General features: G+C 46.2%; 1 protein-coding gene across 3 annotated transcripts; it reads right to left on the reverse strand.

Annotated features, from left to right (window-relative positions):
- Positions 1-27,769: 27,769 nt before the first annotated feature.
- On the reverse strand, positions 27,770-101,707 carry LOC134344235 (ankyrin repeat and BTB/POZ domain-containing protein 3-B-like). Of its 3 annotated transcripts, none has more exons than XM_063043694.1 (17): positions 100,778-101,707; positions 89,064-89,195; positions 87,945-88,149; positions 74,994-75,146; positions 69,078-69,243; positions 63,474-63,563; positions 55,722-55,823; positions 51,502-51,589; positions 49,044-49,179; positions 47,020-47,240; positions 43,712-43,887; positions 40,434-40,539; positions 39,787-39,889; positions 36,850-36,940; positions 34,067-34,135; positions 32,029-32,142; positions 27,770-29,383 (listed from the first exon to the last, which is right to left on the reverse strand). In XM_063043694.1, exons 1-17 carry the CDS (start codon positions 101,640-101,642, stop codon positions 29,183-29,185), a joined length of 3,018 nt encoding a protein of 1,005 aa, XP_062899764.1. In that variant the 5' UTR covers positions 101,643-101,707; the 3' UTR covers positions 27,770-29,182. The 3 variants fall into 3 exon arrangements, with proteins under 3 accessions (XP_062899764.1, XP_062899765.1, XP_062899767.1); XM_063043697.1 differs by having other exon boundaries at positions 29,258-29,383; positions 31,971-32,142; XM_063043695.1 differs by lacking the exon at positions 32,029-32,142.
- Positions 101,708-144,179: the final 42,472 nt, after the last annotated feature.

Genomic DNA, 144,179 nt, shown 5'->3' on the forward strand with positions numbered 1-144,179 from the left:
ATAATATTAAAAGCTACAAGTTACGATAAGAAGTACATTTTAGACAAGTAGTGCAGAAGGAGAGCAAGGACCTACCTGCCTTCTCCTGTGCCTGTACTGACGGTGGTTTTCTTTGCTTCACAGTGCCTGCTCTGGACAGCTACAATCGCGTCCAATGAGAGACTCGACAATGGAATGAAACTGTGAGTGCTTGAGGATTCATTCCAGCTCGCCGTCAATCACACCCCTTGGCTGGGTGCCGGCCAGCATCCCGATGAGTAATGGAATGTGTCTCTGTTTTGCAGACAGATAGGATGGGAAACAGTAAGTCAAGTGTTGCCAATGTCCTGCATAAAAGCTCCCAGGGCGTCATCATCATCGAGTCGCCTCTAGTAAGTCTAACATTCCTCACCTAGAATGATTAAATACTAGCTTTGTTTGTCAGATGTATATCAAAACATTGAAACACACAGTGAAAAGTGTCTTTGCGTCAAATCAAATCAGCGAGGATTCTGCTGGGGGCAGACCACAACTGGCCAGCACCAAAATAGCACATCCACAAATTAGTAACCCTAAATTGTTTTCTTTTCTGTATTCTGACTCCCTCTCACCCCTTCTCTTCTCCTCTCCTGCCCATTCACCTCCCTCTGGTTCCCCTCCTCTTTTTCTTTCTCCTGTGGTCCACTCTCCTCTTCTGTCAGATTCCTCCTTCCTCAGCCCTTCACCTCTTCCACCTATCACCTGCTAGCTTCTTACTTCATCCCTCCTCCCCCTTCACCTCTTCCACCTATCAGCTGCCAGCTTCTTACTACTTCTTACTACTTCCCACTTCACTGACCCGACAGCAGTTACATGACAACGTAACTCATTCACTCATATGTCAATTGAGCCAATAGTCTCCTTCCAGCCTCTCCCCCTCTATCTGCCCATCACCCACATGCCTGTCCCAGCAGTTCCCCTCCCTCCCTTTATTCATCACTCCACCTTTCCCCCAAGGTTGGTGTTGTGGATAGTGCAGAAGGTTATCAAGGGATTCAACGGGATATTGATGGAAGGCAGAGCTGGGCTGAGAAGTGGCAGATGGAGTTCAACCCGGAAAAGGGTGAAGACATTCACTTTCACAAGGCAAATTTGAAAGCAGAATGCAGGGTTAATGGCAAAACTCATCGCAGTGTGGAGGAACAGAGGAATCTTTTTGTCCAGATCTGTAGATCCCCCAAAGTTTTTGTGCAAGTTGATAAGGTGGTTGAGAAGACATATGGTGTGTTATTAGTCAGGGGATTGAGTTCAAGAGCTGCAAGCTAATGTTGCAGCTCTATAAAACTCTGGTTAGATCACACTTGGAGTATTGTGCTCAGTTCTAGTCACCTCATTGTTTAGTTTTGTAAAGAGAGCTTTTGGCACATTGGCCCGAATAACTCCTGAGTACAGGAGTTAAGACAATATGTTGAAGAGTGCAGAGAAGATTTACAAGTATGTTGCCAGAATTTGAGGAATCGAGCTTTAGGAAAGATTGAATAGGCTAGCACTTTATTCTGTCGGGTGTAGGAGACTGAGGGGAGATTTGATAGAGATTTACAAAATTATGAGGGGTATGGATAGGGTAAATGCAAACAGGCTTTTTCCACTGAGGTTGGATGAGACTACAACTAGAGGTCATGGGTTAAGGGTGAAAGGTGAAATGTTTAGAGTGAACCTGAGGGGGAACTTCTTCACTCAGAGGGTGGTGAGATTGTAGAATGAGCACCAGCAGAAGTGGGGATTGCGGTTTTGATTTCAACATTTAAGAGAAGTTTGGATAGGTATGTGGATGGGAGGTGTATGAGGGCTATAGTCTGGGTGCAGGTCGATGGGACCAGGCAGAATAACAGTTTAGCATGGACTAGATGGGCTGAAAGGCCTGTTTCCATGCTGTAGGTCTGTATAAGTCTGACTGTACATGGATGAGAGAGGTTTGCAGGGCCAGGGTCTGGCTGCAGGAGGATGGGACTAGGCGGACTAACTGTTCAGCACGGACTAGATGGGATGAAGGGCCAGTGTCTGCACTGTAGTGCTGTGTGACTCTTGGCTCTACCTTCACATTGCACCTGTCATTTCCCTCTGAACTTACCGCGGGAGCTCAGGTCAGTCAGAGATGACTGTTGACGGGTAGGAAGGTCACCCCACACCCTCAGGGAGGAATGCTGTGTAGCTGTACTGCTTCAGTGAGGTGGTTCAGCCCCATCCCCAGGACGGGCTTCCGACAGCTGAAGGGTCTCAGTGTGATTGGAAACAGCCGCTGAAAGTTGTACACTCAGCCCGCTCCACCATGGGCATTAGCCTCCCCGGCATCCAGGACTCCTTCAAAAAGGTGACGCCTCAGACAGGCAGCATCCATCATCAATGACCCCCATCACCCAGGGCATGCCCTCTCCTCATTGCTGCCATCAGGGAGTGGGTACAGGAGCTGAAGACACACACGTTCAACGTTTTTGAATTGACAACGAACCTACGAACACAACTTCACTATTTTTGCTCTGTTTTTAACACTACTTATTTATTTTATATTTCTTATTGTAACTTATAGTTTTTTTTTTATAAATTACACATACAGCTGCTGCCACAAAACAACAAATTTCACCACATATTTCAGTGATATTAAACCTGAATCAGATTCTGGAACGCTGACTGTTTATTCCCCTCGTTAGCTGCTGCCTGGCCTGCTGAGTTTCTCTGGCGTTCTGTGCATGGTGCTCTGGGTTTCCTGCTGGGACAGGAAGCTTGTTGTACTTCTCTTTAAAAAATTCAGGGATCTTTAAAGGCTGAGATAGAGTGGATGTGAAGAGGATGTTTTCTGTAATGGAGGAGTCTAGGACCAGAGGGCACAACTCTGAATACAGGGACGTCCATTTCAAACAGAGATGAGAGGGAACTTCTTTAGCCAGAGGGTGGCAAAATGTGGAATTACTCACCACAGGTGGCTGTGGAGGCCAAGTCATTGAGTATATTTAAAGCAGAGGTTGATAGGCTTTTGATTAGTCAGGGCATCGAAGGTTACGGGGAGAAGGCTGAGAGGGGTGATAAAATCAGCAATAATAGAACACTGGAGCAGACTTGATGGACTGAATGGCCTAATTCTGCTCCTATTCCTCTCATAATATGCCTGTTTATTGGAGACCTTCTGAACAGTGATATCCAGTAGCTGAGGGTTCCCACCTGTAAAAGCCAAGATGTGGTGCCATTCTGCGTCTCCTTTCTGTTCAGGCACAGAGTGTCAGTATTTAACTGAAAATACTTGAAAAATGCAACTTAAGCATTCTGCTTGGATGCATCATTGCTTGGTGTGGCAATTGCTCTGCCTGTGACTGCAAGAAACCGCAGAGTAGTGGACACAGCTCAGCGTATCAGGGAAGCCAGCCTCCCCTCTATGGGCTCTGTCTACACTTCTCACTGCCTCGATAAAGTAGCCAGGGTAATCAAAGACCACACCCACCCCGATGTTCTCTCTTGTCTTAAGCACAAAAAACATCTGCAGATGCTGGAAACCCAGAGCAACACACACAAAATACTGGAGGAACTCAGCAGATCAGGCAGCATCTATGGAGAGGAATAACCAATCAACATTTTGGGCCAAGACCCTTCATTAAGACTTTGCATCTTCTCCTGTCTCTCCTCAGGCAGAAGATCCAAAAGCCTGAAATGATGTACCACTGGGTTGAAGGATAGGTTCTGTCCTACTGTTTTGGCCTTTCACTTTATTATCTACCTTCTCTGCACTCTTTCAGTAGCAGTTGCACTTTATTCTACACTGTCAGTGTTTGACCTTGTTCTACCTCAATACACTGTGTAATGATTTGGTCTGTATGAACAGTTAAGGCAAAATTTTCACTGTATCTCGGTACATACCTAAACCAATTCCAATTCCAACACCGGTGCTAGAAATCTAGAATAAAAACAGGAAGTACTGGAAAGACTCAGCTGGTTGGACAGCTATGTGTAGGACGAGAGTCCATGTTAACGTTTCCCGGATCCATGACGTGGAACGAGTCACGTGAATTGATTCTTTATGAGTGGCGTTGAACACTGTGGATGAGGGGGCCTGCTTTACTTCCATGTGAGAAATCCACGGACAGTAGGTCACGGAGCTCCAAAGACCCAGGTTCCATCCTGATCTCAGACATTGTCTGCGTGGAGGTTGCACGTTCGCCCTGTGGTGCAGTGGGTTGCCTCTAGGTGCTTCAGTTTCCTCCCACATAGAAGATAGACTGGCAAATGACACTTAAAGGGTGACGGTGGATATGCAATGGCAAGCGTTTAAAGATCGCATGGATGAACTACAACAATTGTTCATCCCAGTTTGGCAAAAGAATAAATCAGGGAAGGTAGTGCACCCGTGGCTGACAAGGGAAATTAGGGATAGTATCAATTCCAAAGAAGAAGCATACAAATTAGCCAGAAAAAGTGGCTCACCTGAGGACTGGGAAAAATTCAGAGTTCAGCAGAGGAGGACAAAGGGCTTAATTAGGAAGGGGAAAAAAGATTATGAGAGAAAACTGGCAGGGAACATGAAAACTGACTGTAAAAGCTTTTATAGATATGTAAAAAGGAAAAGACTGGTAAAGACAAATGTAGGTCCCCTACAGACAGAAACAGGTGAATTGATTATGGGGAGCAAGGACATGGCAGACCAATTGAATAATTACTTTGGTTCTGTCTTCACTAAGGAGGACATAAATAATCTTCCAGAAATAGTAGGGGACAGAGATGGAGGAACTGAGGGAAATACATGTTAGTAGGGAAGTGTGTTAGGTAAATTGAAGGGATTAAAGGCAGATAAATCCCCAGGGCCAGATGGTCTGCATCCCAGAGTGCTTAAGGAAGTAGCCCAAGAAATAGTGGATGCATTAGTGATAATTTTTCAAAACTCTTTAGATTCTGGACTAGTTCCTGAGGATTGGAGGGTGGCTAATGTAACCCCACTTTTTAAAAAAGGAGGGAGAGAGAAACCAGGGAATTATAGACCGGTTAGCCTAACATCGGTGGTGGGGAAACTGCTAGAGTCAGTTATCAAAGATGTGATAACAGCACATTTGGAAAGCGGTGAAATCATCGGACAAAGTCAGCATGGATTTGTGAAAGGAAAATCATGTCTGACGAATCTCATAGAATTTTTTGAGGATGTAACTAGTAGAGTGGATAGGGGAGAACCAGTGGATGTGGTATATTTGGATTTTCAAAAGGCTTTTGACAAGGTCCCACACAGGAGATTAGTGTGCAAACTTAAAGCACACGGTATTGGGGGTAAGGTATTGATGTGGATAGAGAATTGGTTGGCAGACAGGAAGCAAAGAGTGGGAATAAACGGGACCTTTTCAGAATGGCAGGCAGTGACTAGTGGGGTACCGCAAGGCTCAGTGCTGGGACCCCAGTTGTTTACAATATATATTAATGACTTGGATGAGGGAATTAAATGCAGCATCTCCAAGTTTGCAGATGACATGAAGCTGGGCGGCAGTGTTAGCTGTGAGGAGGATGCTAAGAGGATGCAGGGTGACTTGGATAGGTTAGGTGAGTGGGCAAATTCATGGCAGATGCAATTTAATGTGGATAAATGTGAAGTTATCCACTTTGGTGGCAAAAACAGGAAAACAGATTATTATCTGAATTGTGGCTGATTAGGAAAAGGGGAGGTGCAACGAGACCTGGGTGTCATTATACACCAGTCATTGAAAGTGGGCATGCAGGTACAGCAGGTGGTGAAAAAGGCGAACGGTATGCTGGCATTTATAGCGAGAGGATTCGAGTACAGGAGCAGGGAGGTACTACTGCAGTTGTACAAGGCCTTGGTGAGACCACACCTGGAGTATTGTGTGCAGTTTTGGTCCCCTAATCTGAGGAAAGACATCTTTGCCATAGAGGGAGTACAAAGAAGGTTCACCAGATTGATTCCTGAGATGGCAGGACTTTCATATGATGAAAGACTGGATGAACTAAGCTTATACTCGTTGGAATTCAGAAGATTGAGGGGAGATCTGATTGAAACGTATAAAATCCTAAAGGGATTGGACAGGCTAGATGCAGGAAGATTGTTCCCGATGTTGGGGAAGTCCAGAACGAGGGGTCACAGTTTGAGGATAAAGGGGAAGCCTTTTAGGACCGAGATTAGGAAAAACTTCTTCACACAGAGAGTGGTGAAGCTGTGGAATTCTCTGCCACAGGAAACAGTTGAGGCCAGTTCATTGGCTATATTTAAGAGGGAGTTAGATATGGCCCTTGTGGCTACGGGGGTCAGGGGGTATGGAGGGAAGGCTGGGGCGGGGTTCTGAGTTGGATGATCAGCCATGATCATAATAAATGGCGCTGCAGGCTCGAAGGGCCGAATGGCCTACTCCTGCACCTATTTTCTATGTTTCTATGTTTCTATAGAACACAGGAGATAGAACACTACATCACAGCACATTTCCCCCACTGGGTTAGAAGGGGCTACTGGGGGGCAGTCCGTGGCACCACAGGGCTCTGGAGGAGAGAATGTAGGGCCTGGACCAGAGATGGAGGGTTCCGAGGTGCAGAGGGGCTTGGGTGACTGCTCGGGGGAGGATTTGCCTCATAGTTTCAAAGGGTCCCCTGTCGTGTCTGAGGCAGAAGGGGCAGACGAGGGGGTGCGTGGGCCTCAGAGGAGTCGGAAACCCCTGGAGAGGTTGGCCTACGTAGCACTGGGGGATCAAGGTGTGATCTCCACTGTGTTGGGGAGCCAGATCACTGCTTTCTGCACGTGGATTGGGCTGTGTGTTCTGCAGGAAGGGATGGCGAATTATCTGAATGTCATGAGGGCATGACTTATTTCGGTGCAGGGAAAATGTAGGGCTCTCTGTATACTAGGTGGACTGTTAACTGTTAATCGTTTATTACCATAATGGCCCACAGTGTGATCATTAAGGAACCCCATCACCCAGGGCGTGCCCTCTTCTCATTGCTACCATCAGGGCGGAGGTACAGGAACCTGAAGGCACACACTCAATGTTTCAGGAACAACTTCTTCCCCTCCACAATCAGATTTCTGAATGGACAATGAACCCATGAACACTACCTCAATATTTTTCCTTTTCTTTTCGCACTAATTATTTAACTTAATTTTCTTTTTTATGTGCACTTCTTGTTGTAATTTATGATTTTTATTTTAAAATATTGCCATGTACTGCTGCCGCTAAACAACCAATTTCCTGACATATGGCAGTAATATTAAATCTGATTCTGATTCTGACTTTTTAACCTACTGCAAGATCATTCTAAACTTCCCTCCCACATAGTCCATTTTTCTATCATCCGTGCATCTATCTAAGAATCTCTTAAAAGTCCCGAATGTATCTGTCTCCAGCACCACCCTTGGCAGCTGTTCCACGCACTCAACACTCTCTGTGTAAAAGAACAAAACTTACCCTTGGCATCCTCCCATGTACTTTCCTCTGGCTGTCCACCATTTCTGTGCGTCCAATCATCTTGTACACCTTCTTTACTCCAAAGGGAAAAATCCCTAGCTCACTCAATCTCTGCTCTCTAATCCGGGCAGCATCCTGGTAAATCTCCTCTGCACCCTTTTCCCATCCTTCCTACATAATGAGGCAATCAGAAGTGTAATAGCAAAGTCCTGGTGAAGGGTCTTGGCCTGAAACTTCAATTGCCTACTTCCTCTCCTGACCTTCTGTTTCCTCCAATATTTTGTGTGTGCTGCTCTGGATTTCCAGCATCTGCAGAACCTTTTGTACTTAAGAGAAGAGAGGATGTCTGGGGTGGTTGGGGGTTGTGTGCACGGATCTTGAACTGAAATACCCCAGAGAATAGCAGGTTGGTAGATTAATTGATCCGGTGAGTGGTGGAACCTCTGAGCATTGATGGGAGTGTGGGGAGAATATGTTGCTCAGAAATTTAGTAGAGAATGGGATTTCCTTGTGGGCCAGAATAGAGTCAATGGGCTGAATTACCCCCTTTTTATGTCATAGGGAGGTACAGAATGATTACCCTTTCATTAATTTAGTCCCTAAACATAATGCCCTTAACAGCAAGCTCCACCAGGCAGTGTTTGAGTGTGAATATCGTGGTGTTTGTGTTTCCAATAAATTGCTTTATTATTGTCACATATACTGAGAAACAGTAGAAACCTTGCCTTGTATAATGTTCATACAGGCCAGATCTTTACCTCAGTACATTGAGAGTATCACACTCAGAGTTACACTCCGTGGCCATGTCAGGTACACCTGTACATCTGCTCGTTAATGGCAATATCTAATCAGCCAATCACGTGGCAGCAACTCAATGCATAAAGGCATGCAGGCATGGTCAAGAGGATCAGTTGTTGTTCAGACCAAACATCAGAATGGGGAAGAAATATGAACTAAATGACATTGACCATGGAAAGATTGTTGGTGCTAGATGGGGTGGTTTGAGTATCTCAGAAACTGCTGATCTCCTGGGATTTTCACACACAACAGTCTCTAGAGTTTACAGAGAATGGTACGAAAAAGACATTGGGTGAGTGGCAGTTCAGTGGGTGAAAATGCCTCGTTAATGCGGGAGGTCAGAGGAGAATAGCCAGACTGGTTCAGGCTGACAGGAAGGCGACAGTAACTCAGATAACCACACGTTACAACAGAGGTGTGCAGAAGAGCATCTCTGAATGCACAACACATTGAACCTTGAAGTGGTTGGGCTACAGCAGCAGAAGACCACCAATGTACACTTAATGACCACTTTGTTAGTTACAGGAAGGAGTTAAAAAAGTAGCCTCTGAGTGCGGAATAAAGAATAACAGCTGCACAGAAAGTGCAGTGCAGGTGGTAGACGGTGAGGTGCAAGGTCATAACACGATAGGCAGTGAAGTCAAGACGAGTCTATCTTCTCATACAAGAGGTCTAGTCAACAGTCTGATAACAGTGGGGTAGAAGCTGTCCTTGAGCTTGGGGAGCTTTCAGGCTTTTGTATCGCCTGTCTAATGGGAGTGGGGAGAAGCGGGAATGTCCAGGGTGGGTGGGTCTTCAACTATGTTTGGCTGCCGAAGCAGTGCACTTACCTACATTTACAGTATGCTGTGGGTGTGCATTCTCAGGCTTCACCACTGATTTAGAGTTCTGTGTTTTATGTGTGTCTTCAGGAACTCAGGGGTAATCTTGCTGATGACTCCACTCCCGAAACCCCTCCACCATCAACAAGCACTCCAGAAGCCAGCGGTGGGGACCACGAACCCTCAACAAATTCAGGTGGACTCAAGGACTCAGAGGTGAAAGGATTATTGACTGAACCGGAAAGCGTAGGACAAGGTACTGATCCTAGAGACACAGCCAAAGTTTCCACAGAACCAAACAAAGTCCCTGTGGAGGAAGAGAAAATCCCAGCAGAACCGGGCAAAGTCCCCACAGAGCAGGATCAAGTCCGCACAGTGCCAAATGATCTTCCCACAGAACTGGACAAAGTCCCAGCAGACGTGCCTACAAGACCTAAAAAAGTCCTAGGTGAAGTTCATACAAAGCCAGACATAATCACTGCAGAAGCAGATGATGCTCCCACAAAACCTGACCAAATCCCAACGCAAGCAGGAGAAGTTCTCACAAAGCCAGACAAAATTCTAGCAAAATCAGGTGAAGTTCCTAATGAACTGGACATAATCCCAGCAGAGCCAGGTGAAGTCCCCACAAAACTGGACAAGGTCCCAACAGAAACAGGTGAAATTCCCAATGAATTGGATAACGTTCCAGCAGAACCAAGTGACATCTCTGATGAACTGGACATAGCCCCAGTAGAATCAGGGGAAGTCCCCAATGAACTGGACAAAATCCCAGCAGAAACAGACAATGTTCCAACAAAACTGGACAATGTCCCAGCAGAAACAGTTAAAGTTCCCAATGAACAGGACAATGTCCCAGTAGAAATAGAGAATGTTCCAACAAAACTGGACAATGTTACAAAAAAACTGGACAATGTCCCAGCAGAAACAGGTAAAGTTCCCAATGAACAGGACAATGTCCCAGTAGAAATAGACAATGTCCCAACAAAACTGGCCAATGTCTCAGCAGAAACAGGTAAAGTTCCCAATGAACAGGACAATGTCCCAGTAGAAATAGACAATGTCCCAACAAAACTGGCCAATGTCCCAGCAGAAACAGATAATGTTCCAACAAAACTGGACAATGTCCCAGCAGAAACAGGTAAAGTTCCCAATGAACAGGACAATGTCCCAGTAGAAATAGACAATGTTCCAACAAAACTGGACAATGTCCCAGCAGAAACAAGTGACGACCCCAATAAACTGGACAAAGCCTCAGCAGAAACAGACAATGTCCCCACAAAACCAGAAAATGTCTCAACAGAAACTGGTGAAATCCCCACAAAATTGGGTATAATACCAGCAGAACCAGGTGCTGTACCTCCAAAATTGGACAAAGTCCTAGCAGAAGCTGACAATGTCCTCACAAAGCTGGACAAACTCCCAGCAGAAGCTGAGAATGTCCCCACAAAGTTGGACAAAATCCAAGCAGAAGCTGACAATGTCCCCATAAAGATGGACAAAATCCCAGCAGAAGCTGACAATGTTCCCACAGAACTAGATCATGTCCCAGCAGAAACAGACATTGTCCCCACAAAGCTGGATAAAATCCCATCAGGAACAGACAATGCCCCCACAAAGTTGGAGGAAATCCCAGCAGAAGCTGACAATGTCCCCACAAAACTGGACCATGTCCCAGCAGAAACAAACAATGTCCCCACAAAGCTGAACAAAATCCCAGCAGAAGATCACAATGTCCCCACAAAACTGGACAATGGCCCAGCAGAAACAGACAATGTCCCCACAAAGCTGGACAAAATCCCACCAGAAGCTGACAATGTCCCCACAAAACTGGACCATGTCCCAGCAGAAACAGACGATGTCCCCTCAAAGCTGGACAAAATCCCAGCAGAAGCAGATAATGTCCCTACAGAGCCCCAAATCTTCAGAGAAATAAGTGACCTCTTTACGGCGATAGTCAGACTCCCTTCAGCAAAAGACAAGCTCTCTGGAGTAGCAGAGAAACCAAATGCTGTAGTTACAATCCCCACAGAGCAGTGTAAACTCCCTGCAGAACTGGACAAGCCCCACACAGAAGCAGAGAAACTTCTTGGAATGCCAGAAATATCCATCATAGAACAAAGCAAGGTCCTTGCAGAATCTGTTAAAATCCCCACAGAGCTAACTAGGCACCCAGCAGAACTGGCCGCACCTCACACACCAGTGGAGATGCCACCTGAACAGCAAGAGAAACTCCCCGGGATTCCAGCAGAACCTCACACATCCCCTGAGACTCTCACCAGAATACCTTCAAAGCCTCCCATGGCACCCAATACACTCCCTGTATTACAAGTAGAACTTCACACAGCACCTGAGAAACTCTTAGGAATATCAGCAGAATCTCCCATGGAACTTGAGATGCTCCCTGGAATACCTGAAAAACCTCCCACAGCACCTGAGACAGTCTCAAGAACACCAGTAGAACTCACAGCACCTGAGACACTCTCTGGAATACTAGTGGAACATCCTGCAGCACCTGAGACACTCTCTGGAACACTAGTGGAACATCCTGCAGTGCCTGAGACACTCTCTGGAATACTAGTGGAACATCCTGCAGCACCTGAGACACTCTCTGGAACACTAGTGGAACATCCTGCAGCACCTGAGACACTCTCTGGAACACTAGTGGAACATCCTGCAGCACCTGAGACACTCTCTGGAACACTAGTGGAACATCCTGCAGCACCTGAGACACTCTCTGGAACACTAGTGGAACATCCTGCAGCACCTGAGACACTCTCTGGAACACTAGTGGAACATCCTGCAGCACCTGAGACACTCTCTGGAATACTAGTGGAACATCCTGCAGTGCCTGAGACACTCTCTGGAATACTAGTGGAACATCCTGCAGCACCTGAGACACTCTCTGGAACACTAGTGGAACATCCTGCAGCACCTGACACACTCTCTGGAACACTAGTGGAACATCCTGCAGCACCTGAGACACTCTCTGGAACACTAGTGGAACATCCTGCAGTGCCTGAGACACTCTCTGGAACACTAGTGGAACATCCTGCAGCGCCTGAGACACTCTCTGGAATACTAGTGGAACATCCTGCAGTGCCTGAGACACTCTCTGGAACACTAGTGGAACATCCTGCAGTGCCTGAGACACTCTCTGGAATACTAGTGGAACATCCTGCAGCACCTGAGACACTCTCTGGAACACTAGTGGAACATCCTGCAGCACCTGAGACACTCTCTGGAACACTAGTGGAACATCCTGCAGCACCTGAGACACTCTCTGGAATACTAGTGGAACATCCTGCAGTGCCTGAGACACTCTCTGGAATACTAGTGGAACATCCTGCAGCGCCTGAGACACTCTCTGGAATACTAGTGGAACATCCTGCAGTGCCTGAGACACTCTCTGGAACACTAGTGGAACATCCTGCAGCACCTGAGACACTCTCTGGAACACTAGTGGAACATCCTGCAGTGCCTGAGACACTCTCTGGAACACTAGTGGAACATCCTGAAGCACCTGAGACACTCTCTGGAACACTAGTGGAACATCCTGCAGTGCCTGAGACACTCTCTGGAACACTAGTGGAACATCCTGCAGCACCTGAGACACTCTCTGGAATACTAGTGGAACATCCTGCAGTGCCTGAGACACTCTCTGGAATACTAGTGGAACATCCTGCAGCGCCTGAGACACTCTCTGGAATACTAGTGGAACATCCTGCAGTGCCTGAGACACTCTCTGGAATACTAGTGGAACATCCTGCAGTGCCTGAGACACTCTCTGGAACACTAGTGGAACATACTGCAGTGCCTGAGACACTCTCTGGAATACTAGTGGAACATCCTGCAGTGCCTGAGACACAATCTGGAATACTAGTGGAACATCCTGCAGTGCCTGAGACACAATCTGGAATACTAGTGGAACATCCTGCAGTGCCTGAGACACTCTCTGGAATACTAGTGGAACATCCTGAAGCACCCGAGACACTCTCTGGAATACTAGTGGAACATCCTGCAGTGCCTGAGACACTCTCTGGAACACTAGTGGAACATCCTGCAGCACCTGAGACACTCTCTGGAATACTAGTGGAACATCCTGCAGTGCCTGAGACACTCTCTGGAATACTAGTGGAACATCCTGAAGCACCCGAGACACTCTCTGGAACACTAGTGGAACATCCTGCAGTGCCTGAGACACTCTCTGGAACACTAGTGGAACATCCTGCAGTGCCTGAGACACTCTCTGGAATACTAGTGGAACATCCTGAAGCACCCGAGACACTCTCTGGAATACTAGTGGAACATCCTGCAGTGCCTGAGACACTCTCTGGAACACTAGTGGAACATCCTGCAGTGCCTGAGACACAATCTGGAACACTAGTGGAACATCCTGCAGTGCCTGAGACACTCTCTGGAATACTAGTGGAACATCCTGAAGCACCCGAGACACTCTCTGGAACACTAGTGGAACATCCTGCAGTGCCTGAGACACTCTCTGGAACACTAGTGGAACATCCTGCAGCACCTGAGACACTCTCTGGAATTCCAGACAAGATCTCTGCAGGTTCTGCTGACCCTGACCAGGATTCCATTGCTTCGAATCTCATCCATTCAGTACCGGATCAGGTATACTATCGTGCAAGCCAGGGCATGAATGAACCAGCCTGGCTTCCCGCAGAACCCCACGGGGTCTCTTCTGGTCCATATTCAATAGTCGAGTCCAAAGCAACAAGTGAAGAGATGTCTCTGTCACTCTCATACGAAACCACCTCGAGTTCGGCCACTCAGTTGTCACCTGCTAAGTCCCTGCCTTCGGGGGTGGCTATTCACACCCAGGAGCCCAGTACCTCTGGCAAAGTGTCTTCGCTGGAACCAGTGACCTCAGTACCGAACATGCTCACTCCCAGAGCAAGCCCCTCTTCATGGGCGGGAGAAGACAGCGGAGAGTCAGCGGAGGGAGTGCCTGTGGCAGGGAGGCCCCTGCATACAACAAGGGCAAAGAGCCCCGTCATCTCCACCTCTGCTCCCTTCCTATCAGCCCCTGAGCCACTGCCCCACCCTGAGCAGTTTGATGAGGCCCTCTTCGATATCCTGTTCCACACGCCAAGAGACGTGCCGGACAAGATGCTGGTCAGCGTGCCCGAGGAGGACCACGAGTACTGGGGAGTGTTGCACTTCCTCGGACTGGAGGCAGCTCGAGATTTAATCAGGAAGAGGAAGGATGACGAAGAGAAGAAGAACAAGATGTGACCATTTTTTGATCCGTCTCCCCCAGGTGCTGGAATATATTATTTTCCCAACCCTCACTCTGGTGTGCAGTCTTCACTGGCCAACAGGATCAAGACTGACTGCCTCTCTGCCATCTATTGTGTGGGGTCAGAACCCAGGAAAAGGTGATTGTTGAGAAATCTTCACCTAATGCTGGAGGACCCTGGGCTTAGAGTTTGTATTATTGAGAATGGCAAATGTTTCTCTCTCTCTCTTTCTGTCTCTCTCTAACTCTCTCTCTCTCCAGCTCTCTCCCTCTCTCCTTCCCTCCCTCCCTCTCTCTCTAGTCTGGCACCTTTAAGTATCCACATTAAAATGTAAAAAAGGATTGAAGTATTTCCAGGAATATCAAGGCTTTGTTTCTGAATTCCCTTGTGCCTAAGAAAGGGCCCCCTCTCGCAATGTTTATTCCAAAACAAAACCTAAGGAGGGTTTGTGCATGTGCTTGGTGCTAACTTTTATTTTAAAGAAACAATAAAAGCTCTAACAGAAAACTAGAGCGAAACACTGGAGGATTGATTGGTCGTCATGTCACTGTTGAGGACTCTCTTTGTTTCTTGAGGTAAGGTAAGGACAGTGACGTGAAAGATAGGCAAATTCAGGGTGGGCAGAGTTAAAACCGTGTGTCCTTTCAGTCCCCAAAAACTGCAAAAGAAAAACAGCACCTGACCTAGCCGTTCTTCCTCGTCGTGTTCAGCTCATCATCTCTTTACTGGGGCACGGGCCGCCAACAGCAGATTGTCAGAGTCCTCTGTCCTGGGCCAAATGTCAATCGACCCTTTCACCACACGACCTCATCCGTATTCAGGGCGGAGATCCCTCCTCTCCTGGGAATGAGATCCTCAGTACTCCTGTAGCCCTGGGTTTTTATGGGACCTATCTATCTACCTATCCATCCCCTGTTCCCTTCCTTTCACAGCCAGGCTTGGGACTGTCCACGGCAGAGCTGGCCTATCCGTACATCAGAATAAATCGCCCTCCATCAGACCAGCCTGAGTTCAGTGCTTTGTATAAACCCCACTGCATCAGACCAGCCTCAGTTCACTGCTTTGTCCCAGACTGAAATGGGTCTAGGTAAGGTCACCTATTCTCAGAGACAGAGCACGGAGCTGGGCATTCAAAACTATGAAGAGCATGCAGTCAGTGGCAACTTTTTTAAGTACCTCCTATATATTCCACTTTGCCCATTCACTTCGAGTTTCAATGTATTGTACATTCAGAGATGGTCTTCTGCACACCACAGTTGTAACATGTGGTTATTTGAGTTACTGTCGACTTCCTGCCAGCTTGAAACAGCCTGGCCATTCCCCTCTGACCTCTCTCATTAACAAGGCTTTTTCACCCACAGAGCTGCCGCTCACCGGATGCATTTTTGCTTCTTGCCCCGGGCTCTGTAAACTTTACAGACTATTGTTGTACATGAAAATCTCAGAAGGTCAGCAGTTTCTGAGATACTGAAACTACCCCGTCTGGCACCAGCAATCATTCCACTTAGATCACATTTCTGCCCCATTCTGATATTTGATCTGAACAACAACTGAACCTCTTGACCATGTTTGTATGCTTTTCTGCACTGAGTTGCTGCCCACATGATTGGCTGAATAGATATTTGCATTAATGATCTACCTAATAAGGTGGCCAACCCATTCTCCTATCATCTCCCTGTAACCTTTGATGACCTTACTCATCAAGAACCTGAAGTCTAAAGATTGGCTTTATCTGTCATCTGTACATCAAAACATCAAAAAATGCACCATTTGCATCAAAACAAATGAGTAAGGATTCTGGTGAGCAGCCTGCCAAGTGTTGCCACACTTCTGGCATCAACAACTTACTAACTCTAACCGTATGTCTTAGGCATGTGGGAGGAAACTGGAGCACCCAGAGGAAACCACAAAGTCCTGGGGAGAAGGTACAAACTCCTTACAAGCAGCTGCAGAATATTACCCTGATTGGGTAATCGCTGGCGCAGTAATAGCCTTATGCTAACCGCTACATTAGTGAGCATTGTTAAATATTCCCAATGACCTGGCCTCTAAAGCTGTCTGCAACGATATATTCCACAGATTCACTGCCCTCTGGCTAAAGAAATTCTACCTTCAACAGGGGTAAATACAGTCAGTCTTTTTTCACTGAGAAATGGAGAACTAGAAGTCATGGGTTAAAGGTGAAAGGTGAAATTCTTCACTAAGAGGGTGGTGAAAGTGTGGAATGACCTGCCAATGGAAATGATAGATGCGGGTTCGGCTGTACCATTTAACATAGAACATTGAGCAGTACCGCACAGTAGAGGCCCTTCATCCATGTTGTGCAGACCTTTTAACCTAATCCAAGACCAATTGAACATTGCCCTCCTAGGAGTCTCCATTTTGCCATCATACATGTAATGTACCTGCCCTGCCATCACCCCTGGCAGAGCAGAATCGGAATCAGGTTTATTATCACCTGCATGTGACATGAAATCTGTTAATTTAACATCAGCAGTTCAATGCAATACATAATATTCAAGAAAATAATAATGATAATAATAAATAAAAATAATAAATAAACAAGTAAATCAATTACATATATTGGACAGATTTTTTTAAAGTGCAAAAATACTGTATATTTTTTAAAAATTGAGGCAGTGTTCACGGGTTCAATGTCCATTTAGGAATTGGATGGCAGAGGGGAAGAAGCTGTTCCTGAATCACTGAGTGTGTGCCTTAAGGCTTCTGTACCTCCTACCTGATGGCAACAGTGAGAAAAAGGCATGCCCTGGGAGCTGGAGATCCTGAATAATGGACGCTGCCTTTCTGAGACACTGTGCCCTGAAGATGTCCTGTATACTTTGTAGGCTAGTACCCAAGATGGAGCTGACTAGATTTACAACCCTCTGTAGCTTCTTTCGGGCCTTTGCAGTAGCCCCTCCATACCAGACAGTGATGCAGCCTGTCAGAATGCTCTCCAGGTACAACTATAGAAGTTTTTGAGTGTATTGAGTTTTTGAGGGTTCACTCTCTTTAAAGACAGCGTAACAATCAGCCTCTGAGACAGAGATCATATCAGGTGCAGCAGGGCTCTTCACAACTGTAGTTGTGTTCTCCCTTTCAAAGGGTGCGTGGAAGGCGTTGAGTTCATCTGGTAGTGAAGCATCACTGCCATTGATGCTATTGGGTTTCGCTTTGTAGGAAGTAATGTCTTGCAAACCCTGCCAGAGTTGCTGTGCATCCGATGTCGCCTCCAACCTCACACAAAATTGTTTTTTCACTCTTGAAATAGCCCTCTGCAAATCATATCTGGTTTTCTGGTACAGACCTGGGTCGCCAGACTTGAATACCACAGAGCTAGCCTTCAGCAGATGATGTACCTCCTGCTTCATCCACGACTTTTGGTTTGGGAATGTACAGTAAGTCTTTGTAGACACACACTCATCCACACAGGTTTTGATGAAGTCAGTAAGAACTGCAGCATACTCATCCAGATTCAAAGATGAATCCCTGAATACAGTCCAGTGCACTGATTCAAAGCAGTCCTGTAGGTGGTCCCGTGATTCCCTTGTCCATACCTTCTTGGTCCTCACTACTGATGCTGCAGTCTTCAGTCTTTGCCTGTACTCAGGGATTAGAAATACAGTCAGGTGATCAGTCTTCCTGAAGTGAGGGCGTGGAACAGCATGGTAGGCATTCTTGATGGCGGTGTAACAGAAATCCAGTGTCAGGCAACACACATCAAAGTTGCTGGTGAACGCAGCAGGCTGGGCAGCATCTCTGGGAAGAGGTACTGTCGACGTTTCAGACCAAGACCCTTCGTCAGGACTAACTGAAGGAAGAGTTAGTAAGAAATGTCGACTGTACCTCTTCCTAGAGATGCTGCCTGGCCTGCTGCGTTCACCAGCAACTTTGATGTGTGTTGCTTGAATTCCCAGCATCTGCAGAATTCCTGTTGTTAGCGTTTTTAGAAATCCAGTGTGTTGTTTCCTCTGGGATTGCAAGTGATTTAGTGATGGTAGTTGTTTAGTGATTTTTTTCAGACTTTTTCAAATCAACATTTTGGTGAAAATCTCCCAAAGCGATGGTGAAGGCGTTAGGGTGCGCTGTTTGGTGCATGTTGATCCCATTGCTCAGATCATCTAAAGCCTGTTTGACATTGGCCTGAGGTGGAATGTAAACTGCTACCGGAATGACCCCAGAAAACTCCCATGATAGGTAAAAAGGACGGCACTTTACTACTAGATATTCCAGGTCTTGTGAGCAGAATTGGGATAGCACTGATATACTTGTGCTCCAAGAGTTGATCATGAGGCATGGATCGCTGCATCCGGTACGGAAAGGGTTAAGCAGGATTCCGTGAAACAAAGGACACACACGGTCCTAATGTCTCTCTGATTCAGCACCCTACCTCTGAGATCATCGATTTTATTCAGCATAGACTGCACGTTCACCAACAAGATAGTCGCTATAGGGACTTTAAAACCCCGTTTCCTTAAACACACTTGTATCCCCCTCTACACCCGCTCTTCCTCCGAGGTGTCCTATGTGGACCACAATGGGTGTTGTTTCCGTCGGTTTTAAGCACCGATAGTTCGCTTAAACGCATTAAGACATCTTTGCTGACTGTACTGTCCTTGGAAGCAGTTGTGCTTTTTAGCTGCATCGGGCTGAAACGGGAATATTTAATTGTATCCATTGAGAATACTGCTGCGACTCAAGTCACGCCTAGGCGCCCCAGAAGCAATCCACATACTCACCACTCCCTGTGTAAAAACCTACCTCTGCCATTCACCCCACCCATACTTCCCTCCAAAAGCTTAACACTAAGAAAAGTTTGGATAGGTACATGGATAGGACAGGTACGGATGGAAAGCTGTGGTCCAGATGCAGGTCGATGGGACTAGACAGAAAAACAAGTTGCTTGGACTAGTTGGGGTCAAGGGTCCAGTGCTGTCGTGCTCTACAACTCTATGGCAAGAGGTTTGACTGAGTTGTGGACAGGGTGGAAATTGGTGTGAGATTGCCAAGATATTGATGTGTTGGGAAAATGGGCTGAGAAATGGCAAATGAAGTTTAATCTGGGTAAAATATACTCCATATATAAATGATTTGGATATGAATGGACAAGCCATGACCAGTACGTTTGCAGATAAACAACAGGCGGAATATCCCATCTCCAAAATTCCAAAATCTGGAAAGCTCCAAAATCCAACTTTATTGAGCGTTGACATCACAAATGGAAAATTTCGCAAGGTGCTGGGTAGGTTTCCAGGCGATATACAGGTCTTTGAACACTACAGACAGTTCTGAGAGTGACCTCATATATGTAATAAACAGAAGTTTGACAAACTCGACATAAATTGAAAAATGAAGATCTCGTTCGTGTATTGAAGGAGTGGATTCGATAGTGTCAGAGTAAATATGTACCGCTGATCATGAAACAAGCAAAAATCTATCACAATGAGCTGAAAAGTGAAGGTAATTGCTTATTTTACAAAATTATTGAAAATATATAAAACTAACCTCCCCTCCTGTCGTAGTTGCTGTAGATGCAAATATTTCAAACTCTGAAAAACAACAAAATCTGTAACACCTGCAGCCCCAAGCATTTCGGATAAGGGATACTCAAAGAGGCTTATCAAAATTTACAAGTGGATCTTGATAGGGCTGAGGAAAGGCAAACAACATTTCTAAATGCAAGGTGCTGTGTATCGGTAAGTTAAACAGGATTGAACTTTCACAGATAAAGTCAGGGCCTTGAGGGGTTTTGTAGAATGGGGGCTCAACAGGAGCATGGATGGTAAGGATTGGAGGGAACCAATTATAAGATACAGGAGCAGATTTGGGCCATGCGGCCCATTGAGTCTACTCTGCCATTCCATCATGACTGATTATCCCACTCAATCACATTTATTTGCCTTAACCGTTGACACCCTTACGAATTGAAAACCTATCAACCTACGTTTTAAATATACCCAATCACCTGGCCTCAACAGCCGCCTACAGCAATGAATTCCACAGGTTCACCATGCCCTGGCTAAAGAAATTCCTCCTCATCACTGTTTTAAATAGACATCCTCCATTCTGAGAACAGGCTGTGCCCTCTGGTCCTAGACTCCCCCACTACAGGAAACATCCTCTCCATACTCTCTCTATTCAACAGGCTTCAATGAGATGCCCCTACATCCTTCTACACACCAGTGAAGATAGGTACATGGATGGAGGGAAATGCAGGTAGGTGGAACTAGGTTGAAGATCATGTCAGCATGCAGTAAATGGGCCAAATGGTCACATGGGTTAAAGCCACAGAGGCTTTTGTGTTAAAATGCAGAAGCATGTAGTGACAGTTGATGGAGATGGGAGTCAGACCACAGTGTTGTCATTAACTAACTGGACTTTGAAACCTCAAACTCTATCCTCTATTACACATTATTTAGCTTGTCGCTCATCACCAAACTCTTCATTTGTTTCTTATTTATTTAGAGAAATAATGGGGAACAGGCCCTTCCAGGCCAGCAACCTGCCTACATAACCTTAGCCTAATCATAGGACAGTTTACAGTGACTAATCAGCTTACTAACTGGTACACCTTTGGACTGTGGGAGGAAACCAGAGCACCCGGGGAAAACCCATGTGTTCACAGGGAGAACGTACCAACTCCTCCCCGATGGCGACATAACTGAATACCCCCATGCTGTAATGGTGTTGCACTAACTGCAATGCCGTCGTGGCACCCACATTCTGGAGTCTGAACAACAAATTGCCACTTTTAAATAGAATTCACTTCTTGGATACAGATATTGACCAATCGGTAACCTTGTGTGTGTGTTGGAGTCTATATTTGCATAGTCAATCACCAATCACACTTCCATAATGCAGGTGTAAACAGCCAATAGAATCTCGACATTATAGGACAATACTGGGCTATTGACAGCATCCACATTATTCCACAAAGAAAGATTCATTGGGAATTCGAGATATAGATCAAGTGAGAGCTGGTGATGTCTGGAAGTTAAACAAGGTGACCCGGGACTTTATTCCGGATGATGTTGAAAGAGGTGGGTTAATTAGGGACGCCACGGTTGCAGGGCACTATTCAAGCTTAGAGCGCTTAATGGTCGTTGGTCTTAAGGCATGTCCCAATGTCTTTGCCTCTTTGGTATATTGGAAGCCATCTGTTCAACCTTCCTCCATCCATTATGCATTGACGTGTGCTGGTCTGCTCTCTGATCTAGAACGTAGAACATAGAACAGTACAAGCTCTTCAGCCACCAAGTTGTGCCAACTTCTACTCCAAGATCATTTTAAGTTTTTCTCCTACATAGCCCTCCATTTTCTAGCATCCATGTGTCAATCTAAGAGTCTCTTAAAGGTCCTTAATATATCTACCTCTACTCACCCCCAGCAGTGTTTTTCATGTGCCCACTACTCTCTGTGTAAAATACTTACCTCTGACATCCTCCTCTATACTTTGTCCAATCACTTTAAGATCATGCCCCCTCATAATAGAAATTTCTACCCCGGTAGAAAGGGCTGACTGTGCTCTCTATCATTTCTGACCCTGGAGAAAGGGGCTGACCATCTGCTTTAGGGAACTGGAGCTGCAGCTCGATGACCTTCGTCTGGTCAGGGAGAGTGAGGAGGTGATAGAAAGGAGCTATAGGGAGGTTGTCACCCCGGGACCACAGGAGACAGAGAAGTGCGTAACAGTCAGGAGAGGGAAGGGCAAGAAGCAGGTACTAGAGAGTACCCCAGTGGCTGTCCCCCTTAACAATAAGTACTCCTGTCTGAGTATTGTTGGAGGAGACGGCCTACCTGGGGGAAGCAACAGTGGTCGCGCCGCTGGCACAGAGTCTGGCCCTGTGGCTCAGAAGGGTAGGGAAAGGAAGAGGATGGCAGCAGTGATAGAGGACTCTATAGTTATGGGGTCAGATAGGCGATTCTGTGGATGCAGGAAAGAAACGCATATGGTAGTTTGCCTCCCAGGTCCGGGATGTTGCTGGTTGCGTCCAGATATTCTGAAGTGGGAAGGAGAACAGCCAGAGGTCATGGTACATACTGGTACCAAAGACATAGGCCCGAAAAGGGAGGAGGTCCTGAAAACAGACTACAGGGAGTTAGGAAGGAAGTTGAGAAGCAGGACCTCAAAGGTAGTAATCTCGGGATTACTGCCTGTGCTATGTGACGGTGAGTATAGGAATAGAGTGAGATGGAGGATAAATGCGTGGCTGAGGGATTGGAGCAGGGGGCAGGGATTCAGATTTCTGGGGCAGGTGTGACCTGTACAAAAAGGACGGGTTGCACTTGAATCCCAAGGGGACCAATATCCTGTTGGGAAGGTTTGCTAAGGCTATTGGGGAGAGCTTAAACTAGGATTGCTGGGGGGTGGGAACTGAACTGAAGTGACGGAGGAAGAGGCGGTTGGCTCACAAATAGAGAAAATTTGGAGACAGTGCGAAAGGGAGGATAGGCAGGTAATAGAGAAGGGTCGCGCTCAGTCCGATGGGCTGAGATGTGTATTTTAATGCGAGGAGTATCATGAATAAAGCGGATGAGCATAGAGCGTGGATCAGTACTTGGAGCTATGATGCTGTGGCCATTACAGAGACTTGGATGGTGCAGGGGCCGAAATGGTTACTTCAAGTGCCAGGCTTTCGATGTTTCGGAAAAGATAGGGAGGGAGTCAAAAGAGGTGGGGGCATGGCACTGTTGATCAGAGATAGTGTCACGGCTGCAGAAAAGGAGGAAGTCATGGAACAGTTGTCTACGGAGTCTCTGTGGGTGGAAGTTAGGAATAGGGAGGGGTCAATAACTCTACTGGGTGTTTTTTATAGACCACCCAATAGTAACAGGGACATCGAGGAGCATATAGGGAGCCAGATTCTGGAAAGGAGTAATAATAACAGGGTTGTTCTGGTGGGAGATTTTAATTTCCCAAATATTGATTGGCATCTCTCTAGAGTGAGGAGTTTAGATCGGGTGGAGTTTGTTAGGTGTGTTCAAGAAGGTTTTTTGACAAAATATGCAGATAAGCCTACAAGAGGAGAGGCTGTACTTGATCTGGTATTGGGAAATGAACCTGGTCAGGTGTCAGGTCTCTCAGTGGGAGAACATTTTGGAGATAGTGATCACAATTCTATCTCCTTTACCATAGTATTGGAGAGGGATAGGAACAGACAAGTTAGGGAAATGTTTAATTGGAGTAAGGGGAACTATGAGGCTATTAGGCAGGAACTTGGAAGGATAAATTGGAAACAGATGTTCTCAGGGAAACGTACTGAAGAAATGTGGCAAATGTTCAGGGGATATTTTCATGGGGTTCTAAGTAGGTACGTTCCAATGAGACATGGAAAGGATGGTAGCATACAGGAACTGTGGTGTACAAAGGCTGTTGTAAATCTAGTCAAGAAGAAAAGAAAAGCTTACGAAAGGTTCAGAAAACTAGGTAATGATATGAATCTAGAAGATTAAAAGGCTAGCAGAAAGGAGCTTAAGAATGAAATTAGGAGAACCAGAAGGGGCTATGAGAAGGCCTTGGCAGACAGGTTTAACGAAAACCCTAAGACATTCTACAAGTATGTGAAGAGCAAGAGGATAAGATGTGAGAGAATAGGACCAATCAAGTGTGACAGTGGAAAAGTGTGTATGGAACCGGAGGAGATAGCAGAGGTACTTAATGAATACTTTGCTTCAGTACTCACTATGGAAAAGGATCTTGGCAATTGTAGGGATGACTTGCAGTGGACTGAAAAGCTTGAGAATGTAGATATTAAGAAAGAGGATGTACTGGAGCTTTTAGAAAGCATCAAGTTGGATAAGTCACCGGGACCGGATGGCATGTACCCCAGGCTACTGTGGGAAGCGAGGGAGGAGATTCCTGAGCCTCTGGCAATGATCTTTGCATCATCAATGAGGACGGGAGATGTTCCGGAGGATTGGAGGGTTGTGGATGTTGTTCCCTTATTCAAGAAAGCGAGTAGAGCTATCCCAGGAACTTATAGGCCAGTGATTCTTACTTCAGTGGTTGGTAAGTTAATGGAGAAGACCCTAAGAGGCAGGATCTATGAACATTTGGAAAGGCATAATATGATTAGGAATAGTCAGCATGGCTTTGTCAAAGGCAGGTCGTGCCTTATGAGCCTGATTGAACTTTTTGAGGATGTAACTAAGCACATTGATAAAGGTAGAACCATAGATGTAGTGTATATGGATTTCAGCAAGGCATTTGATAAGGTACCCCCATGCAAGGCTTATTGAGAAAGTAAGGAGGCATGGGATCCAAGGGGACATTGCTTTGTGGATCCAGAACTGGCTTGCCCACAGAAGACAAAGAGTGGTTGTAGACGAGTCATATTCTGCATAGAGGTCGGTTACCTGTGATGTGCCTCAGGGATCTGTTCTGGGACCCCTACTCTTTGTGATTTTTATAAATGACCTGGATGAGGAAGTGGAGGGTTGGGGTAGTAAATTTGCTGATGACACAAAGGTTGGGTGTGTTGTGGATAGTGTGGAGGACTGTCAGAGGTTACAGTTGGACATCGATAGGATGCAAAACTGGTCTGAGAAGTGGCAGATGGAGTTCAACCCAGATAAATGTGAGGTGATTCATTTTGGTAGGTCAAATATGATGGCAGAATATAGTATTAATAATCAGACTCTTGGCAGTGTAGAGGATCAGAGGGATCTTGGGGTCTGAGTCCATAGGACACTCAAAGCTGCTACTCAGGTTGACTCTGTGGTTAAGAAGGCATACGATGCATTGGCCTTCATCAGTCATGGGATTGAGTTTAAAAGTCAAGAGGTAATGTTGCAGCTATATAGGATCCTGGTCAGACCCCACTTGGAGTACTGTGCTCAGTTCTGGTTGTCTCACTATAGGAAGGATGTGGAAACCATAGAAAGAGTGCAGAGGAGATTTACAAGGATGTTGCCTGGATTGGGGGGGATGCGTTATGAGAATAGGTTGAGTGAAACCAGACTTTTTTCCTTGGAGCAGCGGAGGATGACAGGTGACCTGATAGAGGTGTACAAGATGATGACAGGCATTGATTGTGTGGATAGTCAGAGGCTTTTCCCCAGGGCTGAATTGGCTAGCAAGAGAGGACATATTTTTAAGGTGCTTGGAAGTAGGTACAGAAGAGATATCAGGGGTAAGTTTTTTACGCAGAGTGGTGACTGCATGGAATGGGCTGCCGGTGGCAGAAACAATAGGGTTTTAAGAGACTCCTGGATGGCTACATGGAGCTTAGTAAAATAGAGGGTTATGGGTAAAGCCTAGGTAGTTCTAAGGTAGGGTAATGTTCGGCACCACTTTGTGGCTGAAAGGCCTGTATTGTGCTGTATGTTTTCTATGTTTCTATCATTTCTGCCGCGGGAGAAAGGGGCTGACTGTCCGTTCTGTCTATGCCTGTTATGCACCGTTATCAAGTCACCTCTCCACTCCAAAGAGAAAAGCCGTAAGAGAAAGGCACCTGGAGGAAAGCCACTTGGTCAGGGGTTGAACGTACAAATACCTTCCAGGCGGTGGTGGGAATTGAACCCCAATCAGTGATCACTGGTGCTCTATATCGATGCACTAACCGCCGGTATACCATGCCTCCCCATCTCATCAACGTCCATTTGTAACCTATAACAATCTTTTATACTATCCACACCACCACCAAACTTTGCGTCATCTGCAAACTTACCAACCCACACTTCCACTTCCTTATCTAATCATTGTTATCTTGTCCCCCCCCACCCCCTCTGAAACTTTCCCTTTGCATCCGAGACTTTGCGCAGGATTCCTTAAAGGTTAACTTGCAGTTTGAGTCCATGGTGCGGAAGGTGAATGCGTTGTTAGCATTCATTTCAAGAGGACTAGAATATAAGAGCAAAGATACGATGCTGAGGGTTGATAAGGCATTGGTCAGACTGCACCTGGGAGTATTGTGGGCAGTTTTGGCCCCTTTATCTCAGAAAAGATGTGCTTCCCTTGGAGAGCGTCCAGAGGTTAACGAGAACAAGGAGCATTTAATGGCTCAGGTCCTGTACTCACTGGAGTTTATTAGAATGAGGGGATATCTCATTGAAACCTATTGAATATTGAAAAGCCTAGACACGAGGGGATGTGGAGAGGATATTTCCCATAGTGGGGGAGTCTAGGACCAGAGGGCACAGACTCAGAATAGAGCGATGTCCATTTAGAACAGAGATGAGGAGGAATTTCTTTAGCCAGAGGGTGGTGAATCTGTGGAATTCATTGCCACTGACAACTATGGAGGCCAAGTCGTTGAGCATATTTAAAGCAGAGGTTGATAGGTTCTTGATTAGTCGGGGCATCAAAGGTTACATGGGTAAAGCAGGAAAATGGGGTTGAAAGTGATAATATGATGGAGGAGAGTAGCCTAATTCTACTCCAATACGTTATGGTCTTATGCTACTGTGACTGTCGATACCTTTGAATTCTTCATCTCCAAGTGTGAATGCTTGAAACCGCGGTGAGTAAAACAGTTCTGAATTGTCTTAATCCTTATTTCTCGCCAACTAACAGAGACAAAAATCACTGCCTTCTGAACACCAACATATGCAACTGGTGCTATTTTAAAACTGTCTGTTCTGGGCATGTAGTATCTGACAGCTGCACAACGTGTCTCTAGTTAGAAACATTTCGCCAACAGTCCTGTGCCCCAGTTAAGCAGCATAGGATCTCAAATAAATGAAGGGAATCCCGGCTATTTTCTCCATTAGATTTTTTGTTCTTTAAGAGCTGTCCCAAATAAGCAGCTGCCCCGATTAACCGATGGCCCAAATAACTGGAATCGACTGTGTATGAGGAACATAACTCGTTGAATGATTAGCCCTGGGGCATAATGGCCGGCAACACGGGCAGGGTCTTTACCTATTGCTATATCCAATACAGGCACAACTTCCTCCCAGTTTGAATGGGACGGTTTGGCTGGAGATTACCATGGGTGGGGGGGGAAAAAGTGAGACATTTCCCCACAGGACTGAAGTTACATATTTAATAAAAATATTCACCTACTTACAGAAAAGATGTAAATAAGGTTGAAAAAGTATAGCGTAAATATACAAGGATGTTGCCGAAACTGGAGGACCTGAGTTCTAGGGAGAGGTTGAATAGCTTTGGACTTTATTCCCCGGAGTGTGGAAGGTTGAGGAGATTTGATGGAGGCATACAAAATTATGGATAGGGTGAGACTACAACTAGAGGCTGTGGGTTAAGGGTGAAAGGTGAAACGTTGAAGGGAAACTTCTTCATTCAGAGGGTGGTGAGAGGGTGAAATAAGTTGCCTGTGGACGTGGTGGATGCCGGGTCGACTTCAGTATTGAAGAGAAGTTTGGATAGGTACGTGGATGGGAGGGATGTGGAGGGCTGGGGTCAGGGTGCAGGTCGACGGGTCTAGGCAGTTTAAACTCGGCATGGACCAGAGGGCTGAGGGGGCTGTTATTGTTCTGTGACTCTGACTCAATAAAAGAACACACAAAGGAACTGAATGATGTTTAATAATGAAAGAAAAAAGGTTTACCTATCTGATTTACCAGTCTATTCAAAGTTATGTACATCATTGAAATCCGTCATTTGATTTTCATGCCTGATGAAAACACAGATTTCTTACACTTTCTATAAATAATCTTCTGCTTAATATCTTGTTTATACAAAATAACAAAAGAGCATTAAATTAAGCAATAAGATACAGTAGTTTACACACAATATTGCACTTCAGTTAAAAAAAAATCCTTTGGTTTCTCTGCAACACACACAGAACGCTGGAAGAGCTCAGCAGGTCAGGCAGTATCGATGGACAGGGATAAACACTCGATGTTTTGGGCTGAGACCCTTCAGCATTGGTTTCTGTTGCTATTGGAAACAGTACCTGAGGCTCAGTATGGCTTTGCGTTTGAATGCCTGGGGCAGAACTGTGAAGCAGTCAATACCGCTTCCCGATCTCACACAGAACTCTCCTATCAGTCTACCTGCGGACCATAGGAGACTGTAAACTGAAATCAGAGGTGCAAAGGGAGTTGGGAGCCCTTGTGCAGGATTCCCCGAAGGTCAATTTGTAGGTCGAGTCAGTGGTGAGAAAGGCAGACGCAGTGTTAGAATTCATTTCAAGAGGACTAGAATATAAGAGCAGAGGTGTGATGCTGAGGCTTTGCTCAGATCACGCAGGGAGTATGGCGAGCAGTTTTGGATTCCATATTGCAGAAAGGATGTGCTGACAATGGACAGTGTCTTGAGGAGGTTCACAAGAATGATCCTGGGAACAAAAGGGTTAATGTATGAGAACCACTTGATGGCTCTGGGTCCATACACACTGGTGTTCAGAAGAATGAGGAGAGGTATCAGTGAGACCTATCGAATATTTAAAGGCCTAAACAGAGTGGATGTGGAGGGGATGTTTCCTTTGGTGGTGGGGTCTAGGACCAGAGGGCACAGCCTCACAATAGAAATACGTCCATTTAGAGCCGAGGTGAGGAGGGATTCCTTCAGCCAGAGAGTGGTGAATCTGTGGAATTCATCGCCACAGCGGCTGTGAGGCCAGGTCACTGGGTGCACTTAAAGCAGAGATTGATCGGTTCTTGATCCGTCAGGATGTCAAAGTTTACAGGGAGAAGGCAGGAGCATGGGATCAAGAGGGATAATAAATCAGCCATGATGGAAAGGTGGAACAGACTCGATGGGCCCAATGGCCAGATTCTGCTCCTATATGCCTCATGGTCTGATGGCCTTATTTCACCAAGGGTGGAATGGAAGGGGGCAGATTCTCTCAGAGGAAACATTTAAGGTTGTTCTGTTTCAACACCAAGCCACTCTAAGGCATGCCTATTGAACTGTGGTGCTCGATATCTTGTCCAGTAGACCCATCTCCAATTACATTAAGTGCTGTTCGCCATCCAAAGGTGAGGTCCTGTCAGTGCGTCACACTGTCGTTTCCTTGGAGATGGGCTGGTACACGGCCTGCATCCTGGAGGCCAGGGTCTGCTGCAAGTCTGCCAGGAGGTCGGATTTTACTGCCTCGTCCATCAACAGCTGCTGGAAAGACTCCTGCTCCAGCAGGGACAGCAAGTTCTTCAGGAAGTAGCCAATGCAGTATGAGACCAACTTGGATGCTCCGGCGACCTGCAGCGAACAGGGCTAGAGCTTTACAGGCAAGAAAATCACAAGCATTGTGCCTTTCTGGCTTTACAATAGAGAGTTCCACCCCTCCATTCATTTACATTTGCACAGAGAAGCAGCAACCATTGTTGGGGACCCCCGCCACCCAGGTCCTGCTCTCTTCTCGCTGCTGCCATCAGGAAGGAGGTACAGGACCTCAGGACCCACAACCACCAGCTTCAGGAACAGCTATCACCCCTCAACCATCAGGCTCTTGAACTAGAGGGGATAACCTCACTCAACTTCACCCACCCCAAACTGAACTGTTCCCACAACCTCTCACTTTCAAGGACTCTTCATCTCATTGTCTGGATATTTATTTTTTTTACTAATTTGTTTTGATTTGTTATTTCTTTCTATTTACTCTGAATCTCAAGGTGACATACATGCAGTTTGATTTACTACAGCTCTCTGAGATACAGTCATACAACACAGAACATTACATCACAGTACAGGCCCTTCGGCCCACAATGTTGTGCTGACCTTTCAAACTACTTCAAGATCAATCTAACCCTTCCCTCTCACATAGCCCTCCATTTTATATCATCCGTGTGCCTATCTGACTCTCCAATGTCCCTAATGTATCTGCCTCTGCCACCACCCCGGCAGAGCATTCCACTTACCCACTATTCCCTGGGTGAAAAAACATACCTCTCACATCCCCCTATACTTTCCTCCAATCACCTTAAACCGACGACCTCCGGTGTTGAGTCAGTAATAAGGAAGGCAAAACATTATATACAATATGGAAAACTACAGAACCAAACGGGCTCTTTGGCCCACGATGTACTGACCTTTTACACTGGGCAAGATCAATCGAACCCTCCCTCCACATCGCCCTCTATCTGTTTATCATCTACATGCTTATCTAAGAGTCATGGAGTAAAATAAAACAGGCCCCTCAGCCCAACTTGCCCATGCTGAGTGAAATACCGATCTCGGCTATTTGTCCACATCCTTCTAATCCGTTAGTAGGAAGACATAGAAGCAGAATTAGGCCACTCACCCATTGAGTCTTCCCCGCCATGCCAGCCTGGCTGATTTATTAAACCCATGCTCCTGCCTTCTCCCCATAACCTTTAACACCTCGACTTAACCAAAAACCCATCAACCTCCACTTTAAATATACCCAACCACTTGGCCTCCATAGCCGACTGTGGCAATGAATTCCACAAGATTCACCACTCTCTGGCTTAAGAAATTCTTTCTCATCTCTTTTCTAAATGGATATCTTTCCATTTCGAGGCTGTGCCCTCTGTTCCTAGACTCTCGCTCTATAGGAAACATTCTCCCCACATCCACTCCATCTAGGCCTTTCAATATTTGATAGGCTTCCAGCGATGACAGCCCCAGAGCCTTAAAACGCTCCTCATATGTTAGCCCTTTCATTCCCAGAATCATTCTCATGAACCTCCTCTGGCCCCTCTCCATTACCAGCACATCTGGAGCCCAAAACTGCTCACAATACTCCAACAGTGGTCCGAAAGCCTCAGCATTACATCTTTGTGTTTATACTCTAGTCCTCTCGCAATGAATGCTAACATTGCATTTGCTTTCCTCACCACTGATTCAATTAAACCTTTAGGAAATCTTGCATGAGGACTCGCAAGTATGTTGCACCTCTGAATTTTCTCCACGTTTAGAAAATAGTCTACACCTGTATTCTTTACCAAAGTGCGTGACCATACACATGCCTATACTGTATTCCATCTGCCACTTCTTTTCCCATGCTCCCAATCTGTCCAAGACCTTTTGCAAACTCCCTGCTTCCTCAACATGACCTGCCCCTCCACCTATCTTTGCACTGTATCACCTGCAAAATTGGCTACAAACCAATCAATTCCATCAGCCAAACCGTTGGCATATAACATAAAAATCACTGACCCTTGCGGAAATCAACTAGTCACCAGCGGCCAGTCAGAAAAGGCTCCCTTTCTTCCAACTGTCTGCCTCCTGCTAGTCAGCTAATCTTCCATCCATGCTAGTATCTTTCCTGTTATACCACAGGCTCTTATCTTGTTTAGCAGCCTCATGTGTGGCTTCTTTCTATCCTGAAATCTTATTCCCAAGAACGAAGAAGATTGAGGGGAGGTTTGATAAAGGTATGCAAATTTATGAGGATAAATGCAAGCAGGCATTTTCCCACTGAGGTTGGGTGAGACCAGAACTAGAGGTCATGATTTAAAGGTGAAAGGTGAAATAGTTAAGGAGAATATGAGGGGAAACTTCTTCACTCAGAGGGCGGTGGGAATGAGGAACAAGCTGCCAGCAGGAGCAGTCGACTCAGGTACGATTTCAGCATTGAAGAGAAATTTGGATGCGAGGGGAATGGAGGGCTATGGTCCACGTGCAAGTCAATGGGACAAGTAGCACAGGTTAGATGGAACGAATGGCCTGTTTCTGTGCTGCAGTATTCTATGGCTGTATGACTGTCAGCCTATAAAATGGTACCTATGTAGCGAGTTCTCCACATGGCGTTGAACTCCACCAAAATTAATCCTTTTACTTCAAAGAATACCCCATTAATCGTTAAAGCATTCCTGAAGATTACCTCAGGATGCAGCGCGTTATGCAACTTGGGTATCAGCGTGAGGTAGGGCTGACCTCACCTTAGCCCTTTGATAGGTCTTGGAGCTGTCAGCAAGGGTCAAATCTCTTGAACACATGGCTTCGCAGTGATGCATAAGCGATTCTAGCTTGAAGAGGCTGGAAGCTGAGAGAACCTGGAACAGAGACGGAGAGGTGAGTAGGGCAAGGAAGAACCCGGAACGGAGACAGAGTACGGAAGCTCCAGCCAGGCAAGGGTTAAAATGCTTCCAGTAAGATGTCACGTGTTTCATGGCAGCAGCTCCTCAAGGTCCAACAAATGGTGCAAACATTTGTCTTAAAACTTTTCTCGTCATCACAGAATCTCTGTGGAGATTCTACTGGCTATTAATATCTGCATTGCTGTAGTGTGATTGGTCACTGATTATGCAAAGTTATTACCCTACAACCAGCAGACTCCTGAACCGGTGTGGATAACTTCACCCACCCCAACACTGAACTGATTCCACAACCCACTGTCCCACTTTCAATGTCTCTACAACTCATGTTCTCTGTATTTCATATTATTATTATTTGTTTTTATTAATTTGCATAGATTGTCTTCATTTGCACGTCGTTTATCAGTCTTTGTGTGCAATTTTTCATTGATTCTATTGTACTTCTTTGTTCTACTTTGTTAATAAATTTACTTTGAACTTTGAATAAGGAAATGAAACATATGCACAAGAGATTACCAGTTGGTCAGTATCTGTATCCACTTGTTAACTTCTGTGTAAAAATGGCATTTTCGTTCAGACTTCAGAAGAGTTTGGTGACAGGGGCCAGGCTGATCTCCTTGTGCATGAGTACATAAAGTGTGGCTGAGGATTGTCTGCGAGTCATCAATAGTCCGGCGACGATGAGTAATCTCTCTACATGTCCATCATACCCACTCCATCTCTTACACTCTATACCCACTCTAGTCATCTCATTCCAAAGCACATGTACCATAATTCATTCCACTAAAAGCATCTAATCTAATCCACTCCAAGAGAAATCGAGAAAACACACGTAAATCTACCCCTCGGCTGTGGATTATTTCCTATGCCCCACTCACATCCATCTCATTTCTTCCAAATTCAAAGTAAATTTATTATCAAGGAATATGTATGTCACCACATAGTGCCCTGAGACTCATTTTCTTGTAGGCATTTACAGGAGAATAAAGAGATACAACTGAATTTCTGAAAAAGCATACATCGGCAAAGATGAACTAACAACCAATGTGCAAAAGAAGACAAATTGCGCAAATGAAATATAAATAATAATTATAAAAATAGGCCTTGAAGGTGAGTCTGTAGATTGTGGAATCAGTTCAGTGTTGCGGTGAGTGAAGTTATCCTCTCTGGTTCGGGAGCTGAGGGGTAATAACTATTCCTGAACCTGGTGGTGTGGGTCCTGAGGCTCCTGGTGATAGCAGTGAGAAGAGAGCACGGCCTGGATGGTGTGTGTCCTGGATGATGGATGCTGCTCTCCTGTGGAAGTGCTCTGTGTAGATGTGCTCAATGGTGGGGGGCTGTGTGATGGACCGGGCCGTACCCACTACTGACAGTCGGCTTTTCCCGTTCCTGGGCTTTGGTGTTTCCACACCAGGCTGTGATGCAGCCAGCTGGGATATTCTCCACTCCGCATCAATAGAAGTTTGTCGAGGTTTTAGGTGACATGCCAGATGGATCTTCGCAAACCCTTCAGAGAAAGTAAGGTGCTGCCCACTTCCTGACATTCCTGCTCTCCACTACCAGTCCTTAACTGACAACTATCAGCCACCCACTCTGAGGAGTGTGTCATTTCCAGTATGTCTATATTGAATATCACCTTCCCACCCCACCAACACTGCCACTATAGGAGTGCCTCGATTCGTCGTCCTTGACTGATGCTACTTCCCTGCCCACGGTAACGAACTTGGTGCACAGACACGTCAGTTCACATTACGATCTGACTGAGGATGTGGATAAGTATGTCTGTGTCTTCTGACAGCTCACCACTTGCCAAGTGGCAGGACACTCGGGAAGAAGGGTGCGAGTATGACCAATTTGAGATGCACAGGAGAGAAGAGTTTACCTCCAAGGCTCTGTTTTTCCTGATATCCAGTCCCTCTGTTCCTCCATTGTAAATATACCGAACCAAACACTGTGGAGACATCACAGATTTAGATAAGAGTTCGTGCACAAGGCTCCAATAATAAATGGCAAGTGAAAAAAATCATTTCTCCAAATGCAAAACTTCCATTTCTTTCACAGGTTTGGTTATTACAGAGACCTTTATAGCCAGGTATTACTGGTGTGATATAGTGTTGACATTTCTACAACGGGTTTGGTTATTACAGAGACCCTTATAGCCAGGTATTACTGCTGTGGTATAGTTTGTTGCTATTGTGTTGAAAAATTGTAGCCTACACACTGGACATCATTAGCTATGCAAAAATCAAAATGGGATGAGGAAAGAGAGAAAGAAAGAGAGAGAAAGGAAAAAGAGAAAGATCAAAGAGAGATTAGCTTTATTTGTCACCTATACATCGAAACATAGGGTGAAATGTGTCATTTGCAAACAACACATCATGCTGAGAGCAGCCCCCAAGTGTTGCCCATCATTCAACACCAACAAAGCAAGGCCACAACTCACTGATCCTAACCCGTATGTCTTTGGAATGAGGAAACCAGAGCACCCGGAGGAATCGCACACCGTGACGTGGAGAACAAACTCCTTACAGTGACGGGAATCGGTGATCGCTGGTGCGTTAAACCATAGCACTCTTATGCTACTGTGCTGCCTCAGTTATTCTTACTTTGTTGGAGACCATAGCAACTAAACTGCACACTGTCACCCGTACAAATTCAGAATGAGCTGGACACCCAGCCATTCACCTTTGGTGAAGATGATAGCAAATAACAGCCAGGAGTATCAGGGAATCATTTCCAACAAACATCTAAAACATGTCACCTAACCCTGTGCCAAACTTCTGGAGATGCACAGTGGAGAGTATCCTGACTGGTTTCATCATGGCCTGGTATGGAAATGCCAATGCCCAGGAGCGGAAAAGCTGACAGAAAGTGCAGGATATAGCCCAGTCCATCAAAGGTACAGCCCTCCCTATAATCCAGCATTCATTTCAAGAGGTCTAGAATACAAGAGCAAGGATGTGATGCTGAGGCTTCATAAGGCACTGGTGAGGCCTCACCTTGAGTATTGTGAACAGTTTTGGGCCCCTCATCTTAGAAAAGATGTGGTGGTATTGGAGAGGGTCCAGAGGAGGTTCACAAGGATGATTCCAGGAATGAAAGGGTTATCATACGAGGAACGTTTGATGGCTCTGGGTCTGTATTTACAGGAATTAAAAAGGTTGAGGGGGATCTCATTAAAACCTTTTGAATGTTGAAAGGCCTAGACAGAGTAGATGTGGAAAGGGTGTTTCCCATGGTGGGAGAATCCAGGACAAGAGGGCACAGCCTCAGGATAGAGGAACGCCCTTTCAAAACAGAGATGTGGAGAAATTTCTTTAGCCAAAGGCTGGTGAAATTTGTAGAATTTATTACCATATGCACTGTGGAGGCCAAGTCGTTGGGTGTATTTAAGGCAGAGATTGATAGGTTCTTGACTGGACATGGCATCAAAGGTTATGGGGAGAAGGCCGGAAAATGGGGTTGAGGAGAAGTGAAAAAAAGATCAGCCATGATTGAATGGCGGAGCAGACTCGATGGGCCAGATGGCCTAATTCTGCTCCTATGTCTTATGGTCTTATCTACAAGGAGCGCTGCCACAAGAAGGCAGTATCCACCATCCAGGCCATGCTCTCTTCTCCCTGCTATCACTGGGCAGGAGGTACAGGAGTCTGAGGTCTCACACTACCAGCTTCAGGAACAGTTATTACCCCTCAACTATCAGGCTCCTGAACGGGTGCGGATAACTTCACTCACCCCAACTCTGAACTGATTCCACAACCTACAGGCTCACTCACAAGGACTCTACAACTCACGTTCTCAGTTTTATATTTGCACAGTATGTCTTCTTTTGCACATTGGTTGGTTGTTAGTCTTTTGTTTATGTGTAATTTTTCATAAATTCTATTGTATTTCTTTATTTTCCTGCGAACGCCTGCAACAATATAGATCTCAGAGTAGAATATGATGACATATATGTCCTTTGATAAATTTTCTTTGATGTTGGCACTTTCAGACTGATCATCTCTACCAAGGGAAGGTCCCTCAATGCTAACCTGAAGCATCTCCGTGTTAGAGGTGTGGGAGAACTCGCAAATAATGGGTTCATTATCTGAATCATGTTTCAGTTATAAACAGAGTTAGTCACAGGATGGCATTGTTGCAGTAAGCGTCAATCTTACCCGTTCATCGATAGCCGCTCCCCCATGGGAGGTGGGGATTGGCCCGTGTGAGGAGCACTGCAGCCCATCCCACTACCTGTCGCTTCGTTGATGATGTCACGGCGCTGGTAGAGTTTAAATCCAGTGTGCAGTAACCGCACAGCCTCTTTTCACTCACCTGGTCACCGCGGGCTGAGGGTTGTGTTATTGTGGGAACAGTAAACAGTGGGGGGGGGGCGGTGCTGTAAAGAGGGTCTGTGCACACACTTTAGGTAAGTATTTATCACAGTGTGTATGTTTAGTGTCTGTGCATATATAGTTAACAGACTTATCGGTAGTGAGTGTCTCTGTCCCAGCTCACCAAACCCGTGAAGCTGATTTCACCCCACAGACATGAACCAGATGCACTAGGATTTTGTCCGTGGGACAAGATGCATCAAGTGCCCAGGGAGTTAGCTGTCAATAAACGTGAGATTAACTTGCTACCCTTGTTTTATCAGAAATTTGCATAATTTCCTGTGGTTACCTCAAATGTGTCGTATGCTACATCCTGGATCTCGATTGGGTTGCTGGCCTTGTCATCAACAGAAGGGCAGGCTTCAATAAGCATTCTGAACCTTAAATGTGACCAAAAATTAGAATTATGTAAGAACCACAGAAAGATACAGCACAAAATGCAACCGGTGTTGGCTCTGTGGTGGAGATGTGTACAGTAAACAGCAATAGAATAAATCTATCTCTCAAATAACGTGAGCAGCAGAAGTAGCCCTAACCCCCAATCAAACAAATTCTGCTCAGGGAAGCTCTCCCATTGAAACCCCAATGTTCCACTTCAGGGAAGCTCTCCCATTGAAACCCCAATGTTACATTTCAGGGAAGCTGTCCCACTGAGGTTTAGTGTTATAAGCGGGCTGAAACTCCTGAAGTCAGGTGGCAGATCAACTGATGATCCCATTGGTGATAGCACAGGACAGTTAACATCTTAGTCCACGTGTATTTTCAATTCAATTCTATTTCACATACACAGTTCCTTCCCACATTCATCCCTAAAACCGTCATACACTGCAGCATTTCTCGGTTTCCCACCCTGACCAGCCTTGTTTAACTAAGATAGAGCATTACAGCACAGTCAGGGCCTCCAGCCCACAATAGTGTGCTGACCTTTTAACCTGCTCCAAAAATCAATCTAACCACACACAGGCGGGTGTGCGGGTGGAAAGGATTTTCCTGTTATTTTTTTGTTGTGTGATGTGTTCTGTTTTGTTGTGCTCGTCTGAGCAATGTGGGCGTGCTCTGTTGGAGCCCGAAAATGTGGTGCCACTTGCCAGCACATCCTCGGTTGTGTTGGTTGTTAATGCAAAGGACGTATTTCACTGTATGCCATAAATTAAACTGAATCTGAATCCCAATTTCTTTTTTTTTCATTCTTGTGCCCATCTAAGAGTCTTTTAAATTTCCCTGTTGTACCTGCCTCTTCCAGCACCCCTGACAGTGCAGTTCACGCACCAAGCACTCACTGTGTAAAAAGCTTATCTCCCTGACACCTCCCTCATACTTTCCTTCAATTGCCTCAAAATTATGTACCCTATTAGCCACGGGGAAATGGCACTTGCTCTGCTTTCTATCTTTGCCTCTTACCATCTTCAACACCTCTATCAAGTCACCTCTCATCCTTCTTCACCCAAAGACAAAAGCCCTAGCTCACTCATCTTTTCCTCAATAGACATACACTCTAAATCAGGCAGCATCCTAGTAAATCTCTTCTGCACTCTCTCTCTCTCTAAAGCTTCCAGATCCTTCCGATAATGTGACTGGAAGTGAACACTATACTCCAAGTGTGGTCTAATTAGGGTTTTATAGAGCTACAGCATTACCTCACGTCCATTTCACCATGGAAGTTCAATCCCTCTGCACTTCCCACTCACCCCAGGGTGAGCTGCCACGATCACACCACTCTCAGAGTGGAGGAGCAACCTCATATTCCATCTAGATAGCTCCAACCTACCTTCTGCTAATTCCTTCCCCTTCCCCTTCCCCCTTCTTCTATTCCCCACCCTGGCCTCTTACCTGCCTATCACCAACCCCTGGTGCCTCTCGTTCCTCCCTTTCTCCCATGGTCCACTCTCCTCTCCTGTCAGATTCCTTCTTCTCCAGCCCTTTACCTTTCCCACCCACCTGGCGTCACCTGTCACCTTCTAGCTTATGATCCTTCCCTTCCCACTCCTTTTTATTCTAGCATCCTTCTCCCTTCCTTTCCAATGCTGATGAGTGGTCTCAGCAAGAAATGTCAACTCAAAGCCATTTTCACAGCTGCTGCTGAGTTCCTCTGACACCCTGCGCACTGGGCTGACATCTTTCAGCATCTTCCTCAAACAGAGACCCTGAATGCCCCCAGTATTCCTCTTGGCTCCAATCATGGTCTTCACATCGGTGTCACCATGGGAGCTGGTTTGTGTCTGAGCTCTTCCTGCTCCTTTGTAGGCACTGGAGAATATTCCTTGTTTCAGTGACTACTTGTGTCTCATCTCTCACCTCTTTGTCTGGTTTGTCAAAGGCCACATCAGTGCAGGCTCTACCGGAACAGGGCAGTTTCAGCAACTTTGCTATCTTAGTCCTTCTCTCAAACTCAGATAGTCTATCTCCAAATTTCCCCTTCTTTCTTTTCCTCAGCTTCACAAAAGTCGCAACAATCTGTTGACTTGAGCCCAACATATCAACGTAATTACATGTCCGTAGCTATACTTCTTTCGGAGTTTGGGAGGAGGTTTGCTAAGTCACTAAAGACTCTCACCAATGTACCGTGGGGAGTATTGTAACGGTTTGCTTCACCGCCTGGTATGTGGGGGAGAGGGGGTGGAATAACTGCACAGGAGCAGAGAAAGCTGCAGAAAGTTGTAAATTCAGCAGCTTCTTCATGGGCACTAGCCTCCCCACCATTCAGGACATACAGTCATAGACCACTACAGCACAGAAACAGGCCCTTCGGCCCATCTAGTCCATGTTGAACCATTCATCTGCCTCGTCTCATCGACCTGCACCCAGACTATAAGCCTCCATACCCCTCCCCTCCATGTACCTGTCCAAATTTCTCTTAAGCATTGAAATTGAACCCAGATCCAACACCTGCACTGGCAGCTCGTTCCACACTCTCACCACCCTCTGTGAAGAAGACCCCCCCCCATGTTCCCCTTAAACATTTCACCTTTCACCCTTAACCTCTAGTTCAAGTCTCACCCAACCTCAGTGGAAAAAGCCTACTTTACCCCTGTCTATACTTGTCATCATCCTCTCCTCTCCTCAATCTTCCAACGGCGATGCCTCAAGAAGGAAGCATCCATCATTAAGGACACTCACCGTCTAAGACACCCCTCTCTCATTTCTATCATCAGGGAGCCTGAGGACCCACACTTGATGTTCGGGGAAGAGCTCCTTCCCTTCTGCCTGGTGTGTGGTGCGCTCTTACCGTGGTGACGCTGATGTCAGCAGCTCGCGATCGCCATAGAAAGGTTTCCCGCCCACCAGGAAGGTGACGTCTGAGCACTCCTGGTTGTTCAGAGGGATGGTTTCTGCAGGAGGAAACAGAGAGGGTTAAATTCTCGTGAACTTCCTCTTCCAGTGCCAGCTCACCCTTTCTCCGAAAGGGAGACCAAAGCTGCTCACAATACTCCATATGCAGTGTAACCAATAACTTAGACTCTCGCATTGCATCCCTGCTTTTGTGTTCTAGTGCTCTCGAAATAAATGCTTACACTGTGTTTCCCTCCCTTACCACCGACTCCACCCGCAAGTTAACCTTTAGGGAATCCTGCACGAGGACTCCCAAGTGCATTGCATCTTTGATTTTGGAATTTTCTCCCCATTTAGAAAATACGCTACACCTTTATTCCTTATATGCATGACCATACGCCTTGCTACGCTATATTCCATCTGCCACTTCTTTGCCCACTCTCCCAATCTGTTTACTTCCTCGTTCTATCTGACAAGACCTCACTATGACATCCTTGCTGTCGCCGAACATCGCATTTGCCTTCCTTCGTAAAGTAACAGCAAATATTCGGGATTGAAAGTTTGTCTCCGATCGAGCCCACAGACAAAGCCTCTGATTCTCACCGTCTGGAACCCTGAGCTTCTCCTTCAAGTCCTGGATCACAGGGATATGGTAGGGTCCATAGCAGTGAGTGAAAATGGCAGCCAGCTGCCGAATTATAGCATCGTTCTGAAAAACAAGGTACAAAGACACATCACAACACGTCATTCAGGTCTGAGGTCAGTTAACCAGCTTTCCATAGTTATCATTTTGCTAAGAACATGCAGAACATAGAACAGTACAGGTCCTTTGGCCCACTATGTTGTGCTGACCTTTTAACCTACTGAAGATCAATCTAACTCTTCCTTCTGACAGAGCTCTTCATGTTTCTATTATCCATGTGCCTATCTAAAAGACTCTTAAACGTCCGTAATGTATCTGCCTCTACCACCACCCCTGACAGGGCATTCCACACACCCACCATTCTTTGTAATAAATAACAACTTACCTCTGGACAAGCCCCAACCCCAAACTTCCCTCCAATCTCCTTGAAAATATGCCTCCTCATTTTAGCCATTACAGTCCTGTGAAAAGGACTCTGAATGTCCACTCGATCGATGCCTCTTATCATCTTGTATACCTCTATCTCACCCTCCTTCACTCCAAACACTCATTCATTCTATCCTCATAAGACAGGCTCACTAAATCTCCTCTACAACATGATGATATGGCTTTTAGAACCTGACCTATGCATGCTTTCATCGCCATCCTATTTATCCCTGTTCAAAGTTGAAAATGATTTTTTTATTAAAGTATGTTTATGTCATTATATACAGTAGATTCCTGTTAATTGGGCCATTGGTTACAGTAACTAAATTGAGAAAGTAACCAGGATTCCCTTCATTTAGTTGGTACACTATGCCTCTCGATTGGGACAAGAGACTGTCGCCAAACAGCTTCCAACTAGGGACAGGCTTGTGGTCATTAAGACACTACACCGAGCATAGAGCAAACAGTTTTTAACTAGCGTCAGTTATGTGTGTTTGTGCTCAGTGGTTTTTGTCACTGACAGTCGGTGAGAAATAAGCAGGAAGAACTGTTTTGCTCGCTGCAGTTTCAAACATTCAGACTTGGAGATGCCGGAAACAGATGGGAGTGAAAATAGAGCAATTTCACTACTTCAACAAGTCAGGAACTGCAAAGAATTTGAAGGTATCAACAGTCACCTTGAATGTTATAATGAAAATTAAGATTTGGAGGATGCAATCATCAACAGTATTGTTTGAAGGCATTCTACTACCTGCACTAGGCGTCTGAGCAGGTTTTGTTCATTTACAATCAATCAAAAGAACACAGTAGTGTACACTGGATGAATTTCTCCATTGATAACTATTAGGAACTAATACACAGTTTTATAGAACTGTAGTAGTATTGGCAGTGTTCTAATTTGTTCCGTATTTCATTCAAATACATAATTACTCACTCAGTTAAACAGTAGTTTGTCTTCTTTATACCTTTTTGACTATTTCCATAAAACTTTGGCTAAATGGGGCAGCCACTTAATTGTGCCGAAATGTTACTGGCCCCGATGTATTGCAATTAACCAGAATACACTGCAGTATCTTGAGATTTACTTCTTTGCAGGCATTCACAGTAAAACAACAATTGAACCAGTGAAAACCCATGCACAAAGACTGACAAGCAACCAATACGTTACTCTCGCTGTGTTCAGGACACGATGGGCTCGAACCCCAAGGTGCCTCTGTTCACTGACATTCCTTAGTGCCCTACCTGTGTCTGTCACACCCTATCTGACTTCCCAAGGTGCATCAACTTCCCGGGAAAAGTAGAATTGGAATGAGGTAACTGGGTAGATTTGTACAGGCCTAGACAAGACCCACCTTGCTCAGACGGAATACGTTAAACATGAGGGGCAGAGGCCCTCGGAGATGAGGTAATGGGGTAGATTTGTATGGGCCTAGACAAGACCCACCTTGCTCAGACGGAATACGTTAAACATGAGGGGCAGAGGCCCTCGGAGATGAGGTAATGGGGTAGATTTGTACAGGCCTAGACAAGACCCACCTTGCTCAGACGGAATACGTTAAACATGAGGGGCAGAGGCCCTCGGAGATGAGGTAATGGGGTAGATTTGTATGGGCCTAGACAAGACCCACCTTGCTCAGACGGAAAATGTTGAACATGAGAGGCAGGCCCTCGGAGATGAGGTAATGGGGTAGATTTGTACAGGCCTAGACAAGACCCACCTTGCTCAGACGGAATACGTTAAACATGAGGGGCAGAGGCCCTCGGAGATGAGGTAATGGGGTAGATTTGTATGGGCCTAGACAAGACCCACCTTGCTCAGACGGAAAATGTTGAACATGAGGGGCAGAGGCCCTCGGAGATGAGGTAATGGGGTAGATTTGTACAGGCCTAGACAAGACCCACCTTGCTCAGACGGAATACGTTAAACATGAGAGGCAGGCCCTCGGAGATGAGGTAATGGGGTAGATTTGTACAGGCCTAGACAAGACCCACCTTGCTCAGACGGAATACGTTAAACATGAGGGGCAGAGGCCCTCGGAGATGAGGTAATGGGGTAGATTTGTACAGGCCTAGACAAGACCCACCTTGCTCAGACGGAATACGTTAAACATGAGGGGCAGAGGCCCTCGGAGATGAGGTAATGGGGTAGATTTGTACAGGCCTAGACAAGACCCACCTTGCTCAGACGGAAAATGTTGAACATGAGAGGCAGGCCCTCGGAGATGAGGTAATGGGGTAGATTTGTACAGGCCTAGACAAGACCCACCTTGCTCAGACGGAATACGTTAAACATGAGGGGCAGAGGCCCTCGGAGATGAGGTAATGGGGTAGATTTGTATGGGCCTAGACAAGACCCACCTTGCTCAGACGGAAAATGTTGAACATGAGGGGCAGAGGCCCTCGGAGATGAGGTAATGGGGTAGATTTGTACAGGCCTAGACAAGACCCACCTTGCTCAGACGGAATACGTTAAACATGAGAGGCAGGCCCTCGGAGATGAGGTAATGGGGTAGATTTGTACAGGCCTAGACAAGACCCACCTTGCTCAGACGGAATACGTTAAACATGAGGGGCAGAGGCCCTCGGAGATGAGGTAATGGGGTAGATTTGTATGGGCCTAGACAAGACCCACCTTGCTCAGACGGAAAATGTTGAACATGAGAGGCAGGCCCTCGGAGATGAGGTAATGGGGTAGATTTGTATGGGCCTAGACAAGACCCACCTTGCTCAGACGGAAAATGTTGAACATGAGAGGCAGGCCCTCGGAGATGAGGTAATGGGGTAGATTTGTATGGGCCTAGACAAGACCCACCTTGCTCAGACGGAAAATGTTGAACATGAGAGGCAGGCCCTCGGAGATCATCTCCTCGCTGTACACATCCTTTAGGCTATCAAATTCTTTCAACAGCTCCAGGGTGACGGAGCAGCGATGCTGATCGTACGAGGTCTTCAGGGACTTCTGCCACGAGTGTACAGTCCATGGCACACCTAGAGTGAAAAGAGACACGCATCAGAGCAGAATACACTGGAGCAGTATTAAGCCATTCGGCCCATTGAGTCTGCTCTGCCACTCCATCATGGCTGATTTATTAGCCCTCTCAACCCCATTCTCCTGCCTTCTCCCCATAACCTTTGACCCCCTTACTAACCAAGAACCTATCAACCTCCACTTTAAACATACCCATTGACCATCCACGCAATCAATTCCACAGATTGAACTCCTCTCTGTCTGACTTGGATCCACTCCAATTTGCCTACCATCACCGCAGGTCAACACAACAGCAGATGCCATCTCGTTGACTCTTCACTCTTCACTCTGCTCTGAAATATCCAAACAGTGAAGATGCATAATTCAGGACGTTCTTCATTCTCTACAGCTCAGCATTCAACGTTCTCAGCCCCACAAATCTAATCTTCAAGACCTTGGCCTCAATACCTCCTTGTGCAATTGCATCCTTGATTTCCCCACTTGCAGACCTCAGTTTCGATTAGCAACGTCTCCTCCATGATCTCCATCAGCAAAGGTGCACCATGAAGTGCGTGCCCTGCTCTACTCACTTTACACTAATGACTGTGAGGCTAAGTACAGGTCCAATGCTGTATTCAAGTTTGCTGACAACACTACTGTCGTTGGCTGAATTAAAGGTGGTGACGAATCAGCGAAGAGGAGAGAGACTGAAAGTCTGGCTGAATGGTGTCACAAGAAGAACATCTCACTCAACGTCAGCAAGACCAAGGAGCTGATTATTTTCAGGAGCAGAAAACCGGAAGTTCATGAACAAGTCCCCATCAGGAGATCAGAGGCGGAAAGGGTCAGCAATATTAAATATTGCTGTATTGGCCTAATTATTTAATGCTACTGCGTAGTGCCTTTGGGATGATACCTGTTGTAGATATTACTATTGGACAAATGTATACCCTGTTCATGTGCTGTAGCCTTTCAATTTCCTTTTTTAATTCAGTGTATTTCTAGTGTTTTTCACTTACTGATTTCTGTATGTTATGTGTGTTTGGAATGGCTCTATCTATTAAATAAGTTGCTCTTGCTTGTTTATCCTGTATTATTATATCTGGACGGTTATTATGGATTGTCCTACCTGTAATAACGGATTGATTGTAACATAATTTGTAGGACTCTGACTCTAAATCTGGACCAGGCTTGTATTTATAGTAAGATATGGTGTCATTTATGAGTTTGTATTTTCAAGCAAGATTTTGGTGAATGATGTTTGCCACTTGTTTGTGCCTGTGTAAGTAATCAGATTGAGTTAAACTGCTAAGGGATCCTGTTTGGATTTTTTTTTTCTCTTGGCATTTTCTGAATTTATTGTCTTGAATTGATCAGTTTTTTATTATTTATGTTAATATTTTTGTGTTAATCACCTGGTCCTGTATTGCCACAAGGAACCCCTCTGTTTCTGCAAAGAATTCTCATTATTATTAATTATTTTTTCTTTTACTTTTGTATTTGCACAGTTTGTTGTTTTTTTGTGCATTGGTTGTTTGCCCATCTTGTTGGGGCAGTCTTTCATCCATTCTATTGTGTTTCTTGTAATTACTGTGAATGCCTATAAAAAAATTAACCTGGTGTTGTATATAGTGACATATTTGATAATATCAAATATATATATATACATATACACATATTTAATGTATTACAAAATATGTATATTATTGATATTATTATCAAATATATATACACAATCAGAATCTTCCAAATGCCCATCAAATGCTCCTCAAAAGTTAACCCTTTCATTTCCATAGTTATTCTTGTGAACCTCCTCTGGACCCTCTCCAATGCCAGCATATCATTCCTTAGATAAGGGGCCCAGAATTGCTCGCAATATTCCAAACTCAGTCTGACCAATGCCTTATAAAGCCTCAGCATTACATCCTTGCCTTTCCGTTCCCGTCCTCTTGAACTTGTGCAAAGACCCGTATTGTACCTCCCCAAGAGCACTGAAATCCAGTCAATGCCCCAATTTGTTCCTGATGCAAAAATAATCAGCCTATTTTCAACTGCAAGATGCACAAGGTACTGGAGGAACTCAGCAGGTCAGGCAGTGTCTATGGAGGGGAATAAACAGTTGATGTTTCAGGCCGACACCCTTCATCAGGACTGGAAAAAAAGGGGACAGAAGCCAGAATAAGAAGGGGAGGGGAGGGGAGGGGGAGAAGTACAAGCTGGCAGGTGATAGGTGAGACCAGGTGAGGGGAAGGGGGCTGAGTGGGATAGGGGGAGGGGGAAGTGAGAAGCTCGGAGGTGAAAGGTGGAAGATGTAAACGGGTGACGAAGAATCTGATAGGAGAGCTGGGTGGAGCATGGGAGAAAGGAAAGGGGATACGGGAGGGGCAGCAGGAGATGGTGATAGGCAGATGAGAAGGGAAGGGGTGAGAAGAGAGCCTGAATGGGGCAATGGAAAAAGAGAGACAGTGTGCCTCCAATATTGTTAATTTTCAGAAGTTCAAACATGATGCAATGGAAATTTTAGGCCAGTGCACACATATTTGTTTCAGTGTTTTCTACTTTGTTACGAAGTTCCTTCATATGCAGTGAGGTGTTCCATTATGTCCTGCTAAAGGTTTCTTTTTAACTAAAGGTCTTCTTCTCTTGTTCTGCTGTGGAAGTCCTCAGACTGTACCACCCTACGGGGAGGTCGTGCAGATAGGCGCAGTTCCAGCCAATACCAGCAGAGGCCGCCAACTCATCACATTTGGGCTAAGCCCTCCTTGCTCAGTAGGGATTTTTCAAACTTTGCACCAAATAGGCCCGTCTAGCCCTCGAGCTGCACCATCCTGTAATTCTCCGATATAATCCTAGCCTAATCGAGGCACAAATTACCTATTAACATAAATTGGACTAAGGGAGAAAACCAAGGCAACTGGAGGAAACCTACACATTCCATGGGGAGTACACCTACAAAGGACACTGGGATTGAACTCTGAGTTGTAATAGTGTCACACACGGCACCCTTGGTCATATTTGGCTATGCCTGCTGCTTTACTGGAGGTGCTCTGACAACAGACCACAGAGGAATTAGGTAAAGAGAGAATCAGTTCAGGAACGAGAGCTCAAAACCGCCAATACCCTGGGAAGTTGTGGCAAAGAGCGACACGTACCCAGCCTGTGCAAATCCATGGTGATGTCGAGATAGCCGTACTCAGCACTCTGGTACAGGGCATCCTGCAGCACTCTCCTGCGGGCTTTGCTACTGCGATTCAGGCCAAAGCTCGCAGCCTGAGGCTTGCTCAGCCCCGCTCCCTCGGCAAGAATGTCCTCCAGGGACACAAAGTCGGTGTTCACGGTGTCTGGCTGCGAAATGAGTTTCTGAAGCACGTTCCTGAGTAACAATTAAAAGGAACAAAGAGTGAATAGCAGTGAAAACTATGCATGGCAGTCTGTGGTTCGATCTTCACCGTGACTGCCAACTGCCTACAGTACAAACATCCCCAGTTATTCGTAAACACAAGAGATTCTGCAGATTCTGGACACCCAAAGTCAATGGTGGAGGAACTCAGCAGCATCTATGGAGGGGTTACGACGGATTCTACATTTTGGGCAGAGCCTCTTCATCTGGTCTGAAAAGGAAGGGGGAAGATGCCAGAATAAGAATGTGGGGGGAGGGGAAGGAGGACAAGCTGGCAGGTAGGGTGGCCAACTGTCCCGTATCAGCTGGGACATCCCATATATTGGGCTAAATTGGTTTGTCCCATACGGGACCGCCCTTGTCCCGTATTTCCCCCGGCTAAGGTAGAGCGTTCCTATGAAACCTTTCGTGCCGAAATGGTGTAAGCAAAGAAGCAATTACCATGAATTTATATGGGAAAAAAATTTGAGCTTTCCCAGACCCAAAAAATAACCTACCAAATCATACCAAATAACACATAAAACCTAAAATAACACTAACATATAGTAAAAGTAGGAATGATATGATCAATACACAGCCTATATAAAGTAGAAATAATGTATGTACAGTGTAGTTTCATTGAACAGAATCGGGTAGATTAAGCCCATTCAAAACACCTTTCTCTGCAAAGGCCCAGTAAGATCCTAGCCCACCTCTGTCACATAACAAAGCTCCCAGGTAAAATGTACTCTCTGCTGCACCTTCTCACTTTGCAAGGCTTCCAGTGAAAATACACTTTCCTTTACACCTCCCATAAAATGCATTCCCTTCCCAACATGCAGTGCTAATCTGGCAATATGGGGCGGCATAATTTTAAGGTGATTGGGGGAAAGTGTAGGGGGATGACAGGGTTAGGTTCTTCCACACAGAGAGGAGTGGATGTGTGGAATGCACTATCAGGGCTGGTGGTAGAGGCAGATACAATAGGGACATTTAAGAGACTCTGTGATAAACACGTGGATGGTAGAAAAATGGAGGGGTAGATGGGAGGAAAGAGTTAAGTTGATCTCACAGAATGTTAAAAATTCATTGTAAATTTATGTCCTCATTGAGAATATAATCAAGGTACGTATATGTCACCTTGAGATTCATTTTCTTGTAGGCATTTACAGGAAAATAAATAAATAAATAGAATTTACAAAATCAGAAGACTGACAAACAATGTGCGAATTAAAAATAAATGAATAATACCGAGATTGTGAGTTGAGAGTGAGTCTCTAGGTTGTGGAATTGTTCAGTGCTGGAGTAAGAGAAGTTATCCACACTGTCAGGAGCCTGATGGTTAAGGGGTAATAACTGCTCCTGAACCTGGTGGTGTGGGTCCTAAGGCACCTGTCCCTCCTGCCTGATGGTACTCGCAAGCAGAAAGCATGGCCTGGGTGGTGGGGGTCTTTGAGGAAGGCAGCGCTCCGTGTACATATACTCAATGTTGGGGATAGCTTTTCCTGTGATGAATGGGGCTGTATCCAGCACTTTCCATTCCTGAGTATAGGTATTTCCATACCGGGCCATTATGTAACTACTCAGGACACTCTCAACTGTGCATCTCAGGAAGTCTGGAAAAGTTTCAGATGGCATGCCAAATCTGCGCAAACTTCTGGGAAAGTAGAGGCACTATTGTGCCATTTTTGTAATGACATTTCGGAGTGTCCCAGGGCAGATCCTCTGATATGTTAACGCCCAAAGGTCCTCACCCGTGCTGCAGTGATCTACGTTCTGTATGTCCAGCCGATTTACCTGCGTCCGTGGGCAGCAGCTTGACTGAAGGGATTGGTGATTCCATGCATTGACGTAGCCACGCCACTTTTGTCCATGGTCCCAGCCAGGACATCGGCTCCCTTTTGCAATAAATGGCAAATGAGATCAAAGTGACCTGAAATTGATAAAGGCAAGGCAAAAATTAGAGAGGATCTGTACAGTGAGGAGATCCAGATAGGACCTGAATGATGAGGAGATCCAGTGAGGGTCTGAACAGACAGCAGATCCAGAGAGGATCTGTACGGAGTGGAGATCCAGGGAAGATCTGAACGGTGAGGAGATCCGGAATGAGAGAGAGTTGTGAAAAGGGGGCATAGCATCATATTTATAAGGAAAAGGTGTGATTGGAATCAGAATTGGTTTATTATTGTTGCATGAACCGAGATACAGCAAACAGCTTGTCTTGCACACTTTTCATACAGATCAAATCATAACGCAGTGCATTGAGGTAGAACAAGGTCAAACAATAACAGAATGATAGAAATATGGAGTGTTATGTGGGAGGGAAGGGTTAGATTGATCTTAGAGTAGGTTAAAAGATCAGCACAACATTGTGGGCCGAAGGGCCTGTACTGTTCAGTGTTCTAATGCAGGATAAAGGGTAACAGCTGCAGAGAGGTGCTGTAGTCAACGATAAAGTACAAGATCATAACGAGGTAGACTATGAGGCTAAGAGTCCATCTTATCATACAAGAGGTCCGTCCAAGGGTTTTGCACACTGTGAGATGGAGAAGGGCACTTTATAGAGACTGATGAAGGGAAGGACTTGTTATCCTATATTTTAGCATTGAGATACTGTTTAAAAGAGAAGGATCCCCTGTTCCACTTGTTGTTCCATACTTTAACATCGATGTACTATCTACTAGAAAAGGACATCTTGCCCAGCAATATCATCAATTTAGTGCCTCGGTAAAGCACTGGCTGGCTGGTGGCACAGTGATATCAGTGCCGGACTCCGGAGCGAAGGTTCCCGAGTTCGAATCCAGGTCAGGCCACCCCCGAGCACACTTTCCATCCGTGCCGGGTTGAGGGTCGAGCTAGCCACTCAGCCTCGTAAAATATACAAGGGTCGAATCAGGAACGTTCATAACGTGACCTGGTTTATCCTGACACCACGTGGAAGACAAGAATGGCTGGTACGACGTGCTTAAAAAAAACCCACCCCAGACACTCTCTCTTCTCCCTTCTCCCACCAGGCAAGATACAAAAACCTGAAAGTACGTCCCACCAGGCTAAAGGATGTGGGTCTGAGTTGAAGAGAAATTTGGATGGGAGCACCTATGGTCTGAGTACAAAATAATGCTTTGGTATGGACTAGGGTACTGAAGGGTGTCTCTGTGACTCCCAGATATGGACTAGGGTACTGAAGGGTGTCTCTGTGACTCCCAGATATGGACTAGGGTACTGAAGGGTGTCTCTGTGACTCCCAGATATGGACTAGGGTACTGAAGGGTGTCTCTGTGTCTCCCAGATATGGACTAGGATACTGAAGGGTGTCTCTGTGACTCCCAGATATGGACTAGGATACTGAAGGGTGTCTCTGTGACTCCCAGATATGGACTAGGATACTAAAGGGTGTCTCTGTGACTCCCAGATATGGACTAGGGTACTGAAGGGTATGTTCAATGTCTCTGTGACTCCTCAGATTGTAATCATGTGAAATAAAAAACAATGTTTTCCATATTTATGTAAATCCTTGTGGTCTTGCCCTTTAGATGTTTAACTCTAATTTGCATGGGATGATGTCTGGGGTGTCCGGGGAAGGGCAGCACCTCCGGTGAAATGGCTTGTCATGTCCATTCTGGGGCAGCTCACTTACCTTTGGGTCCCCGCCGGACACTCAGCCCTCACCTGTGGCTCTCAACCGCTGTCTGCATGCGACAGCGGCCATAACCTGTTACACCTGGGAATGCTTCAACAGGTGAGAGTGGCCAGCAGGTGAGGTAGGGAGATGCCTGTCCTGGCATGAGGTCTACAGTGAGATCCAGAGGAGCGAGGGGCATGACGGGGCACAGAGGTTGTTGTCGTACACCACGACCAAGCAAGACCCTGGTCACGACGACTACTCATCCCACTGGACCCTGACCTCTGAGGTCACGAGTGGAACCACTGCAACAGCTTCTCCACCTTCAAAACTCTCCTGCCAGATTTCTGGTTATTGTCCGATATGACGGACAACCACCAATTTACATGGACAAAATGCTGGAGGAGCTCAGCAGGTCAGGCAGCATCTGTGGAGTTGACGTTTCGGGCCGAGGCCCTTCATCAAGACCGTTATTCCCTTTCAGATGCTGCCCGACCTGCTGAGTTCCTCCAGCACTTTCTGTGCGTTGGTCTGGATTTCCAGCATCAGCAGATTTACACAGCATGTACTTATTGTTAAAGTCCCAGTCCCTTTTCCTCGCGTTAGCACCGCCATTGCTTGGCCATTGTGTACCTGCTGCAGCCGCGAGCTGTAGTGGCGTTTCCGACCAGTTTTCCTCGTTGACCCCTCCTTCGACGTTGGCCCCTGCGTCCAACAGTAGCTGCAATGTGAAAGAGGGGAATGTACAGAATTCACAGCAAGAATTTAGTTCAGCTTGCCTCTGTCCCACATGAACCCTCTCTCAATCTGATGTCTATATTCTAAGAAAAAACTCTTCTCAGGCTTCCATCTTCATCAGGGTTGATGCCTGGGCAAGTCTAGCTCGGTGGAATTCATACCCCCATCGTCCATCCCTCCTGATTGGTTAAGTCCTCATCCAATCAGATTTCTGTTTTCCCACCTTGTTTACAATCCAATTCCAGTTCTTACTTCGAGCGAGACCTGCGTCTTTGTTAAAATTCTTTTCCTCTAGTTTTATTACAATGGCTTCCTTTACCAGGCAGTCACAAAACGCACTGGGCGGCACCAGGAGTTTTGTGCTGGTAAAGTCAATCCTCTGGTCATTGCAAACGCAATGTTCTGCTACCGCCGATCTCTCTGGGTAACCCAAACAGATACACCTCCTATGCTCCTTGATGCGGGTTGATGGTCTGCCGTATTCGCTGCTCCACATTCACAGGAAATCCTGTGAATTTGATTATACACGAGGTGGGAGAGCGGAAACCTGATTGGATGAGGATTAACCAATCAGGAGGGACGGACGACAGGGGTATAAATACCAACTGACTAGACATGCCCAGGCAACATCCGCGATGAAGGTGGCAGAGTTTGACATCAAACTTTCTGTTAAAATCGATACCCGTACTCGTCTAGAAGCCTGAGAAGAGGTTATCCGTAATATACTCCGGGAAAGCACCAAATCCTTTTTCTATGTTCTATACTCAGTGGCCACTTGATGAGGTACACTGGTACACCTGCTCATTATTGCAGATATCTAATCAGCCAATCATGTGGCAGCAACTCAATGCATAAAAGCATGCAGACGTGGTCAAGAGGTTCAGCTGTTGTTCAGACCAAACATCAGAATAGGAAGGAAAGTGACTTTAACCATGGTACCACACAGGGTAACTTGGGTGTCTCTGAAATTGCTGATCACCTGGGATTTTCATACATAACAGTCTCTAGAGTTTACAGAGAATGGTGCGAAAAACAAAAAAACAAATCCAGTGAGCAGCAGTTCTGTGGGCAAAAACACCTCGTTAATGAGAGAGGTCAGAGCAGAATGGCCAGACTGGTTCAAGCTGACAGGAAGGTGACAGTAACTCAAATAACTACACATTACATCAGAGGTGTGCAGAAGAGCATCTCTGAATGCACAACACATTGAACCTTGAAGTGGACGGGCCACAGCAGCAGAAAACCACCAACATGCACTTAGCAGTCACTTATTAGGTACAGCAGATACGTAATAAAATGGCCACTGAGTGTGCTTTCTACATTCTCAGTGTGGACACCTTGTCTGAGGATTCAGAGTGACAGAGAAGGGGTTAGAGCTTAAGTGCTTAGTCAGGGGCAGTGGAGCATAAAGGAGATACAGTCTTCATATGTAGTTTTGCAGATTTTTCTAATACACAGAGAGTGTGTGGAACACCTTGCCACGGCTAGTGGTAGAGGCAGATATGTCAATGACATTCAAGAAACTCTTAGATAGGCACATGGATGGCAAAAAAGTGGAGGACGATGTGGCTGAGTATTTGATTTTTGGTAGGTTACAAGGTTGGCACAATGTCATGGGCCAAAGAACCTGTTCTGTGCTGTAGTGTTCTGTGTTCCAGTAAAAAATGGAGAACTTGAGTAAATTGTAATACTGCACACCTGTGAATTTAAAGGAAGGAGGGAAGATAAAGGAATGATGTAAAACATTCTTAACAGGGAATCAGAATCAGGTTCATTATCACTGACACATGTCACGAAATTTGTTGTTTTGCCGCAGCAGTAGAGTGCAAGACAAAAATACTATAAATTTCAATCGTTATCATCATTACGTGCTGTCATATGACATCATCATTATGTTCCGTATCGTATGACATCATCATTTTGTGCCATGTTGTATGATGTGGGCGATCACGGTCTTTCCATGACCATGATTGCTCTTGGCAATTTTTCCTACAGAAGTGGTTTGCCATTGCCGCCTTCTGGGCAGTGTCTTTACAAGATGGGTGACCCCAGCCATTATCAGTACCCTTCAGAGATTGTCTGCCTGGCGTCAGTGGTCACATAAACAGGACTTGTGATCTGCACCAGCTGCTCACACGACCATCCACCACCTGTCCCCATGGCTTCACGTGACCCTGATCGGGGTCTAAGCAGGTGCTACACCTTGCCCAAGGGTGACCTGCAGGCTAGTGGAGGGAAGGAGCACCTTACACCTCCCTTGATAGAGATGTTTCTCCACCCCACCATCCAATAAATTACAATAAGAAATGCATAATTAAAAAAAAATAAATAATTAGTGCAAAACAAGGGAAAAGGTAGTGAGGTAGTGTTCATGGGTTCATTGTCCATTCAGAAATCTGATGGCAGAGGGGAAGAAGCTACTCTTAAAAAAAATTGAGTGTGGACCTTCGAATTTGTGTACCTCCTCCCTGATGGTGGCAATGAGAAGAGGGTGTGTCCGGCTGCACTCCCACTCTGTGCTGTGAGTGCCTGGTGTAGACACTGTCAATGTGTCATCAAGTCATTCAAGAAAGAGATCGTCGGTTCCTGGATACTAAAACAGCTGAGAGGCGTGGAGTTCGTCTGAGTGGGCAACTTGAAAAAGATCCACACACAAAATGCTGGAGGAACTCAGAAGGTCAGACAGCAGCGATGGAGGTGAATGAACAGTCGATGTTTTGCTTTGAGACCCTTCATCAGGACCGGAAAGGAAGTGGGAAGAAGGCAGAGTTAGGAGGTGGAGGGAGGGAGTACAAGCTCGCAGGTGACAGGTGAGACCAGGTGAGGGAGAAGGTGGGTGGGTAGGGGAGGGGGAATGAAGTGAGAAGCTGGCAGGCGATAGGTGGAAGAGGTGAGGGGCTGAGGAAGAAGAAGAGGAGGGTGGACCATGGGAGAAAGAGAAGGAGGAGGGGAACCAGAGGGAGATGATGGGCAGGTGAGGAGAAGGGGTGAAAGGGGAACCAGAATGGGGAATGGAAAAAGAAAGGAGGAGAAGGGGAGAAATTTCTCTCTTTAAATTGAGTAAATAATTTTCCATCCAAGTTATTATCATTATTTTCCCTCATGTGCCCTTTAACAGACAGCTTGTTATCCTCCCCCTCCCCCACACCTTCTTATTCTGGCTTCTGCCACCTTCTCTCCAGTCCTGATGAGGGGTGTCATCCTGAAATGTCAGCTGTTTATTCCTCTCCAGAGATGCTGCCTAACCCGCGGTGTGCTGCTCTGGATCTCCAGCAGCTGCAGAATCTCTTGTGTTTATGAGAGAGAATCAGCCATTACGTGAGCTCCATCACGGGCATGAGTCGCCCCAGCATCCAGGACATCTTCAAGGAGCGATGCCTCAGACAGGCGGCATCCATCATTGAGAGCCCCCATCACCCAGGACATGCCCTCTCCTCATTACTACCATCAGGGAGGAGGTACAGGAGCCTGAAGGCACACACTCAGCGATTCAGGAACAGCTTCTTCCCCTCTGCCATCTGATTTCCACAAGGACAATGACCCATGCGGTGAAATTTGTTGTTTTGCAGCAGCAGTACAGGGCAGTGTTTAAAAGTTAATGTAATTACAATAAGAAATATCAATAGGAAATATTTTTACATCTTATAAGTATATACTGTAGATATTTGTTTTATATGTGTATGTATATAAAACATACAAATATATATTTGTACATATATATCTATAGCTTGCTGCAGGAAAACAACACATTTCATGACCCGTGTCAGCGATAATGAACCTGATTCTGATTTTGGAGTAACTGGCCTACTTTAGTCTCAACGTGTGTTTTTAACGTCACCCCCCGGCAGTAGAAATGTCACTCAGTGATCTCTCGTGAGCTTCACTTCACTCGAGTGTAAATCTAACTGCAGAAAACCTGTCTCACGAGCGTTGACACCGAAGAGGAGGGCTGCGGTTTGAGCAGGAACGACCTAAATCCGAGGACAGAGACAAACAGCCCTCTGCCAACCCTGCTCTGGAGCCGCGGGCCTCTCCAAGAGCCGACACATCAGTAAGCATTAGGCAGAAGTCAACGCACACTTCTTTCTACAAACAACATTGACCTGCACCCCTACCTGAGTGACGGGCAGGTGGCCAAACGCCACAGCGAAGCTGAGGGCGGTCCAGTGTCGGGTCTCTGCGTGAATGGACGGCCACTGCTGGGAGTTGCTGGGCACCTGCAAGGAAACACGGGCTTAGCGGGCTCTCAGACTCCGGCGGCCAATCTTAAACGTTATTGTTATCATGTCCAAACTCCGGCGGCCAATCATAAATATTACTGTTACCAGGTCTCAGACTCAGTTGGACACAGTGAGGAACCGGCCTTCTGAGCCAGCCCGCTCAGCAAATCGCAGATTTAACCATTGCCTAACCACAGGACGATTTACCTACTTACCAGTATGTTTCAGGAAACCAGAGCAGCCGCAGGAACGAACACACACACACACACACACACACACACACACACACACACACACACAAAGGAACATACAAAAACTTGCTTATAGCCAACATGGGAATTGAACTCTGAACTCAAACGCCACCAGCTCTAGAAGCATCGTGCTAACCACTACATTCTTCAAAGTTATTGTTACCAGGTTTCAAACTCAGCCAGCCATTCTTAAATGTAACACAGCCTTAACCCTGGGGCTTTATAAGGCATTGGTCAGGTTGCACTTGAAGTATTATGTGCAGTTTTGGGCCCCATATCAAAGAAAAGATGTGCTAACATCAGAGAGGGTCCAGAAGAGGTTTGCAAGGATGATTTCAGCAATGAAAGGGTTAACATAAGAGGAGCTCTGGGCCTGTACTCACTGGAATTTAGAAAAATGACGGGGAATCTCATTGAAACCTATCAAATATTGAATAAAGTGGATGTGGAGAAGATGTTCCCTATAGTGTGGGAGTCTCAGACAAGAGGGCACAGCCTCGAAACAGAGATGAGAAGGAATTTCTTTAGACAGAGGATGGTGAATCATTGTCACAGGTGGCTGTGGAGGCCAAGTCATTGTGTACATTTAAAGCAGCGGTTGACGGTTCTTGATTAGTCATGGTGTCAAAGGTTACGGGGAGAAGGCAGCAGATGGGGTTGAGAGGGATAATAAATCAGCCATGTTGGAATGGTGGAACAGACTTGATGGACTGAATGGCCTAACTCAGGGCTCAAGCTCATCTGCTCAACCTTAAACATAACTGTCAACAGGTCGGCAAAAGAGCTGGAAATTTTGGAACATACATGCATGCTGAGGCTCCAACGTGAGTCAGGCGTACTGTACCACCTATCATTTACTGTAGAGGGCGCTATAGACCCACATGGCATGAAAACGGGCTGTTAGACACAAATTGTCCATGCCAGCAAAAGTTCCCGTTCTCAGCTAGTTCCACCCGTCATGGTTCGACCCATATACCTCTCATTCTTTCCTGCCCAAAAGGCCTTTAAGGTGGTAACATTACTGCGTCAACCACTTCCTCGGGCAGCTTGTTCCAAATCAGGGGTTAATGCAAGCACACATTTTTCTGCTAAGGTTGGGTGAGATTAGAACTAGAGGTCACAGGTTAAGGGTGAAAGGTGAAACATATGAGGGAAAACTTCTTCACTCAGAGAGTGGTGAGAAAGTGGTGAATGTGGGGGTCAATTTCAACATTTAAGAGAAATTTGGATAGGTGGATGGGGGTGGTATGGAGGACTATGGTCCAGGTACAGTCAATGAGACTAGGTAGATCAATGGTTCAGCACGGACCAGATGGGCCAAAGGGCCTGTTTCTGTGTTGTAGTGTTCTATGGCTCTATATTCTGACCCCTATCTGGATATAAAAGCTGCCTGCTGGGTTCCTATTAAATCTCTCTCCTCTCACATTATATCTGTGGCCTCCACTGTCCCATTCCCCACCAGTGGGAAGAGGTCTATGTGCATTCGGCCTTTGTGTAGCCCTCGTGGTTTGAAACGCCTCAGTCTGATGCATCCACCTGAACTGGGTCAGGGATTCATTTTATTTAAAGATGAGCTTGATTTGTCACATGCTTTACTTGCTAAGCCAGATTAAAAAGATCAAGGCATCAAGGCCGAGGTTGTAGGACGAACTAGTGATCAGCTCATTATTCCGTGAGGTTCACTCACCTCTGCACTGAACCGACTGTGTGTCTGTGTCCTGTACCCTGCAGTTTCTGCTGAACTGTGTGTCTGTGTCCTGTACCCTTCGGTTTCCACTGAACCGACTGTGTGTCTGTGTCCTGTACCCTTCGGTTTCCACTGAACTGTGTGTCTGTGTCCTGTACCCTTCGGTTTCCACTGAACTGTGTGTCTGTGTCCTGTACCCTTCGGTTTCCACTGAACTGTGTGTCTGTGTCCTGTACCCTTCGGTTTCCACTGAACTGTGTGTCTGTGTCCTGTACCCTTCGGTTTCCACTGAACTGACTGTGTGTCTGTGTCCTGTACCCTTCGGTTTCCACTGAACTGTGTGTCTGTGTCCTGTACCCTTCGGTTTCCACTGAACTGTGTGTCTGTGTCCTGTACCCTGCGGTTTCCACTGAACTGACTGTGTGTCTGTGTCCTGTACCCTTCGGTTTCCACTGAACTGACTGTGTGTCTGTGTCCTGTACCCTTCGGTTTCCACTGAACTGTGTGTCTGTGTCCTGTACCCTTCGGTTTCCACTGAACTGTGTGTCTGTGTCCTGTACCCTGCGGTTTCCACTGAACTGACTGTGTGTCTGTGTCCTGTACCCTGCGGTTTCTGCTGAACTGTGTGTCTGTGTCCTGTACCCTGCGGTTTCTGCTGAACTGTGTGTCTGTGTCCTGTACCCTGCGGTTTCTGCTGAACTGTGTGTCTATGTCCTGTACCCTGCGGTTTCCACTGAACTGTGTGTCTGTGTCCTGTACCCTTCGGTTTCCACTGAACTGTGTGTCTGTGTTCTGCACCCTTCGGTTTCCACTGAACTGACTGTGTGTCTGTGTCCTGTACCCTGCGGTTTCCACTGAACTGACTGTGTGTCTGTGTCCTGAACCCTTCGGTTTCCACTGAACTGACTGTGTGTCTGTGTCCTGTACCCTGCGGTTTCCACTGAACTGACTGTGTGTCTGTGTCCTGAACCCTTCGGTTTCCACTGAACTGACTGTGCGTCTGTGTCCTCACTTTCAGAGGCTCTGCTGTTCATGCTACTTATTTACATAGAAACATAAAAAACCCACAGCACAATACAGGCCCTTCGGCCCACAATGCTATGCCAAATATGTACTTACTTCAGAAATTACCTAGGGTTATCCATAGCCCTCTATTTTTCGAAGCTCCATGTAGCTATCCAGGAGTCTCTTAAAAGACCCTATCGTATCCACCCCCACCAGAGCCACCGGCAGCCCATTCCACGCACTCACCACTCTCTGCGTAAAAAACCTACCCCTAACATCTCCTCTGTACCTATTTCCAAGCACCCTAAAACTGAGTCCTCTCATGTTAGCCATGTCAGCCCTAGGAAAAAACCTCTGACTATCCACACAACCAATGCCTCTCATCATCTTATGCATCTCTATCTGGTCACCTCTCATCCTCCAACGCTCCAAGGAGAAAAGGCCAAGTTCACTCAATCTATTCTCATAAGGCATGCTCCCCAATCCAGGCAACATCCTTGTAAAGCAACACACATCAAAGTTGCTGGTGAATGCAGCAGGCCAGGCAGCATCTCTAGGAAGAGGTGCAGTCGACGTTTCAGGCCGAGACCCTTCGTCAGGACTAACTGAAGGAAGAGTGAGTAAGAGATTTGAAAGTTGGAGGGGGAGGGGGAGATCCAGAATGATAGGAGAAGACAGGAGGGGGAGGGATGGAGCCGAGAGCTGGACAGGTGATAGGCAAAAGGGGATACGAGAGGATCATGGGACAGGAGGTCCGGGAAGAAAGACAAGTGGGGGGGGACCCAGAGGATGGGCAAGGGGTATAGTCAGAGGGACAGAGGGAGAAAAAGGAGAGTGAGAGAAAGAATGTGTGCATAAAAATGAGTAACAGATGGGGTACGAGGGAGAGGTGGGGCCTTAGCGGAAGTTAGAGAAGTCGATGTTCATGCCATCAGGTTGGAGGCTACCCAGATGGAATATAAGGTGGTGTTCCTCCAACCTGAGTGTGGCTTCATCTTTACAGTAGAGGAGGCCGTGGATGGACATGTCAGAATGGGAATGGGATGTGGAATTAAAATGTGTGGCCACTGGGAGATCCTGCTTTCTCTGGCGGACAGAGCGGTCTCCCAGTCTGCATCGGGTCTCGCCAATATATAAAAGGCCACATCGGGAGCACCGGACGCAGTATATCACCCCAGTCGACTCACAGGTGAAGTGTTGCCTCACCTGGAAGGACTGTTTGGGGCCCTGAATGGTGGTAAGGGAGGAAGTGTAAAGGCATGTGTAGCACTTGTTCTGCTTACAAGGATAAGTGCCAGGAGGGAGATCAGTGGGGAGGGATGGGGGGGACGAATGGACAAGGGAGTTGTGTAGGGAGCGATCCCTGCGGAATGCAGAGAGAGTGGGGGAGGGAAAGATGTGCTTAGTGGTGGGATCCCGTTGGAGGTGGCGGAAGTTACGGAGAATAATATGTTGGACCCGGAGGCTGGTGGGGTGGTAGGTGAGGACCAGGGGAACCCTATTCCTCGTGGGGTTGCAGGAGGATTGAGTGAGAGCAGATGTACGTGAAATGGGGGAGATGCGTTTAAGAGCAGAGTTGATAGTGGAGGAAGGAAAGCCCCTTTCTTTAAAAAAGGAAGACATCTCCCTCGTCCTAGAATGAAAAGCCTCATCCTGAGAGCAGATGCGGCGGAGACGGAGGAATTGCGAGAAGGGGATATCCTTGTAAATCTCCTCTGCACCTTTTCTATAGTTTCCACATACCTTCCTGTAGTGAAGTGACCAGAACTGAGCACAGTATTCCAAGCGGGCTCTGACCAGGGTCCTATATAGCTGTAACATTACCTCTCGGCTCTTAAACTCAATCCCATGGTTGATGAAGGCCAATGCACCGTATGCCTTCTTAACCACAGAGTCAACCTGCGCAGCAACTTTGAGTGTCCTATGGACTCGGACCCCACGATCCCTCTGATCCTCCACACTGCCAAGAGTCTTACCCTTAATACTATATTCTGCCATCATATTTGATCTACCAAAATGAACCACTTCACACTTATCTGGGTTGAACTCCGTCTGCCACTTCTCAGCCCACTTCTGCATCCTATTGATGTCCCGCTATAACCTCTGACAGCCCTCCACACTGTCCACAACACCCCCAATCTTTGTGTTATCAGCAAATTTACAACCCCATCCCATCACCTTCTCATCTGGGTCATTTATAAAAATCACAGAGAGAAGGGGTCCCAGAACAGATTCCTGAGGCACACCACTGGTCACCCACCTCCATGCAGAATATGAGCCGTCTACAACCACTCCTTGCCTTCTGTAGGCAAGCCAATTCTGGATCCACAAAGCAGTGTCCCCTTGGATACCATGCCTCCTTACTTTCTCAATAAGCCTTGCATGAGGTACCTTATCAAATGCCTTGCTGAAATCCATATACACTACATCTACTGCTCTATCTTCATCAATGTGTTTAGTCACATCCTCATAAAATTCAATCAGGCTCGTAAAACACGACCTGCCTTTGAAAAAGCCATGCTGACTATTCCTAATCATATTATGCCTCTCCAAATGTGCATAAATCCTGCCTCTCAGGATCTTCTCCATCAACTTAACAACCACTGAAGTAAGACTCACTGGTCTATAATTTCCTGGGCTATCGCTACTCCCTTTCTTGAATAAGGGAACAACATCCACAACCCTCCAATCCTCCAGAATCTCTCCCATCCCCACTGATGATGCAAAGATCATTGCCCGAGGATCAGAAATCTCGTCCCTCACCTCCCACAGTAGCCTGGGATATACGTCATCTGGTCCCAGCGACTTATCCAACTTGATGCTTTCAAAAAGCTCCAGTACATCCTCTTTCTTAATGCCTATATGCTCAAGCTTTTCAGTCCTCTTAAGTCATCCCTACAATTGCCAAGATCCTTTTCCATAGTGAATACTGAAACAAAGTATTCATTAAGTACCTCCGCTATCTCCTCCGGTTCCATACACACTTTCCCACTGTCACACTTGATTGGTCCTATTCTCTCACGTCTTATCCTCTTGCTCTTCACATACTTGTAGAATGCCTTGGAGTTTTCCTTAATCCTGATCACCAAGGCCTTCTCATGACCCCTTCTGGCTCTCCTAATTTCATTCTTAAGCTCCTTCCTGCTAGCCTTATAATTTTCTGGATCTCTATTATTACCTAGTTTTTTGAAGCTTTTGTAAACTTTTCTTTTTTTCTTGACGGAATTTTCAACTGCCTTTGTACACCACGGTTCCTGTACCTTACCATCCTTTCCGTCCCATTGGAATGTACCTATGCAGAACCCAACGCAAATTTCCCCTGAACATTTGTCACATTTCTGCCGTACATTTCTCTGAGAACATCTGTTCCCAAGTTCCTGCCTGATAGCTTCATATTTCCCCTTACTCCAATTAAGCAATTTTCTAACTTATCTGTTCCTATCCCTCTCCAATGCTATGGTAAAGGAGATAGAATTATGATCACTATCTCCAAAACGCTCTCCCACTGAGAGACCTGACACCTGACCAGGTTCATTTCCCAATACCAGATCAAGTACAGCCTCTCCTTTTGTAGGGTTATCTGCATATTGTGTCAGGAAACCTTCCCGAACACACCTAACAAAGTCCAACCCATCTAATCCCCTTGCTCTGAGAAGATGCCAATCAATATTGGGGAAATTAAAATCTCCCACCACAACAACCCTGTTATTATTACACCTTTCCAGAATCTGTCTCCCTATCTGCTCCTCGATGTCCCTGTTACTATTGGGTGCTCTATAAAAACACCCAGTAGAGTTATTGACCCCTTCCTGTTCCTAACTTAGACCCACAGAGGCTCAGTAGACAATCCCTCCACGATATCTTCCTTTTCTGCAGCCGTGACACTATCTCTAATCAACAGTGCCACACCCCCACCTCTTTTGCCTCCCTCCCTGCCTTTTCTGAAACATCGAAAGCCTGGCACTCTAAGTAGCCATTCCTGCCCCTAAGCCATCCAAGTCTCTGTAATGGCCACAACATCATAGCTCCAAGTACTGATTCACGCTCTAAGTGCATCCGCTTTGTTCGTGATACTCCTCGCATGAAAATAGACGCATCTCAACCCATCGGTCTGAGCGTGTCCCTTCTCTATCACCTGCTTATCCTCCCTTTAACACTGTCTACAAGCTTTCTTGATTTGTGAGCCAACTGCCCCTTCCTTCGTCTCTTCAGATTGGTTCCCACCCCTCAGCAATTCTAGTTTAAACTCTCCCCAATAGTCTTAGCAAACCTCCCTGCCAGGATATTGGTCCCCTTGGATTCAAGTGCAACCCGTCCTTTTTGTACAGGTTTTTATTGTTTGCACAATTTGTTGTTTATTTTGCACACTGAGTGTTTGAAGGGCTTTGTTGTGTGGGGTTTTTTAAATTGGTTCTACTGCGTTTCTTCGTTTTACGTCTGCCTGAATGAAGACAATTCTCAAGATTGCATATAGTATACAAACGTTGATAATAAATGTACCTTGAACTTTATACAGTCGAAGCAAACAGTGAAATGTGTCGTTTGCATCAAGTCATATCGGCGAGACATTGGTTAATCACACAGAAAGCACCAGGGGTCACGGTCACACCCAGAGCTCTGCAGGCATGAGGCAGCCGATCTACCTGCTGTGTCTCTGTCCACGACGGGAATGGACGTGTTCAGAAACCCTTTCATTATTCTCACCTGGATATCAACAGCTGCTCCTGAGTTCAGCAGGACTTGTGCCATGGCCTCATCCCCATTGCTAGCTGCGTACATCAGCGGGGTCATTCCCTGGCGGGTCGGAAAGCATTTGGTTAATAATGAGCTTTGAGACCAGGTGCCTGCGTGCCCAGTGACTCCGGGCACAAGACAGTGGCTTGGCGTGCAGCAAACCTGAATGAAAAACACTGCACACAGCCTACCGTGGGGTGCCTAATGCAACCACCGGCTGGACCTTGCTCCCGGGAAACAGACAGCCCAGATTAAGCTCTTTGTTTTTCATCTACACACCAGAAAAGAGGATTAAGTAATTAGCACATGGGAGCTGGCTTTTTTAGCTCTTCAGAAAAGTCGGAAGTTCAAAAGTAAATGTATTAATGGAAAATGGCCAATAATATCATGAAGGATCCCACTCATCCAGCTCATGGATTGTTTGACCCACTCCCATCAGGGAGGAGGCTACGTAGCATCCACACCAGGACCACCAGACTTATATACAGACACTTCTGAGTCTAGCGTCACATTATGGGCACAATATCAATGTATGTAAGCTATCTTACGTTTTTATATTTATTGTGTTTTTTTATTACTATCTTCTTTATCTTATGTGTTTCTTTTTTGTACTGATTCGGATCCGGAGTAGCAATTATTTTGTTCTCCTTTACACTTGTGTACAGGAAATGATCTGACACAATCTTGAATCTTGAATTATTGAAGTATGTCTACGCTTCCATACACTACCTTGAGATTCATTTTCTTCACAGTAAGACAAAGAATTACAACAGAATTTATGAAAAACCAGACTGGCAAACAGCCAGTGAGCAAAAGACAAATTATATATCACAATATTTTGCAAAAGTCTTGGACACGTGTAAAACAATTCTGTAAAGCGAAGCCACTTTCAAACATAATGAAAAGTTTCAAAATATCAGAAAACTTACTATATAGAACAAAATCTATCAAAATAAACAAATAAATAAACAGTGAAAAATGAAATCAAATCAATATTTGGTGTGATCACCCTTTTTGCCTTTTAAACTGCATGAATTCTCTTTGGTACACTGTTGTACAGTTTTATAAGAAAATTGGCTGGTGGATCGTTCCAAGCTCTTCTGCCGACCAGGTAATCCCAGACAGCCTCGATGTTGAGATCATGGCTCTGTGGAGGCCACCTCATCTGTTGCAGAACTGCTTGGTCTTCTTTTTGCTGAAGAATATATTCTCAGATATATATACACACACACACAGAGCAAAAGGAGAGCATGGCTAGCTGGTGAGGATCCTTGATAATGGATGCTGCTTTCCTGCGACCGAGACACAACACAGTAACAGGACTTTGCGGCCCAACAAGCCTGTCCTGCCCAATACACACGTGTGACCAATTAACTGTGCTGGCATTGGAGAGGGTCCAGAGGAGGTTCACCAGAATGATTCCATGAATGAAAGGGTTAACGTATGAGGAGGGCTTGATGGCTCTGGCACTGTATTCACTGGAGTTTAGAAGAATGACGGGGGGTACGGGGAATCTCAGTGAAACCTATTGAGTATTGAAAGGCCCAGGTGGAGAGGACGTGGAGAGGATGTTTCCTATAGTGGGGGAGTCTGGGGCCACAGGGCACAGCCTAAAAATAGCAGGATGTCCCTTTACAACAAAGATAAGGAGGGATTTCCTTCGCCAGAGGGTGGCAAATCTGTGAAATCCTTTACCACAGACAGCTGTTGAGACCAAATCATTGGGTACATTTAAAGTGGAGGTTGATAAGATTCTTGATTAGTCAGGGTGTGAAAGCTTACATGGAGCAGGCAGGAGAATGTGGCTGAGGGGAAAATAAATCAGACGTGATGAAATGCCAGAAAAGACTCGATGGGCCAAACGGTCGAATTCTGCTCCTATTTCTTATGGTCTCTTGATCTTAACCTACTAACTGGTGCGTCTCTGGACTGTGGGAGGAAACCGGAGCACCTGGAGGAAACACGCGTGGTCACGGAGAGAACGTACAAACTCCTTACAGACAGCGACAGGATTTGAACCAGAGTCGCTGGTGCGACTGCACCACCCACTTTCTGTAGCAGTCCGCTTGTCTGTGCAGAGTCCACATGGTGTCCATGGGCAAGGGTTTGGTGATTATTGGTTTTGGATTTCGGACTCAAGTTCACACAACGTGAATGATGTCACATCCGTGTAAAACGACATAGTGTGGGGCAAATGAATGGGAACAATGTGAGACCCGCACGTCCCACACGGAGACAAACAAGAGAATGCAAGTCATCTGTGGAGACTGCAGAGTCAAAATAGCACGTCAATACACAATGTGGGGTTATCTTCACCATCAGTAGACATTGGGTGTGTCTGGTGTCTCGGCAGCAACAGCAAAAACAGAACAACGGCTAAGCACATCCCTCTCTCACCCTCACACATGCAGACGGGTGAGGTCTGAACGACCCACCTACAGGAAAGATACCAATAAGATCGAAAGAATGCAGAGGAAATTGACAAGGATGTTGCCGAGACTTGAGGACCTGATTATAGGGAAAGGTTGAACAGGTTAAGAATTTATTCTCTGGAGCATAGAAGACTGAGGAGAGATTTGATTGATGTATACAAAATTATGAGGGGTATAGATAGGCTAAATGCAAGCAGTCTTTTCCCACTGAGCTTGGATGGGACTACAACTAGAGGTCATGGGTTAAGGGTGAAAGATGAACTGTTTAAGGGGAATCTGAGGGGGGGTAGCTTCTTCACTCAGAGGATGGTGAAAGTGTGGATGTGGGTTCAATTTCAACATTGAAGAAACAAGGCTATGGTCCAGGTGCAGGTCGATGGGAGTAGGCAGATTCATCTCTAGCACTGGCTAGATGGGCCAAAGGGCCTGTTTCTGTGCTGTAGTGTTCTGTGACTCTATGACTCCCAGACATCAGGCCTCCAAACCTCCAAACAAGTCAAATTCAGTTCTTGACCTTTCAGTTTTAACCTCCAAACTTGCTGACCTCTGACCTCTGAGGTCTCTGATTTCAACCTGCAGTCTTCACCGATCTCTGGGTATTGACCCCAGTAGTTATCGATCGCATGCAATGGTCTTGATCTCTTGGCTTGATGACCTCTGGTTTCAACCCCAGGGGTTGCCAAAGGCATCAGGACTTGCCAACTCACCTCTGTGAGCCTCCAATGCCAGGGATCAATAACCTCAGACCTCCAACCCCAGGACTCAACAACCTTGGGGATCACGGGCCCTCATTCTCGAGGTCCTACAGACTCTCGGCCCTCCAGTCCTGGGAGGATCACTGGCCTCTGATCTCAGAGCCCTCTGCCTTCAACACCAACCCCACCTACTTCCTCGGACTCTACATTCACTGCCCCTGACCTCTCACACCACCCATCCCAGTCCCTAATCCCTAACCTGACCCCCAGCTCATCGTCATTGACATCGCTGAGCAGGCATTGACATGATGACCATTGGGTGCACTTGCAAGTGCACAGTTCAAACCTCTCAAAGTGAATTACCATGACAACAGGAATGGGAAAGACTACAGAAAGTAGTGGATGCAATCCAGTCCATTACAGGTAAGCCCTCATTACGAGTGAGCACATCTATAAGCAACACAGCCACTAGGAAGCAGCATCCATCATCAAGAACCCCCACCACCCAGCACATGATCATTTCTCACTGCTGCCATCAGAACGAAGGTACAGGAGCCTCAGGACCCATACCACCAGGTTCTGGAACAGTTATTACCCCTCAACCATCAGACTCCTGAACCAGGATGAATAATATTACTCACCTCAACAATGAACTGATTCTGCAACCAATCTTACTGTAAAAGTGTGCATTAGTTCCTAAGTTATTGGAGGATAGAATTCACCTTGCGTACTTTTGACTGTAAATGAACAAGATCAGCGTAGACTCCTAGTGCAGATAATGAACTGCCTTCATGAAATGCTGTTGATGATTGCATCCTCCAAATCTTCATTTTCATTGTAACATTCAAGATGATTGCCAATACCTTCAAATTTTCTGTAGTTTCTAAGTTGTTGAAGTAGTGAAATTTCACTCCCAATCACCTCTGGCATCTCTAAGCCCGAATGCTTGAAACCACAGTGAACAAAACGGTTCTGAATTGTCTTACTGCTTATTCTGACCAACTATCAGTGACAAAAATCACTGCTTTTTGAACACAAACACACACAACTGACACTATTGAGAAAATGTTCGCCTGAAGTGTGTAGTGACTAATGACCACACAAGTTCACATGACTGATGCTAGTTAGAAAGTGTTCGGCAACAGTCTCCTGTCCTAACTAAGCAGCGTGGCATCCCAAACGGATGAAGGGAATCCCAACCATTTTCTCGATTAATATTTGTATTTAAGTGTTGTCCCAAATAAACACCTGCCCTGATTAACCAATGGCCCAATTAACTGCAATCCACAGTATCTGTGGATTATTTCTATATTTATATATGTGTAAACTCTACTATCTCTATAGCTCTCTACCTATCTATCTCTCTTTCTCTCTCATATATAAAATGTGTGTGTGTGTGTGTGTGTGTGTGAGAGTGACAGTGAGAGAGTGAGAGTGAGAGAGAGAGAGGGGGGGTATGGGTGTATGTATATTTGCACAATGTGATTGGTTGGTTGTCACTCTTTGTGTGTGTGGCTGAGAGAGAGAGAGAGAGTAAGAGTGAGAGTGAGAGTGAGAGAGAGAGAGAGTGAGAGAGAGAGAGTGAGAGTGAGAGTGAGAGTGAGAGTGTGAGAGAGAGAGAGAGAGAGTGAGAGAGAGAAAGTGAGAGAAAGAGAGAGGGGGGTATGGGTGTATGTATATTTGCACAATGTGATTGGTTGGTTGTCACTCTTTGTGTGTGTGGCTGAGAGAGAGAGAGTGAGAGAATGAGAGTGAGAGAGAGAGACTGAGAGAGGGAGAGTGAGAGAGACTGAGAGAGAGAGAGAGTGAGAGAGAGAGAGTGAGAGAGAGTGAGAGTGAGAGAGTGAGAGTGAGAGAGAGAGTGAGAGAGAGAGTGAGAGTGAGAGTGAGAGAGAGAGAGTGAGAGTGAGAGACAGAGAGTGAGAGAGAGAGAGTGAGAGTGAGAGTGAGAGAGTGAGAGTGAGAGAGAGAGTGAGAGTGAGAGAGAGAGAGAGAGTGAGAGAGAGTGAGAGTGAGAGTGAGAGTGAGAGAGAGAGTGAGAGTGAGAGAGTGAGAGTGAGAGACAGAGAGTGAGAGAGAGTGAGTGAGAGTGAGAGTGAGAGTGGAGTGAGAGTGAGAGTGAGAGTGGAGTGAGAGTGAGAGAGAGAGTGAGAGTGAGAGTGAGAGAGAGTGAGAGTGAGAGTGAGAGTGAGAGTGAGAGTGAGAGAGGGGGGGTATGGGTGTATGTATATTTGCACAATGTGATTGGTTGGTTGTCACTCTTTGTTTAGGCGTAGTTTTTTGTTTATAAATTCTATTGCATTTATTTTCCTATAAGTTCCTGCAAGAAAATGAATCTCAGGATAGTATATGGTGGCACCTGCTGTATGTACTTTGACAATAAGCTGAGATTGACTTTGATTTGATGTGAGCAGTCAGTCCTGCCTTTACTGCAGCCTCTCCCCTACCTGTTCATTAAGTGTGTTGATTCCATCCGGCCCCAGTAAGGCAACGGCGGCCGTCACCAGGTCCGTGCGGCCATTGCTCAGCATCTGAAATCCCAGATCCTGTTTCAGCTTCAGCTCCGCCTGCTCGGCATTCAGCCCACGGGATACGCACAGGGAGCTGGTGATCCTGTGGGAGACAGCAGCAGTGAGGGGACTGGATGCGCAATTCACCGGGTAGACTGTCAACAAGGAAAAGGGCAACAGATACAAAATGCTGCAGGGGCCCAGCAGGTCAGGCAGGAACTCAGAGAGCAATTAACAGTCAACGTTTCGGGCCAAGACCCTTCACCAGGACTGGAACGCCAGAATAAGCAGGTGGAGGGAGGGGAAGGAGGACCAGCTAGAAGGTGACAGGTGAGACCAGGTGGGTGGGGGGGGGAATGAATTGAGAAGCTGGGAGGTGATAGGTGGGAAAAGCAAAGGGCTGGGGAAGAAGGACTCCAACAGGAGAGGAGAGTGGACCAGAGGAGAAAGGGAAGTGGTGCTGGGGGGGGGGGTAGTACCAGGGGGAGGTAATGAGCAGGTGAGAAGAGGGAAGTGGGGGAAAGGGGAGAAAGAGGGTAATAAAGGCAAAAAACTTGAGGTTCAGCAGTATCTCTGGTTTCCACCTTTAGCCCTGAACCCTCCTCTTCCCGTACACGGAACACACTGCCAGAGGTTCGGCAGCACATCAGATTCAGCAATTCCACTTGTGAATGTGCACGTGGCAGCTAATTGCTTCATTGTGATAGTATTTAACTCCATTCCTGGTTTTTGTCAAGACTTGTACAAAGCAACACTTTGCTTCCTGCGTTCCACCTTTCCTGAGAAATTGGACTGTCGAGTCAACTGAATCTGAAGACTAGCGGTATTCGTTTAGTTCTTAGTTGTTCTTTTCAGCTGCAGTGTAGGCTTCGTTTTCATTTGAGAGTTTTAGTTAACAGCCCTGTTTGGCCGAGCGTTTATTGTTTTCTTTTCCCTGTAACACTGTTCACATTAAAGTCTGTGAACTATCGACCCGCACGGGCCATATCCATACCGGGTGACAGCAAGTCTCGACCACACAAAGATGGACCCAGCAGAGAGAGAGCAGCTGACCTTGGCCAGGAGGTTCATTGGTCAGAGTGATTCATCGAGGCAACAATGTTCTGCTGGAATTTCTATGTATAAACTCTTGTTTCTGTCTCCAGCGTGACAGAAGGATCTTGCCAAGTAATGGACCCAGACATTTTGACATTGGTAGCTTGAAGAGGGTGCCTTCTATTCTCAGTGCATGTCCTGACTCTACATTCTGAGAGTCCCGAATCTACATACCGAGCTTCTCTAGTCTACATTGCGTTTCTCCGGTATCCATTCCTAGCTTTTCGAGTTTCAAGAATCCAGGTTCCCAGCTTTGTGGTCCAGTGACTCAGGTCTGCATAACAAATGAGCGCTTCAAGCAAACTTACCAACTGATTCAACAAATCATCATTCAAGTCAACAGTGTAAATTCTGGAAGAGCCCTACTCCAAAACCTGTTCCCTAGCTGGAGTGTGCAAACACACAAGTAACCCGATCAAGAGTATTTTTAACCTCCCGATGAAAGTCATGGTAGAGACAGGGAAAATTGAACTTTTATGGAGCAAGTTAAACAGATCTACAGAGAACCAGCCAGCTTAGCGATGGCGTCTTGATCTGTAAAATTGAGTGTATATCCTAATTGCCTCTGGAAAATTGTGAAAGATAAAACAGTGAACAAGATTTGAGAAGGTTCCTTCTCAGTTTTAAGTTTCATGCTTTCAAGGTTCATGTTTTCAAAGTTTCCCAAGGACTTTTCTCTATGTTCCCAAGGGTTTTATTTTTCCGATTGTTTCCAAGGCTTATTCAATGTGTTTAGGGGTTTTCAATATCCTCCCCATCTCGAGGATTCCCAAGCCTCCCTCCCGGCTCCACCCGAGGATCCTTGATCCCACTCCAGGTTCCCTGGTCTCTCAGTCTGTGGTTCCCAGGTCTCAGTCTCTTTGGATCCCCAACTCTCCCTCTCGAGTTCCCCATGTCTCCCCCTCAAGTTCCCCAGGTCTCTCGAGTTATCCCTGGATCTCGAGTTTTCAGGCTTTCCTGGGCTGTCAGGTGCCAGCTGTCGGGAGTGGGTGGGGGGGGGGGTTCTGTAGTGACTACACACCTGTTCAGGACATCAGAACATTGGGCTCTGAGGTTTTCAGAGCACCTGAATTGGTTAATTGTTGCTTAACAACAGCTATTCATGGTTTAAGAGTTCCCTCTGTTTTTCTCGAGTGACTCGCTCTTTGTAATGTGGCTTCCTGGTGCTTTCTGCTTAAGTTTATCTTGATGGGCTCAGGGGTTCCGTGCTAGTCTTATTGTTGAAGCAGATGCCCGATTAGCTCCAATTGGAGGGTTCCCATTTTGAGAACAATTTGTCTCACGGTGTCACTTGGTCGAGCTACTTTTGTCTAAGCTCTTGTTTGTGTCTCTACACGGAAGTCCTTGGCTCCGATATTGGCAGTGCCCACCATGGCACTTATCCACCAGCATCACTGAAGAACATCTTGTACAAGTCCCTCATCTGGGACTTCCAGCGGACACGGGTCTGTGGCACCTCAGGGGCTGCGCCTAGAGAGGGGGGCCCTGGCACAACCACGGATTCGGCAGCGCAGTGGATTCGGCAATTGCACTTGTGAATATGCACGTGTCAGCTAACTATTTTACTGTGATAACTCCATTCATCCCGTCGTGGTTTTTGTCAAGACTTGGACGCAGCAACACTTTGCTTCCTGCATTCCAGCTTGCCTGAGAAATTGGACTGTTGAGTCAGCTAAATCTGAAGACTAGCGGTATTCGCTTAATTCTTAGTTGTTCGTTTCAGCCGCAGTGTAGGCTTCGTTTTCCCTTTGAGAGTTTTAGTTAATGGCCCTGTTTGGCCGAGCGTTTATTGTTTATTTTCCCTTTAACACTGTTCGCATTGAAGTCTGTGAACTATTGACCCGCATCAGTGTCTCCCACTCCACACTTTGGCCATACCCATACCGGATGACTGGGAGTAGAGACTGAATCCTATTCTTCACATACACAGAAAGCACTGCCAGGGGTGGGAGCAGAGAACTGAACCCTACTCAATTATAACATGAGGACTTGGCCTTTTCTCCTTGGAACGAAGGAGGATGAGAGGTGACCTGATAGAGGTGTATAAGATGACGAGAGGCATTCATCTGGTGGATAGTTAGAGGCTTTTCCCCAGGGCTGAAATGGCTAACATGAGAGGGCACAGTTTTAAAGTGTTTGGAAGCAGGCACAGAGGAGATGTCGGGTAAGTTTTTTTACACAGGGAGTGGTGACTGTGTGGAATGGGCTGCCGGTGACAGTGGTGGAGGCGGATACGATAGGGTCTTTTAAGAGACTCCTGGATAGGTACATGGGGCTTAGAAAAACAGAGGGCAATGGGTAACCCTAGGTAATTTCTAAAGTAAGTACATGTTTGGCACGTCATTGTGGGCCGAAGGGTCTGTATTGCGTTGTAGGTTTTCCATGTTTCTTTGTTTCTACTCTTCTCATACACAGAATACACTGCCAGGGGTGGTAGGAGAGACTTTTTCCACAGGGATGGAATGGCTAATATGAGGGGACATAATTTTAAAGTGCTTGGTGGAAAATATAGAGGGCTGCCAGAGGCAAGTTTTTTTATACTGAGAGTGGTCAGTCGTGGAACACCCCTGCCAGGGGTGGTAGTAGAGTGGGGCTTCTCAACCTGGGATCCATGGACCTCTCGGTAATGGTAGGGGTCCATGGCATACAAAAGGCTGGAATCCCTGTGGCAGAGGGATTTTAACAGACTCATGGATGATAGAAGAATGGAGGAAATGGTTAGATTGACCTTACAGCAGGTTAAAGAGTTGGCACAACATTGTAGGGGTTGAGGTGTTCTATCCTCTAACAACCACACTTGGAGCAGTGTGTTCAGTTCTGCTCGCCTCATTAAAGAAGGATGTGGAAGTTTTGGAGAGGGTGCAGAGATTTACCGGGAGGCTGCCTGAGGCAGAGAGTATGTCTTTTGAGGACAGGTTGTGTGAGCTGGGGCTTTTCTCTTTGGAGTGAAGGATGAGAGGCAACTTGATAGAGGTGTACAAGATGATAAGATGTACAGATAGAGTGGACAGCCAGAGACGTCTTCCCAGGGTAGAAATTGGTAATAAAAGGGGGCATAACTTTAAGGTGCTTGGAGGGAGGTTTGGGGGTCAGATATAAAGATGTAAAAAGGGAGTGGTGGGTGTATGGAGCACCCTGCCAGGGGTGGTGGTAGAGATAGATACATTAGAGACATTTAAGAGACTCTTAGCTAGGCACAGGGACCATTGGAAAATGGAGGGCTGTGTAGCGGGAGGGAAGGGTTAGATTGATCTTAGAGTAGGTTAAAAGGTCAGCACAGCACTATGGGCCTGAGGACCTGGGCCTGTACTGTTGTATGAATGTTCTATAAGTCCAAACTGAGTACGATTCTTCCAGGGAATGAAGATTAATGATTGGCTTTCATGAAAAGCAGGAATTCACTACACAGGAACATCAGTGTTACTCAAGCAAGTAAACTGTGAGTCAGGAGAATATTGATTTAAATGGACTCAACTCAGTATCAGTGGCGCCCAATTAGTGCAGTGCATACACTTGCAGATTTCCTGAGCAATATGACTGAAAGGGTGGCCACGCTATAGAGTTCTGACAAAGGGTCTCAGGCTGGAAACCTTGGTTCTGTCCCCCACGCCCAGTTGGGTCAGCAAGTCTTCTTGCAACTTTTTGACATCTCAGTTCTTCATAGACCCTTCAAGGCTGTGTTTTTAAAAACACCAGTAGTGTGTTCACCTCTTCATCCTGTGTTTTTAAAAACGCTAACAATCTGTTCACCTCCACAGACCACTCACTTTTTAATCTCCACATCTTTATAAACTTGGCCGACCATCTTTCAAAGCACTTTTTAAATTTAGAGATGCAGCACGTTAACAGGCCCCTTCCGGCCTAACGAGCCTGCACCGCCCAATTGCACCCATGTGAACAATTAGCCAGCTAACCTACAAGCTAAACCTGGGACGCTGATGCCTGCACCGCCCAATTGCACCCATGTGAACAATTAGCCAGCTAACCTACAAGCTAAACCTGAGACGCTGATGCTCTTCTAGCATTACTAATGGTAGTGCTACTAACCCGCATGCCTTTGGAATCTGGGAGGGAACCAGAGCCCCCAGAAGAATGTACAAACCCCTCACAGACAGCGGCTGGAATCCAACTATCGATCGCTCGCGCCGTAACCATGTTACTCTAAACCACTGCACGGCTGTGCCGACCCAAAGTAATGACACTGAACAACTGTATTCCCCAACAGGCAGGAAAGATGTGGTGGCATTGGAGAGGGTCCAGGGGAGTTTCGTGACAATGATTCCAGGGATAAAAGGGTTATCGTATGAGGAACATTTGATGGCTCAGGACCTGTGCTCGCTGGAGTTCGGAAGAATGAGGGGAGGATCTCATCGAAACATTTCAAATATTGGAAAGCCGAGATAGGGTGGATGTGGAGAGGGTGCTTCCTATCAGAGAGCCTCAGAATAGAAGGATTTCATTTAGAATGGAGATGACAGGCAATTTCTTTAGCCAGTGGGTGGTGAGTCTGTGGAATTCATTGTCACGGATGTGGAGGGCAAGTCATCAGGTATATTTAAAGTGGAGGTTGATTGGCTCTTCATTAGGCAGAGCCTCATAGGATACAGGGAGAAGGCAGGAGAATGGTATTGAGAGGAATAATAAATCAGCCATGATAGAATGGCAGAGCAGACTCGATAGGCTGAATGGCCTAATTCTGCTCCATGTCATATGGTCTGATAGTTGTAGGCCAAGGAGGAACAGAAAATCAGTGCTGACCTGAGTTGCCGTGGTTCACAATCGATGCCCGGTAACAGTAACCTGGCAGCCTGTCGAACATCAATACTGTCCACTGTCAAGGTGTTCCTACACTCTGCCTGAGCAACGCAAACCCTGATCCACTCGACCATTGGCGGCAGAACCTCGTACAGCCTGTGGAGGACAAAAGGGAGCAGAGGTGATTATAACCTGGACACAAAAGGTGAGCAGGAAGCAGCTACTCTTCACACATGTATTGGCAGTCCCTGAATAAGAAACAGGTTCTGTTTCTACAGAGGTCCCGAAGCAAATGTATTATTCAATAACAGTAACTATAAAAGTCAGGTTTATTTATCAGATGTTCATTGAAATACACAGTAAATCAAATGTGATGGGAAAAGGCTGGAGAACAGGATTCAGAGGGATAATAAGTTCAGTGTGACTGAACAGTGGAGCAGACTCGATGTGTCAAATGGCCTAATTCGGCTCCTATGTCTTATGGAGATGTGCCATTCACGTCATCGACCAACACAATCCGAGGGTGCGCAGCAGGAAGCCCGCAAGTATGGCCATGCTTCCAGCTCCAACATAGCCTACCCACAAATTACTAACCCGAACCTGTTTATCTTTGGACCGTGGGAGCAAACCAGAACACGTGGGCAAAACCCACAGAGGCACAAGGAGAAAGTTCAAACACCCGACAGACAACAGTGAGTATTGAACACTGATCGCTGACGCTGAAAAGTGAGGCACTGACTTACACCACCTTCGATACTGACAATACCACCAACCTTCCACGCTGTACACAAAACAACCAACCTTCCACACTGTCCACAACATCACCAACCTTCCACACTATCGACAACATCACCAACCTTCCATACTGTCCACAACACCACCAACCTTCCACACTGTCCACAACATCACCAACCTTCCACACTGTCCACAACACCACCAACCTTCCACACTGTCCACAACATCACCAACCTTCCACACTGTCCACAACACCACCAACCTTCCACGCTGTACACAAAACAACCAACCTTCCACACTGTCCACAACACCACCAACCTTCCACACTGTCTACAACACCACCAACCTTCCACGCTGTACACAAAACAACCAACCTTCCACACTGTCCACAACACCACCAACCTTCCACACTGTACACAAAACAACCAACCTTCCACACTGTACACAACATCACCAACCTTCCACGCTGTACACAAAACAACCAACCTTCCACACTGTCCACAACACCACCAACCTTCCACACTGTCCACAACACCACCAACCTTCCACACTGTCCACAAAACAACCAACCTTCCACACTGTCCACAACACCACCAACCTTCCACACTGTCTACAACACCACCAACCTTCCACGCTGTACACAAAACAACCAACCTTCCACACTGTCCACAACACCACCAACCTTCCACACTGTCCACAACACCACCAACCTTCCACACTGTCCACAAAACAACCAACCTTCCACACTGTCCACAACACCACCAACCTTCCACACTGTCTACAACACCACCAACCTTCCACGCTGTACACAAAACAACCAACCTTCCACACTGTCTACAACACCACCAACCTTCCACACTGTACACAAAACAACCAACCTTCCACACTGTACACAAAACAACCAACCTTCCACACTGTCCACAACACCACCAACCTTCCACACTATCCACAACATCACCAACCTTCCACACTGTACACAAAACAACCAACCTTCCACACTGTCCACAACACCACCAACCTTCCACACTGTCCACAACACCACCAACCTTCCACACTGTACACAAAACAACCAACCTTCCACACTGTCCACAACATCACCAACCTTCCACGCTGTACACAAAACAACCAACCTTCCACACTGTCCACAACACCACCAACCTTCCACACTGTCCACAACACCACCAACCTTCCACGCTGTACACAAAACAACCAACCTTCCACACTGTCCACAACACCACCAACCTTCCACACTGTCTACAACACCACCAACCTTCCACGCTGTACACAAAACAACCAACCTTCCACACTGTCTACAACACCACCAACCTTCCACACTGTACACAAAACAACCAACCTTCCACACTGTCCACAACATCACCAACCTTCCACGCTGTACACAAAACAACCAACCTTCCACACTGTCCACAACACCACCAACCTTCCACACTGTCCACAACACCACCAACCTTCCACACTATCGACAACATCACCAACCTTCCAAGCTGTACACAAAACAACCAACCTTCCACACTGTCCACAACACGACCAACCTTCCACACTATCCACAACATCACCAACCTTCCACACTGTACACAAAACAACCAACCTTCCACACTGTCCACAACACCACCAACCTTCCACACTGTCCACAACACCACCAACCTTCCACACTATCGACAACATCACCAACCTTCCACGCTGTACACAAAACAACCAACCTTCCACACTGTCCACAACACCACCAACCTTCCACACTGTACACAAAACAACCAACCTTCCACACTGTCCACAACATCACCAACCTTCCACACTGTCCACAACACCACCAACCTTCCACACTGTACACAACACCACCAACCTTCCACACTGTACACAACATCACCAACCTTCCACACTGTCCACAACATCACCAACCTTCCACACTGTCCACAACACCACCAACCTTCCACACTGTCCACAACATCACCAACCTTCCACACTGTCCACAAAACAACCAACCTTCCACACTGTCCACAACACCACCAACCTTCCACACTGTCCACAACATCACCAACCTTCCACACTGTACACAAAACAACCAACCTTCCACACTGTACACAAAACAACCAACCTTCCACACTGTCCACAACACCACCAACCTTCCACACTGTCCACAACATCACCAACCTTCCACACTGTACACAAAACAACCAACCTTCCACACTGTACACAAAACAACCAACCTTCCACACTGTACACAAAACAACCAACCTTCCACACTGTCCACAACACCACCAACCTTCCACACTGTCCACAACATCACCAACCTTCCACACTGTACACAAAACAACCAACCTTCCACACTGTCCACAACACCACCAACCTTCCACACTGTCCACAACATCACCAACCTTCCACACTGTACACAAAACAACCAACCTTCCACACTGTCCACAACACCACCAACCTTCCACACTGTCCACAACATCACCAACCTTCCACACTGTACACAAAACAACCAACCTTCCACACTGTCCACAACACCACCAACCTTCCACACTGTACACAACATCACCAACCTTCCACACTGTACACAAAACAACCAACCTTCCACACTGTACACAAAACAACCAACCTTCCACACTGTCCACAACATCACCAACCTTCCACACTGTCTACAACATCACCAACCTTCCACACTCTCTACAACATCACCAACCTTCCACACTGTCCACAACACCACCAACCTTCCACACTGTCCACAACACCACCAACCTTCCACGCTGTCCACAACACCACCAACCTTCCACACTGTCCACAACACCACCAACCTTCCACGCTGTACACAACATCACCAACCTTCCACACTGTCCACAAAACAACCAACCTTCCACGCTGTCCACAACACCACCAACCTTCCACACTGTCCACAACATCACCAACCTTCCACACTGTCCACAACACCACCAACCTTCCACACTGTCCACAACATCACCAACCTTCCACACTGTCCACAACATCACCAACCTTCCACACTGTACACAAAACAACCAACCTTCCACACTGTCCACAACATCACCAACCTTCCACACTATCCACAACACCACCAACCTTCCACACTGTACACAAAACAACCAACCTTCCACACTGTACACAAAACAACCAACCTTCCACACTGTACACAAAACAACCAACCTTCCACACTGTACACAAAACAACCAACCTTCCACACTGTCCACAACACCACCAACCTTCCACACTGTACACAAAACAACCAACCTTCCACACTGTCCACAAAACAACCAACCTTCCACGCTGTACACAAAACAACCAACCTTCCACACTATCGACAACATCACCAACCTTCCACACTGTACACAAAACAACCAACCTTCCACACTGTCCACAACACCACCAACCTTCCACACTGTACACAAAACAACCAACCTTCCACACTGTCCACAACATCACCAACCTTCCACACTGTACACAAAACAACCAACCTTCCACACTGTCCACAACACCACCAACCTTCCACGCTGTACACAAAACAACCAACCTTCCACACTGTCCACAACATCACCAACCTTCCACACTGTCCACAACATCACCAACCTTCCACACTGTCCACAACACCACCAACCTTCCATACTGTCCACAACACCACCAACCTTCCACACTGTCCACAACATCACCAACCTTCCACACTGTCCACAACACCACCAACCTTCCACACTGTCCACAACACCACCAACCTTCCACACTGTCCACAACACCACCAACCTTCCACACTGTACACAAAACAACCAACCTTCCACGCTGTACACAAAACAACCAACCTTCCACACTGTCCACAACACCACCAACCTTCCACACTGTACACAAAACAACCAACCTTCCACACTGTCCACAACACCACCAACCTTCCACGCTGTACACAAAACAACCAACCTTCCACACTGTCCACAAAACAACCAACCTTCCACGCTGTACACAAAACAACCAACCTTCCACACTGTCCACAACACCACCAACCTTCCACACTATCGACAACATCACCAACCTTCCACACTGTACACAAAACAACCAACCTTCCACACTGTCCACAACACCACCAACCTTCCACACTATCGACAACATCACCAACCTTCCACACTGTACACAAAACAACCAACCTTCCACACTGTACACAAAACAACCAACCTTCCACACTGTCCACAACATCACCAACCTTCCACACTATCGACAACACCACCAACCTTCCACACTGTACACAACACCACCAACCTTCCACACTATCGACAACATCACCAACCTTCCACACTGTACACAAAACAACCAACCTTCCACACTGTACACAACATCACCAACCTTCCACACTGTCCACAACATCACCAACCTTCCACACTGTACACAAAACAACCAACCTTCCACACTGTCCACAACATCACCAACCTTCCACACTGTCCACAAAACAACCAACCTTCCACACTGTACACAAAACAACCAACCTTCCACACTGTACACAAAACAACCAACCTTCCACACTGTACACAAAACAACCAACCTTCCACACTGTCCACAACATCACCAACCTTCCACACTGTCCACAACATCACCAACCTTCCACACTATCCACAACACCACCAACCTTCCACACTGTACACAAAACAACCAACCTTCCACACTGTCCACAACATCACCAACCTTCCACACTGTCCACAACACCACCAACCTTCCACACTGTACACAAAACAACCAACCTTCCACACTGTACACAAAACAACCAACCTTCCACACTGTCCACAACATCACCAACCTTCCACACTGTACACAAAACAACCAACCTTCCACACTGTCCACAACACCACCAACCTTCCACACTGTCCACAACATCACCAACCTTCCACACTGTCCACAACACCACCAACCTTCCACACTGTCCACAACATCACCAACCTTCCACACTGTCCACAACACCACCAACCTTCCACACTGTACACAAAACAACCAACCTTCCACACTGTACACAAAACAACCAACCTTCCACACTGTACACAAAACAACCAACCTTCCACACTGTCCACAACATCACCAACCTTCCACACTGTACACAAAACAACCAACCTTCCACACTGTCCACAACACCACCAACCTTCCACACTGTCCACAACATCACCAACCTTCCACACTGTCCACAACACCACCAACCTTCCACACTGTCCACAACACCACCAACCTTCCACACTGTACACAAAACAACCAACCTTCCACACTGTCCACAACACCACCAACCTTCCACACTGTACACAAAACAACCAACCTTCCACACTGTACACAAAACAACCAACCTTCCACACTGTACACAAAACAACCAACCTTCCACACTGTCCACAACACCACCAACCTTCCACACTGTCCACAACACCACCAACCTTCCACACTGTCCACAACACCACCAACCTTCCACACTGTCCACAACACCACCAACCTTCCACACTGTCCACAACATCACCAACCTTCCACACTGTACACAAAACAACCAACCTTCCACACTGTCCACAACACCACCAACCTTCCACACTGTCCACAACATCACCAACCTTCCACACTGTACACAACATCACCAACCTTCCACACTGTCCACAACACCACCAACCTTCCACACTGTCCACAACATCACCAACCTTCCACACTGTCCACAACACCACCAACCTTCCACACTGTCCACAACACCACCAACCTTCCACACTGTACACAAAACAACCAACCTTCCACACTGTACACAAAACAACCAACCTTCCACACTGTACACAAAACAACCAACCTTCCACACTGTACACAAAACAACCAACCTTCCACACTGTCCACAACACCACCAACCTTCCACAGTGTCCACAACATCACCAACCTTCCACACTGTCCACAACATCACCAACCTTCCACACTGTCCACAACACCACCAACCTTCCACACTGTCCACAACATCACCAACCTTCCACACTGTCCACAACACCACCAACCTTCCACACTGTACACAAAACAACCAACCTTCCACACTGTACACAAAACAACCAACCTTCCACACTGTACACAAAACAACCAACCTTCCACACTGTACACAAAACAACCAACCTTCCACACTGTCCACAACATCACCAACCTTCCACACTGTACACAAAACAACCAACCTTCCACACTGTCCACAACACCACCAACCTTCCACACTGTCCACAACACCACCAACCTTCCACACTGTCCACAACACCACCAACCTTCCACACTGTCCACAACATCACCAACCTTCCACACTGTCCACAACACCACCAACCTTCCACACTGTCCACAACACCACCAACCTTCCACACTGTCCACAACACCACCAACCTTCCACACTGTCCACAACACCACCAACCTTCCACACTGTACACAAAACAACCAACCTTCCACACTGTCCACAACACCACCAACCTTCCACACTGTACACAAAACAACCAACCTTCCACACTGTCCACAACATCACCAACCTTCCACACTGTACACAAAACAACCAACCTTCCACACTGTCCACAACACCACCAACCTTCCACACTGTCCACAACATCACCAACCTTCCACACTGTCCACAACACCACCAACCTTCCACACTGTCCACAACACCACCAACCTTCCACACTGTACACAAAACAACCAACCTTCCACACTGTCCACAACACCACCAACCTTCCACACTGTACACAAAACAACCAACCTTCCACACTGTACACAAAACAACCAACCTTCCACACTGTACACAAAACAACCAACCTTCCACACTGTCCACAACACCACCAACCTTCCACACTGTCCACAACATCACCAACCTTCCACACTGTCCACAACACCACCAACCTTCCACACTGTCCACAACATCACCAACCTTCCACACTGTCCACAACACCACCAACCTTCCACACTGTCCACAACACCACCAACCTTCCACACTGTCCACAACATCACCAACCTTCCACACTGTCCACAACACCACCAACCTTCCACACTGTCCACAACACCACCAACCTTCCACACTGTCCACAACACCACCAACCTTCCACACTGTACACAAAACAACCAACCTTCCACACTGTACACAAAACAACCAACCTTCCACACTGTCCACAACATCACCAACCTTCCACACTGTACACAAAACAACCAACCTTCCACACTGTCCACAACATCACCAACCTTCCACACTGTACACAAAACAACCAACCTTCCACACTGTCCACAACACCACCAACCTTCCACACTGTCCACAACATCACCAACCTTCCACACTGTCCACAACACCACCAACCTTCCACACTGTCCACAACATCACCAACCTTCCACACTGTCCACAACACCACCAACCTTCCACACTGTCCACAACACCACCAACCTTCCACACTGTACACAAAACAACCAACCTTCCACACTGTACACAAAACAACCAACCTTCCACACTGTCCACAACATCACCAACCTTCCACACTATCCACAACATCACCAACCTTCCACACTGTACACAAAACAACCAACCTTCCACACTGTCCACAACACCACCAACCTTCCACACTGTCCACAACATCACCAACCTTCCACACTGTCCACAACACCACCAACCTTCCACACTGTCCACAACACCACCAACCTTCCACACTGTCCACAACACCACCAACCTTCCACACTGTCCACAACATCACCAACCTTCCACACTGTACACAAAACAACCAACCTTCCACACTGTACACAAAACAACCAACCTTCCACACTGTACACAAAACAACCAACCTTCCACACTGTCCACAACATCACCAACCTTCCACACTATCCACAACATCACCAACCTTCCACACTGTCCACAACATCACCAACCTTCCACACTGTCCACAACACCACCAACCTTCCACACTGTCCACAACACCACCAACCTTCCACACTGTCCACAACATCACCAACCTTCCACACTGTACACAAAACAACCAACCTTCCACACTGTCCACAACACCACCAACCTTCCACACTGTCCACAACACCACCAACCTTCCACACTGTACACAAAACAACCAACCTTCCACACTGTCCACAACACCACCAACCTTCCACACTGTCCACAACACCACCAACCTTCCACACTGTACACAAAACAACCAACCTTCCACACTGTCCACAACACCACCAACCTTCCACACTGTCCACAACACCACCAACCTTCCACACTATCCACAACACCACCAACCTTCCACACTGTCCACAACACCACCAACCTTCCACACTGTACACAAAACAACCAACCTTCCACACTGTCCACAACACCACCAACCTTCCACACTGTCCACAACACCACCAACCTTCCACACTATCCACAACATCACCAACCTTCCACACTGTACACAAAACAACCAACCTTCCACACTGTCCACAACATCACCAACCTTCCACACTGTCCACAACATCACCAACCTTCCACACTGTACACAAAACCACCAACCTTCCACACTGTCCACAACACCACCAACCTTCCACACTGTACACAAAACAACCAACCTTCCACACTGTCCACAACATCACCAACCTTCCACACTGTACACAAAACAACCAACCTTCCACACTGTCCACAACACCACCAACCTTCCACACTGTCCACAAAACAACCAACCTTCCACACTGTACACAAAACAACCAACCTTCCATACTGTCCACAACACCACCAACCTTCCACACTGTCCACAACACCACCAACCTTCCACACTGTCCACAACATCACCAACCTTCCACACTGTACACAAAACAACCAACCTTCCACACTATCCACAACACCACCCTTTGTGTTATCTGACAGAGAAGAGATGACCTGAAGTGACAAAATTCACAGTAATATCTGGATCACATAATCCTCTCCCCATGAAACTGGTAAAGTCATAATCACAAGAGATTCTGCAGATGCTGGAAATCCAGGTCAACACAGACAGAGTGCTGGAGGAACTCAGCAGGTCAGCTCACACATATGCGGAGAAGTAAAGAGTCCATGTTTCGGGTTGAGTCTCCTTATCAAGGCTGGAAAGGAAGTTGGGGAGTAACTGGATTAAGAAGGTAGGAAGAGAAGGACAAGCTGGATAGGGATAGGAGAGACCAGTTGAGGGGGAAGGTGTGTAACTGGGTATGAAGTCAGAAGCTGGGAGGTGCTAGGTGGTAGAGGTAGGGGCTGAAGAAGAATCCGACAGGAGAGTTGACCATGAAGGAAAGGGAAGGAGGAGGGGCTCCCAAGGGAGGCAACAGGCAGGTGAGGGGAAGAGAAGGAGTGAGAGGGGAATCAGAATGGAGAATGATTTTTCTTCCTTTCAATTGATGTTGCCTGACACGTAAGTTCCTCCAGAATTTGGTGTGTGTGAACTTGTAAAATATTTGCTTTTTCCTCAGGTTACTAGTTCCTGCTGCATCACATAGAGGGGCCATTGCATAGGATTGGAAAAAGCTGCAGAGAGTTGTAAATTCAGCAGTTTAGCAAATGAGCACTAGCCTCTCCAGCTTTGAGGACACCTTCAAAAGGCGATGCCTCAAAAAGGCAGTCTCAGTCACTAAGGACCCCCCCGCAAATCACCCAGGACATCCCTCTTCTCATTGCTACCTTCAAGGTGGAGGTACTGGAGCCACACACTCAACATTTTAGGAACTGTTTCTTCCCCCCACCATCAGATTTCTGAATGGACAACGAACCTACGTACCGTAACTAGCTCACTAATTTTTTGCTCTCTTTTTGCACTAAATATATATTTTTACTGTGACTCACAGTTTTCAGTGCCATGTACCTGCTGCAGAACAGCAGATTTCATGACACACGTCAGTAACCATAAACCTGATTCTGATGCATCTGACCACATCTGTGCTTTCCCTCCTCACTCATTCTGATATGAACGCTGGGAAATGTGAGAGTTGACGGTGCAGTTTGTGCCCACACACAGGAGGCTGAACAAGTACAGAGAACAATCGTCGCCTACGCGCAAAAGCACCAAGTCTGTGGTCAGTAAGTTCTACCTATCACTAGGGGACTTTTCACTTCCTGCAAGCTCTCAGGGTAGTCGTCATCATCGTTCTCTGAAAAACCCCAAACAACTAAAAATCCGACTTACATCACCTCATGAAACTTAAACTTGCCACACACAGCAGCTTGTGTTCAGATGCTCATCAAATTCAAGCTGTACTTTCGACAGACTATAAATTATCACTTCCTCTTTTCACAGTTCATTGCCATGAAAATATGTACATTCAACATAAACAGCAAACAATCAATTTCACCCTGAATTTAGCAGTGATACGCCCAATCGACTGCTGTGATCTGAGCCAGGGACTGCAAGCCTGGCTGGAAATGGAGTACATCGGGGTTGAAGCAGGCCTTGAGATGCAAGAGCAGAATTTGGCCATTCGGCCCGTTGAGTTTGCTGGGTACCATGGGAGCATTGCTGTGAGCACAACACTATTACAGAGTTCAATCCCAATGTTATCCATAAGGAGTCTGAACATCCTTGCCATAGAATCCTGGGTTTCCCGGTTCCTCCCACGCAAGTTGTAGGGTAATTAGTCATTGTTAAAAAGAAAGGGCATCGCATGCTCTTTTCTCACTGTTACCATCAGGTAGGAGATACAGAAGCCTGAAGACACACACTCAGTGATTCAGGAACAGCTTCGTCCCCTCTGCCATCCGATTCTTAAATGGACATTGAACCCTTGGACATACCTCACTTTTTTAATATACAGTATTTCTGTTTTTTTGTACAATTTTTAATTTATTCAATATGCATATACTATAATTGATTGATCGATTCTTCTATATTATGTATTCCATTGAACTGCTGCTGCTAAGTTAACAAATTTCACGACACATGCCGGTGATAATAAACCTGATTCTGATTCTGATTCTAAACTGTCCTGTGATTAGACTAAGGTTAGAATCGGCGATTGCTGGGTGGTGTGGTTTGAAGGATTGAGATTCCGCACTGTATCTCAATCAGTTAATAAATAACTCAACTCCAGAGACCCTGCAGATGCTGGAAATTGAGAGCAACTCATACAAAATGCTGGAGGAACTGAATAACCAGTCAATGTTTCAGGCCAAGGGCCTTCATCAGGAAATAAATAACCGATTCGTTTTTCCTTCTCAACCCCATACTCCTGCCATTTCCACGTAACCTTTGACGCCCTGACTAACCAAGAACCCAGCAACCTCTGCTATAAGTACACTCAGTGACCTGGCTTCACCAACTATCCGTTGCAATGAATTCCATAGATTCACCACCCTCTGGCTAAAGAAATTCTCATCTCTGCTCTAAAGGGACATACCTCTAGTCTGAGGCTGTGCCCTCTGGTCCGAGCCTCTCCCACCACAGGAAACATCCTCTCCACGTCTACTCCATTGAGGCCTTTCAATATTCGATAGGTTTCAACGAGATCCTCCCTCATTCTTCTAAATTCCAGCAAGTACAGGCCCAGAGACATTAAACTTTCCTCATATGTTAACCCTTTCATTTCTGGGATCATTCCCGTGAAGCTCTTTTAGATCCTGAGCTCTCTCAGAAAAAGTTGAATCCAAGGGTGGCTCCTTACAGGGTCCTGAGACAAAAGAATGGTCTAGCTCTCTCAACATGCTCTCCGTAAGACATCTCTCCAGTCCAAGTAGCATCCTGGTAAATCTCCTCTCAGCATACATCACAATGCCATGCCTCCCGTCCTTCTAACCTACTCCAAGATCAATCTAACCCTTTCCACCAACAGACTCCTTCATTTCTCTATCATCTAAGAATTCCTTAAATGTCCCCAATGTATCTGCCTCCACCACCATCCCTGGCAGGGCTTCCACACCCCCACCATTCTCCGTAAAATATCCACCACTGACATCGTCCCTATATTTTCCTCCAATCATCTTAAAATTATGCCCCCTCGTATTAACCGTTTCCACCCTGGGGAAAGGTCTCCTGCTGTCCACTTGATTTATGCCTTTTATTATTTTGTACACCTCCGTCAAGTCACCTCTCACTCTCCTTCGCTCCAGAGAGAAGCAACTATTTGGATCGCGTTCTGAAATCCCCTGATGTGCGACACAGAAAGTGCTCAAATTCCCTAAAGCCCAGCGGGGCATGTTGTGCTTTCCGCGAGTGATTCCGCTCGGGACAATGGAGCGCACCGGCCCATCCCGTGAAGGTGGATTAACAGCTGTCTCACCTCTCGTTGTTCAGCTTCCCTTTGGGAGGTTCCTCACCGAGATTCTCCCACTCCATCTGTGGGCAGTGGGTGTAGTAGTAGAGACTGTGTAACGCCTCCGGCTCCCAGGAATACGGGCCCTTTCTGAAATGCAACTGGAACCCCTGGTCACGGTGCAAAGCGCCAAACTGCTGGAGGTAGTACATTGAGTGAGAGATCAAGTCGCCTAGGGAATAGAGGAAAAGAGGTTAGCATCTATCACCATTCCAGTTCGTTTATTGTCATCAGATACACAACCAAACCTTATTTGGGAGTGAGAAAGTTGGCAACCCCAACTGTAAAAGACATGTTGAGGTGAGTTTAGCCCTACTTAAACAACACCGCCACCCCCCCCCCGCCAGGTCGGCCGGTCCGCAAGAATACTGTCAATATTAAATCGGTCCGCGGTGCAAAAAAGGTTGGGGACCCTGATATAAAATATCAAATACATGGTGCAAAAGCAGAGCAAAAAAAATAGCGAGGTGGAGTTCAGGGATTCATTGTCTGTTAAGGAATCAGATGATGGAGTGTGTGCCTTCAGGCTCCTGTACCTCCTCCCCATTGTTAGCAGTGGAATGAGGACATGTCCTGGGTGATTGGGGTCCTTAACGCCAGCCACTGCCCTTTTGGATTTTGGGCGCCACAGTAGCGTAACTGGTAGCGCGGCACAATTACAGCTTAAGGCGTCAGTGTTTAATTTCGACGCTGTCTGTATGGAGTTTGTACGTTCTCCCCGTGACTGTGTGGGTTTCCTTCGGGTGCTCCGGTTTCCTCCCACAGTCCAAAGACATACCAGTCAGTAGATTAATTGGACATTACAAATTGTCCTATGGTTAGGCTGGTGTTAAGTAGGTGGGTTGCTGGGCGGTGGGCTGGAAGGGTCTGTTCCTCGCAGTATCTCGAAATAAATCAATACGCCATGTTTAATAGCTTTTTCACAGCACCAAACATTATAGCCTTTTACACGCGGGAACGCGCTTACAGAAATGCTGACTGAGGTGTTCTGCTCTGTTCTGTTCTAGACTACAATGAGGTGTCAAAGCGCCCTCCCCCCACTCGTACGCGTACTGAGAGGAGGAGAGAGGGCTGCAGGATACTGACTGAGTTCAGCAATGGTGCCCACGGAGGTTGCCAGCATGGCTTGTTCCAGGTTCTTCAGGTCATGGCTGGTGTAGAGCTGTTGATGATGGCGCTCTGCATGCATACTGAGGTACGTCGGAAGGCAGGGCACACCTGAGAACACAAGAAAAGTGGTCCACGTTTGGTTAGACATCTCAGTGACATATTCCAAGGAGAAGTCAAATCTATCTGGGCTTCAATGAGGGGCCCCAAAGTCAGGCAGATGAACCAAGATGATTCACTGTCACGTAGACCATAAAACCAGTCATTCGTTATGGGCAATCTTAGCCTCATGACCATGATTGCTCCTGGCAAATTTTTCCACAGAAGGGGTTTGCCATTGCCTTCTTTTGGGCAGTGTTTTTACAAGACAGGTGACCCCACCCGTTATCAAAACTGTTCAGAGACTGTCTGCCAGGCTTCAGTGGTCGTGTAACCAGGACTTGTGATCTGCACCAGCTGCTCATCCGACCATCCACCACCTGATCCCATGACTTCACATGACCCATATCGGGAAGGTTGCCCAAGGGTGAGAAGGAGGGAAGCAGCACCTGGCACCTCCTTTGGTAGGGACGTATCTCCACCCCACCACTTATGGATTTTTAAATAAATCTATTATCGAAGTACATATGTTACTATATTCAACCCTGAGACTCATTTTATTGTGAGCACTCACAGCAAATACGAAATTAGAATCAATGATAAAACCACATCAGACAGATGGACAAACAACTACTTTGTAAAAACAACGAACTGTGTGTAAACAAAAAAATATATAGAGACGCAAACACGGGGAAATCTGCAGATGCTGGAAATTCAAGCAACACACACAAAAATTGCTGGTGAATGCAGCAGGCCAGGCAGCATCTCTAGGAAGAGGTGCAGTCGACGTTTCAGGCCGAGACCCTTCGTCAGGACTAACTGAAGGAAGAGTTAGTAAGAGATTTGAAAGTGGGAGGGGGAGGGGGAGATCCAAAATGATAGGAGAAGACAGGAGGGGGAGGGATGGAGCCAAGAGCTGGACAGGTGATTGGCAAAGGGGATATGAGAGGATCATGGGACAGGAGGTCCGGGAAGAAAGACAAGGTGGGGGGGAACCCAGAGGATGGGCAAGGGGTATAGTCAGAGGGACAGAGGGAGAAAAAGGAGAGTGAGAGAGAGAAAAAGAATGTGTGTATATAAATAAATAACAGATGGGGTACGAGGGGGAGGTGGGGCATTAGCGGAAGTTTGAGAAGTCAATGTTCATGCCATCAGGTTGGAGGCTACCCAGACGGAATATAAGGTGTTGTTCCTCCAACCTGAGTGTGGCTTCATCTTTACAGTAGAGGAGGCCGTGGATAGACATGTCAGAATGGGAAATTCTGAGCCAGACTTTAAAGTCCATAGTAAATTTATTGTTAAATCGCGGAGGGATCACTCTCTCTGCAATTCCCTTTATCGTTTACCCCTCCCTCCCTCCCTCCCGGCACCAATCCCTGCAAGCACCCTAATTGCCACGCCTGCCCACTCACCTCCTCCCTCACCTCTATTCAGGGCCCCAAACAATCATTGCAGGTGAGGCAACTCTTCACCTGCGAACCTGCTGGGGTTGTCTATTGTGTCCGGTGCTCCCAACGCAGCCTCATTTACATTGGTGAGACTAGTCCTCAATTGCGGACTGCTTCATCGAGCACCTCCACTCCATCCGCCAAAAGCAGAACTTCCCAGTGGCCAAACATTTTAATTCCCATTCCCATTCCAAAGTGTCATTCCATGTTCTTCTGTTGTGCCAAGTTGAGGCCACCCTCAGGATGGAGGAGTGACACCTTATATTCCGTCTGAGTAGCCTCCACTTTGAAGGCATGAATATTGACCTCTTTCCAGTAAGAACATTTCACCTCCCCTCCGCCCCCTTACCTAGCTTCCTGACTTACCCCCCGGCGTCTCACCTCTTCTCACTTGCCTATCATCTCCACCCTCCCTTTCTGCCACAGTCTACACTCCTCTCCTATCAGACTCCTTCCTCTCCAGCTCTTTGTCTTCCTACCCACCTGGCTTCACCTAGCACCTTCTGGCTATCCTGCTTCCCCTCCCCCATCTTTTTTATTCTGGCATCTTCACCCTTCCTTTCCAGTACTGATGAGGGTATGCGCCCAAAATGTAGACTATTTATTCATTTCCATAGATTCTGCCCAACTTGCTGAGTTCCTCCAGCATTTTGTGTGTATTACTCTGGATTTCCAGCGTCTACAGAATCCTTTGAATTCCTCCTCATCTAAATGGATGTCCCCCTATTATGAGGTTGTGCCCTCTGGTCCTAGACTCCCCCATTATAGGAAACAGCCTCTCCGCATTCACTCTATCTAGGCCTTTCAATATTTGATAGGTTTCAATGAGATTCCATGAGCACCTTCTGGACCCTATCTGATGTCATACATCTCTTCTTAAATAAGGGGCCCAAAGCTGCTCACAATACTCCAGGTGCAGTCTGACCAAAGCCTATAAAGCCTCAGTGTCACATCCTTGCTTTTATATTCTAGTCCTCTCTAAATTAGTGCCAACATTGCATTTGCCTTCCTCACTACCGATTCAACCTGCAAATTAACCTTTAGGGAATCCTGTGCAAGAACGCCCAAGTTCCTTTGCACCTCAGATTTTTGAATTTTCTCCCCATCTAGAGTTGTAAAGTGTCTTTGAAAGCCTGTAGATCATTAAAACAGTACAGAGAAGTGGTGAGTGAGGTTATCCATGCTGGTTCAGGAGCCTGATGGCTGTAAGGTAATAACTGTTCCTGAACCTGGTAGTGTGGAGCCTCATTTTCTGGACCACTTATTATTCTTCAGCCATCAGTCTCCTGAATCAGTGTAGATAACCAGGGTTTCAACCATCAGTCTCCTGAATCAGTGTGGATAACCAGGGTTTCAACCATCAGTCTCCTGAATGGGTGTGGATAACCAGGGTTTCAACCATCAGTCTCCTGAATGGGTGTGGATAACCAGGGTTTCGACCATCAGTCTCCTGAATGGGTGTGGATAACCAGGGTTTCAACCATCAGTCTCCTGAATCAGTGTGGATAACCAGGGTTTCGACCATCAGTCTCCTGAATGGGTGTGGATAACCAGGGTTTCGACCATCAGTCTCCTGAATGGGTGTGGATAACCAGGGTTTCGACCATCAGTCTCCTGAATGGGTGTGGATAACCAGGGTTTCGACCATCAGTCTCCTGAATGGGTGTGGATAACCAGGGTTTCAACCATCAGTCTCCTGAATCAGTGTGGATAACCAGGGTTTCGACCATCAGTCTCCTGAATCAGTGTGGATAACCAGGGTTTCAACCATCAGTCTCCTGAATGGGTGTGGATAACCAGGGTTTCGACCATCAGTCTCCTGAATGGGTGTGGATAACCAGGGTTTCGACCATCAGTCTCCTGAATGGGTGTGGATAACCAGGGTTTCGACCATCAGTCTCCTGAATCAGTGTGGATAACCAGGGTTTCAACCATCAGTCTCCTGATTGGGTGTGGATAACCAGGGTTTCAACCATCAGTCTCCTGAATCAGTGTGGATAACCAGGGTTTCAACCATCAGTCTCCTGAATGGGTGTGGATAACCAGGGTTTCAACCATCAGTCTCCTGAATGGGTGTGGATAACCAGGGTTTCAACCATCAGTCTCCTGAATGGGTGTGGATAACCAGGGTTTCGACCATCAGTCTCCTGAATGGGTGTGGATAACCAGGGTTTCGACCATCAGTCTCCTGAATCAGTGTGGATAACCAGGGTTTCGACCATCAGTCTCCTGAATGGGTGTGGATAACCAGGGTTTCGACCATCAGTCTCCTGAATGGGTGTGGATAACCAGGGTTTCAACCATCAGTCTCCTGAATGGGTGTGGATAACCAGGGTTTCAACCATCAGTCTCCTGAATGGGTGTGGATAACCAGGGTTTCAACCATCAGTCTCCTGAATGGGTGTGGATAACCAGGGTTTCAACCATCAGTCTCCTGAATGGGTGTGGATAACCAGGGTTTCGACCATCAGTCTCCTGAATGGGTGTGGATAACCAGGGTTTCAACCATCAGTCTCCTGAATGGGTGTGGATAACCAGGGTTTCGACCATCAGTCTCCTGAATCAGTGCAGATAGCCAGCAGCAACTGGTAGTTTGTAGGTTGTGAGGTCCATTTGACAGCCCAAGTGAAGCTGAGAGGAAGTGGTGCATCGCCTGACACGCTGTCTCTCAGTCCGGCTGACAGACTAGACTTTTTCCTATACGTGAAGTCCCACAGAACAGCTCTGGCCTTTGTCGTGGGTGGTAGTGAACTCTCAGCCAACGACAAGAAAACTTTGCTGCAATGAAGCTGTGAGAGGAAATCAAACACAGGAGATTCCGTAGATGTTGGAAGTCTAGAGTAACCCACACAAAATGATGGAGGAGCTCAGCAGGTCAGGCAGCAGCTATGGAGAAGAGTAAATAGTTGATGTTCGGGGCCAAGACCCTTCTTCAGGACTGGAAAGGAAGGGGGAAGAAGCCAGAGTACGAAGGTTGGGGGGGGGGAGGGGAAGGCGGACAAGCTGGCAGGTGATAGGTGAGACCAGATGAGGGGGAAGGGGGCTGGGTGGGGGAGGGAGGGTGAAGTGAGAAGCTGGCAGGTGATAGGTGAGACCAGATGAGGGGGAAGGGGGCTGGGTGGGGGAGGGAGGGTGAAGTGAGAAGCTGGGAGGTGATAGGTGAGACCAGATGAGGGGGAAGGGGGCTGGGTGGGGGAGGGAGGGTGAAGTGAGAAGCTGGGAGGTGATAGGTGAGACCAGATGAGGGGGAAGGGGGCTGGGTGGGGGAGGGAGGGTGAAGTGAGAAGCTGGGAGGTGATAGGTGAGACCAGATGAGGGGGAAGGGGGCTGGGTGGGGGAGGGAGGGTGAAGTGAGAAGCTGGGAGGTGATAGGTGAGACCAGATGAGGGGGAAGGGGGCTGGGTGGGGGAGGGAGGGTGAAGTGAGAAGCTGGGAGGTGATAGGTGGAAGAGGTGAAGGGCTGAAGAAGGAATCTGATAGGAGAGGAGAGTGGACCATGGGAGAAAGGGAAGGAGGGAGGTGATGGGCAGGTGAGAGGAGAAGGGGTGAGAAGGGAATCAGGTAGTATGACATCAAAAGTTGGGAGGTCCTCTCTATCCTTCCTTTCCCCCATTTCAGTTTTGTTTTTCTGTTATGGTATAGAGCATCACGTACTAAGCCAGACTTGGCCCGAAATGGCAACTGTTTATTTCCCTCTGTAGGTGCTGCCTGACGAGCTGAGTCCCAGCAACATCCTGTGTGGTTTTACAGACAGTGTGCATTTGCAAGCTTGCGCAATCTTTGTCAATTTGTTTCTCTAAGTCAGCTGCAGTTTTTAACTGAGGTACGTGTGACAGCCTTGCAATTGTTTAAATGGACTATATTAGGCTGCACTGTCAAACCACACTAACATTTCTGGACGAAATTCAGCTCTCAGCCACAAGTCTGCTTCACCATCATCTGAAGAGGGAACAGAAAGCAGTAACCGTGACAGGTATGAAACAAGTGCCACTTCACCGAAACCATGTGGCTGTATCCCTTCTGAACCAGTACAACACAAGCACAATCTAAGTTTTAGGAACAATCATGCATTGCATTAGCAGGGCAATTTCCAGGTATTAGCAAGGAAATGATACAGGAGGAACTTTGTTCCTGGGAAAATTGACGAAGGGATGATACAGGAGGAACTTTGTTCCTGGAAACTTCTGGAACTTAACGAAGTAAGGAGGAACACAAAAAAGTCTGCAGATGCTGCAAATCCAGAGTAACACACACACAATATGCTGGAGGAACTCAGCAAGTCAGGCAGCATCTATGTAGAGGAATGAACTATCGACGTTTCAGGTCCAGACCCTTTGTCATGGTCCGGTCCGTGAAGTCTGTATTCCAGTTCACGGTCCGGTCCATCAACCCTTGCTCCAGGTTTTCCTGTCTACCCTGTTTCTGTCCTTGTTGAGCTCTAATTGAGTCAGCTGATGCTCGTTGGGGCTGGCTGCATAAATAGCTTCAGAGACCAGGGCGTGGCGGCTGGATTGTCCTTGCCCTTACTCCTTGTATCTGTTCCTTTGCCTTCTGTTTCCTCGCCTGAAGCCTTGCCTTGCCTTGTCTTGTCGGTAACTCTTGCCTCGCCTGAAGTTCTCGTTTCACCTTGCCTTGCCTGGTCTTGCTGGTAACTCTCACCTCGTCTTGCCTTCAGTCTTGTCCTGGAGCCACCCTGTACCTAGTTCCCTTCCTGTCCCTTGCCTCCACCGGTTAAGTCAGGCTGTCTTGCCATTACCCTGCGGCAGGTTCTATCCCTTCCTGTCCCTTGCCTCTGTCGGGTAAGCCAGGCCATCTTGCCGTTACCTATGGTTGGTTCTGTCCCTTCCTGTCCCATCCCTCCATCGGGTAAGCCAGGCTGTCTTGTCGTTACCTGTGGTTGGTTCTTTTCCTTCCTGTCCCATGCCTCTGTCGGGTGGTGATCCGCACCCTGCCCAGGAGTACCGTACCCTGCCCAGGAGTACCGTACCCTGCCCAGGAGGAGCCTGCCTAGCCTCAAGCCTGAAGACCCCAGCCTCCTGCCTAGCCTCAAGCCTGAAGACCCCAGCCTCCTGCCTAGCCTCAAGCCTGGACTCCAGCCTCAAGCCTAGCCTCAAGCCTGGACTCCAGCCTCCTGCCTAGCCTCAAGCCTGTAGACTCCAGCCTCCTGCCTAGCCTCAAGCCTGAAGACTCCAGCCTCCTGCCTAGCCTCAAGCCTGAAGACTCCAGCCTCCTGCCTAGCCTCAAGCCTGAAGACCCAAGCCTCCTGCCTAGCCTCAAGCCTGGACTCCAGCCTCAAGCCTGAAGACCCCATCCTCCTGCCTAGCCTTAAGCCTGAAGACTCCAACCTCCTGCCTAGCCTCAAGCCTGGACTCCAGCCTCCTGCCTAGCCTCAAGCCTGAAGACTCCAGCCTCCTGCCTAGCCTCAAGCCTGAAGACTCCAGCCTCCTGCCTAGCCTCAAGCCTGAAGACTCCAGCCTCCTGCCTAGCCTCAAGCCTGGACTCCAGCCTCCTGCCTAGCCTCAAGCCTGTAGACTCCAGCCTCCTGCCTAGCCTCAAGCCTGAAGACCCAAGCCTCCTGCTTAGCCTCAAGCCTGAAGACTCCAGCCTCCTGCTTAGCCTCAAGCCTGAAGACTCCAGCCTCCTGCCTCCTGCCAAGCCTCGCCTCTAGTCTCTAGCCTCAAGGCTGAAGACCCCAGCCTCCCGCCTGCTGCCAAGCCTCGTCTCTAGCCTCAGCCTGAAGACCCCAGCCTCTCGCCTCCTGCCAAGCCTCATCTCTAGCCTCTAGCCTCAAGCCTGAAGATTCCAGCCTCCCGCCTCCTGCCAAGCCTCGCTTCTAGCCTCTAGCCTCAAGCCTGAAGACTCCAGCCTCGTCCTGCCTGCCTGCCAAGCCTCGTCCTTGCCTAGTTCTGGGGTCCGAGCCAGAGGCAAGACCCAGGTACTGGGTCCTTGTCCAGTCTCTGGCTCGGAGTCCAAGCCCGGGCTCCTAGCTCTCTTGTCCAGTCATGTTCCGGGTTCCCGGTTTTCGTGTCCATGTCCTTGCCCTCACCCTGTATGCTAGTCCTGTCCCTAGTCCTTCAGTGTCTGTGTCTTGCACTTGGATCCATTTCCAGCCACCGCCTTATGACACCCTGCTTCAGGAGTGTAAAGGAAGGAGGAAGAAGACAGAATAAAAAGATGGGAGGAGAGGAAGGAGGATAGCTAGAAGGTGACAGATGAAGCTAGGAAATATGTTGCTGGGAATCAACAAAGGAATGATATTGAAGAAACAACATCCCTGAGAATTAGCAAAGGAATGACATTGGAGGAACGACAACCCTGGAAATTAATAAAGGAATGATATTGGATAAAAACTACATTAATTCTGTTAGAAACAGCTTAAAGATAAATGGCTGTCAACTTAAGATGATGCCACTTGCTTCTTTCCTGCAGATATTCTCTGACCTGCTGATTATTTCCAGTACTTTGCTTCTAATAGGTTTTCAGACATCGACTGTATTTTAGGGTGGCGGGTGGAGATAAGTCTCTACCAAGGAGATGTAGGGTGCTCTTTCTTTCCACTCCCCCTCCCCTGCACCCCCCCCCCCGCCCGATCAGGGTCACGTGAAGCCATGGAAACTGGTGGTGAATGGTCGCATGAGGAATTGATGCATAGCACAAGTGCCAGGCAGACAACCTCTGAAGAGTATTGTTAATGGCTGGGGTCACCCGTCTTGTAAAGACTCTGCCCGGAAGAAGGCAATGGCAAACCACTTCTATGGAAAAAATTACCAGGAACAATCATGATCATGGAAAGATCATGATCACCCATGTCATACAACACCACACATAACCAACAAACTGTATTTTACTTCAAACAAATTAGATAGTGGAAGCTCTACAAAAGCAAAATAAAAAATTGTTATGCTTTCTGTCTCTTCGTCCAGAGGAAAAAAGAATCTGTTACTCGCCCACACTTTTTGCTGTATGGTTAATTACTAATTATTGTGTGATCAGAAGCTACTGGTAAGGCTGATCATAAAGCCATGGACCAGCATGTCAGAATAGGATTGGGAAGTCCAATCAAAGTGGGTGGCCACTAGGAATTAACTTTTTTTTTGCTGTTTAAATCAACTAAGGCCGATGAAGTGAGCCCCTGTGAATTGGGACAACTTTTAGAAACAACAGCTGCCTTCTGCCTCACCAGTAGCTTCATAAGTTTCTGATTTACACATTAATTAGCAATTAATCATACTGCAGGAAATGTGGACGTGAGTTATGTTCCTACAATGACGAAGAATTGGCCTCTTTCTGGAGGTGAGTTACATTCACCTCCCCTGTCAGCTTCAACCAGTCTGGCCATTCTCCTCTCCTCTCTCATTAACAAAGCAGTTTCAGCCACAGGACTGCCACTCACTGGATTTTTTTTGTATTTTCGCACCATTCTCTGTAAACTCTAGAGATTGTTGAACATGAAAATCCCAGCTTCTGAGATACTCGAAGCACTCCGTCTGACACCAACAATCATTCCACGGTCAAAGTCACGTAGATCACATTTCCTTCCCATTCTGATGCTGGGTCTGAACAACAATGGGACCTCTTAACCATGTCTGCGTGCTTTTATACACTGAGTTGTTGATCAAATACAGGCTGATTAGATACTTGCTTTAACAAGCAGCTGTACTTAATAAATTGGCTACTGAGCATACAAGGGAGCCTCCACTGAATGGAAAGTTGTAAAAAGTCCAGCAATCTGCTGGAGTAATGCAGTGGGTCAAGTAGTGTCTGAGGGAAGTCAGGAATTGTCAAAGTTTCGGTTCAAAACCCCCCACATAATTCCTTTCCTCCCACAGACTTGATTCAACTGGCTGAACTCCTCCAACAACTTGATTGCTGCTCCAAGCTCCCAGATCCGGGGATCTCTTGAGTCTCCACTGAAAAAGTTGGGCCTTTCTGAACGTTCAGTGATTAATATTGTCCACTTGGAATCTTTGGAACATGTCTGAATGGTGATGTCAGCCGAATTCTAGGGAAGGGTTATGCAAAGGGACAGGAACTGGGTATGATGAAGCATTTCTTATCTTAACCGTGACAGACCCAGCAATAATTCACAGGTTATGCTTTTCGCTGTAACTGAACCAGAGAAAATGTCTTTTCAAGAATGAATAAGAAAGGGTCAGGAGTTTGCTGTGGCGTGTTGGTCGAGGCAGGACATGCAACAAAGCACAGCATTCAACAAGTATCAATAATAAAGAACAATATGTAAACTAAAGTTAAAGTACAGATGTGGAATAAAATGTGCAAATATAAGCATTGTTAAAAGTGTTCATGGTACAGACCGGAGACGGCGGGGGGGGGCAATAAATAGAGGGGGCTGGGTGGCACACTAGTATGGTTGATCAGATTAACTGCTCGCAGGGGAAGAAAGAAACTTTGAAGATGGTATGAAGTTTTTGCTTTAATCTCCATAAGTACAGGTGCACCACAAGGCTGTGAGCTTAGCCCCCCTGCTCTAATCGGTTTGGTGGAGGGTATATTGACTGACTCTATCACAACTTGGTATGGAACCACCAATGCCCTTGAACGAAAACCCTACAAAAAGCAGTGGATACGGACCAGTCCACCACCGGTAAAACCCTGCCCACCATTGAGCCCATCTACACGAAATGGTGTAGCAGGAAGGCAGCACCTGGAGGAAGCTCACGCAGTCACGGGGATGGTGGAGGTCAGCTATCAAGGAGCCCACCTTCCAGGTCATGCTCTCTTCTTCATTCTACCCTCAGGCAGGAGGTACAGGAGCTTTAGGTCCCACACCACCAGGTTCAGGAACTTATTACCCTACAACCATCAGGCTGCTTAGATTAACTTCACTCACTCCAGCACTGAACTGATTCACTTTTGAGGACTCTACAGTATACTTTATTATTTTCTTTCATTTGCACAGTTTTGTCTTCTTTTTCACACTGATTGTCAGTCTTTGTTTATGTATGGTGTGTTTTCTAAATTCTACCGGACTTCTTTTATTTTCTTGTAACTGCCTGCAAGAAGATGAATCTCAGGATAGTACAGGTGTACTATGATAACAAATTTAGTTTGTCACACAGGGCATTTCCGAGCCTAGGTCTGGAGAACTGCGAGCCTTTTGTTCTTCTTACAGAAGGAAGGAAGTCAACCCAGTTTCAAGGAAGTCACTAAACTACAAAGTCAAGTGGATAGTTTACCTCACAAGGAAAGTTTGGACAAGCCAAGCTTGTACTGGGCACTGTGTGTATAAATAGTATTTAATTGTGGGACGTACAACTGGAAAACACGTCACTTGGGAAAACAAACTGTCTGTCCTTGAAGAACAAAAATGTGGTTGCATTAAAAATGATTGGCTGTGAATGTGCCCAGACACGCTCCCATTCCTTCAAGGTATCTTAGTTTGAAGTAAAACAATTTATACACTGAAGGACTGTGTAAGAGGAGCTAGTCTGAAGAAACACACAAATCACCGACATTAAATCATTAGGAGCCTGGATCCACTCTCTATGGCCACTTTCTTTGATACCACCGCTACCTAAAACAGTGACCATTGAGTGTATCCTCCTGGTCTTCTGCTGCTGTAGCTCATCCACTTCAAGGCTCAACGCGTTGTGTGTTCAGAGATGTCCTCTGCACACCACTGATGGAACATGGTTACTGTATTTGAGTTACTGTCAGCTTCCAGTCCGGCCATTCTCCCCCGACCTCTCTCATTAACGAGGCGTTTTACACCGACAGCGCCGCCACTTACTGGATGTTTATCTTTCGTTGTTCACACCATCCTCTGTAAACTCTAGAGATTGTTGTGTGCGAAAACCCCAGGGGATCAGCAGTTTCTGAGATACTCAAAACCACCAACAATCATTCCACAATCAAAGTCACTGAGATCACATTTCTTCCCCGTTCTGATGTTTGGTCTGAACAACAGCTGAACCCCTTGACCACGCTTGCACGCTTCTGTCCATTGAGTTGCTGCCTTACGATGGGCTGACTAGATATTAGCATTAACTAGCAGATATGCATGCCTACCTAATAAAGTGGCCACTAAGTGTACAGCTTATCGATTCTACCTCTGGCACACATCCCCTGGCTCCCAGTGCCCTCTGCTCGCCCCTACAGGAACCCTCACCTCCGGGGTCCACTTACCGTAAGCGTTTTTGCCGCAGATCAGGTGGTCGTGAGCCTGGAAGAGGCCCCAGAGATCGGCATCGCTTCCGACAGCCTGCTCCAGCGCCTTGTCCAGTCCGCCGGGTCGCTCGTCGCCCCGGCCGCCCAGGTGGTCCAGCAGTCTCAGGCAGACCTCCTCCAGCAGGTTCTCCAGGCAGGCCGCCAGGTAGATGGCCGCGTGTTCGTGAATGCGCAGCGACAGCTTACAGTCCACCATCCAACGGAAGAAGCGGCCGACAGAGAAGGTCAGATTACAGTGGGAGCTCTTGCTGGCGTTGAGTTGCTCTCTGCAGCTCATGTTGTAAGCGGACAGAGCCTTGACGGCCGCTTCAATGCAGCTGTGGGACAGGGCCCAGGACAGGACCAGTTTGACGGCGCCCTGCACTTCGTGCTTGCTACACTGCGCGCTGACTCGGCTCAATCTCTGCGCCTCCCGGGCAATGCGGACCAGCGCCCTGCCCAGGTAGGTGGAAAGTCTCTTCAGCAGCTGGCTATCAGCGGCCAGACCTCCGGTTCTGCACCTCCCCACGATCTCCCCCACCTCCCGCTCGGACCAGGGCACCTCTTCCAAGTGGGGCAGTTTGGGGTAACAGTCCGGTGACTCTAGAGGTCCGGAGCTTTCCAGCAACCCGGTGTCCAGCGTCTCGCAGCTGTTCGTGTACCTTTTGCTGGCCGTCGCAGGAAAGGAGTACCAGGTGTTCCCCAAGTGGGGCAGCGACAGAGTGGACGATCTGCACGAGGCTCCGGTTCCTCCATAGCCAGAGTCCAAAGTCAGGTTCTCGAAGTTCCTGCCCAGCGATTTGTGGAGCCCGGACATGGTCTGGGCTCCTCTCGGCCGGATCATTGGGAGCAGCACTACTGAGATCTACACAGACTTTCTCTAGTTGTGACTGGTTTTCCTGGCCCGGCCCCCTCTTCAGAGTTGGACGGTGTGTCTGAGCGAGTCGGCCGTCAAACCCCTCCCACATTCTCCCCGCCCATCCACCTCCGGGAAACTGCGCCTCCCTGTCCCGACTCGGCAGTGTACACACAACTAAGTTCGAAGTAATGTCCATGTCACCCTGTGACGGGTCCTCCTGCACGGTAACTACAAAGAAGCACAGTGTAGCACCGGACACGAAGACAAGCAACCGGTGTGTAGAAGACAAATTGTCCAAATACCGAATAAACAAGTAGAAACAGATAGACCAATAATACTGAGAACATGAGGGTGTAGAGTCCTTGGAAGCGAACCTGTAGGTTGTGGAATCAGTTCAATGTTGAGGTGAATGAAGTTATGGGGTAATGAAGTTGAGGGGTAATAACTGTTTCTGAGCCAGGTGGTGTGGGTCCTGAGCTTCCTGTACCTCCTTCCTGATGGCAGCAGCAGGAAGAGAGCATGTGGGGGTGGGGTCCCTGATGATGGGTCTGCTGTCCCTGAGACCATGCTCCTTGTAGATGTGCTCAGGGTTTTATCTGTGATGCACTCCAACATGTCCATTAGAGAGCAAATCATCGCCCCACAAGACTCAACAGCAGGGATAGAGAGATGGTGATGTAGGCAGGACAGTATGTGTGTTCCAGAGAGAGAGAGAGAAGGTGTGTTCCTAGACTGAACAGTGTGTGACCCAGGGATAGAGATGGTGTGATCGTAGGCAGGACAGTATGTGTGTTCCAGAGAGAGAAGGTGTGTTCCTAGACTGAACAGGGTGTGACCCAGGGATAGAGATGGTGTGATCGTAGACAGGACAGTATGTGTGTTCCAGAGAGAGAGAAGGTATGTTGCTAGACTGAACAGGGTGTGACCCAGGGACAGAGATGGTGTAATCGTAGACAGGACAGTATGTGTGTTCCAGAGAGAGAGAAGGTGTGTTGCTAGACTGAACAGTGTGTGACCCAGGGATAGAGATGGTGTGATCGTAGGCAGGACAGTATGTGTGTTCCAGAGAGAGAAGGTGTGTTCCTAGACTGAACAGGGTGTGACCCAGGGATAGAGAGAGGGTGGCAGTCAAGTTCAAGTTCAAGTTTATGGTTGTTCAAACCATACACATATATGCAGCTAAATGAAACATTGTTGCTCCGGGATCAAGTTGCAAAACGCAGTACGTGTAGTCACACATGGTATGTAGAGTTATAACAGCACATATATCACAAAATAATATTAGCACAAGTCCCTGAGTGGCGTGGCCTGAAGATTGATGGTGCAAGGGATGTTGTCCTGGAGCCATGTTTCTGTAAGAACAAGCACACAGCAGTTCCTCATCTCACCCTGGATCATCTGCAGACAAAAGCAATCTAGCTTGTCTTCCAAGGAGTGAACACTGGAGAGCAGCACCAATGGGAGAGCGAGACTGTGGAGTCCTGATCGTAGCGAGGACAATAAGTGTGTTCCAGAGATGGAGAGAGAGAGAGAGTGTGTGATCCTAGACTAGTGTCCTGTGTATAATCACAGCCTCTTTTGATCCATGGGTCACACATGGAGTGTGACCCAGAGATGACAAGCAGGGGGCTGTCAACCTACAGAGGAAAGTAGGAAAGTGTGTGACCCAGGGATAGAGAGAGAGAGAGAGAGAGAGAGAGAGGATGTGTTGCTATGCAGAACGGCGTGCGTGTGTGTGTGTGTGTGGTCCTATTCTGGACAGTGTGTGGAGGAAAGAGTCTGATCCAAGAAAGAAAGATGACCCACGGATGGAGGGAGTGTATGAACCAGGAATAGGAGTAGTTCGTGCTTCAGAAATGCGTGTGACACATCACAACAAAATGGATGCACACTAGTATAACAATTCAAGAAGCTATTACGGCTTGGCGCGACAGAGTTTGGAGTTCAATTCCCATGTCCTCTGTAAGCAAGGCTAGACGTTACTTCCCCCAGTTTACGCATAGGTTTCCTCCCACAGTCTAAAGATGTACTGGTTAGTAGGTTAATAGGTTAATGTAAATTATCCTGTGATTAGGCTAGGGTTAAATATATGGGTTGCTGTGCGGCCTGGCTCATTGAGCTGGACGGACCTGTCTGTGCAAAATCTCCAAATAAAATAAATAAACAAGGATCAAAATAGCAAGAGCAAAGCAAGTGCTTTTCCACACACACACACACACACACACACACAGACAGCCTTCCAACTGCAGAATAGGCCTTCGGGCCTACAGTCGCCAGGTCTCCGCTTCTCAACTTCTGATTGACCTTCACAGACATCCCAGCTCTCCCGGAAGTTCCGGGAGTCTCCTGCATATTGATATCGGCTCCCTGATGCCTGCAAATTATATACAATATCATGGAAATCATTTTTTTTGAGAATGAGCGAGAGAGACTTTTGTATTGCCCATGGTGGGTTAAAATGTAAAAGACATGTTGAGGTGAATTTAACAGGTGTCATTCATTCATTAGCATAGCTAACATTATTTAAACTGGCTGGCTAGTTGCTAAGGAGCTACTCTACTGCAGACATCCCACCTCTCCCGGAAGTTCCTGGAATCTTCCGCAAATTGATGGTGCTACCTCCCTGAAATGAGTTTTTGCAGGGTGGGATGTCTGCCTTCAGTATCAATCCTCAAACTAGCCAAAGACAGGACCCAGAATGCCATGCTCACCAAATGACCGGCTCTCGTGCCTCAAACTGGATATAAGGCATGGAAAAGGGCTGTGTGTGGGATCGGGGCTCTGTCAGACTGCCCGTGTACAGGATGAGGAATAAATGGTAAAGTCCATCACGGGTAAAGCTCTCCCCACCACTGAGCACATCAACACAGAGTGCTGTCACATGAAAGCAGCATCCATCAGCATGACCCCCACCACCCAGGTCGTGCTCTCTTCTCACTGATACCATCAAGAAGGTGTTCTCCTTAGAACACCTGGAGAATAAAGATGCATACGTAAGGCTCCCTTTCATTGACTACAGCTCTGCCCTTAATACCATCATGCCAAATAAACTGATTCCTAAGCTCCAGAACTGGGGCCTTAGCACTCAGATCTGCAGCTGGATCTTCAACTTCCTCACAGACAGGACCCAGGCTGTAAAAATAGGGGACAAGCTCTCCTCTGCAATCACTCTGAGCACCGGTGCCCCACAAGGCTGTGTACTCATCCTGATCCGGATCTGGGCTGTACCCTCCAAATATCCGGACCTGCCTCTGGGTTTTTTTTGCACTACTTTACTTTCCATTTTTCTATTTATGATTTATAATTTAAATTTTTAATATTTTACTATCGATTTGTAATCCAGGGAGCGGAAAGCGCAGAATCAAATATCGCTATGATGATTATACGTTCTAGTATCAATTGTTTGACAACAATAAAGTATAAAGTATAAAGAAGGTACAAAAGCCTCAGGACTCACACCACCAGGACCAGGAGCAGTTATCACCCCTCAACCATCAGGCTCTTGAACCAGAAGGGATAACTTCACTCCCCCCATCACTGAAATATCGCCACTTTCAAGGACTCTTCATCTCATGTTCTTGATATTTATTGCTTATTTATTTATTTTTCTCTTTTGTATTTGCACCGTTTGTTGTCTTTGGGGAAAGGGTTGTTTGTCCATCCTGCTGGGCGTGGCCATTCATTGATTCTATCGTGTTTCTTGTATTTACTATGACTTCCCGTAAGAAGATAAATCTCAGAGTTGTATATGGTGACATATGTACTTTGATAATCTATTTACTTTAAACACGAGGACACTTGCAAGTGTAGAAATCCAAAGCAACACACACAAAATGCTGGAAGAACTCAGCAGGTCAGACAGCGTCTGTGCAGGGGGATAAACAGTCGCCGTTTCGGGCCGAGACTCTTCATCAGGGCTGGGAAGGAAGTGGGAAGATGGCGGGGGGGAGGGGAAGGAGGACACGCTCGAAGATTAGGGAGAAACAGCTGCTCCGGTCCCGTTTCTCATGCAGTTGGTTCTGCGGGAAGCTACATGCCCCCTGATTACCCTTGCCTATGCTCCGGGGTAAAAGACTGGGGGATTGGACAGATGCTGTTACAGGAGAGATATTAATTTAGTTTGAGCTGCAGAGACACCATTAGACTTTAGTTAGTTTGAGAGTTTTCAGTTGGCGGCCCTGTTGGTCTATTATTTCCTCTGTTCTTCCATCCCTGGGTCCTCAAGGTTGACATAGCTGGGGGAGGTAGTGGGCTATTACATCACCAGCGAGCCAGGTTCAATTCCCAGCGCTGCCTCAGAGGAGTTTGCACGTTGTCCCGTCACCGTGCGGGTTTCGTCCGGGTGCTCCGCTTTCCTCCCACGGTTCTAGCGGGTTAATTGGTCACTAATGGGGCAGAGTGAGTTCATCGGGCCAGGAGGGCCTGTCACTGTGCTGTACCTGGAAATCAAATCCAAGTGAAACCTGAACAGTTAGTACAGAGTAGTAAAGTAAGTCATCCTGTCAGCATTGAGCTCTGGGGAACCGCATTCATCAGCACGCCTGAAAAGAACCCTTTTAAAATCTGTCTTCTCACACAAAATGCTGGAGGAAGGCAGCAAGTCAAACAGCATCGGTGGAGGGAGATAAACAAAAGCCACTGCCATGCTTATTCTGCCTTCACTGCCGGACCCATTGAAGGGTCTCCGCTGGAACGGTGATGGTTTATCCAGCATTTTGTGTGTGTCCCTCAAGATTCCAGCATCTGCAAAACCTCTTGCATTTATCTTTCTTTATTTAACAGTCCTCTTGGTTCCTTGAGGTTGCCATAGCCAGTGTGGAGGGGGGTGGAGGTGGGGGAAGGGGTGTAGTGGGGATAAGCTCCCACTACCTATTAAATGCTCCCAATGGCATGCACCTCAAATAGACTCTGACAAACCAGGTTCATCTCAAATAGACTCTGACAAACCAGGTTCATCGCAAATGGACTCTGACAAACCAGGTTCATCTCAAATAGACTCTGACAAACCAGGTTCATCGCAAATGGACTCTGACAAACCAGGTTCATCGCAAATGGACTCTGACAAACCAGGTTCATCTCAAATAGACTCTGACAAACCAGGTTCATCGCAAATGGACTCTGACAAACCAGGTTCATCGCAAATGGACTCTGACAAACTAGGTTCAGCTCCTGGCCTTCACATGCAGCTTAGCTACTAAACCCAGTGGAACCATTTCTACTGACAGGAGAAGGGGTAAAAGCAGGTTACTGGTGCCTTAAAACCAGTCGCTTTGGGCAGATGGGTTGATCGGCTGTGGTTGGCAGCTCATCGAGGAGAAGCAAAACTCTGATCTCAAACCTCTGCTGCCTTTTGGCTATACCCACTCATGGGGAAGGCTTCAGGAGTAAACCCCAAGGGAAAAATCCAGAGCAGGAGTCCCTGAAGCAGTCATACGTTGAGTTCAACACTAACTGGCAACTCCTGTGATGCTGCTACTGTTCCTTTGGGTTTATCAGCTGCATGGAGAAGGGAAGCCTGCTGCAATGGGAACAGCTTGCTCTCCTTATTGTACTGCCCAAGCCTGCATATCATGTGGATGCTGGGACACAATGTCCATCGTCGGCCTTTGACCGACAGAAGCCTCAGACAGTTCACTTAATCCAGACCATTACCTTTACATTTAGCTTTACGTTTATGTGGTGGAGTAACATTTTAAGCGACACCTTTATGAAATGCAAATGCACAGGCCTTTCTTTCTCTGGCCTGCTACCTACGTCCTCCTGGAACTCTCCACTCTGCCGTGAAGACATTTGGCCTCTGCCTGATCACGTCAACACTCTAGTGACAGGATTCCAACACTTCCCAGCTAATGGCGTTTGGCTGCAATTCCTTCTTTGCCATTACCCTCCTTTCCGCAATGGCGTTCTTGTTTTCAGATTTCACATGACTTTCCTAGAGTCATAGAACACTACAGCACAGAAACAGGGCCTTCAGCCCATCTGTCCATGCTGAACCATTAACTTGTCTAGTCCCATCGACCTGGACCCGGACAATAGCCCTTCATTCCCCCCCATTCACGTACTTAACCCAACGTCTCTTTATACCTTATACTTTATACTTTATTGTCGCCAAACAATTGGTACTAGAACGTACAATCATCACAGCGATATTTGATTCTGCGCTTCCCACTCCCTCGATTACAAATATTAAATATTAAAAATAGTAAAAATTAGTAAATATTAAAATTTTAAATTATAAATCATAAATAGAAGATAGAAAATTCTTAAACGTTGAAATCAAACCCATTTCCACCACTTCCGCTAACAGCTTGGGCCACACTCTCACCATCCTCTGAGTGAAGAAGTTCCCCTTCAACATTTCCCCTTTCACCTTTAACCTACGGCCTCTCATTCTATTCTCACTCAACCTCAGTGGAAAAAGCCTGCTTCCATTTTCCTTATCTATACCCCTCATAATTCTGTCAAGTCTCCGCTCAATCTTCTACGTGCTAGGGAATCAAGTCCTAATCTATTCAATCTTTCCCCGTAAATCATGTCCTCAAGTCGCGGCAACATCCTTGTAAAATTTTCACTGCATTCTTTCAATTTACATCTTTCCTGTAGGTGGGTAACCAAAACTGCACACAATACTCCAAGTTAGGCTTCACCAATGTCTTATATGATTTCAACAGAATGTCCCGTCTCAATACATTGAATTATGAAGGCCAATGTCCTGGCGTCACGGGAATTTTGGAAGATTTTAGAAAAAAAATTGTGAACAATTTCAATTAGCCAGATGGGGAAAAAAGACATCTCTACATCTGTACCACTCTACTGCAATCAATACCAGAAACTAGCAAGAAAATACACTCAATAGCCACTTTATTAGGTACCCCCGTGCACCTGCTCATTAATGCAGATATCTAATCAGCCAATCATGTGGCAGCAACTCAATGCATAAAAGCTTGCAGACATGGTCAAGAGGTTCAGTTGTTGTTCAGACCAAACATCAGAATGGGGAACAGCATGATCTGAGTGACCTTGATGGTGGAAAGATTGTTGGTGCTAGACAGGGTGGTTTGAGTATCTCAGAAACTACTGATTTCCTGGGATTTTCACCCACAACAGTCTTTAGAGTTTACAGAGAATGGTGTGAAAAACAAAAAGCATCCAGTGAGCAGCAGCTCTGTGAGCAAAAATGCCTTGTTAATGAGAGAGGTCAGAGAAGAATGGCCAGACTGGTTCAAGCTGACAAGAAGGCGATAGTAACTCCAATAACCATGCGTTACGACAGTGATGTACAGAAGAGCATCTATGAACACACAACTCATCAAACATAGTCATAGTCATGTGCCCCTCAGCTACGTGGAGTACTTTGCCATGTATTCAACCTGAGCCTGAGGCTCCGGAGGGTTCCTGTGCTGTGGAAGATGTCCTGCCTCGTCCCTGTGCCGAAGACACCGCGCCCCAGCGGCCTCAATGACTACAGACCGGTGGCATTGACCTCCCACATCATGAAGACCCTGGAGAGACTTGTTCTGGAGCTGCTCCGGCCTATGGTCAGGCCACATTTAGATCCCCTCCAGTTCACCTACCAGCCCTGACTAGGAGTTGAGGATGCCATCGTCTACCTGCTGAATCGTGTCTATGCCCACCTGGACAAGCCAGCGAGCACTGTGAGGGTCATGTTTTTTGACTTCTCCAGTGCGTTCAACACCATCTGCCCTGCTCTGCTGGGGGAGAAGCTGACAGCGATGCAGGTGGATGCTTCCCTGGTATCATGGATTCTTGATTACCTGACTGGCAGACCACACTACGTGTGCTTGCAACACTGTGTGTCCAACAGAGTGATCAGCAGCACTGGGGCTCCACAGGGGACTGTCTTGTCTCCCTTTCTCTTCACCATTTACACCTCGAACTTCAACTACTGCACAGAGTCTTGTCATCTTCAGAAGTTTTCGGATGACTCTGCCATAGTTGGATGCATCAGCAAGGGAGATGAGGCTGAGTACAGGGCTACGGTAGGAAACTTTGTCACATGGTGTGAGCAGAATTATCTGCAGCTTAATGTGAAAAAGACTAAGGAGCTGGTGGTTAGACTTGAGGAGAGCTAAGGCACCAGTGACCCCTGTTTCCATCCAGGGGATCAGTGTGGACATGGTGGAGGATTACAAATACCTGGGGATACGAATTGACAATAAACTGGACTGGTCAAAGAACACTGAGGCTGCCTACAAGAAGGGTCAGAGCCATCTCTATTTCCTGAGGAGGCTGAGGTCCTTTAACATCTGCCGGACGATGCTGAGGATGTTCTACGAGTCTGTGATGGCCAGTGCGATCATATTTGCTGTTGTGTGCTGGGGCAGCAGGCTGAGGGTAGCAGACACCAACAGAATCAACAAACTCATTCGTAAGGCCAGTGATGTTGTGGGGATGGAACTGGACTCTCTGACAGTGGTGTCTGAAAAGAGGATGCTGTCTAAGTTGCATGCCATCTTGGACAATGTCTCCCATCCACTACATAATGTACTGCTTGGGCACAGGAGTACATTCAGCAAGAGACTCATTCCACCGAGATGCAACACAGAGCGTCATAGGAAGTCATTCCTGCCTGTGGCCATCAAACTTTACAACTCCTCCCTTGGAGGGTCAGGCACCCTGAGCCAATAGGCTGGTCCTGGACTTATTTCCAGGCATAATTTACATATTACTATTTAACTATTTATGGTTTTATTACTATTTAACTATTTATGGGGCAACTGTAATGAAAACCAATTTCCCCCGGGATCAATAAAGTATGACTATGACTAACACGATTACAGCCTGGGGCATAGGAGTCCAAAATTCAATTCCAGCACCGTCTACATGTTGTCCCCGTAGAACATGAGGGCTTTCTCTGGGTGCCCCAGTTTCCTCCCACAGTCCAAAGACGTACTGAATGGAGGTTAATTGGTCATTGTAAATTGTCCCATGATTGGGCTAGGATTAAATCAAGGGTTGCTGGAAGGTGCAGCTCAAAGGGCTGAAAGGGTCTATTCTATGCTAGATCTATAAATAAATCATAAATCTGACTGCCAACGAGAAGTCCCCTCATTTCTGCAGGTGTGCTCTGTGTATTTGATCACAGTTCGGCTTTAGCACATTATCAGCTGTCTCAGTGCGTCATTCTTCACTGGTGTTTTCATGTGACTCAGTACTTTCCCACCAGTAGAAAGCAGTGAGTCATTCCTAAGGTGTGCACGTCAAGCTCTGGGCTGTCTGCTGATTTTTTCTGTGTAAGAGAGAAACGTTGAGTTATGTAAAAGTTACAACACAGTGGAAGGTTATTCAGCTCATCAAGTCCACGTCAGTTATTTGTAAGAGAAACCAAACACTTTACCCCAACAATGCACACAAAATGCTGGAGGAACTCAGCTGGTCTGGCAGCAGCTATCGAGAGGAACATTCAATCAGTGTTCTGCCTTCTGCCCCCTTCCTTCCTAGTCCCGATGAAGGGCCTCAGCCCAAAATGTTGACTGTTTATTCCCCTCTGTAGATGTTGCCTGACCTGCTAAATTCCTCCAGCATTTTGTTTTTCTAATCTGGATTTCCAGCCTCTGCAGAATCTCTTGTGCTAACATTAAGACGCTGGCTCCTTGGATTCTTTGTTTTTTGAAATGAGTCCAAAATTCTGCAGGTATCAGGTATCAGCCTTAAATATACTGTACATAACAGCGGTCTCTGTAGGGTCCACACCAGCAGGTTCAGGAACAGTTATCACCCCTCAACCGTCAGGCTCCCGAACCGGGGTGGATCGTAACTTCTCTCACCTCAACACTGAACACAACCTCTTATCAGTACTGCTATTGGGGAGGAGGCCCCGGGAACCTTAGGTCCCATGCCACCAGGTTCAGGAGCAGTTCAGCCATTGGGCTCTTGAATCAGCAAGGGTAATTTCTCTCATTACAACACTAAACTGATTCCACAACGTACAGGTTCACTTGCAAAGACTGTATAAATCATGTTCTCCGTGTTATTTATTATTTATTTACACAGTTTTCCTCTTTTGCACATAGTTTATGTATAGTTTTTTTTAAATTCTGTTGTATTTTTTTACTTTTCCTGCAAGAAAACAAACCTTAAGGTAGTATGTGTTGATGTAAACCCATCTTGATAATAAATGTACTGTATGTTAACTTTGACTGACCTGCTGAGGTCCTCAAGCTTTCCAGCATCTATGAACCCCCTCTGTCTCTGACTATACCCCAGCGGCCCTCTTCCTAGAGTACTGTCACTGCTGCCATCAGGTAGAATGTACAGGAGCCTCAGGATTCGCACCACTAGGTTCAAGAACAGTTACTACCCCTCAACCATCAGGCTCTTGAACAAAAGGAGATAACTACATTCATTTGAAGACTCTTTTATATTGTTTTCTCATGCTTGTTATTTATTGCTATTGTATCCCATAGTTTGTTGTCTATCGATCCTGTTTTAGTTACTGTTCTATAGATTTGCTGAGTATGCCCACAGGAAAATTAATCTCAGGGTGGTGACATGTATGTTCTCCAATAATAAATTTTACTTTGAATTTTGCACTTTGAACTTTGTAGCGCCTTTTCAGATAATCTTGATTAAATCCAGACACAATCATAAGAGCAGATGTGCTGGCATTGGAGAAAGTTCACGAGAATAGTTCTGGGAATGAAAGGGTTAACAAATGAGAAGCATTTTCTGGCTCTGGGCCTGGACTCACTGGAGTTCAGAAGAGTGGGGGGGATCTCATTGATACCTGTCAAATATTGAAAGGCCTCAACAGAGTGGAGTTGGAGAGGATGTTTCCTATAGCCGGGGATCAGAGGGCAAAAGGTCACAGCCTCAGAAAAGAGCGTCCATTTAGAACACAGATGAGGAGAAATTATCTTAGCCAGAGGGTGGTTAACCTGTGGAATTCATTGCCATAGATGGCTGTGGAGGCCAAGTTATTATGTGTTTTAAAGTGGAGGTTCATGGATCTATCAGGGTGTCAAAGGTTACGGGGAGAAGGCAGGAGAATGGGGGTTGAGAGGGATAATAGATCAGCCACGATGGAATGGTGGAGCAGACTCGATGGACTGAATTACTGAATAGTCTAATTCTGTTTCTATGTGTTGTGGTCTCTTCACCCAGATTCTAGCCCCCACTGGGTAGGTTTTCCTCTGCTCCTGTCACTTTTCGATCTCTCGCTTTCGTTCTACCCTGTGTTCCTTCCATCGATGTCTGACTGCATCCTTTGTGAATTTAAGATTCAAGATTCAAGTTTGTTTATCACGTGTACATCAAAGCACACAGTGAAATGGGTCATTTTGTTAACAACCAACACACCCGTGGGTGCTCTGGGGACAGCTCGCAGGTGTCACCACGCATTCCAGCGTGAACATGACACGCCCACAGTGCTCGGCAGAGCGTCACAAGACAGCAAACAACAGCAAAACAAGCCCCTTTCCTCTCTCACACACACACACAGACCTCCAATCCCAAGACAGGCCATCTTCTTTGGCCTCCATTGGACTCAGGTTCGTATGCAGACTCAGTTCTCCGGCTAAAGGACCTCAGTGTCCGGACTACTGATTTAAGCTCTGGGCTCGATCGTTGGCCCTCACCCCAGCATCAGCAAAAAATAGGCTTCAAGCTGGCTGCTGATGGGACCCCAAACACTAAGCCTCTAACTCCAGTCTTACCGATTCGCGAACCTAGGGAGTCATTGGACCTCATTGCTTCTGCCAGCATGGAAATCCGACTCTGGACCCTGCCGACGAATCCCTGCACTGTTTGTCTCCTTTTGCATGTTGGTTGTTTGTCAGTCTCTCTTTGTGTGTAGTTTTCCATTAATTCTGTTGCACTTCTTTATTTGCCTGCAAGAAAATGAATCTCAGGAGAGTCTATTGTGACACATACATACTTTGATGATAAATTATCTTTGACTTTGACTTTGATTTACACCATACCAGAGAGTATATAACAATGACATTCCCTGTCAAGTGTTCCTTTGGAGCATTATAGGGAACTTGGACTCTGTTGTCCTGACATCACCGATTGTTAGTTACACCTGCGACAGTTTGACCTTCCCGATATGCGCACACAAACTGCTGGAGGAACTCAGCAAGTCAGGCATCATCTATGGAGGGGAATAAACAGTCCATGTTTCAGGCTGAAGCCCTTCTTCAGGACTTGAAAGGAAGGAGGAAGGAGCTACAATAAGGAGGTGGGGGGAGTCATGTCAGTCGATGGCCTCCCCTACTGCCACAGTGAAGACACTTTCAGGCTGGAGGAGTTCATATTGTTGGTGCCAGATGGGATGGTTTGAGTATCTCAAAAGCTGCTGATTTTCTGGAATTTTCATACACAACAATCTCTAGAGTTTACAGAGAATGGTGCAAAAAAAAAGCAACCAGTGAGTAGCAGTTCTGTGGGTGAAAACACCTTGTTAATGAGAGAGGTCAGAGGTAGTAGCACAGTGGTATATAGTGGAGAGGGAGCTGCCCTGACAACTCTGAACATCGACTCGGGACCCCATGAAGTCTGGTGGCACCAGGTTAAACATGGGCAAGGAAACCTCCTGCTGATTACCAGGTCCCATCCTCCCTCAGCTGGTGAATCAGCACTTCCCCATGTTGAGCAGCACCTGGAGGAGGCACTGAGGGTGGCAAGAACGTACCCACAGAATGTACTCTGGGTGGGGTCTTCAGTGTCCATCACCAGGAGTGGCTCGGTAGTACCACCGCAGACCGAGCTGGTCGGGTCCTACTGGACAGAGCTACTAGTATGGGACCTCAGCAGGTGGTGAGGGAACCAACAAGAGGGAAAGACACACGTGATCTCATTCTCACCAACCTGCCTGCCACGGAAGCATCTGTCCATGACAGCACTGGGAGAAGTGACACCACACAGTATTTGTGGAGACTAAATCCCGTCTCCACATTGAAGAAACTCTCCACTGCGTTGTGTGACACTACCACCATGCTAAATGGGATAGGCTTCAAACAGATCTAGCAGCCCAAGACTGGGCATCTATGAGGTGCTGTGGGCCATCAGCAGCAGCAGAATTGTAACCTTATGGACTGGCATATCCCTGCTCCAACATTACCAGCAGGCCAGGGATCAACCCTGGATCAATGAAGAGTGCAGGAGGGCATGCCGTGAACAACACCAGGCAGACCCCAGTATGAGGCGTTGCCCTGGTGGAGCCACAATACAGGACTACGAGCAGGCAAACAATATAAACAGCAAGTAATAGACAGAGCTAGGGGGTCCCACAACCAACAGATCAGATCTGTGCTCTGTAGCCCTGCCACATCCAGCCACGAATGGTGGTGGGCAATCAAACTACCCACTGGAGGAGGCCCCACAAATATCCCCATCCTCAATGATAGAGGAGCCCAGCACACCTGTGCAAAGGAGAAGGCTGAGGCATTTGCAACAATCGTCAGTCAGAGGTGACGAGTAGATGATCTAGCTCAGCCTCCTCCGGAAGTCCCCAGCATCCCAGATGTCAGGATGCAGCCAATCTGATTCACTCCACGTGATATCAAGAAACGGCTGAAAGCACTGGATACTGCGAAGGCTATGGACACAGACAAAATCCTGGTAACAGTCCTGAAGACATGTGCTCCAGAACTTGGTGCGTCACTAGCCGAGCTGTTCCAGTACAGCTACAACACCGGCATCTACCCGGCAATGTGGAAAATTGTCCAGGTATGTCCTGTACACAAAAAACAGGACAAGTCCAACCCAGCCAATACCACCCTATCAGCCTACTCTCAATCATCAGCAAAGCCATGGAAGGGGTCATCAACAGTGCTATCATGCAGCACCCACTCGGCAATAACCTGCTTATGAATCCCCAGTTTGGGTTCCATCAAGGCCACTCAGATCCTGACCTCATTACCTCCTTGGTCCAAACATGGACCAAGGAGCTAAATACTGGAGGTGAGGTGAGAGTGACAGCCCTCGACATCAAGGCAGCATTTAACTGAGTATGGCATCAAGCTGCCCTAGCTAACATGGAGTCAATGGGAATTTGGGGGAAACCCTCCGATTGTTGGAATCTTACCTGACACAAAGGAAGATGGTTGTGGTGGTTGGAGGTTAATCATCTCAACCTCAGGACATCACTGCAGGGGTTCCTCAGGGAAGTGTCCTAGGACCAACCATCTTCAGCTGCTTCATCAACGAACAGTTGCAGCAGTGTGTACTATCTACAAGATGCACTGCAACAACACACCAAAGTTCCTAAGGCAGCACCTTCCAGACCCATGACCATCACCATCCAGAAGGACGAGAACAGCAGATACCTGGGAACACCACCACTTGGAAATCCCCCTCCAAGTCACTCACCATCCTGACTTGGAAACATATCACTGTTCCTTCATTGTTGCTGGGTCAAAATCATTGAACTCCCACCCTAACAGCACTGCGGGTGTACCCACTCCTCAGGGACTGCAGTGGTTCAAGAAGGCAGCTCATCACCTCCTTCTCAAGGGCAACTAGGGATGGGCAATAAATGCTGGCTTAGCTGGTGACACCCACATCCCGTAAATGAAAAAATAATATTCTACAGGTTTGTTAAGTATGCCCCCAAGAAAATGAATCTCAGGGTTGTATGTAGTGACATGTATGTATTTTGATAATAGAGGTTACTTTGAACTTTGTAAATAATTATCCCTTGGAATTAGAAAGCACTCTGCAGTTCAGGCTGCACCTGTGAGCAAAAATAACATCAATGTTTCAAGTTAAGGATCCTTCATTAGAACTGGAAAAGTGAGGTCACGGGCATGTCTTAAGTTGCAGAGAAGGGGAGTGGTGCAGAGAACAAAGAGTTTGTGAGCGCCGATCAAAGTTGTCTAGGCAAGTTCAATTTCAAGTTTATTGTCATTCAACCCTACGCATATTTGCCGCCAAGCAAAACAATGTTCCTTCCAACCAAGGTGCACAACACAGTACACATAACTCAAACACATTGCACATAAAGTAATATTATCACAAATAATAAGGTGCATTTACAGCATAAAGTTATAAAGAAAATAGTAAAATGCCACTGGTGCTTCATACATAATGAGACCTAGGCGGTGGCAGGGAGTTTAGTAATCTCACGGCCTGGGGGAAGAAGATGTTCCCATCCTAACAATTCTCATCCTAAGCTATGGTGCCTCCAGCCTGATAGTAGGGGATCAAAAATATGGTGTTACAGATGGGAGGGGATCATTGACAATGCTGAGCACTCTTGATAAATATCTCTAACGACTTTTCTGAAACTTCTAATTAGACTTTGAAGACGAAAACAAAAGAAATCTGTCACAGCAAAAATATACAGCCATGGAAGGTAATCTGAAAGTGTTAAATTTATCATTGAATTTTTGGGGGCAGCACAGTGACATTTACCAATCGGGTCTCCATTCTCCCCGCTGTCTGTAAGGAGTTTGTACGTTCTCCCTGTGGACACGTGGGTTTCCTCCAGGGGCTCGTGCTTCCTCCCACATTCCGGTGGGCTTAGTGAACTGTGGGCGTGCTTTGTAGGCACTGGAGGCCTGGCAACACCTGCGGTCTGCACCCAGGACAATCCTTTGCTGATTTGATTTGACACAGCAATGTAATTTACAGTATGTTTTGCTGTACAGTACATGCGACAAATAAAACTGACCTTTAAGGGCTACAACATAGACAGAGAGGGGATGTGGTTTTGCTGCTTCGGTTTAAGGGATCATCAGTGGAAAAAAGCTGGAGGCCAAGTGTAGGACAGAAAGAGGAACTTTGAAAGCAATGCACTGAGCTCAAATTTCAAAGTAAATTCATCATCAAAGTATATGACAATTTACTACCCAAAGGTTCTACTTTCTGAGAAGGCTGAAGAAAGCTGGACTTTGCACATCCATACTCACGTCATTCTACAGTGAGCATCCCAACAAGCTGTGTTACTGCATGGTACGGAAACTGCACTGCGGTGGACAGGAAGGCTCCACAACGGGTGGTCAAAACTGCCCGATGCATCATCAGCACCAGGTTACCTGCCATTAAGGTCATGTACATACAGAAAAGGGCCAGTAACATCATGAAGGGTCCCACCCACCCTGCTCACGGACTGTTTGTACTCCTCTCGTCAGGGAGGAGGCTACATAGTGTCAACGGCAGGACCACCAGACTCAAAAACAGTTACTTTCCCCCAGCAGTAAGGCTGATCAGCATTCCAGCCACTGATTCCACCCATCAGTCACCTTATGTGCAGCCTGGCGTCACTTTATGGACGTAGAATCAATCTGTGTATGTAAGCTATCTTATGTATTTATACTTATTGTGTTTCTTTGTGTGCAGCAGTCTGGAGAAACAATTATTTTGTTCTCCCTACAGGTGTACAGGAAATCGCATTAAATAAGCTTGCATATTGATACAAAGAAACAGCAGAATCGATGAGAAATGGCACCCAAACGATGACAGACAAATAACCAATGTGGCAGCAACGACAAATGGCACAAATACACAGAACGATCAACAAATAAATAAAGAAATGCATACGCACTGACAACATGAGCTGCAAAGAGTCCTCGAAAGTGAGGTTGTGGAATCAGTTCAGAGTTGAGGTGAGTTACGTTATCCCCTCTGGTTCAGGAACCTGATGGTTGAGGGTGGGTAGTAACTGTTCCTGAACTTGGTTGTGTGAAACCTGAGGTTCCTGTACCTCCTGCCCGGTGACAGCAGTGAGAACGCATCGGACTGGACTGTCAGAATTCAGATTTCAATTCCGACGTCACGTGTAAGGAGATTGTAGGTTCTTCCCTTGACCGTGGGGGCTTTCACTGGGTGCTCCAGTTACCTCCTACAGTCTAAAGTCGTACCGGCTATGAGGTTAACTGGTCATTGTGAATTGTCTGGGGTCAAATTGGCAGTTGCTGGGTGGCACGTCTAGAAGGGTCCCCTCCGTGCTGTATCTCAATAAGTAAATGAGATCATGGTCCAGACGGTGAGGTTGGATCCTGCAAATGGACAAAACACCAGCAAATTGCCTCTTGCCGTGAGTTGCTGGGCTCCTCAGTGTGAAGGAAGGTAGCTTAAAGAGCAGGCTTCACATCTCCTGTGATCGGGTGAGAAAACACGGTAAGGAGGGGAAGGAATGAGGCAGGTGGGAGAGTGAACCAGGAATACGCATAAGGAAAGATCCCTGCAGAAGATTACAAGTGGAGCGGCGTGGTGGTGTTGGACTCACTTAGACACTGAGGTATTTACTGTTTACTGTTTATCTCTGCTTTATCTATTTATCAGTTGGTTTGTTTGTTTACCTATTTACAGAAGGGCCTTTCTGTCCAGCAACCACCAGCTTAACCAGACCTAATCTCGGGTGCGACCTTGGACTGTGGGAGGAAACCGGAGCACTCGGAGAAAAGCCAAGCGGACACGGGGGAGCCGTACCAAGACTCCTTAGAGAGGACGCCGGGATTGTACTCTGAACTTGATGCCCCACTGGAGCTGCGCACTATATGTATATTGAACTATACCTTACAGTATCATGTACGGCAATATTTTGGTTTATTTGCTGTGGATTGCATGTTTGTAGGTGAACCGTGGTCTGGAGGAATGGTGTTTCATTTGGTTGTATATATGTACAGTCAGATGATAATGAACTTGATCTTGTGTGGTAGCTGTCTCTGGTGTTGGAATCCCATTGAATACGGTGGAAATTATAGCAGAGGCTGGTGGGGAAGACAATGTTCCATCTCCCTTCAGATTGGGAGGAGAGGGTTGTGAGAGTGAAAGATTGGGACTGAGATCGAGTGAAATAGGGCAGGTGTGGAGAACTTAACCAGCAAATGGGAAACCACTGTTAGAGGTATGGTATGAAAACTCTAAGGTAAGGTAAGATAAGGTAAAATAAGATAAGTTAAGGTAAGGTAAGTAACCACTGTTAGAGGTAAGGTGTGAAACCTCTAAGCATCAGTGTGGTAAACCTCGTCAGAAGCAATACAACAGAAACAGACAAACAAAACACTCAGTCGTCACTTTATTAGATACCTCCTCTACCTAATATAGTGGTCACTGAGTGTGTTTCTGTGTGTTCGTGGACTTCTGCAGCTGTATCGATCCACTTCAAGGTTTGTTGTGCACACAGAGATGCTCTTCTGCACACCACTGTTGCAACGTGTGGTTATTGAAGTTACTGTCGCCTTCCTGTCAGCTTGAATCAGTCTGTTCATTTCCCCTCTGACCTCTCTCGTTAACAAGGTGCTTCCATCCACACAATTGCTGTTTTGTTTTTTGTTTTTCGCAATCATTCTCTGTAAACTCTAGAGACTGTTGTGTGTGAAAACCCCAGGAGATCAGCAGTTTCTGAGATACTCAAACCACCCTGTCTAGCACTAACAATCATTGCGCAGTCAAAGTCAGTTAGATCATATCTCTTCCCCATTCTGATGTTTGTCTGAACCTCTTGGTCATGCCTGCATGCTCTTAGGCAAGGAGTTGCTGCCACATGATTGGCTGCTGAGATATTTGCAATATCGAGCAGTGTACAGGTGCACCTAATAATGTGATCATTGAGTGCACTCAGGAAATTACCTTCAGGTTATTTTGGGAAAATAAATATACAACCCCCTAGAACGTGAACAAGGAATTGAAAGCATTAATCATGAATTATTTCAAAATGATCGGGAACTCCAAAGTATTAGACACATCCTGAGTCATAACCAAAATAAAGCTCACATTAACACATCACTTTTCTCAATGACACGATTGCACTCACTCACCACACACATACACACACACACACACACACACACACACACACACACACCACACACACACACACACACTCACACTCACCCCACACACTCACCACACACACACACACACACACACACTCACCACACAAACACACACATACTCACTCACCCCACACACACACACACACACACACACTCACTCAGCCCACACACAGACACACACACACACAGAGGTGCACTGAAGAGGTAAAGGGACACTCACAGGACATGTTTGCAGACACACGTATGAATGCACTGACCCACAGATATTAAAAAGCAGTTTGTATTGTGAAAGCAGATTTACTGTAAGGAAACGTTCTCTTCCTCTTGTAAGTAGGTATTAGGGCAGAGTAGCGTAGGGGTTAGGATTACCCTTTGGTGTACCAGTGGCACAGGTTCGATTTCTGTTGCCGTCTGTAAGGAGTTTGTACATTCTCCTCGCGACCATGCGCATTTCTTCCGGGTGTTCTGGTTTCCTCCCACAGTCCAAAGATTTGGAGTGTTAATGGGTTACATGGGTATAATTGGGAGGCCTGTACTCTCTTGGCCAGAGCTGTGTCTCTAAGTCAATAAAATAAACTTGGCTTACTTTTATGTTCTTTGCAAATTACTTCCTATATTCTCATCGAAGCTGTGAACACGGACACTAGAAATTGTGGAGATTCGGAAAATCTAGAGCAACACCACAAAATGGAGGAACTGGAGGAACTCGGCAGGTCAGGCAGCACCTATGCAGGGGAACAAACAGTCAGTGTTTTGGATCAAGACCCTTCATCAGGACACAGTTGTTAATGTGTAGGCCAGACATTGAGGGCCCCAGCATTAATTCCTGCTGGCCTCAGGCTCCCAATCACAACGCCATCATATCACAGAAAACAGCCTCCCCTCTATGGACTCTGTCTATACTTCTCACTGCCTCAGTAAAGCAGCCAGCAGAATCAAAACTCCAGCCACCCCAGACATTCTCTCTCCTCCTCTCTCCCACCAGGCAGAAGACACAAGATATTGAAATCACATACCACCAGGCTCAAGGACAGTGTGTATCCATCCACTGTTACCAGAGTCTTGAACGAAGCCCTTGGATGATAAGATTGACTCTAGACCTCACAATCTAGCTCATTATGATCTTGCACTTCATTGTTTACTTTCTCTGTAGCTGTTACACTTTATTCTACATTGTTGTTATTGGTTTTAGCTTGTCCTACCTCAATGCACCGTGTAATGATTTGATCTGTATGAACAAACACAAGACAAACGTTTCACTGTATCTCGGTACACGTGACAATAATAAACCAATTCCAGTACCAATTAGACCATAAGACCATAAGATATAGGAGCAAAAGTAGGCCATTCAGCCCATTGAGTCTTCATCATTCAATCATGGCTGATCCAAGTCATCCCTACTCCCCTGCTTTCACCCCATACCCTTTGATGCCCTGGCTAATCAAGAACCTATCTATTTCTGCCCTAAATACACCCAATGACTTGGCCTCCACAGCTGCTCTTGGCAACAAATTCCACAGATTTACCACCCTCTCACTAAATTAATTTCTCCGCATCTCTGTTCTAAAAGGACGTCCTTCAATCCTGAAGTCGTGCCCTCTTGTCCTAGACTCCTCAACCATGGGAAATAACTTTGCCATATCTAATCTGTTCAGGCCTTTTAACATTCGGAATGTTTCTATGAGATCCCCTATCATTCTCCTGAACTCCTGAAAGGGCTGCCAGATGTGATTCATATGGTAACCCTTTCGTTCCTGGAATCATTCTCGTGAATCTTCTCTGAACCCTCTCCAATGTCAGTATATCCTTTCTAAAATAACGAGCCCAAAACTGCACACAATACTCCATCTGATCTGTTCAGGCCTGAGCTCCAGGGGTGCTGGTAAAGGCAGATACATTAGGGACACTTAAGAGACTCTTGGGCACATCTTGTTCTTCTTAAGCTCATCTCCCCTACTGGGGCACAGGCAGTTCACCAGAGCGCTCTGACCTGGGCCAGTCTTCAGGTTGTCCCCAGGTGCAGCCCATCTTCTTGACGTATCCTTCCTCTCCCTAGGATGCTCCCTTTGGAGCTTCTGTTTGTGTTTCTGTAGCTCCCGGGGTGGGGGAGGGGATGGAATCGGTCTGCTCAGCCCATATCCAACCATCCTCCTTTCATAGTCAAGGTTGGGACCGTCCATGGTAGAGTTTGTTGGGAACATGGATGAAAGAAAGATGGAGGGGTATGGAGGAGGGAAGGGTTAGTTTGATCTTAGAGTACGTTAAAAGGTTGGCACAACATCATGGGCCAAAGGTCCTGAACTGTGCTGTAGCGTCCTATGTTCTCTGTGGTAGGTGCGCGGTCTGGGGTGCTGGAGGAGGCAAATATGATAGAGACATTCAATAGCCACATAGATGTTTGGCATATCGCAGGACAGGGACATTGCATAGCAGAAGGGATCATTTAATTGGGCCTTTGATTACAGGTGCTTGGGCCTATTGAGTCTAAACTAACCGTCAAACACCCATTTATGCACTAATTATGCAATAATCCTAAATCCACCATGGACAGTCCCAAACCCGGCTGCGGAAGGAGGAGTGCTGGACATGAGGCTAGCAAACCTGCTCCATAACAACCCAGAGTTACAGAAATGCCAACAGAAGCTTTGAAGTCCTCATTCCCGGGAGAGGACGGATACACCAGGAAGATGGGCTACACGTGAGGACGAGGTGAAAGACTGGCCCGACACTGAGGACTTTGATGAGCTGCTGTCGGAGGTCTATGCCCCAGTAGGGGTGATGGACTTAAGTAAATGTAATCATACAATAATTCTATTTTATTTTTATTCTTCCCACCTTCCCAGCTACCACACACATACCCTCTCGGGGCAATTCACAGCAGACAGCTGCGTCTCACTGGGATTCAGGAAGAGACTAGAGCAATCCAGCTTGGTAGCAGGAAACATATAGATTCTATTCAGGCAGCATTAGGGTTGAAGCTGCTCATTCACCTCTTCTATATCTTGAACACAGGTTCTTGAGAAAATGTTCAGAGCAGCTTATCTTTACTTTATTGTCGCCAAACAATTGATACTAGAGCATACAATCATCACAGCAATATTTGATTCTGTTCTTCGAGCTCCCTGGAGTACAAATCGATAGTAAATATTAAAAATTTAAATTTTAAATCAAAAATAGAAAATAGAAAAGGGAAAGTAAGGTAGTGCAAAAAAAAAACAAGAGGCAGGTCTGGATATTTGGAGGGTACGGCCCAGATCCGGGTCAGGATCCGTTCAGCAGTCTTATCACAGTTGGAAAGAAGCTGTTCCCGAATCTGGCCGTACGAGTCTTCAAGCTCCTGAACCTTCTCCCGGAGGGAAGAGGGACGAAAAGTGTGTTGGCTGGGTGGGTCGTGTCTTTGATTATCCTGGCAGCACTGCTCCGACAGCGTGAAGTGTAAAGTGAGTCCAAGGACGGAAAATTGGTTTGTGTGATGTGCTGTGCCATGTTCACGATCTTCTGCAGCTTCTTTCGGTCTTGGACAGGACAACTTCCATACCAAGTTGTGATGCTCCCTAGAAGAATGCTTTCTACGGTGCATCTATAAAAATTAGTGAGGGTTTTAGGGGACAGGCCAAATTTTTTTAGCTTTCTCAAGAAGTAAAGTTGCTCGTGGGCCTACTTGGCAGTGGACTCTGCTTGGTTGGACCAACTCAGGTCATTTATGATATTGACCCCAAGGAACTTAAAGCTTTTGACCTGTTCCACTTGTGCACCATCCATGTAAATGGGGTCGTGTGGTACACTACTCCTTCTGAAGTCAACAACCAATTCCTTCGTCTTGCTGACATTGAGGGATAGGTTATTTTCTTCGCACCATGCCATCAAGTTCTTAATTTCCTCTCTGTATTCAAACTTATCATTACCCGAAATACGGACTACAATTATGGTGTCATCAGCAAACTTATATATTGAGTTTGATGGAAGCTTGGCTACACAATCACGGGTGTACAGTGAGTACAGCAGGGGGCTGAGTGCACAGCCTTGTGGGGCACCGGTGCTCAGAGTGATTGTAGAGGAGAGCTTGTCCCCTATTTTTACAGCCTGGGTCCTGTCTGTGAGGAAGTAGAAGATCCAGCTGCAGATCTGAGTGCTAACATATTAATGCACAGAGTAAATTCCCTACCAATTGGACCATGTGGGTTCCCATCGCAACATTTATCTAGAAGAAGGAACTCAAGATAAAAGTATTTGTTACGAGAAGCTACATACACTCACCTGCTGTAGCTAATAAAATGGCCACTGAGTGTATGTTCATGGTCTTCTGCTGCTGTAGCCCGTCCACTTCAACGTTCGACATGTTGTGGGTTCAGAGATGCTCTTTTGCACACCACTGTCATAGATCGTGGTTATTTGAGTTACTGTTGCCTCCCTGTCAGCTTGTAACAGTCTGGTCACTTTCCTCTGACCTCTCTCATTAAGAAAGTGTTTTTGCCCACAGAACTGCCTCTCACTAAATATTATTCGCACTGTCCTCTATAAAAAAAACCCTGGAGACAGCTGTGTGTGAGAACCTCAGCAATTTCTGAAATACTCAAACAACCCCATCTGGCACCAAAAATCATTCCACGGTCAAAGTCACTTAGATTTCATTTCTTCCCCAAGCTGATGTTTGGTCTGAACATGGACTGAACCTCTTGACCATGTCTGCATGCTTTTATGCATTGAGTTGCTGCCACATGATTGGCTGATTGGATATTTGCATTAACAATATTGTGTACAGGTGTACCCAATAACGTGGCCACTGATGGAGCATTCAAAATGTGTGGGACCACATTATTGCAAACACACAGAACAACAGGAGGGGAGGCAGTCTGTCCAAGGGTTTGAGGCCTGTCTGATTGTGTGAGTGAGTGAGAGGCTGGGAAAGGAGATTGCTTTGCTGTTATTGTTGTTGCTTGTGTTGTTCTGCCAAGCAATGTGGGCATGCTCTGTTGGCACTGGGATGTGTGGTGACACTTGTGAGCTACCCCAAGTTGATCCTTATGTTGTTAGCACAAATGACGTGTTTCACTACGTGTTTCAATGTAGATGTGATAAATAATTCTGAACGTGAAAATGGATACTTGTTGATAAACACAAGAGATTCTACAGATGCTGGAAATCCAGAGCAACACTCACAAAATGCTGCAGGCACTCTGCCAGTCAGGTAGCAACTATGGAGAGGAATAAAGAGTCAACGTTTTGGGTCGAGATGCTTCTTCAGCACTGGAAAGGAAGGGGGGAGGTGCAAGAATAAAAAGGTGGGGGGAGGGAAAGGAGGACAGTTAGATAGGTGAATCCAGGTGAGTGGGAAAGGTAAAGGGCTGGAGAAGAAGGAATCTGATCAGAGAGGAGAGTGGACCATGGGAGAAAGGGAAGAAGGAGGAACGAGGGACAAGAGATAGACAGGTGAGGAGAAGAGATAAGAGGCCAGAGTGGGGAATAGAAGAAGAGGAAATAGGGAAGGAAAAATTACCAGAAGAAGGAATTGACGTTCATGCCTTCAGGTTAGAGACTGCCCAGACAGAATATGAGGTGTTGCTCCTCCACCCTGAGAGAGGCCTCAACACGGCACAAGAAGAGGCCATGGACCAACATGTTGGAACAGTAATGGGTATTGGAATTAAAATGGTGGACCACCGGGAAATTCCACTCCTGGCGAATGGACTGGAGGTGCTCCACAAACTGTTCCCCAAATCTACGTCATGCCTCACCACTGTAGAAGAGGCTGCACTGGATGCAATAGATGAACCCAGCATATCCACAGGTGAAGTGTGCCTCACCTGAAAGAACTGTTTGGGATCACTCTGGTTCAAGCGCCTGACGGTTGAGGGGTAATAACTGTGTCTGAACTTCTTGGTATGGAACTTTTGGTTGCTCAAAGTAGAATATGGGAAGGAAAAGAGGCAGATAAAGGTGGTACTTTTGTTGTTGTTTCGTACGGCATTTGCACTTCTAATTGAAGTGTGGCCCAGGAGGGGCAGACATGAGTCTGTCTGTTCGGGAGCCGGGGTTGGATTGATCTTCGTCTGGCATCTCGTCCACGGCCGTTCCAACGTGGGTGGCCCTGAGCTGGCGTCGCCTGATGGAGTCCTTGAAGCACGCAAACCTCCTTTAAACGTCAACGAGTTGGTCCGGGTTGTGGAGGAGATGTGGGATTGAGAGAGACGAGTAGGTATTGATGCGAAGGTAGTGGGAATGAGAAAGACTAGTAAGTATTGATGTGAAGATAGAGGTGGGAATGAGAGAGACGAGTAGGTATTGATGCGAAGATAGAGGTGGGAATGAGAGAGACTAGTAAGTATTGATGTGAAGATAGAGGTGGGATTGAGAGAGACGAGTAGGTATCGATGTGAAGATGAGAAGGCAAGGAGGAAAGTGGGGTGGGGGGGAATGGGGAGAAATAGAGAATGATGTGAAGCAAAGGCAGTCAGTCAGGGTGTACCAGTGACAGGGATGGTGATAGGGAGGAGTAGAGAGAGTGGTGAATGCAAAGCAGGGTCCGTGAGAGACAAGCAAAAGCAAGAGGGCGACAAGGCTCAGGAGAGGGAAGTGATAGGAGACACATTCAGAAGGGAGTTGACAGTGGGAGGAACAGAGGTTGTTGGATGAGAGCGGAGGACAGAAGATAGAGTATTGCGTGGAGAAAGAGGGTAAGAAGGAGGTCTGCCACGGTAGCAAAGCAGTTAGTGGGACGCTGTTACAGCTCGGGGTGTCACAGTTTGGATTTCAATTCTGATGCCATCTGTAATGAGCCTGTATGCCCTCCCCATGAACACACGGGTTTCCTCCGAGTAATCCCACCATCCAAAGACACACGGGTTAGTAGGTTGATTGGTCATTGTAAGTTGTCCCGTAGTTAGGCTGGGGTTGCTGGCAGCATGGCTCGAAGGACTGGAAGAGTCTGCTCCATGATTTATCCCCAAATAAATAGATACAAGCTGAACAGATGGCATGAAGGCGAAAGCACACCCCTACTCCTTCAGTGTCACTTTCCCTCAGCCTTGTAGAAGGAATTTCAAAGTACGTCAAGAGAATTTTTTTCAATGCTGTGGGAGGAACTAGGACGTAGATTATATTATCTATGACATAGAACTGGATTATGTTGACATAACGTGGTTCCTCAGGAACTGTAATTATTGTCCTTCTCCACCATGTATTGTCCTCACATCAGCTGTCCAGCTCAGAATTGTCATCTGATTCAAAGCAAAGGGATTCCCTTTCATTTCCTATTGGATGGATACTGCACGTATTCATGTCAATGGTTCCCACAAATACCCAAAGTATCAACTGCGTCATGAGGTTCATTTTCAAGCCACAGCAACAACCAAGAAAGGGGAAATTAGCTGAGACAGACACAGGCAGCAACAAGTATCTGTTTCTTTGTGTTAGGCTAAAGCTGCCAGTGTGATCTACGCTCGGTAGCCTCTTTATTAGGTACACCTGTGCACAGCTCATTAATGCAAAAATATCTAATCAACCAATCATGCGGCAGCAGCTCAAAGCATAAAAATATGCAGACACGGTCAAGAGGTTCAGCTGTTATTCAGACCAAACATCAGAATGGGGAAGAAATGTAATCTAAGTGACTTTGACTGTGGAAACATTGTTGGTGCCATATGGGGTGGTTTGAGTATCTCCTGTGACTTTCACACAGAATAGACACTAGAGATTATAGAGGTATGAAAAACAAACAAAAAACATCCAGTGAGGCAGCTCTGTGGCTCTGTGGGTGCAAAATGCCATGTTGAGGGGAGAAATCAGTGGAGAATGGCCAGAGTGGTTCAAGCTGACAGGGAGGCGACAGCAACTCAAATGATGATACGTTATTGAACCGAGGCCAAGTGAGCAGGGGCAAGGCAGAGCAGAGGCGATGGGGCTCATGCACAAGAATGAGGCACGACCTGTGGTTTGATCAACTCAAGTGGCGGGACAAATTGGAAAATTCAGGTATGGGCCAAATCAAGGTGGTGGTGCCTGGAGCTGAGTGCACGTCGAAGCAGCAGGGCCCAGGTCCAAGAGTGACGAATGATCCAAGGTTTTGACGATTTAAGTACCGGACTAGATTGAAAAGATCAGGGTGTCGGGGCCGGAGGTGAGGGACAAGCCAGTGTCCAGTTCACTGCTGTACGACGTTTACTCGTCTCTGCACTGAACTGAAGCCGTGGCCTGCAACTAGTGGGTTCCTGGATCGGCTGTGACTAGCTTCATGGCTGTGGGCTGCTATTTGCTTACATTTATTGTTTGCACGATTTGTTTTTTCTGCACATTGGGTGTTTGACGGCCTTTTCCTTAATGGGTTCTATTCAGTTTCTTTGTTTTGTGGCTGCCTGTAAGGAGACGATTCTCAAGGATTGATATAGCACACATACTTTGATAATAAATGTACTTTGAACTTGGAATGAGGGCAGATTTGAAAAAGGTATATAAAATTACGAGGGGTATAGTTAAGGTAAATGCAAGCAGGCTTTTTCCCACAGAGGTTGGGTGAGGGGGGACATCTTCACTCAAAGAGTGGTGCAAACGTAGAACGAGCTGCCAGTGGAAGTTGTGGTTGGGGGTTGAATTGTAACACTTAAGAGAAGTTAGGGTAAGTATATGAATTGAAGAGGTACGGAGAGCTATCGTTCAGGTGCGGGTGAGGAACAGACCAGCATGGGGTGGATGGGCTGAATCGCCTTTTTCTGTGCTGTAGCGCTCTCTGCTAGAGTCAGCTCAAACTGAATTATCCAGTTGGCTGATGACGCAACGGTGGCTGGGCTCATCATCAACGACGACAGCATGCCATACCGAGGGGAGATACCGCGGCTGATAGAATGGTCCGAGCACAACAGCTTGAGTCTCATCATGGACAAGGCTAAAGAGATGACGGTGGACTTTAGGGAGGTGCAGGCTGATCATTCCTCACTGCACATATATGCCTCCTCTGTGGCGAGAGTTAGGATGGGAAATAACTTATTCCCCCAGGTTACTGATCCCCCGGTCACCACCCAGGTCTAATCTCATACAAAGTGCCAGTGGCATTATACCGTTTACTTTTTGACTTGTATCATAAATGCACCTTATTACTTGTAAATTTAATTGTGGTAATATTACTTTATGCGTTATGTGTGTGAGTTATATGTACTGTGTTATGCACCTTAGTCTGGAGGAATGTTGCTTTATTTGGCATTATGGCTGGATGACGATAAAGACCATAAAACCATATGACAATAGAGCAGAATTTGGCTATTCGGCCCATCAAGTCTGTTCCGCCATTCCATCACAGCTTATTTCTAATCCCTCTCAAATCTAATTTCCTGCTTTCTCCCTGTAACCTTTGATAACCTGACTAATCAAGAATCTATCAACTTCTGCTTTAAGTACACTCAATGACTTGTCCTCCATAGCCGTCTGTAGCGATAAACTGCACAGATTCACCACCTCTGGCTAAAGAAATTCCTTCTTATCTCTACTCTATAGGGACATCACTCTATTCTGTGGCTGTGTGTTCTAGTACTAGACTCCCCTACTATAGGAAACATCCTCTCCACATCCACTCTTACTACGCCTTTCTATATTCAATAAGTTTCAATGAGATCCCACCTTATTCTTCTGAACTCCAGTGAGTAAAGGCCCAGGGACATCAAACACTCCTCATATAGGAGTAGGGATCTCTTTCATTCCTGGGATTGTTCTCGTGAACTTCCTCTGGACCCTCTCGAATGCCAGCACATCTTTTCTTAGATAAGATACCCAAAACTCTATGATGTTCCCTAACTGTTCCAAGCAGTCTCGTTAACTTGATAGAATTAGTACTTACCATAAAATGAGCTTAAGTTTAATTTTGTTTGCAACACCAAATAGACATTTGATATTGCTGACCTCAAAGTTCAGGCCAATACATCATCTCTGGACCAGGCCCCAACACTGGCAGCTCAGGTGACGGGGTTGAAAATATCCAAAAGAGCTGAAGGTATCCTCTATGGCTTTGCCTGTTTAAATGCTTGTGGAAGGGGCAATTAGCAACTCTGATCCCAGCTACCCCAACCACATCTCCTTTGTCATTCATCAACCGTGCCAGCTGCAAATGATGAAACTGTGCGCTGTTCCCCGTCCCCCTACTAACAACGTTCTACAGGAGCACCATCGAGCACGTCCTGTCTGGCTGCATCATTGTGTGGAACAGAAAGTTCAAGGCATCGGACTACAAGACCCTACAGAGGACAGTAAACACCACCAAGAGGATCACCGGGGTCTCCCCAACCCTTCTCCATTTGAGACCCCCCATTTGTGACATTTAGTGGGGGTGTCGCAGATGAAAGGCCTGAAGCATTGTTGAGGATCCCTACCATCCATCCCACAATCTCTCTGACCCGCAACCATCAGGAAGGAGGTACAGGAGCAGCAGGACTACGACTGCCAGACTGGGGAACAGCTTCTTCCCCCAGGCTGTGAGACTATGGAATACCCTGCTGCCACCATCGAGATCTCATCAGTAGCACAGTGAGCTGTTTACTGCGCACTGCATTTGTTTTGAGTTATATTTTATTAACTAATTTGTGGTAATAGATTGCTGGACGTGCTGTGTGTCTGAAATGTCTTGTGGGTGAACCATGGTCCAGAGGAATGTTGTTTCATTTGGTTGTATTTCTGTACAGTCAGATGACAATAAACTTGAACTTGAACGTGAACTTGCACACACAAGCTCAGGACATATTTATGGGGCAACTACATAAGCACGAGAGGGAGAGGAGATATTTATTTATTGACATACAGCGTGGAATAGGCCATTCCAGCTCTTTGAGTCGCACTGTTCTCCAATCCTCTGATTCAATCCCAGCCTAATCACGGGATAATCTACAACGATTAATTAACCTAACAACCAGTACATATTTGGACTGTGGGAGGAAACCGGAGCACCCAGAGGAAACTCACACTATCACGGGGAGAACGTACATACTCCTTATGGGCAGTGGTGGGAATTGAACCTGGGTACTACAAAGCACCGTTTTAACCGCTAGTGGAAGGAAAGAGATGGGGGAGATTGTTCTTGGCAAAATTTTCTACAGAGGTGGTTTGCCATTGCCTTCTTCTGGTCAGTGTCTTTACATGATGGATGACCCCAACTATTATCAATTCTCTTCAGAGATTGCCTGCCTGGCATCAGTGGTTGCATAACCAAGACTTGTGATATGCACCCTTCTCCGTGGATTGTCACCTTGTCGCGGTGGAGAAGCTTGTGTGGTCCTGAGATCCCGAGAGCGATGCCATCTGGAGCTATGCTCCTGGTAGGGTCACCCATGGTGGTAAGGTCGAGGGTGAGGTCCCTGACAAAGAACAATCCAACCAAGACCTCAATGGTGGAACAGACGGACTAAGTTACTTCAAACTCAACAGCTGTGAAGGCGGATGAAGGCTGAAACAAATCCATCAGCTCCAATCGTTGTGATTTCCATGCCATTGGAATCAGTTGGTTGGTTTGTGAAGTATCGTGTACTCCTTGGAGTGCAACATCAAGTACACATTAAACAAATACATGCACAGGCATCTTCACTCTGTGGGCCACTTCTTCAGAACGAAGACCATCATCCTCGACCTCGAGGGATAGCCACGACGATATGCACCAGCTGCTCATACGACCATCCACCATCTCCTCCCATGGCTCTACTTGACCCTGATCAGGTGGCTAAGCAGGTGCTACACCTTGCCCAAGGGTGACCTGCAGGCTAGTGGAGGGAAGAAGCATCTTACACTTCCTTTGGTAGATGCATATCTCCACCCCACCACCCAGTGTTGCAAATTTGGGTGGATAAATCCCCAAGGCTTGACATTGTGTCCTCTAGGACATCTGGGAGGCTAATGCAGAAATTGTGGGGGCCCTAGCAGAGATATTTAAAATGGCCTTAGCCACGATGAGGTACCAGAGGTTTGGTGGATAGCTAATGTTGTTCTATTAAGAAAGGCTCTCAGAGTAAGCTATGAGCCTAACATCAGCAGTTGGAAGGTATTCTAAGGGACTGGATATATGAGTATTTGGATAGACATGGACTGATTAGGGATAGTCAGCATGGTGAGGCAGGTCGTGTCTAAACACAACAGAAACCAACTGGACCGTAAGGCCAGTTTCTCTACTGGAAACACCAAGTACTCAAGCCTCTTTTCACTTCATCCCCTGAGTTTATTTATACACTGATCTAAGCACTGCCCAATCATCAGGGGAAGGATGAGAAAGCATGAGAGAGTAGAATCCATCACCCAGGACATGCCCTCTTCTCATTGTTCCCATCAAGGAGGAGGTACAGGAGCCTGAAGAGACACACTCAGTATTCCAGGAACAGACTCTTCCCCTCCGCCATCACATTTCTGAATGAACCCATGTACACTACCTCACTACATTTCCCTCTCTTTTTGCACCACTTATTATAATATGACCTGGCTGGTGGCGTAGTAGGCATCAACGTCGGACTTCAGGACGAAAGGTCCCGGGTTTGAACCCAGCTAGCTCCCCTGCATGCTTTCCATCTGTGCTGGGTTATGAGCTGGTGATCTCTTTGGAAACTCACCTGGCAGAAGGCAATGGCAAACCACTGCTGTAACTTGCCTCGTATGCGGTTCCCCACTACGTCAGAGAGGCGTGGAGGGAAATCATCCACTAACCGGAGAAACTCCGGATGCAGCATACCTTTCCTTTATCTATCAATACACTGCTGTCACAAAAAAAGACACATTTCACGACATATTAGTGATATTAAACTTGATGTGCAGTTCAATGAAATTAGTTAAACAAATTAAATCAGCTGTTGGAATGGTGATGTTGGACATAAGGAGAGCTGTTGTGTCTGTGCACAACTACATATTGATTAAATAAATTCACGCATGCCGGAGATGGCTTTAACTGGTGTAATGTAGTGCTAAGGGAGAGGTTCATTTCTCCAAAAGGAATAGATCTATCCATATATTAAAAGAGCAGAGATCTAAAGGGCCAAAAGGCCAGTGTCTCTATTGGAAATTCCACATACTCAAGTTCTTTATATTTTGAACATAGAATCTAGAAAACTACAGCTTATTACAGACCCTTTGGCCTAGAACAATACAGCTTAGTACAGGCCCTTTGGCCTAGAACACTAAAACTTAGTATAGGCCCTTTGGTCTCAAATACTATAACTTATTACAGGCCTTTTGGGCTAGAACACTACAACTTAATACAGGCCCTTCAGCCTGGAACACTACTGATTAGTACACATTTTCATCATGGTGGGCCCAGGTCGTCACTTCCACACTACAAATTGTCCAGGGTGAAATATTACTAACATGACTCTGTAAAAACATTTAATTATTCTACTCTGTTGTTATTCTTGCTCCATGCGTACTTAACGTTTGGTGACAAGTATCAAAACAAGAATGGTTGCTCTACTCCAAGCACCTAATCCTTTTTAGGCCCATTTACGGCAAAACCAACCCCTGGACTCTGGCTGGAATGGAAAATAACCTTCCTGAACAGCATCAAACTCTTACCAATTTTAACACCAGCAGCAAAACTGGAGTAAGTCATAAAACTCACACGGTTCTGCATGCTCTCAGGAGAAGTTAGGCAGAAATATTTCAATGCTCTGCGCCTACAGAATGCACCCGAAGTGACCAAAGTGTTTGGGGCTTTGCCCAATGTTTGGAGGAGCACGACATTGTCTTGAAGCTCACTTCAGGCTTTCACAGCAACGGCAGGCACCCACAAGAAAGTTCAAAGTAAGTTTACTGTCAAAGTACATGTATGTCACCACGTACTACCCTGAAATTCATTTTCTTACAAACGTTCACAGTAAATACAAGAAATACGACAGAACCAATGAAAGACCCCACCCAACAGGACGGACAAACAACTAATGTGCGAAAAAAACAAACTGTGCAAATATAAAAAGAGGGGGGGAAATAAATAAATAAGCAATAAATATCAAGAACATGAGATGAAGAGTCCTTGAAAGTGAGTCCAAAGGTTGTAGGAGCATTGTAGTGATGGGGTGAGTGAAGTTGAAAGAAGTTATCCCCATTGTTTCAAGAGCCTGATGGTTGAGGGGTGATAGCTGTTCCAGAACCTGGTGGTGTGAGTTCTGAGGCTCCTGTATCTTCTCCCTCATGGCAGCAATGAGAAGAGAATACATCTTGAGTGGTGGGGGTCCCTGATGATGGATGCTGCTTTCCTGTGGCAGCTTTTATTGTCAATGTGCACAATGCTGGGGGGGGAGTTACCCGTGATGGACTGGGCCATACCCACTACTTTTGGTAAGAGTTTCCCACTCAAAGACATTGTTGTTTCCATACCAGGCTCTGATACAACCAGTCAGGATACTCTCCACCACACATCTATAGAGGTTTGTCAAAGTCTTAGATGACAGGCTGAATCTTCACAAACTTCTAAGAAAATAAAGGTGCTGCCATGCTTTCTTTGTAATGGCAATTATGTGCAGGCCCCAGGACAGATCCTCCGAAATGATTTCGTTTCTGAGCCTAGCGGTGACAAGACTGACCCTAGCAGTGGGGAATGCATGGACAAAGATTCGAAGAAGCAATGCTTATTCACGTGTTGCTTGTTGAAGACGGGAGAGTACAGGAGAGCCTGCAGTCTGAAAAGCATGATTTCTCCTGCGACAAAGCATGCCCCACATGGGAGGCAGTCCGGAGAGACCATCCACCCCCGTCACCACTGTTTCAGGCACTTCTGGAGCAAGGGCCCCTTCCAGAAAACCTCAAATTTTGCCAGTAGATACCAACCGGTGGAGCCTACCGTCTCCACAGAGATGCTATTGCTGTGGGGAAAGTCATGCTCACTGGTCCAATTGCAAGCATCAAAAGAGAGTCTGCTCACAGCAGATAAAGTAATGTTACCACAAATGACAAGGTGCATACATAAGTTAAACAGTAAACAATATAAAGCTACCGGTGCTTCATACGTGCTGAGACCTGGGTGACAGCAGAGACTTCTGTCATCTTATGTCCTGGGGGAAGAAGCTGTTTCCCATCCTAACAATTCTTGTCCTAATGCTACGGTACCTCCTGCCTGATGGTAGGGGGTCAAAGCGATCGTTGGATGGATGGGAGGGATCATTGATGATGCTAAGGGACTGACGTACTCAGCACTCCTGATAAATATCTGAGACGGGTGGAAGAGAGATCCCAATGATCCTTCAGCAGTCTTCACAATCCTTTGTAGGGACCTGCGGTAAGATGCCTTGTAATTCCTGTATTGGACAGTGATGCAGCTGATCAGGACACTCTCAATGGTGCTCCTGTAAGAATTGGTTAGAATGGGGGAAGTGGAACCTTGTTTGTCTCAACCTCCTGAGGAAGTGGAGATGTTGTTGTGCTTTCTTGACAAAAGAGTGTTACATACCTCAAGGAGATCTTGTGACTTTCTTGTGAGAATGATGTAATGGTCTTTTGGAGGTCACCTGTTGTACTTTTTCCGCCGATGTGAGGTCACGTGATGACATGTTCACCACGGGTATAAAAGGGAAGACCTCAGGTGATACAGTTAGTTTTTTTTAGTTTTCCAGCTAGAATGTTAGTCAGAGTCTCCGTTTCCGTTGTGTATTTGTTTTATGACGCAATTTCATTTTTAAAACGGAGTGTTATATTCTGTTGCAAGGTACAATAGTGCTGGACTGGCAATTTCTGTTAGATGTATTGATGTACTTTTTCAGTAGTATTGGAGAGTGAAGACTTCATTGAAGTACAGGATATGAAGGATTAAGTGAAGTCAGGAATGTTTGGCAGTTTAATAAAGGATCGATCTTATTGAGTATTCGCTGAAGTAGCGACCTGCAACGAAGATAACTCTTGCCAAAAGAGCAAGGAAGTTCATGCAAGGTGCTCTCTAGAAATTAAGGTCAGTTGCTTTAAGCCATTTATTTCCTTCATCATAAATCCTTTGGGCAGAACCAGCAGGAAAGTCGCGTCTATGAAGAAATCCTTCTCCAGAGAAGTCTCTCCTAATTGAATGTATAAGTCTGTTGGACTTTCGAATTTACCATTTTAAAAACTGTATTTTGACTTTACCGCTTTAAGAACTGTTTTCGCATTTATCGCTTTAAGAATCAGTACCGAGTGACGATTTGTTGAACAGCCACATAGCAGTTAACTTCCAGTTAAGGTTTTCGATTGTGTTTTATTGTTTATCTGTGTTTAATAAATGTTTGGTTGTTCTTATATAACCTGTCTCGATTGATATTCATTGTTGTCGGTTATGTAACATATTTTGTGGGGGCTCACGGGATCTTGTTCCAAATTTTTGAGTTTAACTGCTGGTTTAATTGTCATTCTGATTTGGAAAAGGGAAATACCCGATTTATTTTTTGTTTGATTGGTGTGTGAGTGGTATTCGGCAGCAATGAATATTGATATCTTTATGGATTCGCCTGACCCGGAGTTTTTAGTGAATGCAAGAAAACCTATTGTATTGGAGATTGCTAGGAGGTTGGATATTAAGGGAATTACGAAGGGAACCACAAAGGCTTTAATACAAAGAAAAATCGCTGAGTATTATATTAGTTTGAAAACATTTGATGATGAGGTGTTAGATAGGTTTCCAATGAGTAATCTAGAAATGCAGTTACATCTTGAACAGATAAAGTTTGAAAGATTTAAAGCAGAAATGGCCGAAAGAGAGGCTAATAAAAACGGGAATTTGAAGAAAAAGAGCAAAATAAATTAAAGGAATTTACAGAAAGAGAAGCTGAAAACCACAGGAAATTTGAGTTAGAGATGGAGAAATTAAGGATGGGAAATCATTCTTCTGATTCTAAGAAACAGTTTATTGCTAGTCGTGAGGTTATATTGACTCCTCCATTTAATGAAGCTAAAGTGGACAAATATTTCCAGCATTTTGAAACTATTGCTCTGAGCTTAAAGTGGCTGAAAGAGCAATGGCCAGTGATCTTACAAAGTGTAATTAAAGGCAAAGCACAACAAGTTTATATAGCTTTAAATGTTGATCAAGCACTGGATTATGATATTGTTAAACAGCATATATTAAAGGCATATGAGTTGTTCCAGAAGTGTATAGAGAAAGATTCAGAAATTTGAAGAAATCGATGGAAAAAACTTACGTGGAATTTGCCTATGAGAAATCTGTGTGTTTTGAGAGATGGGTTTCCTCTAAAAATGTGAATAGGGAGTATAATAAATTAAAATAGTTGATTTTACTGGAGGAATTTAAAAGAAGCATTTCTGTTGAAGTGAGAACATACTTAAATGAAAGGGACACTGCTACATTTCAGGAGTCTGCTAAATTAGCTGATGAGTATGCTTTAATTCATAAGAATAAATTTTCTCCAGGTAGAACTTTTAAAAGGAAAATAACACAGAAAGTCAAGGTAAACCAGAAATTAAACCTGAAGTTAGTGAGAAAAGTAAGGATGAAGGGAGACATGTGAAGGAAAGACATTTTGGTATTATTTGTAATTATTGTAAGAAACCTGGACATGTGATAGCTAACTGCTTTCGATTGAAGAAGAAAGAGGAAGAAGCTGTCCCAGATGCTTGTGTACAGCATATTGAAAAACCTGTAAACTCACAGAGTTTGATAAATACTAATGAAGATTTGTCAGATTCTGACCAAGATAAGAGGGGATATGAATTTTTATAACAGAAGGATTTGTATCCTTGAAAGAAGGATCCAATTCAGTACCAATAAGATTACCTAGAGATACCAGAGCTTCTCAATCACTAATATTAGACAGTGTGCTAAAGTTTAGTGATGAGTCTGACATTGATGAGGTAAATTATATGAGGAGTTGGGAGTGCCCTTATGCCAGTACATTTACATAGAGTAAATTTAAGGTCAGGATTAGTTACAGGGGTTGTTAAAGTAGGACTACAATCCAGTTTACCTGTGAATGATGTTTCTCTTTTGTTAAGGAATGACTTAGCAGGTGGACAAGTTTTTCCTGAAGTGCATTTAACAATAAATCCTAATTTTGAGGAACCACAGAGGGATTCTAACACAGATTCTTCCTGTGTTGTAACAAGAGCTATGGCTAAAAAGACTGATGTAAAAGATGTGGTTGTTACCCATGACAGTTCAAATCAAGATTTGAATTTTGAGAATGTATCAGAAACTTTGATCAGGATTTTGGTAGTAAGTCTGACCAGGAAGATTTGTCTTTATCTTGGAAGGAGATGATAGCAGAGCAGGGTAGAGATCCTGAGATAGTTAAATTAAAGGAGCAAGCTCTTCCAGATAGTGAAATTGAAAAAGTGCCAGTAGAATATTATTTTGAAAGGGGAGCATTAATGTGTAAGTGGAGATTGCCTATAATTCCTGCTAGTGAGAAATGGGAAGTTAATCATCAGATAGTAGTTCCTAAAGTTTATCGAAATGAGATTTTAACTATGGCTCATAGTATACCTTTGGGTGGTCACTTAGGTGTAAACAAAACTATGAACAAGGTTTCTAAACATTTTTATTGGCCTAGTTTAAGAAAGGATGTAGCGACATTTTGTAGAACATGTCATACGTGTCAAATTGTGGGTAAACCTAATCAGGTTACTCTAGTGGCTCCACTGCAACCAATTCCAGTATTTGGTGAGCCCTTCCCAAAAATCATTGTAGACTGTGTAGGTCCTTTACCAAAAACTAAAACTGGACATCAATATTTGTTAACTATTATGTGCAAAGCATCTAGGTTGCCAGAGACAGTACCTCTTAGGAATATAACAGTTAAAACTGTGACAAAAGCTCTTATAAAATTCTTTACTTATTTTGGGTTGCCTAAGGAAATACAATCGGATCAAGGTAGTAATTTTAATGTCAGATTGTTTCAGCAGATAGTTTATACACTGGGAGCAAAACAGATTATCTCATCAGCCTATCATCCAGAATCACAAGGAGCCTTAGACAGATTCCATTCTACATTAAAAATTATGATTAGGATGTATTGTGTGGAAAATGAAAAGGACTAGGATGAAGGTGTACATTTACTACTTTTTGCAGTACGAGAGGCAGTGCAAGAATCATTAGGTTTTAGTCCTTTTGAACTTGTGTTTAGGCATAGAGTTCGAGGACCTTTAGCTTTGTTGAGGAACAGTGGTTTAATAAAGAGGTACACACTAATTTGCTAGATTATGTTTTAAAATTTAAAGAAAAATTATATAAAGCTTGTAGCTTGGCCAAGGAAAATTTAAAATTGGCTCAAGAGAAAATGAAGACTTGGTATGATAAGGAAGCTAGAATGAGGTTATTTAAGCCTGGAGATAAGGTGTTGGTTCTTCTGCCGGTGCAAACAAACCCATTACAGGCTAAATTTCATGGTCCTTATGAGATTAAATCTAAAGTAAATGGTGTGGATTACATGATAAAAACCCCAGATCGAAGAAAGCCAACAGAGTTGTGGCATATAAATATGATAAAATCGTATTATGAGAGTGAAACTGCTACTATGACTGTTGTGATCAATAATGAGTCCGATCTTTCTAAAAACTTAATGGATGATTCATCTGAAACTCATTTTAAACCCAACATTATTTCTGCTAGGTTACCAAATTCAAAAATTCTAGGAAATATTGATGAGAAATTAGCTCATTTACAGCTAGAGTAGAGAGAGCAGATAAAACAGTTATTTTTTAAATATAGAGATTTATTTCTGGACGTTCCTAGAAGAACCACCGTGGCTTCACATGATGCAGATGTTGGAGATGCAAAACCTATAAAACAACATCCGTATCGAATGAACAGGGAAAAATGTGAACTTGCTAAACAAGAAATTAAGTATATGTTATAGAATGATATTATTAGACATTCTAATTCGAATTGGAGTTCACCGTGCGTTATGGTGCCTAAGCCAGACAATAGTATTAGGTTTTGTACAGATTACAGGAAGGTGAATGCTGTGACAAAAACTGATGCATATCCAATTCCGAGGGTAGATGATTGTGTAGATAAAGTTGGACAAGCCAAATTCCTTACAAAGATTGATTTGTTAAAAGGTTATTGGTGTGTTCCATTGACGGGTAGAGGTAGAGAGATTTCAGCATTTGTAACCTCATCTGGGTTATATGAATATAATGCTCTTCCATTTGGGATGAAGAATGCACCAGGTACTTTTCAGAGGATGATTAATAGTGTGATTCATGGATTAAAAGATACAGATGCCTATATTGATCATTTAGTTACAGGAAATAATATGTGGAAAGCACAAATTACTGTGGTGGAGAAACTATTTGAAAGACTTCCAAAAGCTAACTTAACTATTAACTTAGCTATAAGTGAATTTGGTCATGCCACGGTGACTGTTAAGGAAAAGGGTTAAGGAAATCAAACTCCAATTTAATAACACAGTTTAATATTACAGGAGTACAATATTTTGATCACTCATATTAAGGGTAAAGATAAAGATAAAGATTGCTGATTGTCTATCTAGATGTTAAATATACAATGTAATTTCTTTTTATGGAGTGGTATTTTAACATTTGTAACACTCCTACTGTATATTAGTTTGTAAAGTTCTGAAAGATAAGACTGTATATATTGTGTATGTTGTAAATTTTATACCTTTGTATTTTTTTGTGTAAATTGTTAATTGTTAAAATTTTGTTCCTTAAGAGACCAATTTTTTTTTGGAGGGAGGTGTTACATACCTCAAGGAGATCTTGTGACTTTCTTGTGAGAATGATGTAATGGTCTTTTGGAGATCACCTGATGTAATTTTCCCACCAATGTGAAGTCACGTGATGACATGTTCACCACGGGTATAAAAGGGAAGACCTCAGGTGATGCAGTTAGTTTTTTTCAGTTTTTCCGCTAGAATGTTAGTCAGAGTCTCCGTTTCTGTTGCGTAATTGATTTATGACGCAGCTTCATTTTTAAAATGGAGTGTTACATTCCGTTGTAAGGTACAATAGTGCTGGACTGGCAATTTCTGCTAGATGTATTGATGTACTTTTTCAGTGGTATTGGAGAATGAAGACTTTATCGAAGTACAGGATATGAAGGATTAAGAGAAGTTGGGAATGTTCGACAGTTTAATAAAGGATCGACCTTATTGAGTATTCGTTGAAGTAGCGACCTGCATCGAAGATAACTCTTGCCAAAAGAGCAAGGAAGTTCATGCAAGGTGCTCTCTAGAAACTAAGGTCAGTTGTTTTAAGCTGTTTTTTTCCTTCATCGTGAATCCTTTGGACAGAACCAGCAGGAAAGTCGCGTCTATGAAGAAATCCTTCTCCAGAGAAGTCTCTCCCAACTGAATGTATAAATCTGTTGGACTTTCAAATTTACCATTTTAAGAACTGTATTTTGACTTCACCGCTTTAAGAACTGTTTTTGCATTTATCGCTTTAAGAATCAGGACCGAGTGACGATTTGTTGAACAGCAGCATAGTGGTTAACTTCCAGTTAAGGTTTTTGATTGTGTTTTATTGTTTATCCATGTTTAATAAATGTTTGGTTGTTTTTATCTAACCTGTCTCGATTGATATTCATTGTTGCTGGTTACGTAACAAGAGGTATTGTTGAGGGATCAGGTGAGACCATCTATTATGTGTCCTCCAAAGGCTCTTAGATACATGCCTATCACTCAAGTGCTTAAATATCCTGAATGTATCTGCCTCTACCAGCACCCCTAGCAGGGCATTCCACACATCCTCCACTCTGTGTAAAAAAAACCTCTGACATCACCCCTACACTTTCCTCCAGTCTCCTTAAAATGATGTCTCGTCATTTTAGCCATCTCCATCCAGGGAAAAAGTCTTCAGTTGTCCACTTAATCTATGCCTTTTATTGTCTTGTACACCTCTATCAAATCACTCCTCCTTCGCTCCAAAGAGAAAATAGTCATAGTCATAGTCATAGTCATACCTTATTGATCCCAGGGGAAATTGGTTTTCATTACAGTTGCACCATAAATAATAAATAGTAATAGAACCATAAATAGTTAAATAGTAAAATGTAAATTACGCCAGTAAATTATGAAATAAGTCCAGGACCAGCCTATTGGCTCAGGGTGTCTGACCATCCAAGGGAGGAGTTATAAAGTTTGATGGCCACAGGCAGGAATGACTTCCTATGATGCTCTGTGTTGCATCTCGGTGCAATGAGTCTCTGGCTGAATGTACTCCTGTGCCCACCCAGTACATTATGTAGTGGATGGGAAACATTGACCAAATGGCATGCAACTTAGACAGCATCCTCTTTTCAGACACCACCGTGAGAGAGTCCAGTTCCATCCCCACAACATCACCGGCCTTACGAATAGGTTTATTGTTTCTGTTGGTGTCTGCTACCCTCAGCCTGCTGCCCCAGCACACAACAGCAAACATGATTGCACTGGCCATCACAGACTCGTAGAACATCCTCAGTATCATCCGGCAGATGTTAAAGGACCTTAGTCTCCTCAGGAAATAGAGACGGCTCTGTCCCTTCTTGTAGACAGCCTCAGTGTTCTTTGACCAGTCCAGTTTATTGTCAATTTGTATCCCCAGGTATTTGTAATCCCCCGCCATGTCCACACTGACCCCCTGGATGGAAACAGGTGTCACCAGTACCTTAGCTCTCCTCAGGTCTACCACCAGCTCCTTAGTCTTTTTCACATTAAGCTGCAGATAATTCTGCTCACACCATGTGACAAAGTTTCCTACCGTAGCCCTGTACTCAGCCTCATCTCCCTTACTGATGCATCCAACTATGGCAGAGTCATCAGAAAACTTCTGAAGATGACAAGACTCTGTGCAGTAGTTGAAGTCCGAGGTGTAAATGGTGAAGAGAAAGGGAGACAAGACAGTCCCCTGTGGAGCCCCAGTGCTGCTGATTACTCTGTCGGACACACAGTGTTGCAAGCACACGTACTGTGGTCTGCCAGTCAGGTAATCAAGAATCCATGATACCAGGAAAGCATCCACCTGCATCGCTGTCAGCTTCTCCCCCAGCAGAGCAGGACGGATGGTGTTGAACGCACTGGAGAAGTCAAAAAACATGACCCTCACAGTGCTCGCTGGCTTGTCCAGGTGGGCGTAGACACGGTTCAGCAGGAAGACGATAGCATCCTCAACTCCTAGTCGGGGCTGGTAGGCGAACTGGAGGGGATCTAAGTGTGGCCTGACCATAGGCCGGAGCAGCTCCAGAACAAGTCTCTCCAGGGTCTTCATGATGTGGGAGGCCAATGCCACCGGTCTGTAGTCATTGAGGCCGCTGGGGCGCGGTGTCTTCGGCACAGGGACGAGGCAGGACATCTTCCACAATACAGGAACCCTCCAGAGCCTCAGGCCTAGGTTGAATACATGGTGAAGTACTCCACATAGCTGAGGGGCACAGGCTTTGAGCACCCTGGTACTGACACCATCCGGTCCTGCAGCCTTGCTTGGGTTGAGACGTTTCAGCTGTCTTCTCACCTGTTCAGCTGTGAAGCTCACCGTGGTGGTTTCATGTGGGGAAGGGGTATAGTCATGAGAGCAGGGTGGGGGACTGTGAGGAGGGGTAGGAGGGGAGAGTGGAATATGTGTTGGTTGGGGGCCGACAACAGATGGCTCATGTGGGGGATGGGCAGGGGCCACAATGTCGAATCTGTTAAAGAGCAGGTTAAGTTATTGGCCCTGTCTACATTGCCTTCAGCTCCTCTGTTGCTAGTTTGCCAAAACCCAGTGATGGTCCTCATCCTCCTCCAGACCTCTCTCATGTTGTTCTGCTGGAGTTTCCACTCAAGCTTCCTCCTGTACCTGTCTTTAGCCTCCCTGATCCTGGCTTTCAGGACCCTCTGTATTGCCTTCATCTCCTCCCTATTTCCATCCCTAAACA

The sequence above is a fragment of the Mobula hypostoma genome, chromosome 3, assembly GCF_963921235.1.
Source record: "Mobula hypostoma chromosome 3, sMobHyp1.1, whole genome shotgun sequence".
NCBI classification, from domain to species: domain Eukaryota; kingdom Metazoa; phylum Chordata; class Chondrichthyes; order Myliobatiformes; family Myliobatidae; genus Mobula; species Mobula hypostoma.

Excerpts from the sequence above, each read along its gene's own strand:
- LOC134344235 (XM_063043694.1), bottom strand. The coding sequence starts at position 101,642 with ATGATCCGGCCGAGAGGAGCCCAGACCATGTCCGGGCTCCACAAATCG. Across the intron at positions 43,888-47,019 it reads CATGGATTTGCACAGGCTGG|GTGTGCCATGGACTGTACAC; the intron begins GTACGTGTCGCT and ends TTTTCACTCTAG. Across the intron at positions 29,384-32,028 it reads AGACCTATCAAAGGGCTAAG|GTCGCCGGAGCATCCAAGTT; the intron begins GTGAGGTCAGCC and ends TGTTCGCTGCAG.